At 42.3% G+C, this 144,179-nt stretch overlaps 1 protein-coding gene across 8 annotated transcripts; it reads left to right on the forward strand.

The window, feature by feature from the left end:
* Window positions 1-24,013: 24,013 nt before the first annotated feature.
* FGFR2 (fibroblast growth factor receptor 2) lies at window positions 24,014-100,507 on the forward strand. 8 transcript variants are annotated; one of them, XM_042817840.1, is made up of 18 exons: window positions 24,014-24,074; window positions 27,799-28,052; window positions 42,133-42,399; window positions 43,073-43,147; window positions 50,383-50,552; window positions 56,296-56,419; window positions 70,824-71,014; window positions 71,665-71,812; window positions 75,304-75,506; window positions 83,153-83,304; window positions 86,202-86,323; window positions 86,885-86,995; window positions 87,745-87,935; window positions 91,390-91,512; window positions 92,742-92,812; window positions 94,440-94,577; window positions 95,418-95,523; window positions 98,746-100,507. In XM_042817840.1, exons 2-18 carry the CDS (start codon window positions 27,878-27,880, stop codon window positions 98,908-98,910), a joined length of 2,532 nt encoding a protein of 843 aa, XP_042673774.1. In that variant the 5' UTR covers window positions 24,014-24,074; window positions 27,799-27,877; the 3' UTR covers window positions 98,911-100,507. The 8 variants fall into 8 exon arrangements, with proteins under 8 accessions (XP_042673774.1, XP_042673779.1, XP_042673777.1 ...); XM_042817845.1 differs by having other exon boundaries at window positions 75,304-75,500; XM_042817843.1 differs by lacking the exon at window positions 71,665-71,812 and adding an exon at window positions 73,129-73,273.
* The last annotated feature ends 43,672 nt before the right edge of the window (window positions 100,508-144,179 follow it).

Consider the following 144,179-nt stretch of genomic DNA (forward strand, 5'->3'; position numbering starts at 1 on the left):
GGATGAAGAACGCAGACAGAAAGTGCTTTCAGTCAGCTAAGTCAGCATAGGACGTTGGTGGGGTTATTTTCTGGTATTTTCTGCCACGTTCCCTCCTCCCTGACTCACTCCTCATCTCCTTTCATCTTGTTATTCTCAGCTATCAGGCAACAACACGACGATTCCTGGTGCCGCTGCTCCAGCAGTCACTGTGCTGATCGATACAGCCAGAAATTCTCTGCTTGCTTCAAGCAGGTTGGGCTGCCCTTGAAAGCACCAGAAAATGGGTGGCTGGCCTGGGGCATTCACAGTGGAGGAGAGGTAGAGGCAAGACCTCGAGAAACTGGGTCACTCTGCTTGGGATAGAATCATAGAATGGTTTGGATGGAAGGGACCTTTAAGATCATGTAGTTCCAACTGCTGCTGCAGGCAGGGACACCTCCCTCTAGACCAGGTTGCTCACAGTCCCATCCAGCCTGACATGAATGCTTCCAGGGAGGAGAAAGTGAGCATGCACTAAGGAACCGAGTGCTGGGCAGCTGAGCTTGGAGAGGTTGGTTTGTTCTCTGGGTGACATACTTTGTAAAACAGAAATCTTAATGTAAATAGTAGCAGATAAAGGATTTTTAAAATGGCTCATTGCCACAAAGAAAAGGAGTTAGGCAAGCAAACAAGCAAATGCAGCTGAGAGAATGAACATCCCATAACTCACAGGACGTTTATTTACTTACTGGGACACAGGTGTGAGGCTGTTCTTTGTCTCCTTCTGAGGGTTGGAAGAAAGCCTGTCTGTTCCTGCCACGCAGGTAAAAGAACTTGAGTACTGGGGAATATTCTTTAAAGCTGTGCTTTGCTGCCTTTAGTTTTTAATGAAAAAGCACACGCTGCGTGGAGAAAAAAGAAGCCCAAGGATCTGCCGAAGTTAAATAAATAAAATCTGCCAGCAGTTTCACACAGGGCTCTGACAACAGCTTTCATTTATTCTCTCACTTCTCCCTGAAATGAGCTGAACTTTGAATGGTGGTGGATTATTCTCCCCAGCTCTGCTTCCTGGCATGGATCTTTGCGCATTGTCGCCTCTCTGGCATTACAGCTCTCCATAGCCCCTGAGCCTGCAATGTTGTTTGTATTTTGTTTGTGTTTTACATCTTTCAAAGGTTATTTTTTTTAAGTACTTTTTTTTTTTTTTTTTTTTTTAATTTTAATTTTAGCCAGCTCAGACCCCTCCACTGAGTTCTTGACCATAGCTTCTCTGAGCATAGGGCAGGTAAACACTTGGTATAGGGGAACTGATTCGGGGGAGAAATGGTCACATTCAGCTCCAGGAGAGGGGACGTGCCCTCAGAACTAAACCCAGCTGTGGGGCAGGCCCAGGAGGTGCCTCAGGATCACAGGGTTACCAGGTGCCTCTAATGGAAGGCAGGTGAACCTGGCAATGGTCACCTCTGTGGGCTGTGAAATGGAGTCTGCTACGTGGAGCTGTGGAGGCTGCAGAGCAGGGAGAGGAGCAGCTTGGGCACGATGCGCCGATCTGGCTAACGAGGGCAATAAAACAGGATTATCTGCTGGCCCTGAGCTGAGATTGTGGTAATTGCCAGATACTTTGCTTCTCCTTTGGGAGTAAATGAAGGCGGTGGCACGTGGAAATTACTTTTCGAGGCTAATTAGCTGGGAGTTAAGTCTCATCAGATGTTAACCTATCAGGTAAGTACAACCTGCAGCCCCCACACATTTGCTTGCCCCGTTGGTACCTGTCACCATAAATGACTGAATTCCCCCTTCAGTGCTTCAAATGCTTGCTTTCAGGTTGGTCTTTGCCTATTTCTGATGCTGCCAGAACGCATCAGGAGCTTTCCCAGCAAGAAGGAGATGTGCTTCCTGCTCCATGGGCTGCATGATGCGAAGGTAGGAGATTCTGAGAGCCTCAGTCAGGATAGTGTGTTGATACACCTTGGCTATAACTATATAGCATGGCTGGAATGTTTTGAGCAGGAGAACAATCCCACCTTTGGAAGGGTCTGTATTTGCAGGTTTGGGCCTCACGGGGTTACTGGGAGCTTGGTAAAGAAACCAGTGACTGGGGAAAACTTTATTAGAGCTGACTCATGTGTTCTTGCCATACCTTGAATCAGAACACTTGCTTTTACTGCCAGTGTCGTCTTTCTGGCTGCTGTGCCTCCTCTGCCACGTTTGAGGCACAGATGGTCCTCTTGTGATTTCTGTGCACATCTTCTCACAAGTATGTTCTTCCAGGGGAGCCTTGTTCTAGGTGATGCTCTAGGTTATCTAGTTTGCAATGCTAGGTGATGCTAGTTTGGAATGAGCATTAATTGGAGAAAGCAGCAAAGAAGTGGGCTGGCACATGAAAATCCTTCTCTTGATCTCCCTGTGCTTATCTTTAATACCGTTAAGCTTACAATATCAAAATAAGTAATTAAGGTAGCATTTCTGTGGTCAGATTGAGAGTGCTTGCTTGGCTCACAGCTCAGCACAGCTGCTCAGCTGACATGTCAGCAAGCATTTGCTGTGCATTGCATATGTGGCATGCTGCAGTCCTGCTGGCTGAGCGCAGGAGTTTATTTTGCAAACTGCTAATAGCTTTGTTTGCACGTGTATTCCCTTTGCTGAGTGAGAGTTCCTATGATAAGAAGCTGTTTTGGAGGAAAGCAGGTCTTAGTGCTTTGGACACCCTTAGATAAAGCCTTCAGCCCATCCACTCAGAGGGAAGCATGATGTCGTTTGCAGCTGGGCTCCATAGGCTGGGTGGTGTTTGCTAGGGTAAATATTTAGCAGTTAGGAATTTGGGAATACAAATAGACTAATGCACAGGGTTATTCAGGGCACTGGGTTGCTCATTTTGAGGGTCTGGTTCTGGAGCCATCCCCAGCTGTGCCAGGAATGCCTTAAGCTGATTTCTGAAGGAAATGGGGGCAGTGTGCCTTTCTCCCAGCTTCTCTGTGCAAAGTGCCCAACTCTCAGTACCGAAAGAGAAGGGGAATTAATGAGCCATCCCCACAATGTGTTCTTGTAACTGTGTTTAAAAGGCGGTCTGAAGACACATACACACTCAAACGTTTAAATATTAAAGAAATATTAATATATGAAGCAAACTATAAACTGTGTTCATTGTTTTGGCACTGCATATAGAGCGTGTTGTATTGCCTTCACAAATTAGCCCAGAACAGTTAACTCTCACTACAAGTTTTAGTAACGCTGATTCCCATATATATCTCCAGCTTCTATTAGTGAGAGAGGCTTACTTATATGAATGATAATTTAGAAGAGGGAAAGCTGAATTATGATGGCATTTTAACTGAAAATCTTATTTAATTTTATTTGTTTTGTTGGTCAGATAGCTTGCAGGTGCTCAGTTTAAAAAGGGGAAAAAAAAGCAGTGCTCATGGATTTTATTTTTTAATGTCTTTTATGGATTGTGCAAATAATAATATACAAAATCAGGGGTGTTTCCATAGCTGCCATTATCAAGTGAACAAAGCTTTGTTATTAGATGTCCAGTTTGTCTGATTTCAACTGCAGCCAGGGGAATAATGGCTTGGCATTGTCTAAAGCAATGCCAGCCCAAGCTTCTCTATGGAAACTAGAGAAATTCAGTCTGGATGTTCACGAGCAGCAATATTCACTTTTAATAAACTTAAGTATGTAATAATTTTTGGTCACATATGCTCAATTTTTCCACTTTTTGGTTATTTGAAAAAGTGCAGGTTTTCTTAGATATGGAAACAATACTAGGAAAATCCATGCTTGTCTTACACAAATGATTTTGTTTATATTTCCCACAATAAGTAAGCATTATGTACCCTCTAGTGGGAGAGGAATCTCGCCTACAGCTGTTCCTGTAGAGAGCCATTACTTGAACAGATGGTGGAGAAAATACAGAGAACTTTGCTGATGGGTACAGAAGTAGGGAGAACAGGACAGGGAGCAGGAACTCAGTGCCTTGAATTGAACTCAGTTCCTTGAATCCTGAAAGTTCTCTAAGTACAACATTGAGCTGATCCCCATTGAACAAATAATATAGGTGTCTATTTATGTTTTATTGGCTTCAGTAGGGCTTGCACGTGTTTGGTGACAACATACAATAAGCGTTTGGTTGAACTGGGGCTCCAGCTGCGGTTTCTAAATTATGGATAATTGTATTTGTCCAGCTTATCCTGATAGGTACAAATAAAGCTACCCTGTCTTCAAAGCAGCATTATCCATGCTTGAAAATGGCAGAGAAATAGCCAAAGTTGGGTCATTACTATTGGGTTCCCTGGAGATGCCTACTGTCATTGCTTCTCACGTGGAAGTGTGGTGCTTGTTAAAAGATCTGCCATCTCCTTGAGTTAAGATATCTTCACACCAAGGATGGGCTATCTCCTGGTCTCAGTACAAACTCTGGTATGAAGCAGCATTTCACTGGTATTGCTGAGAAGCCGCCAAGCATACGGGGTCTGCCTGAAATGAGGGCAGACCAATGTCACATAGGCTAAGAATGCAAACTCTCTCTCTCTTGCTAATGCTCCAGTAAATTAATCAAGGAGGCATCTCTTCCCACAGCTGTGGAAAAACGGCAGACCATAGAAAGCAGGGCAGATCCTCCCAGCTGCTTGATGCTGCCTTGACTCAGCTAGGAGGGCCTGGCAGGTCACTGCTTGGGCAGGGGATCATGAGCAGCTCTCTCCTGGGGCATTGGCACTCTTTGTTCCTCAATTCCCCACTCACCATGGTGCATAGGATGATCAAAGTCACACACAGCAGCAACAAGTTCAGCCAAGACCAGTGTGGCCCAAGACATCCTGGCTCTGTCTCTTTCCAGCAGCAGCAGGAAGTGGTTTCAGAGCTCCGAGTTTGGGTTCGTGCCACTGAAACAGGGATATTTTTCTGGTAAATAAAGAATTTGTGTGCAGCTTACTTTCCCTCGGTAAACACAGTGTGAGGGTATGTGTAAGCTTGATGCAAGCACAGAGTTCATGACTTTGGGAGGCTGGAAGCCAGGCAGCTACTGGCAACCACAGTCTGGTCCTTAGGTTTCACAAGCAAACAAGGCTGTATCGATGCCATTGGATAGAGCAGCACGTCAAGCAGGATCTTCCATGGAGGGACAGGCTGGGATGGGCACAGAGCCCTGCCAGGCTGCCAAATGCTAAGTCTCAGTATGCCAATAGGGGAAACCAATGAAAAGGGCAGATGGAGTGCAGTATGCCAGTGGTTAAACCACTCTGTTAGGTGATGCAATTCATCCGTGGCACTGTAGTGTGTGCTCAGTAACAATCAATCCGTGCCTGATCTGCTAATTCTGGAAGAAGCAGCTTGGCTAGGAACTTTAAGGAAAGGGTAGTTGTAGTACTTAGGGGCATGGCTTAGTGAGCAGCATTGGTGATGGGTGGATGATTGGACTAGATGATCTTGGAGGTCTTTCTTCTTTCTTGTCCTTAATGATTCTATGATCTATAAAGGGTCTCTTGCCTGTATTATGAATACAGCACGTAGTAGAGTTGGTTTCAGGAACGAGAGCCTGATGTTGCAGATCCCTGTAGCACACAGCAGAGTGGGGCTTCTCAGTCACTCAGTTGTTTTTCTAATGGCTGGCAGCCACCACTCGGATTTTCCTGACTAACCACATTCTGTCCCAAATATATTTTTCTCCTTAATCAATTTGCTATGGAAAAGAGATTGCAAACTTTGTGCACAGAAATTCCTTGTCATCACTGTAAATTCGTGTTTCCCTCATGAAACTACCACTTAGGGATGTTTGTGGTGTCTTCAAGTGTCTTTTTCTCATGGACAGCTTCAAGGTTAATAGCTGCTAGTAGCAGCTTTCTGAAAGCTTCACATCAGACACAGTAACTAAAATCTAACATTTTATTCTTTATTAGTTTGCTGTGTGGGGAAACTTTTTTTATTTTTTTAGGAGATTAACAGGTCGTCCAAGCAAGCATTCATGCGAGGTCAAAGACTTCTGTAAGCAGAACTATGTTCAATGTTTCCACTTCCAAGCAATTCTCAGCCCTCTCATTCCATCAGCGTGGGATTTCTGACAACTTTTGGAGTGATGTTTCCACTCTGTATATGAGCAGAGAGCAGCCCTGCCAATGCTGCTGCCAGGCTGCATGCATTGCTCCTCATCTCTGCCTAATTCTGCATGATACTGCTGTTTGTCTGAAGATAGCTGCAGTTTTCACACTCTTCCATTCCTTCTACAGATCTTTTTTTGATGCATTTTGATTATTTGTCAGCAAATATGTAACTGGCAGTGACAAATGGACCCTCAACTCTATCATCAGGTTCTGTCAGGGAATATTCAGCAGCAGATCAGCAGGCATTAAAGGTGGGGACAGAGAAAAGTAATATGGCCCCAATGAGGCAATTTGGGAAAGCTCCCATAACGTTCAGCAGGATCAGGATTTAATCTCTGCTGTTTGACAGTAGGACAATGCTACATGGGGGAGAAGCTTGGAAGAAAAAAAAAAAAGGCAACAAAAAACAAACCACCAACTCCTCATTATTAAAGAACAGTCGTGATCTCATGTGCCAAATGCATTTAATTATGATTTTTTTCCAGTATCTCTATAGAACTTAGGGACACTGAGTGGGACCTTCTTTTCTGTTTGCAAAATACTTTGCCCATTGTGGGCACTAGGAGAGGAAAAAATTGAAATAAGCTGTCTTCAATTGCAATGTAATGGAAATGTAATACAATGGGAGAGGGCCGAGACCCACAGGGAAGCCAATGGCACAACTCCCACTGACCTTAATGGGAGCTGGACCACATCCCACATGGCCTCGGAGACATTGGTGGGAAAAAAAGTCTACTGTAAAACTGAAAGATGAGAATGAAGAAACGCATAAATTTCAAAACTTTGTGGCTCGAGTGGGAGCAGCGCCAAAACCTGCTGAAGCAAACACAGAGGCAACGGTCAGGCTGACTTTGACTCGCTCCTGTCTGCCTTTGTTGCCTGGAAAGGTTTGTCAGCTCACTAGCTGCTGCTGCTGGAAAATACCTATTCATCAGGTGGATCAATGCCTCACCAGCACTACTACCTTCTTATGCTTTGTGTAACAGATACACTGGCGCTTATACAAAATTGTAGCACAGAGGATATTTGTGCATTTGCAGTCCGTGGTGATGAAGTCCATAAGAGCCAGCCCCGTGATCTCTGCTCTCTTGCATGCCCAGCTTGGAGATTCTTGTTGGTGGCCAGCATGTGGTGTGACATCTGTGGCCAAGACTGGGTTACCTCGCAGTGTGGGGACAGCTGGCAAAAAGGGCTCTTGCAGTGACAAGGTCTTCATCACTGTGAGATGGGCTGCGGTGGTACGTGGATGCTGACATCTCACTGGCTGTAGGGCCAGCAGCTAATCAGGAAGGTATTATCATTAACAAAATTTCTAGGTTTGAGATGTAGTCGAGGAAACGCTTAATGCTGGTTAGTTTGCTTTATGTAGGAAACAAAGAACTCCTAAAGGGCTGCAGGAAGGGGCTGAAAATGTCTTCTACATTGACAGCTTAGGGTCAGCCGACACCAGAAGGCCTTCAGGCTGCTATTGTCTGCTTACCATTTTGGCAACGTATAGAAAAAACACCCAGTTTTTCTGGCATTTCTGAAGCCCAGTACTTCAGTTGGTGGCAATCAGGTGTCTAACCTACCAATGTGGACAGTGGGAGCTGAAGATTGTATGAACATAGAGCCCAACCTTGGGTGCCGGGGCATGCTTTGCTCTGTGTATCTCTGAGCACCCAATTCCACAAACTATATGAAACCTTTTTTCCCCCAGTTTTCAGAAATTTGAATAAAGCTGGCCAGCACCAGCTTTGTAGGAACCCTGCTCCAAGCAGCTCTCATAGGCAAAGCCTGGTTATCAAGAGTGAGCAGCAGGCAGAGGAGAGCCTGGCTCCTGAGCAAAGGGTTGCTTGTGCCTTCAGAAGAACATGCTAGAAGCCACGATGTGCCTTGGAAGGAACGGGGATCGTATTTCAGCTTCAGATTTTAGGCACACGTTGTGACAGCCCGCGGCAGACATGCCAGGAACTTCATTCCATAAATCACATTTCTTGCAAAGGAGGCCTCTGTGCTCGGTAGTAGTAGCGTTTGTTTCTTCTTTTTCTTGGCTGCTTTGCTTGGAAGTGGTGTAAAGACTTAACCCTGGTGAGAAGGACCTGCAGAGAAATAATGGAGTATGTGAGAGCTCCGGCTTTTGCCTTGTTAAATGAAACTCAGTCTATATAAACACCCTTGAAAAAACCCACTGGTAACGCTGCAAACACAGGATTCAGCAGCGGGCTGTTTTCATTTAGATTTTTGGCAGCATTTTTAACAAGAATATGTTTTTTTTTTTTTTTTTTTGTGACTTTCAAACCAGACACATCATCTTGGATGAACTATAATGGTAATAAAAGCATTGCAAATATCTCTATTTCTAACCCAGGTTTTGCTGGAAACATCTTAATGCTTAGAGGAGCAATGGAGCCTTCCTGTGTAGTAAGAACTTGCTTAGAAGTGAGAGCGTCCCAAAGTGCATTCCTGGTTTTACTCACACCCCAGCTTCACTCTTACTGTCCCTCCCTTGGTTTGCTCAGTGCCTGCCACACCATCTTGTTACAGATGGCTTCTCCTTTCATCTACCCCTACTGCAGAAACTTCAGAAGCTTGTGCCCTGGTGTACCTTGCCTTTTCCTTCTGAAGTATGTGGTGTGTTTGCTATGAGAGTGTTTCGTATACATTATGACTTGTTGGAGGAGGAAAGTCTGTTCAGGCAGCTGCTGAGGATGAGGAAGGTCATAGCTGCTAGGATAGAAGATGTTGCAGTCTGGAGCAAGCTCTGCTTTGAACAGGGCTGTAAAAATATTTTGCAAATAACAGTGTATATATAGAAGTAGATTGTTCAGCTTGACTGTAGTGGCAATCCTAAAAAAAAAAAAAAATATATAATAAAATGGTGGTGGAGGGAGTGGGTGCTCCTGTTAAATAAACCTGTTTGATGGTGACTGATGCGTGCAGCAGATATGAGTGGCTGCAGTTCAAAGTTCCTGCTGAACCCACCAGCTCCCCCAGCTGCCTGCTGCAGCCCTTGGTGTGTAGATCTGGCTCTGCAGCCGGGGTGGGAACTGAAAAGCAAGCTTCTGGGGGCTCTCCTTTTTGACTCCATGCTGACAGCTTGCTTCCAGGCTCAGGTGCTATCTCAACTTACCTGTGCCTCTCTGCTAGACTCTGCCTGTTCTTCTGTCCAAAAGATGGTGAAGGCCACCTGTGCCATGGGTTCAAGTCCTGGTTTGTTCGAGCACAGCATTCTTCTACCCCCAATTACTGAGCAGCCTACAGAAAGGCAGTGAGGGTTGGTCACTGGATTTAGAGTGGGCAAGTTCTGAGTTACTGCGATTCATTTATTTTACATAGTACTAAAAGAATGTGAAGAAGCACTGAAAAGTCCCCATTTCCAGAGTGAAGTATACTCTCTCGCTGTAGAAATGGGAAAAGTAAGTAAGACTTCTCTGCTTAAAAGTGACTGAGAATGGTCAGGAACTGGCTGAATGGGGAGAGTGGGGACATGACTTAGGTAAGGCAACAGCTCATACCTAACCAGTAAGGCCAGTGTTTTATAGTGCCTGGAGGTGGCTGAAATATGTTGCAATCCTCTTCCACTCTTTGACACATGAGAAGCAGACTCTGTAGTGCAATGCCAAGAAGTACATCTTCTTAATATGAAAATGATTAGAAAATGCAGAACTCTTGGATCCACAGCTGTCTGAGAGCCAAACACATTTGCTTGTTGTCAGCCTTAATAATCATGAGCTGAGTGTGGAAAATAAATTGCATCTTTCACAAAAATGTTGGGATTATAAGAATTGTAGCTAAAGGCATAATAATCATCAGGATCTCGCCAGTACCTCAGATACCTTCCCTTAACAAAAGCACAGGCTTGCTGTCTGTGATGGTCCAGACTCAGTATCTCACCACACAGCTGCTTGTTACCAGCACGTGGCTCTCAAGTGGTGATGAATCACAGACCTCTGCAGCGTCTTTGAGTGTCACAACGTGAGGAAGGAATGAGAGTGCGCTGATGTTGTTGTACCCGTCACTATTTCACCCTGCACAGCGTGTCAAGGGACACACGGGGAGTTAACGTTGTGGTGTGCTCTCGCTTAGAGTTGCAAGGCAGCTGCTCTGCATGGCTGCTACCCAACGTCGAGCTGCAACACGCAGGAGGCACCCAGGCACACCTCTTCGCCTCCCCTTTCACCTCTCATTGCCTTAGTGCTCAAATATTGAATGGAAAATAACGATCAGGTGCTGTGTTGTTTATTTTCAGATTTTCTGTGCCAAGCACAATAAGCATTCCCCGTGCTATGAAGCAGAGGTGGTCACAGAATCAGCCCTGCTCACAGTGTGTTTTCCTGCTGGTCTGTGACTACGCTTGGCTCCGTCTCTGTGCACTTTGGGTCCATGGTGAAGAAAGCAGTTCCGTACCTCTGTGCTGTGGGGCTTCAGCATCACTTTCATCTTGCTTAGTAGTGTTTGGTGTGATGTAGCCTGTTGGAAGGTGGGATGGGGGCTCTTGCAGGGGCTGTTGCTGATAGTCCTAGCATAAGTGCTGGTGCAGGGAGCTGCTGGAACACAACTTCCCTCTGCATGCTGTTGGTACTACTTTGTGTCTGCTTCTGTAACCGTTTGCTGCAAATCATCTCCCTCCTAAACCCACTGGGCTGTTTAATTAAAAAAGAAAATTGCTGCAGTAATGCTATGCTGGTTCGGCGACAGGACGAGGGGAAATGGCCTCAAGTTGCACCAGGGTAAGTTTAGGTTGGATATCAGGAAACACTTTTGTACAGAAAGGGCTGTTAAGCACTGTAACGGGCTGCACAGGGAGGTGGTTGAGTCACCATCCCTGGATGTGTTTAAAAACCGTTTGGATGTGGTGCTCAGTGATTTAGCAGAGGGTTGTTAAAGTTAGGGTAGCATGGTTAGGCTGTGGTTGGATTCGATGATCTTTAAGGTCTTTTCCAACCTGAGCGATTCTGTGATTCAACTCACGGTTTTGCTGGGAGAGATGGAGAGGATTACAGTGTATGGAGGTAGCGTCTGAGAACAAGGGCTCAGTGGTGGGATCAAGTCCCATCAGCACTGCGGTGTGTGGGGAGAGGGGCTATAGTGCTCTCCCACCTGGGAGTGCAAGCCTGGAGCCACCAGCAGATTTGGGGCTGTGTTGTACCTGCTGTCTGTCAGGTGGAATAGCTGGTATGTGCTGGGAGCATGCTTACCCCACTAACCATGGGTTATTTTCTTCCAAATATCAGCTTGGTCTAAAGAAAAGAGCTGACTGTCATTTTGGTTACTTGGGAAATCACTCTGTAGCAAACTTATACTACGTCTCATTCTGTGCAATATGTCAGCTTGAGTGTCACCCCAATTTTCTCTATGTGGACACACCATTTGTTCAATGCTACCTGTGTGGGGAAAGGGCTGTTTAATGAACCAATGTTATTATGAGGTTCTGTGGCTGAAAGCTGAAGCTGAAGAATTCAGGCCAGTAATAAGGTGTGCATTCTTGGCCACTGGAGAATTTAATATCTGAAAAAATTTGCCCAGGGACATGATGAATTCTCTCTTTGAAAACTTAAATTAAGATGGGGTTATTTTTTTCTAAACAATCTGGTTCAACCAGAAGTTATCGTCTTGGTGCCGGAGCTACTGGGAGCAAGTATATGACCCAGGCAACGTAAGAGTTCAGACTAGACCCTGCAAGCCTCCACTTGGGTGAAATACAACATTAGAATGGTGTATTAAAGCACTGCTTACGTTAGTGTTTTGTATCTTAGCTAACTCGACCTCTCTTTTAAGAAGGGGGATGGGGGGAAAGGAGGGAAAGAGAAAGAATGACATTGTCTGAATTTTCATGTGGGATGCATTTTTACTTCTTCTTTGCCTATTCCTCCAGTAACTGCATTGACATTTAATGTGTTTGATCTAAAAGTCACTGAATCACCTTTGTAACAGCTTTCAGACTCCTTTCCTTGTCTTGGGGAATGGGATATTGCCTACCTGGTAGAACACCAGAGCAAAGGGATAATTTACCAGGAAATACCCCAGGCCAAGCAATGAACTGCACAGTACAGCAGTCTTCTTTCTACTCATTTTCCTGCAAAAGCAATCCATGTGTTTAAGTATTTCAGGAATGCAAAATAAAGTAATGGTAATGACTTTGAGCCATTAAGAAGTATATTTTTGTACTCTTCCCTTAGCGTAGCACTGCACAGAAGGGAGCTTCACAAAAGCCCTTGTGTCTGGTGTGGCTCAGAACTCCCTGGCCCCAGTGCTGCTCCTTGGGCCAGCTTCGCTGTCCTTTCTCCTCCCAGCTCCCCACAGAGCAGTTGTAGCTGCGTTCAGACCCCTGCCCCAGCAGTTCCTTGTATCCATGATTGACTGCAGCTTAGCCAGGACTAGTATGGCCACAACTGGAGGCTACTGGAAATGCCTTGGGGTAGGGTCAGGAGTGAGCAGTGTCTGTACCACAGCTGTGCTGAATGGTTAGCATTGGATTTTTGATGAGAAAGAAGGAAGAGGAGAGAGAGAACATGGTCTTTGTTATAACCCCACAGGAGCATCACCTGCAACCCGTGGCTACTCTGCATACTCTTGGCACTGTAACAGATCTGCTAAATTAATTTGATAATGATGATCTAGATGAACCCTTGTGCTATTACTGAGGGAAGGGGCTGTCCTGCTCTGTGCCAGAGCTCAAGGAGTGTTGGGATGCTGCTCTCAGACACTGGGTTTGGGTGGTGCTGTATGGAGCCAGGGGTTGGGCTCGGTCCTTGCTTTCCAACTCAGGATGTCTGTGATTATTTTAGCTGCTCCCTCATGAGAAGCCTGAAGAAAAAGAAGATAGGCCCATTTGCATGGTTTATTTGTCTCTTCTCTGTCACTAAGATAGCGGTGAATGAGCACATGCAGGAGCTGGGGACTGCAAAACTCGATTGTCTTGTATGTAAATTGAGGAGTCTTTTGTTAACACTCTACAATTAGTACGTAAATCAGGTGAAATCTATGCAGTTGTTTGAATATGTCCCATGATTTTACATTTTAAATTTATTCCGTTGGCTGGCTGGACTAGCACTCAAACCACGTCACTGCAGCTCCACCAGACTCCTGTTGTATGTTAGGGAACAATTCTAATTAATGTGGATTGTTTTAAAATTCTTTTACTGTAAACAGTTCAGAATTAGAGAAGTGAGTTAGCTGTTTACTTCAGGTGATGTCTTATGAAAAGCAGGTAATGCTCAAGGGTTTAGAGACTGGAAAATTATTCTTTGATTTTCTTTTTTCTTAATAAAGTGAAAGTCAGGAGCCATCATTTTGCCTGTACTAAATTATTCTTCATTACGTATAATGCAACTTCACGAATTCATATGGGTTTTTAAAACTTATTGTCCAACATTCATTGAAAGTAACAGAAGTACAGACCTGGGAGCTCTGCTGGTTGGGATCCCTGGCTGGAGCTCCAGGCTGGCAGCTGGGAACATCCTTATGTTCTGTCTCTGTGTCTTTCATCAACAGAGAGCAGCAGGATGGCTTTTAAAGGTTGTAGCTCACCTGGAGGCACATGCTAATTTGGGAGAAAACCCTGAAGACATGCAAGGCATTGATTTACACCATGAAGTTCAAAACATTGAATTGAGAACTTCACATAGATCCATCTTTGCTGGGCGGATGTTTCCAAATTGGCATGAGACAGACTCTGCTGCTTGGTCAGTAATTATTTAATGGAACAAACAAACAGTTGATCCTTATTGTCCCAACCTTGACTTTGGCTCTCTGTTCTTCAGGCTTCACTCCAGAGCGAATCTTTCTGCTGACAAGTTCTCATTAATGTTTCACGTTTTTGTCATGGTCTGACATATTTCTTCAAGGGATTTCTTCAGGGAAATTTTTTCCCCTTTGTATCAAAAGGGGAATATTCACCTAAAGAGAAACTGAATGAGGGATGGGGATTTTTTTGCACATTCTCTCAGGTTAAGAAACTTATCCTTGTGTTTGAGTCTGGAAATATTTTATTGACTTTTAAACAAAACAAAAATACTCTTGATAAGGAGAAGAGCACACAGTAGACCTGACAAATATCTGTATATTTCTAACTTATGTTTTTAACAATTAAGGCAATCATTTAACTTCCAGGAGATAAGGTGTGTGCAATGGCAAGAAACCCTCAACAAGGGCACAGCAGATTTATTGCCAAATGGCTGCCGACCGATGGCTTCTTTTGGTGTTTTTGCAAGATGTAGAAGGCCTGGATGCTGAATACGTGCCAGCACTGTTAGAGATAGCCCTATCTCAAAGTAGTCTTTAGTGTCCCAAGTCCAGAAATGGCACTGTAGAGAGCTGTGGCTCTGGCATTAGACTCAAAGTCACATTGATTGTTTTTGCCAGAGATGGCAAGGAGGGTCATCAACTGGAACATCCACCAGGTGTGACCTCTTGGGATACGAGCTCCTTTGTGATGAAGAGCTTGTCACATATAACCTCCCATGCATTGATGCTGCTGCTGAATACTCTGCCTTGCACCAGTGCCGTATGAGTAAAGGAAGTCATGGTTCTGAGGGGGTCCACAGCAGCAGGGTCCACTCAGTAGGAAGAGGCCAAAACAAAAGCACGTAACCGAGCTCTCCTTCCTGCGTGTGATATTTTGAATGGAAAACTGATCTCAGGGAGATCAGACACTCTGCCCTCACAAGGAAATAATTTCCATTGCTTATCTGTGAGCCCCTCTGCAGTATGGATGAGCTGAAGTCAAATATTACACTTTAAAAGACAATTACGTGTCCTTCACTTCCTCGAGCACCTCAAAAGCCAAACAGCACTATCTAATCTAAACCACCCCTGCTCTTCTCCAGCTCCTCAAACATATGCTGCACATTATGTTTCTACAGAAATCTATTGCAATCTGGCTCAGCAATCCCTTTGAAGTCCTCGGGAGCTTATCTGTACTCCAGTGAGACAAGGTGTGTCTCCTGGGCAGCTTGCATGCGGCCGCAAAGCAGCAATCTACCCAGAGGCCACAGGTGCCTGGGTTTTGTTTTGTTTTTCTGAGTACTGAGAAATCCCCAGAATCCATCCCAGAATGAAGGGCTGCCTCCTGAGGTGTCGCTTTGCTGAGGGTGCTGCATGAGAAGGGCTACAGCGTGGGGCACATCACAGTGTCCCACAGGCTGAGGCACCATGTGCTGCCTTACACAGGGCAAGGAGGGGAAGTGAGCTGCAGGTGTTTTGTGCCCACACGGCTATGGGTTCCCTGTCCTGGGGTCCACAGATCCCTCCCGAAAAGCGATGGATGGTTCACTGCCACAGCTCAGCAGAAAAAAATGTATCAGACATCAATCTTTAGATGGAGATGGCCAAGCAGGTCTGTTTATGAGGGCTTAGGGCTGTTCTTGTTACATTCTTGAAACTACTGAGGTTATCTTGTAATCCATCTGAATTACAGCCTGTGACGTTTTAAGCTAATTTTCAATCCTGCTGCATTTAACTATTCTTTCCCTCCCACCTGCCTGTATGTGCAGGAGAATGCACATCGATTTTTGAGTCACCTGAATGTTTGAGGTCTATGCATTAACAAGTGGAGACAGAGCCCTCCGTGAGAATAGAAATTTGGAGGGGGCTGATAAGACCTTACTGCAGGGTGACAGCTTTACTATGCTGGTCTTGGGCTGGAGGAGGGCTCAGCTGAGCAGCACTCCTGCTTATTTTCTGAATGATTTGACTGCATGCATGTCTCTATCTGTGTTTAGAGAGTGGCAGCACTGACAATGGTGTTTATTTATCCACAAGATACGCATCATGCACACAGCTGCTTCTCCCCACAGCTCTGCCTTCAGCCCCAGCAGACCACCCCTGGCACCCAGCAAGCACAACTCCCTCCATGGGAGGCAGCAGCAGTCTGTGCTGCCTCTCCTCAAGCAAGAAGCACACTGTTAGGCATCTCCGCTGCATGAAGCAGAAGGATGTTCTGCCAACCATGCACTTTCTGCTAAGTGTCTCCAAACACTTTGGCTTGCCAGCCAGCACCTTCCTGGGTGTAAACAGACAGACAAATCTGACTTGCACCACACGTCCCAAAGCCTTTTCTGCAGTGTCCATTTGCTGCTCAAGTGACATATTTAAAAACTAACAATAGTCCTACACGCCTCTGAAGGACCCAGAACTGCTTCTGGCTATGAACATTTCCCATTGCTGGAGTTCTGTGCAGCAAGCAAGAACAAGCTTCTCGAAGATTCTTTTTTTCTATATTGACTTTAATTTCCTTTTCTCACCATTAATAGGAGAACTCCAAATGCCTAACAGCTTTGTCAGGTCTTGTCAAGCCATAGGGAGCTTTCTCCTGGATCTGCTTGGTGACTGTCTCAGCATCACATTACTGAAACATGGATGTAACATGTGAGGAGTGGGCAGATCTAGAGGACAAAGCAGCCATTCAGGTGGATACCAATCTCTTCTGAGGAAGATTGGCAATGCATTGGCACTGCTGCCCAGGGAGTGGTGGAGTCACCGTCCCTGGAGGTGTTGAAGAACCATGGAGATATGGCACTGAAGGAGATGATTAATGGGCAAGGTGAGAATGAGTTGATGGCTGGATTTGATTATCTTAGTGGTCTTCTCCAAGCTTAGTGATTCTATCATTTGGATCTCCCTCATGTGATGGAATCACAACATGATTTTCCTCTGGGATCTTTTGCAAGCCATTACCTGCAGCAGATGGGGTTAACCAAAGGGATAACAGAACATCCTCTGCTTTAGAAGAGCTGAAGGACACATTCTCATTCCTGGTGAACTTTTTGTCACTGTGCTTTTGACTGCTATAGGAACCATCACTTGTGACTCCTAAAAGCTCTGTTTTCCTTCTTAAACAAGATCCAAACCTGCACTTCTACCCTGCATGAAATTAAAATCCTTCTGGACCTGCCTAGGCAGTTACTGGCATTGCTATACCATGCTGTTTCCATGCACATAATTTTAAGTTCACGTGAATCTTAATGCCAACTATTGCTTGTAGTTACTGTTGTCTCTCTGAGGAGGCAGGGTTGAACAGTACATTATTCCTTATCTGTGAGTAAAGTTTTCCCCGTTGAGCACAATTCCGAATGCAGCTTCTTTGCTTTTGGTTTAATTTTTCACTGTTTGCTTTCCCCCTCCCCACTCCCTCTTCGTTGTACTGTGCAGATCACAGTAGTTTCTATTTAAAACATTTCAGCCTCTCTGTTTTCCAGACTTTGATTGGGAGCCTGTTGCTACATGCTGAGCAGGGTAAGACTGAGAGTCTTCCCCTCAGCCCCCCTTCAGAAAATAGATTGCTGAACGTATAGCTTCAGGGAATAACATTTAAAGGAGAGCACTTGCCTTGTGTGTTTTTACTGTGCAGACACTTCGTTGGCCAGCACAGCATTCCACCCTTTGCATGCCACGGAAAGCTGCTGTTAGCACTGATGCTTTCTGAAACTGAGTGTGCAGCAATTGTCCAGCTCTGCAAAGGAAGCACTGTGGGGGATCGGGCAGATGCTTTGCCTCTGTCTGTCTGTGCTCTCAGGTCCTGCTCTTCCCAAGCAGCACAGGGTCAGGAAGCGCTGCTTCTGCCTTACAGGGCCAGCTGGAAGGCAGCACGCAGTGAGGTCCCTTGGTGCTCACTCTTCACTCAACACCTCCCAGCCAAGGGGAAAGCGCGTGCTGCAAGGTGGGAGAAGCAGGAGCCAGATGAGCTGTGACCCAGCCACCACCTTGCCGTGGCTGGGCTGGGGGAGAAGGCTGTGTGACTTTCTCAGCCTCAGAGCTTTTGTGCAGCTTGCTCTCATTGATTATTTCAGATCGAGTGAGCAACAGACCTAAGACTTTAGGCACCTTGTCTCTGACATTCCTTTTGCCTAAAATGCTCGTGTTGCCTGATTGTCAAATGCAAGGTCATCAAATAATCAAGCCCCTTTGGCTCTGCAAGGCTCCATTTGATAAATTAACCCTAACAGACAAGAAGAGCGAGCAGAAGAGTTTCTGCACATCTACCAGACCTGCCATATTCCTTCCACTAGAGGACGGCAGCTCTTCTATGCAGCTTTCAGCAGCATTTTACAACAGAAGCTAGGATAAAACAGCCCAACCCTGCCTGTAGAAACACGTTCCTTTCTAGTGGTTTTCACATAATGAATCCCAGTGAATATTTAACTAAGTCTCCCCTGTAATCAAGTTTCTGTCCTCCTTGCTTCCATCCACTATGTAAAACGTTTCCTGATCGATTGCATTTAGCAGCCCAGAAAGTCTCCCTCTGTGTCTCTTTCTCTGCTCAGCTGGCCCCAGAAGAGCCATGTTTGATTGTTTTTGGGTTTCCTCACCCAGAAAGCACTGATGCAAACTGCTCTAACTGGTAAGGGATGGAAAGAATCTTTGGGACCTCACCTTGGCCATCTAAATCAAAAGCAGGCCTTCTCAGAAGCCCTGAAATGCTGCTGTATGTTCATACATATATGCATGCCCATTGCTTTGGGCATGAATATTCAGCAATCCAATTCTGGATTTCATGCAAACTGAGCTGTCCTGCAACCCTCCCTTTAAAATACTGGAACGTGAAGAGAAAAGGTGCATGTCTGGGTCTGTGTGAGGGTGGGGTGGGCTTGTAGTGGCATGGGAAAATTTTCTGTGATAAAACCTACGGCCTTTGCTTAAGGAACTTCATGTATATGTAACAAACAGTTCTGTTTGTGCTTGGCCTTTGTCTGTTGGACAATTACCTTTTAGTCCCAGTTACGGATGGCAGCTTGCAAATGCAGTTACAGAGTCAACCAACATGGGCTGTTAAACCTCGAGGCACCTCTGTTTACATGGAGGCAGAACGCTGGCTTCACTCCAGGGCAATCCAGCTTCTCAAATGCAGTTGTGGGCACCTCAATCACCTGGCAAAGTGGGCAAGGAGGTCTTCCCCTCCCACCTGGGGACTGGTGGGGGTAAGGGCACGACTTTCACTGGGAGAGACATAAATCAAAATCCTGTGAGAACTCTATTAGGAGACCGAGATTGTGTGCAAAAGGTGGGGAGTACGTGTAGTGTAAGGTCTTGCAGAAGCTTGAGGGCTGAGAAGAATGAGAAAGGATGTTAATTGTTGACATTTAATACTTTATTACCAACGTATTCTCCAGGGTTATAGAAAGTTAAAAAATGACTTTATCTTGCTTTTGTAAGTGTTTCAGCCACTAAGCCTGGCTGATGTCTGCAGGTGGGCCTCCATGGTGATGCTGGAGATAGAATCATTAAGAAAAGACCTCTGAGATCCCCAAGCCCATGACCACGGATCTGTCTGGTTGGACTGCACAGTTTTAGTGAAACAAACTTGCACCTATTGATCAACTGGCAACAGAAATGAAAAGCATGCTGGCCAGCAAAGATTCAAGAGCTGCAATGGAATGACAAATGGTCTTGGCAGCCTTTGCCTTCTTGTTTTCATAAGTCTGCCTTTGTCTTGTTGTCTTGCTCAGCACTGAGATTTTTATTCATTTTGTTTCTGCTTGGAGGATTCACTGCTCAAAGACATTCACCAATGGGTGCTGCTTTCCTCTGTTTTAGAAGAGATGCTGTTCCCCAGTAGCCAGAGGTGCTTTGTAGGACACCGTGTAACAGATTCTTTATGAGGGAACACATAATAAATTGAGGATTTTCTTTTATTTTGATAATTCAGTGTTCAATATCTGCATTATGGAAGTGCCTGGAGGTTCCAGCTGAGCTCAGCGTCTTATTGTTCTAAGCCATGCATAAAAGCGTTGTCTGAGATGAGGAGCTTACCATCTAAATAGATGAGATGAATAAAGGGTGGGAGGCAGGAAATAGCCATTATCCTCATTTCATAGCTGGAAAGTTTGGACATAAGCAAATTAAGTGACTTTCCTAGGGGTTGTATAGGAGAGCTGATGTAGAAAGGCAGAAAGCACCAAATGCCCACTACCCAGGGTAATACCCTGACCGAAACACGGCACGTTTCCTGTTTCAATATATCTCACAGCACTGAGTAATGACAACTATTATTTTTTGACTTTTTTACCTTAGGATGTAAAAAATGAGGAGTATTGAAGAGGTTATATGGCCAGAAGGCATAACAGTCTGGAGGCAGTGCTAGTACTCAAGTGCACGGTGGTGAAGATTTCTTTTCTCCATCTGCCTGGCATTACTCTCTTAGATTCTGATGTGCACAATGGAGAGAGAGATCAAACCAAAGTGAGTTTGGTTGTTGCAATACAGTTTCTTTATGAAAACTCTGTTCCCATACATATTTTGTTGCAAAAGAACTTGGTAGCCGACGGTTTACACTTCCATGGGTAATTACTGGATCTATTTATTTACTTTAAATACATTTTTGTTTTTTCATTTTAGCAGCACCTTGAAGTAACACAGCAAGGATTGGTGATGGAAGCGGCAGTTTTTAAAATTAGAATGGACTCATTTTTACATCAATGTGAAATTATTTTCCCCCAAGTCTCTGACAAACATGTGGAGCAACTTTGCCTACCTTTGAAAGGAATGTGAGCTACTGAGCCCAGATTTTCAGAAGTGGTTTGTTTTGGCATCCTAAGAAACTGTTTGCTGCTACCAGGGAAGGGCCCAGAGAAGTTGTGGATGTCCCATCCCTAGAGGTGTTCAAGGACAGGTTGGATGGGGCCTTGGACAGCCTGGTCTAGTGTTAGATATGGAGGTTGATGGCCCTGCGTGTGGCAGGGGTTTGGAACTTGGTGAACCTTGGGGTTCCAACCCAAGCCATTCAGAGAGTCTGTGAAATACTTTGTAAACCAGGTAAATATTTTAGCTGCCAAAGTTTGGGTTTGGGCACTTAGCTGTAGAAGAACTTCAAAGAAAATACATCTTGGGCAAATATTTATTTGTATCCAGCAGGGTCAAGAAGAAATTTTAGAGTGGACCAAAATAACAGGGAAGAAGTGTTGCTTTCCCATTGTCCTCTGAGGAGTAGCTGAGCCCTCGGTCATGTGCGTGGCTCCATTAGGATGCAGGTGATTTTTCCCTGTAGTCCCCTAGAGCTTTAATGTGTAGGCTTTTCTTCTTTCTTTTTCTTTTTTTTCTTTTTTTTTTTTGCTTCTTTATTCGTCTTCCTTCCTTCTTTCTTTTTAATTTTTTTTTTTTTCTTGGTTGGATTCCCTTTTTTTTTGTTCTCTGTTCTATTTCTATTTCCATCCGATAGAGACGTGGCACGTTAGGGAGCCTGGAGGGCGGGCTGGTATTGGAGGAGCGCTCCGTGCGCTGTGCGGAGCCGTGCCTTGCGCTTCGCTGCAGCTCCTGATTTCACCTCTCAAAGAGGCTGCGAAGAGCCGAGCAGAGGAGCTCTCATCAGCTTTGCCTTGCGGTTTTTTCTAAGGTGGCTTTTCCCGCGTTGCCCCACGGAATTAGCCGCCTGCCTCACCTCTCGACAGACACAAGTGCTTTGTTTTCTGCTTCGGTTCCATTCTAGAGTTGGGCTCCGGCAGCACGGAGTCCAGCACGTTCCCAATGCGGGACCGCACCGTGTGGGAGCATCCCCGGCTCTCCGGGCCCGGCCGTGTCCCGAAGCTGGGAGCACCGCGCAGCCCCGCACCGCCTCTGCCTTCGGATGGGACCCGCGGCCCAGCTGACAGCGGTGACAAAGGGCTGGCAGCGCTGAAAGATTCAATTTAACTTGCTTTCTCCTCCCCCCCGCCCCCCCCTCCGCCTCCGTGTGCTCGGGGACGGCACCGCTGGCGCTTTTGAAAGTAGCGGCGCAAAGGAGCATTGGTGTCCTCATTTTCCTTCCTCCCTATTGATGTATCATTGCCAGGATGAAAAAGGACGTCTCAAGAGCTTTTGAAAAAAGGGGTGACTACTCAAGACATTTTATAAAGGAGGAAGAATGGGAAAGAAAATAGAGCTCGGTAGGGGGTAGAAGGAGCCTGAATGCGCGCCTTGTCTGTCCTTTCTTTCGCCTGAAACCTGGAGCTGTTGTTCCTATTCCAGTTCAAACTGTCACCTTTAGTTCGTGATGGCTTTACTGCCCTTGCTCCTGAACCTCAACAGATTGGGGCTTATTTACCTATTCACACTCCTCTGTGGAACCTCATTAATAGGCTTATTAGCCACACCATTCACGTGCAGGAGGGCTCACAAAAAGATCCCAGCCACTTTGAGAGGAGGAGGAAAAAACTGTAAAGAGATTATGCCCTCATTCAGCGGCCTCGCTGCTGTGAAAGGCTCCCTGGGCCCACTGAGATCTCTTGAAGCCTAAATATGATGACAGAATTGATCCCCCCTGCTCCCACCCTGCCCCCCTACCCCCCCTTTTAATTCCAAACATGCTTCTGCTTTTCTCAGATGGAGGACTCGGGCCGCTGTGGGCCACTTTAGGAGAATGAGGCTCCTTGGAGAGAATAGGGTGCCATTGATAGACTGCTATCTTTTCATCCCCAAAAAGAATAAATTCTGACAAGTGCTTCCAGACACTGAGGATAGGTGTTCTGATTTGTCATTTTTAGAGGAATGCTTCCTTTTCTTTCAGAGCTTGCAAAGATACCGATGAATGGGGAAAGGTATTGCAGCTTCCTGTGTCGGCCAATAATTTATGTGAGAATGCATTAAAGGGTGTTTTCAAAGGGCAGTGGACATGCCTGGAGCTGGGAAAAAAAAAACCCAAAAAAAGGACTGTGACATCGCAGCTCCTCAATTAGAACACTGAAACGTCTCTTGCTTTAGGGACAGCAGCAACAAAGTAAGAATGAAAGCTGCGCTTCTGATCAGCTACAAATTCGTCTGCTGCCCCTCGCTGCTGCTGGTGGCAGTGGGAAAGACACTATTTGGGAGGTAGGCACACGGTGCACACAAAACTTGTTTTCAGCTTTTGGTGCTTGAAAGTGTGTAAATACGGAGCACCACTGCTGTGCGGCCGCAGTCCTTGAGAGCCTCCAATCAATAGTGCACAGAATAGATCGGATGCACGGCAGAGCTGAGCTCACATAAAGTAACGTTGCATTGATCAGCACTGATTTAATTTGAGGCAAGCACCGCTTATTGATTCAGTTGTCAGGCTGATTCGACAGAGCAAGCACTGCACGGACTGCGCTCGCAACCTTTTAGTTAATGGTATCTAAAGTAAAAGCTTTATTAAGTCATGCTCAATTTTAGATACCGATGTTATGCACCGCCTTAAATGAGCGTGTGCAGTACTACCCGACTGCTGTCCTTCTTCGGGCACCGCCGCTGCTCTCAAACATCACCCACGCGCACAGCCGACCCCACGCTGTGCATACGGGCAGCGTTTGCTGGGTGTCACCAGTAACCCCTCAGGACCCCCAAATCCTGCCGGGTACCACCCTCGCTGTCAGGTGGCGGCGGTGGTACCGGGAGCGGGTGCCGGCAGGGCGTGAGGGCTGCGTGCGGGCTGGGGGCGGCCGCCTCGCCCTCCCCGCCGGGCCGAGCAGCGACCGGAGCGGGGCAGGAGCCGGGACCGAGGGCGCAGCGCTGCGGGCCGGGTTGGGCGACGGGGGCAGGGGCTCCGTACCGCGGCCGCAGCGATTGGCAGAGCCGAGCAGCGCCGTCCAGGAAACGGCTCGGATTGCAGCGGGGGGAGTGACCAGGGGAGGAGGGAGGAAGGAGTCGGAGGAGCGTGTGGAGTGAGAGAGAGGGAGAGAGAGAGAGGGAGGAGGAAAAAGAGGGGAAAAAAAAAAAAAAAGGAGGGGGTTGTCGACTTGACAAAGCTGCGGCGGCACGGGGAGGGCGGCTGGATGGAGCGGAGCGGGACCCGCGGCGATGCCCGCGCGGGGGAGGAGGCTGCTGGCGCCGGGCACGGCAGGCTCGCCCCTGTGAGGCGGTAGCGCCGCAGCGCAGCGAGGGGACGGGACGCCGGGCGGGCTCCTGCCTCGCCGCCCCGCCGCCGCCAGCCCCGCGCCCCGCGGGGGATGCGCCGCGCTGCCCTGCGGGGCCCCCAGCCCGCCCCGCCGGGGCTGCCCGCCGAGTGAGCGCGGCCGCGGAGCGCTTCGTCCCCCCCTTCCGTGCCGCGGAGCCGCCGCTCGGCGCCTCGCCTCGGCGGAGCCTTCCCGCGGAGCCCTTCGGCTGCAGGTAATGGCACGGCCGGCGGTGGGGAGGAGCGGGAGATGGGGGTGAAGGCGAGGAGGCGAGGGCTCGCGGCGCCCCCGACGGGACGGGGAGGCTCGGGATGCTGCGCTCCCTCCGCGGCTCGGACTGCGGTCCCGTCCGGTGCGGCGAAACCTTTAGGGGACGGTGACAGCGGGGCTGAGGGCAGCGGCCCTCACGGGAGCTCCCCACGGAGCGATGCTCGGCGGAACCGCCCCCGTCCCGCACCGGGAAAGAATAAAAAAAAGAAATCCTCGGTGATATATAGGTTTAAATGCAAAACGGCGCGTTCAAACAGTGAGCCATTATGCGGTCGGTGTGAAACGCTATCAACATTTAAAACTTCATTGTCTCCTTTGTACCAAATCCCTGTAAATCTTCCACTAGCCTTTACTCATTTTCATCTGAAAAGCCTGTTTGGGCTGAATAGACAGCAATCAACAGCCTCTGGACTTCTCTCTCTCTCTCTGGAATGTCAATTAAAATGCAGATTTTTTTTTTTTCTTTCCTTTCCCCCTCCTCATCTCTTAGTGGTAAAAGACTTGAGAAAAACAGGACAGTCTTGGAAAGCGAATGAAAGAAGTTCAAACAATGCGAAAGTACGGAGGCTGCCAGCCGGTTCCCATTAGTCGTCCAGAATTAATGTTTAATAGCTGTGATGCTCAGATTTGCTCGGAGACGCGTGCGTACGTATGGCTGCATCTCTGTATAAATAGGTGTCGGTATTTGAACGCATCTGCGCTCGCTGGGGAGCTCGGTGTGCCTGGATGGTTGTGGGGAAGGCTGCTGGGTGCTGGCACTGGGGGAAGGTCCGTATTTCATTCAGATTTCGCTGTTCCCCACCTAATAGGGAGCACTGCTAAGAGCTGCCCGATGAGCAGCGTATTGATTTGGTTAACATGCTCTACAAATTGGACTCTCCCTGGGGAGTGATAAACATCTTATAAACAACAATGGGAGTAGATTAAAAAGAACGCTGAGCGTTGAATTTAATTAATGCCACTGCTGAACAAGAACTACTTGTTTGTGCGCGAGTGTGCTCGAAGTGGAGGAGAGCTCGGAGGAATTTGGTTGGGCTCCCAAACCAGTCTGCGTTCCCATGCTCGTCAGTTTGGCACAGAAATTTGGGCAGGTATGTGACGAGGTGAAAATTGACTTGATGAGCGAGTGGCGAGGAGAGCCATCAATCATTGGGAGCTGACAACTCCTCCCCGAAGTGTAGGCTGAGAGGAGAGACAGAGTTCCCTTTCAAGGGGAAAAATAAACACTACGTGTGGCTTTCACTGAGTCTGAGACTCCAGGAGGGATTATGGTATTGTAGTCAGGAAGCCAGAATTGTGGAGGCCAAAAAGCATGCTGGGGCTGTGTTCCAAACATTGAGATAGAGGTACATAATTACCCAGCACAGGAGGTCCTTCCAGGGAGCCGTCCCCTGGTGACTGTGGCTATCAAACTATGAGAAGAATTTGGGTTCGTTTTGTCTTCATTGGACTCCGCTCGGTTTGGGAACAGGAAGCACTCGAACTGTGATTGTAGAGTTGGGTTCTGTGGATGGACCCAGGGCTCCGGCCGTTGCTTTGCTGCACCTTTTTGAGCCTCTGCTTTGAATTTAGTGTTGCCCTGCGGAGGAAGAGTCCCTCCGTGCTGCTGTTGGATGCTCAGTGCGAGAGCTTTCAGCCGCTTCCAGGTGAGCAGTGCTGTCAAGTGGCCTTGGGCTGCCATTCGGGATGGGCGCTGGGGTAGGAGCAGGCACACACTCTAAATGGTATTGGGTGCAGCCCGAGAGTCCTGTGCTGCTGAATTGTAGGTGGGATTTATGCTGTTTAGAAAAGAGTCTGGGAATATATGCTAGTGTTCTGGTATGTTTTCTTTTTGCAAAAATATGGTTAAGCTTTGCATTTATATACATAGCCTTTAATCAGGCTTTACAGGATGATTTATGGAAATTAAATTAGCTTTACCTCCAGCCTGTTAATTAGGATTTATCCCTGCTTTACAGCTGGATAAACTGAGCTGCAGAGCTGGGGCCGTGGGGCTGTGAGTCAGAGGCTGAGACCCGTCCTGGCGGCAGAACTTTGGCTCCACACCTGCATTGCCCTCTCATAGGAAGGTGCTCTGTGGGCTCTTCTCCAGTGTCTGTGAAGTGGTCTGGTGGTGGTTCTGCTGGAGGTAGAGCAGTTGCGCACTTGTGGTCTCATGCTCTGCTTCAATCTCTGAAGAAGCAGCAGAGCATTGAGCTGGGATGGGAAAAGATCCCATCCCCAGAGGTTCACCTGAAATGCTGTGTATGAACCTTTTCCCCAACTTGATCTCTTCTAAAATCTGCTTCTGCTGACCCTGGGAGTTCCAGGGGTGCCCTGCAGAATGCCTGGCCTCAGTGCTGGGAGCTGGGGTTGGGTTCCAGCCCTGACCAAGAGGTTGAAGAAGTCTGAATTCACTCCTTAATGGTGGACTCCATAAAGGGAGAAGGTTTGTTCATTTTGCTGAGGTCTGCATGCTGTGGTACTGCAGCTCAGGCTTCTTTTTTCCGTCTCTATTTAAGGATGGGGGCAGGAGGGGACAAAAGAGGTTTTATGCTATTCTTTCCCCAAGACCAGTGCTCTCTAAGCTTTAGTTGTGTCTCATTACTTCTAAGACGAATTGTTGGCTGATTTGAGCAGCTTGCTTGATTTATCCATTGACAGTGGTATACCACCTTGTATTTTTTTGGGGGGGAGAATACAGTGTGTAGTTGTCAGGGTGAGCTGTTGGGTCACCCTGTGAGGATGATCTCAGTGTGGTGCTTGTGAGGTCCCCTAAAGTTTCTTTGGCACTGCTTCTCATCTCTCTTCCATCAGCCCATGGCAGTGCTAACAGAACACTCAGCTCCATCTATTGAAATTAATTTTACGGGGAATGAAATGAACTTCTATCTGAAACACGTATTAATGAGGACCGTTGAAAAAAGGACGCTTGTGTTCATGCGTGTGCGTGCTGTACAGTTGAGCATGTAGAAGTGATGCTGGGGAGGTCTTGTGTGCAATTCCTGCCCAGGTTTATATGTCTTTTAGTTGCTGGAATGCAGCGTAGTTAACCAGTACCTCTGTGAAGATGGGTCCCTGTTACCTGCATGGGGCGCTCAGATGTTAAAAGGCACTGAACTGAGGTGGAAGAGGGTACACCTAGAGGAGAGCTGGAATTGTTGAGGCAAATTGAGGTTTTATGGGCTGTCTGAGCCTACGGAGTGTTTTTCAACTGTTATTATAGTGGAAAACTACTGAATTATTGAAAGTTCAGCTGCCTGCAGAGCTGCCTCGGTGAGGGAATGAGAAAACTTACATAAACCTTCAAACAATAACAAGAATATAATTTGTGTAATTGTGGTAATTTTGCAGCATTACAGGTTATGTGTCTGTACATGTGTGCGCCTTTATTATTTGTTTTAAACTGTATATTTTTTCTGTCAGTAAAATAGCTCTCTAAATACGTGCTGAGAAGTGATTTTGTGAAAACAAGGAGGACTTGGTTACACCTCGGGTGATGATGGAAACTGCTAACAGAAAATGAAAAGTCACTCACTTTTCACATATACTTGAAGCTGGAAAAGTATTTTTCCCATCCTCCTCCTCCTCCTCCCCTCTTCTCCTCAGCTCTGTTTGGGGCTTTGCGGGGTTTTTCGGTTTGCATGCAGGATGGTTTTGCTGACAGCATTTAATCTCTCTCCCTGCAGCCGCCGCCGTTCCCGGTGAGGAGGGATTGCCCTGGCCGAAGGCACTGCGTTCTGTCCATGCTCCTGTAGAGGTGCTCAGATGGGATTAAAGTCCACATGGAGATATGGAAACGGACCAGGAACTTACTCTAAAAAGATGGTCAGCTGGGATTTGGGTTGCCTTATCTGCCTGGTGGTGGTCACCATGGCTGGACTTACCCTGGCTCGACCGTCATTTAACTTAGTTGTTGAAGATGCCACTTTGGAACCCGAAGGTAAATCATTCTAGAGTACTTAATTCTGCAAAAGGCGTTAAGTTTAAATACGTCAACATCTGAAATTGAAGTCAACAGCTTTATGTGCGTTGGTAAATAGAAGGCAAGTAACAGATTTGCCCTCAAGAGTTATGTTTTCCAACTTTCCCTATTCACACGCAGACTGCGTTCATGCAAGCATGCGTTTATTTAATCTTGTGCAAGCAGTGGTGTCAATGATTTCACTTGGGACTGTCATCGCGTTGTATAATCACAGTGTACAGCTGAAAGCTTTCAGGAACGGGTCTTTAAGGAAACCTGCTGCTCTTATGTACCTGTTGTGTATTGCTCAAGAAAGGACACTGCTGGGTAGCTGTACGTCACTGTGATTTGAGCTACCTGGAAAGCTGGGAGGAAAAAGAAACGCCAGTTGTTTTTAATCACGCGCCCTGATTGTTTAGCTTTGCAGGGTGCTCTGCAAAGGCAGGTGTCACAGCCCTATTGGTGTGTGTGGCTGGTTGCTATAAATTTCCCTATTGTTGTTAATGTCCAAGAACAATCAGTACGCTGTCTGGATCGCAGGGTATGGAAGTGCACATGAGGAGATCTGAATAGCAAGGAGAGATTATTGCTGTGAAAGCAAAAACTAATTGAAACCTTTGCATTGAAAGAGACGTTCTGATAAAATCTCCTGCCTTGAGCCTGCACCTGTTGGTATGTTCTTGTAGGTTATCCCACCCTCAAACTTCCCAAAGTGTTTTTCTTTATGGAGCTAAGGAAGGGCTGCTTTTCTTCTTGCCCTGAGCCACTTGTGGTCTTATGAGAGCATAGGATCGTTTCTGCCCACTGAACACCCTGGAGAAAAGCAAGGCTTCCTTCTTATAGTTTTATTTGTCATTTGGAGGGCTGATTGCACTTCTATTAACTGTCAAAACAATGTAATAACCCATAAACCATATTTCGTCAGGCAAGATTTCTGGGGGGAATTTGGCCTATCCGTGTCCTGCTACCCATGTCCAGGGATACAGCCTTGTTTTTATTTAATCCACTTTCATGCAAAACGTATTTGTTTCTATCCACTGCCTCTAAAAATAGACGTCACCAGCTAACGCATTTCTAGAACCTCTTCCAAGTACATTTTTATTGATGGCAGGGGAAAAATTATTTAGAGACGATGAGCCCTCCTCCCTAGCAAGCATTCCTGAAAAAAAAATTAATGCAGTGTAGCAATATTGTCATCTGTCACGGACAGGGACTGCTGATAGCAAAGCCTCTTTGGTTCATCCCCTCCCCTTTTGAAGGTAACATGAGAATTTGAGAAAGCTCAACTCTCATCAGCACTTACTGTATGATTTGTTAATTGCACATCTGGTGCCTTTTTTGGCTTTTCAGAGGAGAGACAAAATAGGGATAATTCTGATTTCAGATGAGCTGTTTATAGGGAAGTCCACTAGTTTTAGGGGTAAATGGGGAAGAATGTGACTGCATGAATCATGCAGGGAGAAGGGTTAACACTTTTGACTTGTGCCTTAACAGTTTTCTTTTAAAAAATGTTTTTTCCATGAGGAATACCCAGCGGGTGAGAATCAAAGTGTAAATTGCTAAAAACTACTGAAAACTTCTTCCCTGGGCCGGAGTGTTAACTTACATGAGATAATCTTAGACGTAAGAACTTGAATCATTACCAGAAAGGGGGAAAAAGAGCTTCTCAGTTAATGGTATAATATTAATGGTATAATAAGAGCTTTTATGCTGTAGAATACAGGCAATTGTGTGGGATTTATATCTGAGATTTGGGAAATAAAACCTCTTTTATATACTTTGTTAAACCCTTCTCTAAAAAAAAAAAAATACCCTCTCTTTACTGAATCACCTTCATTGGTTCCACTGCTGCCACCCACAAGCTCTCCGTGCTGAAAGGAGAACAAAACGCTCTTTTAAAAAAATCTCTTCAAAGACAAAGCTGACTTTTATTGTTATTATTTTTTTTAATTTAGTGAATGCCAAACATTTTGGTCACAGCTAATTTGAGGCAGTCAGGTGCTCCAAAAACATATGCTTTTGGTTGGGTTGCTGACTGAGCAGTCATTAGAGCAGTGACATTTTGGACCAGCTGAGAAGGTCGCCAGGGCTGTGACCTTTTGTGACATACTTTGATCTGTTCCTTAGTCTTCCTTCGTGGACATGCCCTGGATTTTGTCTTTTTTTTGGTGCTAAGTGCTTGTATTGTTGTTCTTTATTGTCTTAGTGACTCAGAATATTCAAGAAGCTGCATGCAATGTTAACAAGAATTGAGATTGTGGCTTTTGTTCTTTTGACTGTAATAAATAACCCCTGGTTGAAATACAGTAAACACGACTTTAAGGACATTGCAACCATTTTCTTCAGGGTCTGTAGTTAAATACGTGCAGTATTCATCTCTGGGGGATTCAGCTGCATGGCTGTGTGTACACGTGCACTGAGGTGCTTTGCTTTGTTACCTGCAGTATATCTGATGCCTTTGGTAGCACCCTTCTCTGAGCTGCTTTCATACAGCATCAGGCTCTGGATCTGATCTGTGCCTGTTTGCTGTTACTCTGGGACACGTAAAGATGCTCATGCTGAAGAGGGTATCTTGAGCCATAGTAAACTATAGTGTCAATATTATTATCATGGATACCCACTAAGGACTGGGTCCTGGGTCTCTTTATCGTTGGTTGCAGTACTTCCTTTCTTATTCTGTGATGGCAAGAACAAGGCTGAGGTGGTGTAAGCAGAAGCATGACCCGTAGGAGCTGGTTTGGAGACTGTCAGCAATCGATTTCTGCCTTGTATCAAGTGTTTACAGATATGTTTTTTTATCCCGGGGAGCACAAAGACTTTCTGCTTCTAAATATTTAGAAATGAGTCTGCCCCAGTTTGCATAAAGGAGCCATTCTCTTTCTGTGTACCCAGCCCATGAAGGCCTTTGACAGCCAATGTTACAAAAGGGCTTTGACCGCACACATGGCTTGAAGGGTTACTTTGTGAACTGAATAATTAGTTTAGACGTAAATTTGATAAATAGCAAGCTCTCCCTTGACCTTTCCTTGCCCAGGCTGTGTGTTATCGTTCTGCTGGGCAGCTAATTTAGCCTCTTCCCCATGCAGTGATGCTAGCCTTGGAGTGCCCACTCGGAGCCTTCGCCTGGTGCAATAACAACGTGTTTCAGTTCTTTTGATTTAGGTCAAATTTCAAAGGACTAATTTAAGCTTTCCACAAGGGACAGCCTAATTCTGTGTCCCACAAAAACATCATAGTTTAAAATGGTCCTGAATGTTTGTTTGGGTATCTGCTAGGAGCTGTGATGAGCGAGGCTTTCTGTGGACTCCAGAGCGACCAAAGATTTGTCACCTGAGCTCTAATTCAGTTTGTGGACACTGAACAACATACAAACACGTTCAGTGTGGTACCCAGAGGAGTATGGAGCTTTTTGTAAGCACACTGCTTTATCCGCAGGCTTGAAGGGTAACGTTGCAGGTGGTCACAGCGTGGTGAGCTGATGGGGGTTGCTTCATTAAGTGTTGTGCCCCACCTGATGAGGTCATGGGGTCCTGCAGGGTGTCTCAGGAACCATTCTATGACGATTCTGTGACCATACAGCAGATGGAAGAAAGGCTGCGTGGCAATGGGATGTCTGCTGTCACCCGGAGCAGTGTGCAGTCTTGGTGCACCTGGCTCTCTCTATGCTGTGGGCTCTAAGGCCTGGATGCACCTCTGGGTCAGGTAGGGAAAATAAAGCAAAAGCATCCAACCAGAATTGCCTTGCAATGTTGCAATTTTCAGAAGATGAGCGCCTGTAAGTTGAGATTAACACTTCAAACTGATTAGTTAAATCTGAGGGCAATTACTGCAGGCCGTTACAGAGGAATGTGCCATCCCCACAGATTCAGGTGTGGATTGGATGTCCTTTTAGAGATCCAATTCCAGAAGTTTTGGCCCAGGGCAGGAATTGCTAGCTGAGATTTTGGGGAATCGGACAGGTAATCAGATTTAATTGGTTTTAATGCGTCCATTCTGCTCTGAAAATCCACTGTCCATCAGTAGCACCGCAGCCTGGAGCTGCAGGCAGATGGACTGCAGGCATGGCTGCTGTTTATGTTTGGTGTTGGTAGGCATTGCAAACTGGTGATGGGTCAGCATGGCAACTGTTTTGCAGAGCGGCGCAAATAATTGGATATTTCAAACTAAACTGCCAATTTAAAAATCATATTTTTTTGGTGCATGTTTTTGTAGGGGGGAGGGCTAATTTTCTGGAATTTGATTCCTTCAGTGTTTTTTTGGAGCCAGAAGGTTTTCAAACATGCTGAGCTTTTTTTTTTTCTTTTTTCTTTTTTTTTTCCCCTCCTTTGACTGACTCCAATGGCAACACAGTTTTTAATTTTGAAATAGTTGTTCCTTGGCAGAGGATGTGCAGTGAATTTCAGGCTATCGTAACTTTTTACAGGCAAGTTGCAAGCCTTTGAGAGCAGCGTTTACAATGGAAATGCTGACAGCCCCGGTTATGCAAGGTTGTGTATGCATGAGATGATGGACTATTGTGGTGTTGCAATAACAACTGTCGCATAGCCCTTAATGAGTGTATGGCTATATCCAGCTTCAGCACGAATGATTGCTTGCCTTTTAGGAAATAAGTTCGAAGACCTTTTTTTTTTCTTAGTGTGAATATCAAATTTAGGTAGAGATGGAAATGTGAGAAAAACACACAGCAACCTTTAACTGTCAGATTTTAATCTGTGAAGCATTTTGTGAGCCCTTATGATTGAAGCTTTATAGTGAAAGCAGAGACTTTCCCTTTTGGAAGCAGCACTCTTTAGTGATACAAATCCATATTTTTTCAAAAGAACCATCATTCACTTAAACAAGTTGCATCTTGTCTACTTGCAGTAGCACACCTGGCTTAACTAAAAGAGAGAGCTTATTTCAGTGCAGTTAAATGCAAAATCTGTGCTGAAAATTTGCCAGAAACCCCAAGCAAGTCTGAAAAGATGAGACGTGTTGGAGCAGTGTGACCTTATTCCCTGGTTTTTGCCCAGACCTGGTCAGATATGAGTGTTTTTTGGTCAGAATGTGGTAATTTGTGCTTGGGATGGCTGTGGGGAGCAGGGCAGTGCTCAGCACAGAGCCTGTGGGGTAAACTTAGTGAGTAATGCTCATCTTCAGTGTGTCCTGTCTCATCTCTTAACTATTGTGAAAGGTGTCTTTGTAAGATGAACCCATTTTGTAGGAACACAGAGCGCTGGCTTCCTGTTTTAGAGCATCAGAGCATCCAGCACCTAGCACAGAGATGTGCCCCATGGATTTCAGTTTGTCCTTGCACTGCTTGTCGCCTTGCAAATGACATTATCCATATCAAGGAGAGGGACAGAAGGGCGAGCTCGGTGCTGGCAGAATTCTACTGTGCAGCTTCCTTCGGCTGCCATGCTATTTTTATTTTAATTGTATTTTTAAAATTACTGTACTGAAAGCATTTGGTGAACCTCAGAGAAGCCGAGGAGCTCGGAGATGTGACCTACTTTAATTCCCTTCCTCACATGCCATTGCAAGTTCTGTGTAATTATTGCTTTTCCTCCCCCACAAAAGAACTGGCTCATCAGTTTGGGACATTGACTGATTTTGAGCTGCCTCGCCTCACAAACTGAGAGGAAAGGAAAGTCAGTTTGTACAAGGGGAAAACAGCCTTCGTTTTGGAAAGTTCAGTGGGGTAGGCAGTGTCGTGTGCTGGGGGACTGGTGAGGAGGAAAGGGAGAGGATGAGACGTTGGTTGAGAAGGAGAAAATTGTGGTGTTTTTTTTTTCCCCACTGTTTTCTCTCCCTCTTAGTTTTCGTGAGTTTTGTTTGGAACAGGGTTCTGTGACATCGGAGTTATCGCCTCAGACTTTCTCCCGGGGGGCTTGTCCAAATTGTGGCCAAGTTTAAATGGGATTCGGGGCTGGATGCTGCGGCCAGGCGTGCTGTAGCAGTCTGTGCTATGCAGGATGTGTCTGTAGGAGGTTAAATCACGGTTGGGTGGAAGAGAAGTGGATCAGAACACTGTGCTACGACTCAGTTCTCGCACGTAATAAAACGATGTGGTATATAAAGGAAAAAACAACTACATAAGGTTCACTATATTCTTTAGGATGGCCTGGGCCGAGGTGAGCAGCTGGCAGGACGGGACAGCCGGGCATCCAACCAGCTCTGCCAGTTTGCAAAGTGCCCTGCTCAGTGTCTGTGTTGCAATGTTTAATTTGTTTCAAGAAAAGCAACATTTATAATTGTGAAGGCTGCTTTAGGCCACCCAGCTGTTTTTAATAATTAAAGAAAAAAATAAAAAAAGTTTAAATGTTGAGCAGTTCCTGAGCTTGGTTGTGTTGAGCATTGTTTAATCACAAAAAAATAGCTGTGCTTAGATCCTATGGTGTTGAAGTACCCAGATTCAGCTGATGTTGTTTACTCAGCCGGGGAGCACAGGTATTTCAGCCGGGCGGGATTAGCACGGAGGCATTGTAATAAATCTGCGGTGCGTGGCTGCTCGCTAATAGCCCTTCTACTAACAATTCAGAAACATTCGAACCATCTTCCATTAGTATGGCACAGTGCCCAGGAGTGGCTGCTACAATAACGAGTGACCCTGGTGTCTGCAAGTTCAGAATAACCCTTTGTGGGACGCCTGGAAGGGCAGCCCTCCAGCCTGGCTTTAACTCTGGGGCTTGCTCAGTGCTCCTCCTTGCCGCCAGGTACATGGTCCTCGCACTGCAGAGCTCCACTACCTGCTGATTAAATACTACAATCAGTTAAAAGTCTTTTTTTTTTCTTTTTTTTTTTTCTTTTTTTTTTTTTTTCTTCCAAATCCCACCTTAGGAAGTGGGGAAGATGAATTTCAGAGGCAGAGTGGGGAATAAGCAAGATGAGACTTCCAGACGAGCTGCTGAAATTAAAGAGGATTTGTATAGTCAAGTAAAAATGGGACCATGTACAAAAGAAACAACTGCCGACTTGCTTATAGGCAATCTGAATAGATGTTCTCAGTCTCCAGAACTAGTGCTCGAAGGTGAAATTGTGCAATTTTTAACCTCTCGGTTGTAATTTACTACTTTTACATGTTGAATAGTAATAGTCCCAAGCACAGCCTTTGGCAAACCTGGAAAAGAAGTAGGGTTGTGTTTTTATTGTCTGGATTTATGCTGTGTTCTGTTTTGTTTTTATGCTGCTCTTGCAATGCAAATAAGGGACCTGGAGAAAAGCTGTAGATGGGAATGGATGCAAGAAAATATGGAAAACAGTAAAACCCTATTCAACTAAATATATGTGCTCATACCTTTTGCCTAGGCTGTCTGTAATAAACAGAGCCTTTCCCAAGCAAATTCTAGCACTAAGCTGGACAATGAAGTTCGTTAAATTGCTTTGCTACTTGGTTGTATGTAGAATATGGTCAGGAAGATTTCACATCCTGCTGTGGCTGAAAGTAAAAACAACGAGTAAATGATCCCAGCCTCTTCCTGAATTTTACCTTAATGATATAGAAATTTCTTTTTTTTTTTTTTTTACCGTTCTTCATTTGAGATTCTGGAAAAAGGTGATACGTTCCCTTCCCCTTTGTACTGTATAATAGATTACATGAGAAGATTCTTCTGTAATGACTCTTCATTAGTTAATTATTTTTGAGATTGCGTTACAGATATGTTACATTCATATTATATTTCCCAGTACTCTCAGTTAGCTTAGGGACCAGAACTCTGTTGCTTTGTGCATCTAATGGAGTTTTTGTCTTAAAGTGAAATTTGATGCATGGAACCAAAGGTTCAAATCCTGGAGGTGACCTGTAGCTTCTCATGACATCAGTGACATATTGAAAGGCACTGTAATCATTTTAGGGTTTTTGGTGTGGCGATTCAAGCTTGGGGGTGATTTCTCTCTCCTTGTTATCAAGCCTTTGTGCAGAAGACATGCTGATGTTTTACTGCCTCTTACTTTGTCCCTTGTCTGGAACCATGTCTTACGCTGGCTATTGTATAAAGAAGTCTTCATCCTGTAAGGAGCAGACCGTGAAGAACTGGGACAAACAGGAAGAAATCACAGGGCCGTTCCCAGCAGCAGGAGGTGGCCTTGCTGGTCTCTCTGCTGTTTACTTTGAACTTGGCATGCTCCATGTCTTCCCTGGCTTGGCTTCCAGAAACATGAAGCACACAGCCAAGCCCATGAGCATGTGATAGTTGGCATTTTTGATGTGTGTTATGTGGTTGTGCAGCCATAACTCAACGATCACAGCCATAAAGACAGGTAGGAGCAAGCAGGCTACAAGTTATAGGAATCTTAATCTCTGTACAAAGCCTGGACACGTACAGATTTTTTTTTTCCTGCTTCTGAGGAGCGGTCTGCTTGCTTTAAACACGGGTATGGGGTGTGAGGTGTCAGTATGACTGCTTTGCAGCCATGACAGCTGGGCTCAAGAACCTTGGGCACCACAGGGGAATGGGGCTGAGGTCCAGTTTGCCCCTGCAGCTCAGCCCAGCTGGGCCTGACTCAGGCCCTTGTGGTTCCATCTCCCCTGGGGTGCTGCAGTTCTGAAACTGCTGGCATGCTACAGAACACGATGCATAGCAGATAGATGTATTCATCTGTTGATAACTTTTTGGTGCATCTTTGCTCTTGGCCCAGCGATCTGCAAGTGATGGAACTCTGCTGATCACCAGAATTATTTATTTTTCTAAGTCTTCAAAGCTTAGGAAAACAAGTTAGGGCCACGTAATATTTTCCCTTAGCAGTGATGACATTGGCAAGTATTTCAATTGGAGCCAATTCTTTTATTTCATTTTTCTTAATGATCTTGGTATATGGAACCCTCGGTAGGATATTGGCACGGTGCTGTGGGCTCAGAGCAGACCAGGGTGGCTGGAAGCTCTACGCTTGCTGGGGTACCCTGGAGTGGCAATACTTGCTTCATTTTGCAAGTCTTCACTTCCAGAGCAAAAGGATTCTTTCTGTACTTCACATCTTCACCTCAGCCCATCTTTTGCCTGGTTTTATCTCCCATGCAACCATCAGATGACTCGATCCTTATAGAGCAGGGATAATAGGGTTAAAGAAGATGCCAGGAGAAACACCTCAGTTTGTTTTGGAGTCTGCTGCATGATGTTTTTGGAAGTTGCTGTGTTTTCAAATAGAATGTCCCAGGAGCTTGTTTTAAAGCAAGAGGGGAAGACTTAGACTCTGCCACTTTTTTATGTTTGTAGCTGTCACATATATCCCCTGCTTGTTGTGTGGGTTTGGTAAAGGTTTCTATAAGGCCTTTATGGTTTCTATAAGATTTGAACAATTACTATTTTTAAACAGTAAAGGGGAGAAAAAATGATTTGCGCTCTTTAGAGTGCTGTTCATAATGACAGGGGGTGTTTTCATGTTTTAAAATTATGAAAGGAAGATGAGTAGGTCTGAAAGGAAAGTATTTTATCAGAGCACAGAGACTTCCTGATTTCCTGGCCAAGGCAGAGCCTGGCATAGCTGGCAGCTAGCTGGCATAAGCACGGCACAAATAGGACAGCAGGGAATCCAGTGACTTCGGAGAAACAGATGGATGAATTGCAAACACTGTGTTGTCCTCCTTTGTGTAAGGAGACGTGCTCAGCCTTGGTGACTTTGGTTCCCTGTTGGCTAACAGCAGTTAGTCACAGCTGCCAGGAGCCACTCTGCATTTTTGAACCAGTGGCCATTGCTTTTGTAAGCTGAGTTTGCTGTCCATCATCCTATGAGAAGAAGACATGGAGCTGCTCTTAACATTAGGTTGGCACCTTGTACTGTAGGCTTGTACCAGGGAGATGAGAAGGTTGCAAACCTGGTTGATGCCTGGGCTTTCGTTAGCTCCCGAGGCTATCTCCTGCAGAGAAACAGGAAGTTTTGGTGTTTGTCTCAGTCCCTGGGGTCTATGGCTATTCTGCTTCAGGCATAGTTCAGTGTTTCCATTCCATGAAGCTCACCCAGAGTGGTTTTGGATCTTCTGCAATTCTCAGAAAAACAGCAGGGCAGGAGAAGCAGCGGGAGGAGTGTTTGCCAGCCTGGCATCTCCCATGGGGACATTCAATTTTGCAATGAACCTCTTGGATTTGTGACAGGTCAGGTCTGTTGACCCTTCTGGGCATGCTGTAGTGAGTGTTTAGTTATTTACTAAAGCCTTTTGAAGCGAAAGTGGCTTGATGGGATCTGAGGCTTTTGTGTTATGGAGAGTTGTGTGAGAATCTTTGCTGGGGTTAGCTATTAGCTGATTGTTTAATTATTTGGCTCTGTAACTAAGTAACTAAATGCCTTGAGCTTTAAGATAAGCAGCTCTTTGTTAACGTTTTAATAAATGGAGACAATTAATAATTATTTAAAATCTAAGGAAGTATAAATCTCTCGTTTCAGTGACCAGTCTTGAATAGAAATGTGACTTGGAATATGATTCTGCACCTCATAATAATATTTAATGGGGCTTTCAGAATGTTCTCAGTCCTCCATTGTGGTCGCAGCTTTCATACAAACAGTATTTACTCCATTTGATGGCTGGGTTGCGTTAACCATGCTGTGACCACATGTGAGCAGGTGAACAAAAAGTTCCCATCATGTGTTTATTTATCAGGGACTTAGTTTTCCATGGGGTGCTGTTCAGTGGCTCCACCTATAAAGTTTCAGTATGCTTACGTTGATTGCAGCACTATTACAAATAAGGATGTACCTGGGAGTAAACAATAGCAGAAGCAGTGTTCCTTGCCTTGTCCTCCAGTGCTTTAGAATGTCAACAGAAATGTTACACATGCCTTTTGTTTGTTTGTTTTTTAAGGGTGACAGGCAGGTGTTAAAGCACCTTTGCAGTGGGATCTGATGCCACAATTATAGGATTTGCAGGTGAAGTCCCTAAGAGAGGAATCCTGGGCTGTGCAATTCTCACCAAATGAAGTGTCGGGTGATGACTAGCAGCTTATGGGGATGGCTCAGGGATACAGTTTTAGGCAGGAGGAGCATAAACGCGTTATCGAGTCATCAGATGTGATGCCAGGTCATCAAGCCTTGCTTGGCAGCTTGTGCTCTGCTGGGCCATCTCCTCCTTCCTCCTGCCTGAGACATAGCTGGTTCTTTTTGCTTAGGATCTTTATGTTTGGGAGAACTGCAGAGGACGCTGCCCCAAACACCAGAGGGTGGGTGTGAGTGAAAGCTGAGCATGGCTCATTTCTTCGGTACGCTGCAAAGATGTGCAAGTGGGGAAATAATCCTCGTGTAATCCTCAGGGGCGGCGTTGCTGTGATTGTTATACAGTGTGCAAATGTGTCCCTAAATCTTAGAGCAGTGTACAAATGGCTTCTGAAGGGGTGCAGTGTCCTGGGGGAGTTGACTTTGCAGGGTACGGCTGTTTATGCACTGCTGGGAATTTGTTAACAGTTTGAACCCGTCGATTTTCATTGTGAAGCTATTGGACAGGCTAATAATGCCTCTGAATCCCACCTGTTCTCTGTTTGCATTTGGGCACCATTTCAAACCCACACTGGAAAAGTTTATAGGCAAACATTATAAAAAGTGACAGTCTTAAGTGCTGCTACATTCTAGTTTGGCAACACAAAGGCTCACCTGAAAGAGCTCACTATTTCCAAACATGACTTCATTACTTCATGACAACGCTTGGTGATGGATCTTCTCTGATACTCTGATGAGAGAGACATGCAGCAAGATAGCATTTACTAAACTCTAATTCCTTAATACCTGCTCTTTTTTTTAATTATTATTATTTTTATGTTTTGCTGCTAGCTTTCCTTTTAAAACTGTATTTGAGTTTGGATTTGTGTTGGAAGAGTTGAACTAAATTGGAGATAGTCACTTTAGAAAACAAGGATGAGAAGTAGAAAATGATGTTATTTGCAACCTGTGTGAGCATCCTGCAAGTGTCCCAGTGCTGCTCAGCACAGCCTCACAGGCACTTGGGGGAGGGCTGAGCTGTCCTCACCCATGGTGGCTTTAACAAAGACCTTTTAAAAGACTCTCGGTACGTTTTCAGCGCAGTGTAAACTCTGTAAAAGAAATGTACTTTGCAGGTGGAGTGCATACAAAGACGTCTTGTAAACGTCAAAGTAAATTAGCAAGCCAGTGTCAGCTATTTTTTTTTTTTTTTAAGCTTATTTTGACAATGGATTCTGTATTACAAATATTCTCCTGTATACTCAAATGTATTTATTACAGATGTATGTGCAGCAACAGCCCATGTTTCTTCTGGAAATGAGATTTTGAGCAGCACAGTGCTGTGCTCTGTGAAACACCTGCACTGCAGACCCATGGATTCCTGGCTGCATCAGCAAGACTGAATGAGTTTGTAAAACGTGAAGCTGCGTTGTAGCTTGTTGTAGGCTTCGAGATGGAGTTTTGCACTCTGGGAGATGCAGAGACCCAGTTATAAGATCTAAATCTGTGAAATGTTATAGTGCCCATAAACGGTCTCGCTCAGGTTTTGCTGAAATGGTTCTCCCAGCCACTGCCCTGCTGTGACGTGTGCCACTTCTGCTGTCTGAAAAACACACTTGCCTTAGGGGAAGAGATGGGAAGAGCTTTGCTGGCTTTGCAGGGGCTTGTCCTTGGATCTGGTCTCTTTTTGCATCAGGCAAACTACCATCCAGCTCCCTGAAATTGTGCGGTTTCCGAATGAGCGGGAGGGCAAACTGGGCTCGCTGCTTTCAAGTAGAACAAAAGATTGAAATGCCCAAGTGTCCCACTGGGGTTCTGAGAGAGCTTCAGCATGACCAAGCATCCACCTAATGGCTAGCTTGGACCTGGCGCTTGTTTCAGCCTTCTCTGTTGAAGGTGATGAAGGCAATGTGAGAAATGAGCACATGGGAGGAATGTGGTTTTCAGGGCATGGTATTCTTAGAAGCAAGGGTGGACACTGAGGGAATATTAAAAGGGGTGGCTCCCAACAAACAGAAAGCAGCATGTGTTGTGCTTATTTGCACACCCATGGGAGCACAGTTGGTGTCTGTGTAGGACACGTGTCAGGATGAGAGCAGCAGCCAGCTGGGAGACGTGACCATCAGGAGCAAGCAGAAAATGTGTTCACATTTTTCTCCCATATTTGTTATTTTATCTTGACGAGGGAAAGGAGGTGGTGGGAGAGGGATGCTGTGGCTGTCAGGTGAAACCAGTGACAAAAGCAGTCCCTAATGCATGGCACTGTTGGGGTGCTTCATAGTGGTGGCTTGGAAGGGTCCCTCCACCCCATACTGCTGCCCCATGGGGATGATGTAACTACAGGCAGATGTCATTTTCCAAGGATTTTTTTTTAATTTTTATTTTAAAGACTGTGGTTTGATGCACTCAATGTTTTGTTACAAAAGGGAACTGATGGATGAGCAGGTTTGCTCTGAATGGCTGCGAAAAACATGCCTTTAGAAGTTTTGTGTTTCTAGGTGTCTGCTGTGCTCTGCTCAGAGAGCAGAGGAATGGAGAAGAAAAAATAAAAAAGGGAAAAGTTAGTGTTGCTTGGAGCAGAGCTGGCAGTGTAGAGAGCAAATGTTGAAGCTTTGGAAAAGGTGAAAACTAAAGGGCACCATAAAGGCTGTGTATGGAACTTTGTGTTTACTAGCTTACTGTGTGTTTTCTTGGCTATTTTTCTCCAAAATAGCTCTCTTCAGGTTTAAAAAGAACCCGAAATCTAAAATCAGATGAGGACAGATAAATGTTGAATTACGGACAAGAAAGCTGTGATATGAAACTGAAGTTTTTGTTTCAAGCTCTTCCTGCCTCCTCCAAGCTCTCTTTGTGCCCTTAGGTTCAGTTCTCGTCTTGCTGGGGTTGGCATGGTGTGGCTGTGGGGTGGATTCTGACTCTGTGGCAGCTGAGATAAAGGGCATGACAAGGGACCTATCAAAGGGGAATGAGCTTTCTGTTGGTCATTTTTTTTTTTTGGAAAATACAGCTTATCTGTATCTTCATGTGATTCAGTTTTACAAGGCAGGTTGCTGGGCTAATCTGGATGAAACTTTTTATTGAACGTGATTTCTGTGGATAAAAAGGGCCTTCACTGACTTGTGTTGGAAATTCTCTCCTTTCCTTCTTTCTTCTTTTTCCTCCTTCCCTTCAACCTTCGCAGAGCCGCCAACCAAATACCAAATCTCTCAGCCAGATGTACACTCAGCACTTCCAGGAGAACCACTTGAGTTGCGCTGTCAATTGAAAGACGCCGTCATGATCAGTTGGACTAAGGATGGGGTCCCTTTGGGGCCCGACAATAGGACAGTGATTATTGGGGAGTACTTACAAATTAAAGATGCTTCACCCAGAGATTCGGGCCTCTATGCTTGCACTGCTATTAGGACCCTAGACAGTGATACTCTGTACTTCATTGTAAATGTTACAGGTGAGTGAGCTAAACATAGGTTTTGCATGTAGAAGCTGTAAAATGTCATATAAAAATATATAATAATATAACTTGAAACAGTCCAGTTGGGCACAGAAAGTTTAGCTGAGTTCTGCAGTTGAGGTATTTTGGGTATTTTCCCCTTTGTTCTGATTCTAAAATGGCATTGGTTTGTATATACAACTTCTGCTTTGTGGGGTCTGTACTAATAGCTGCCGAGTAGCCCTCTGTTTTATGCCTCCATGACAGGTTTAAATTGTACAGAGTTGCTGTTATGATGATGATAAAACCAGTAAAATGAATATGAGGTTTTTTCCCCCCAGTCCAAAGAGGAAAAAAGGCTGTCCTACATCCTTTTATATGGCTTTGTTTCGAGACAAATCGCTCTCCAGGCACTCAGTTCTGGTCAGCTGAATGTCTCAAAGAGAAGCAAAGCTTTTTCAGTCCAAAGATTTTTGGAGTTAACGGGGTCTCTTTGGAAGCTTCTGTAGTGTTTAAGGTTTATTAGCTAGTTTTGTTAGGATTTTGTAAGAACACGCATTTGTGTATTTTCTATAGTTTCTGCACAACTAACATAACTTCTCTTCTTGGTAGATAATATAAGACGTAGCATATTGGTTTATCTATCTATAAAATGCTCTCTTTTAAAGCTTTGGTTGTTTTTAATGTGCAGATGCTCTTTCTTCTGGGGATGATGAAGATGACAATGATGGGTCTGAGGACTTTGTGAATGACAGCAACCAGATGAGTAAGTAACAGCACGCTGCCGGAGGTGCCTGGCAAGATAAGCTTCACATGGAAAACAGCATCCAGTTTCTTGCACTCCTGCCTTCAGAGCTCCTCGACTGTTAACTGCATGTGCTATCAAATAGTATCTTTTGTCCTCTTCCATTTTCTGTTTCTCCTGGTTCATCATTTGGAGCAAAAAGATAAAATAAACTAATGTAATTTTAAACACGCTTTCCTGGTCTGTACTTTCTGTCTCCCTTCTTGCTTGCATTTCTGAAGTTTCCTGTCTTCTTAAATTGCAATTTGGTCTTTATCTGTTTTAGTTAATCTTTGAGAATCTTATGTTTCTCTGTACCTGAGCTGAAATCTAGAAAAAGCAAAGATCCAACTCACGTTGTTAAAAGGTAGTGTGGAAGCCTTAAAAATGTAATTGAGGCTTTCTGAGGCAAACCTCTCAGTCCTTAACCAGGGCAGAAATATCATGGGAAAGAAGGGATTTGGATGCAATGGATTTGGTTTTGTTGTTGCTTTTTTTTTTTTTTTTTTGTCTGCAAAGGACCACAAGGTTTGTCACAAATAAGGCAATCTCTCACCAAAACCACATTTTGTGTTACTTACGCTTGGTGAAAATAAGGCTAAAAGAATCTTAAACCTAGCTGGATGTTCAACTTCAATCCCTTTGGAGAATTTGGAAAGCTATTAATAGACTCTAAATAGAACAGCCGCTAAGAAAAAAAGGAAAGTAAAATACATATTGGTTCCTTATGTTCCCATGCACCACTGCAAAAGCCCATTGGGTGGCTGGTATTTCGCTACTACTCATGCTTTGGAAAGTCAATAACACAACAAACACAGAAGTCCTCCATCAGAGTTGTCAGCTGGTTGCAGAAGCAGTAGCCAGCAGTGCGTTTGCTCCGTGGACGTGTTAGCACGTGGCAGTGATACTAAATACTTGAAGCACTTGTTGGGATGAAGGAGCACGTGTCTTACTTCAGCTACCCTAGTTAGTTACTACTGTATACGACTGCCCTGTTCTGAAGCTGTGAAACATTAGATGCTATTTAAAGTGATATAAGCAGTTAGCTGCCGGCTTGGTCCCTGCCATCTGTTAGTGCATTACCCCAGTCTGATGCACAGGTGCAGCTTGAAGTGGCTGGAGTTAAGCAGATGTAGGCTGTTCAGACAAAGGAATGCAGTGGCAGAGATAATTGGTGAGTTTGGGTAGGAGACATTGCTTTTAAAAGAAATTGTATGGGCAAAGACTCCAAGCCCAGGCAGTGTTAGTATTCCCCTGAAAAGGGCTTGTAGGGAGGAATTCTTTTTAGGAAACATCCCTGTATCTGTTGTCACTTCAGGGTTTTATTGGTGCCTGTCAGAAAATGGCTTGCAAGATTTTCAGAGCACAGTTGTTCTTAGGAGCTTTGGAGATGAACTGGGAAGAAATGGATTTTGGAAGCGCGTGCAGCAGGAGAAAGGCAAGGACCTGATTTCAAGGCAGCTGGTTGATGTGGTAGCCATTCCTCACCTTTCATTGAATGGGGTTAGCTACCCTGTGGTATCTCCAGTAATGCAGCTGATACTGTGGCAATACCAGCATCGTTTTGAACCACTGTGAATGCATCTTTATTCAGGAGCTGTTGGAAGGGCGCTGACAGCTTCTGCTTGCTGGGGATGGGCTGAGTGCTTTAGCAGGGGTCAGCTACGCTTTCCCTGCTCAGAATGAAAGCTGCCTCTGAAGCATGTCTCTTCAGGCTTCTCAGGTGGTGGGGAGCATGCAACTTCTGCAGAGTGGAACTGAGGCAACACCAGCTGGGTAGATGGCACCCAAGCAGAGCATTTCCCAGGCAAGTGCTCATAAGAGTGCCTTTCACAAGGTACCCACAGGCTGCTGGTCCCCTTGTGAGCTGCAGGTGGGCACAGGGTGCAGCCCAGCCTTCCTTCTCCTGTATGAGCATTCAACAGCAAGTGTGGGAGCCAGAAAAAGGATTGTGGCACAGCATTCCTGCAAACAGTCTGTTTTCAATGAAAAGTTGCATCATAGTAACTCAGTTGGTTTAATACAACTTTGCTGAAAGATGATTGTGATTTGGCATGATCAGAGCTGCCTGAAAGTTAGGAGTGGGACTCAATTTGATCCTTTTGAAAACCACTGAAGCTTGCCTATCTGATACCTTGTGAGCCTTCCCATCAGCATTCTTGGCCATTACTCTTGTACTACTCTTATAGATTTTGTGTTGCACCTGAAAGGCCACATCTAAATTAAGAAATGGAGTTGTAAAACTCACTGAAAAGTGAACGTGGAGTTGAAGAGTAGTTTAAGTCTATGCTGAGAGTGCCATGGGAGAGGCAGTGCTGTGCAATGCTAAACTCCCTTGCTCACCTTCCTGCTGTTGGGCAGAGCCTGCGGAAGTCGGGATCCCACCAGTCGCTGGTTGCTGCTCCTTAAGAGGAGCTCCTTAAATGTTTCCTGAATCAGAGTTTGAGCACTGCAAATCTAAAACCATTTAACTGATAATTTACATGCAAATTACAGCTGTGATCATTAAGGATAAGCAATGGAAATTGGCCTGGTTATGCCTTTAGTGATGGAAACAAAAGGCCATGGTCTTCAAAGGTTGTTGCTTTTTGATGAAACAATTCTGATAAAGTCCAGCTGTCTTGGCATGTTAATTATAATGTGATGAGGCAGGAAATGGCTGCAGTGCCTTTCAGGGAAGCTGAACCTTGGCATCCTCATTCCTGCATATTTAAACCCAAAGCTAGCCTTTTAGAACTGTTTTATTTACTAGTTCAAGTACTCCTTTAAGCTTTTTGAGAATTTTTCTTTGCCTCTGTTACAAATGTATTTACTGAGGCCAAGGTTTTCAAATGCAGGCGAAGGGATTGAGGAGGAAATCCTGTGCTCCAAGGCTGCCCTGAAAACACAACTGCTCCTGGAGGACTGAGGTGTGGGTGCTCAGGAGCCCGAGCAGCAGCTTGCTCTCAGGAGATGAGGGCACTCGTGTTGCACACGTGTGCATTCATTCAGCCATTTGGCCTGTGTGTATTTTTAAGTAAAAGGCATGCATAGCAGATTTCACACTGCGTTTGGTGTCCTCCTAGCCTGACAGATATCTTAACTGTCTGAAAAAAAAAAAACAACACAACAATGTGGTAGATTTGTTCTAGACTGCATCCTGAATAGCTTTTTATTACTTCCAGCTTTTGTTGAAATGATTAGTGCTCACAGGGAAGGTGCAGGGCTGTTGCACTGCAAAACCAGTCCTCACTGTCCACACAACGGCTGTGTTGGACGCTCAGTTCTGCTCCTAGTGAGGTGCCTCAGCCTGCTTCCAGAGGGCCATCTCTAGGCGTAGGCCTAGACTTCCTTTCACAAAGCTAAGCGCTGTCCTCCATCAGTTCTTACTGGTAGTGGCTCTTTGTTGGTGCTTGTTGCCTTGTCATCACTGGGATTTTGAGAGATAACCCTAACTTCCAGTGTTCCTACAGTCCTGACAAGGTTGCACTGATATTGGGGTTGTACCGAGGCCAGCCAGCAGTCGTTTGCTGGGTAACACGGGGTAGCACTGAGGATGCTTCTGGTCTGCCTTCAACTCTGATCGGGTGATGGGAAGTTTATAGGTTTTTTTTTCTTTCTTCCTTATCATCCTTTAAACAAATTCTTCTGGGCCAAGCAATGGTAAATTGGCACTAAGAACAAAAAGTATCTAAATGTAATCCACATGCTGTGCTTTTCATGCCTTGAAGAGTTTCGGAAAGGATAAAACAAGATTCAAATTCATCAGATCCTGCAGAGTGGAAACCCGCTTAAGGGAGCAGCAAAAATTGGATGCTGCCTAGAAGTGTTTTTTAATTAAAGGTCAAATACAATTGCACTGAAAAGCTCGGGGTGACTTGGTGTGGTCATTCCAGGTGCACTGAGTGGCTCAAGGTGCTCCTCGGGCGAGTTTGGAATGGACTTCTTCTTTATTTCTTTGTATTAGGTGTGTTCAGAGAAAAAAAAATAATCAAGAAATTCTGAACTGGTCCCCTGGGCCGCCTAATTTCAATTTCACATGCAGGAGATTTGCCTGATTAGATGTAATGTATTTGCAGCAGAGTGCAGTGAGGGTCAGCAGGATATTTTCTTCGCTAATGAGAGCTCTAAAAGCGATCAGGAATTCCCACTCCTTCCCCTGCTGCTTGCTGCTGCTGCTTATGGGGCTGGCACTGGTTGTTAGCGGGAGCGTCTCCAGAGATGTGTCCTTCATCCCATAAGCAGGGTGGCATGTCACAGAGGTGGTCTGTAAGGGGTCAGCCCGTGCTGGTACACTACATTTATTCTTCGTTTTAAGATGGATTTGCTCTCAAAACAAAAGCAGAAATATGCTTTTAGGTTTTGTTAAGTTTCTCTACGAAGAGAAAGGCCATGCATTGCTGTAAGAAACCACAAAAGGAGTGTGAGTGGCACAGTTTAGGGATATTGCTGCCTTTCTCGTTTTCCTTAAATGTGCTGGTGAGCTGCCAATATACATTGCTGGTACCTAGTGAAAAATGGCAGAGTATCCTACTGATCTCAGACAGTGGTTTTAGCATGTGATGTCTGCATGTTTTTCTCAGAGTTCCCCTGTAATTCAGGAACTCTAGAGGGTATTCTGATGTGAAGCTTGTGTGAGGGAAAGCTTTCCAAGTACAGCTCTTGCTCCTAGTCTGGAGTTTTCCTCCCTCTCTCCATCCCTCCCTCCTTCCCTCTGTGGCTGCTTTTCTTTATTCCTGCCAGCATTCTCCCAGCTTGTTCTCTGCTCCCACATTTTCCATGGAGTAAATTGTTTCTTTGCTGTGTATTTCTTGTATGTGAGAATTATCTGGGCACTTCTTTACAGGAGACTTTTCAAGGATGGGTGAACAAGGGAATATTGTGCAAGATAACCATAGGATGAGCTGCACTGTAATCCAATACAAGCTAGTATTTGTATAGAACGTTTTTATGAGAACTTGGCTGAATGAGGCATTTGAATACTGACCTACTCACATGCCTTGGTCCTCAGTTGGGTCCCATGGAGAGCTTCACACTGAGCTGGGTGCAGGTTGCAGAGCATTGCTTCCTTGGAGGGGTTATGGAGCCTGAGCTTAGAGCTCCTGCTTGCCCATTGGTGCTTCCTGAGCCATCAGTGCTTTGGACACATGCAAATGCGTGAGGTAGATGTGATGAGGAGGGACAATGATTGCTGCAAAGCTTTGGAGTCAGAGGAGCCTATTTGGGGCATAGAGTCAATTAATCATTTGGGTTGGAGGGGCTTTAAAGGCCACCTGCAGGGCAGGGACACCTCCCACCAGGCTGTACAAAGCCTTATCCAGCCTGGTCTTGAACACCTCCAGGGATAGGACGTCCACTGCTTCCCTAAATCTACCCTGTTTTAGTTTAAATTTGTTACCCCATGTCCTGTCAGTACACGAGCTGCTGAAGAGTCCCTCCCCCTGTTTCGTGCAGACCCCTTTAGGTGCTGGAAAGCCACAATAATGTCATGCTGCAGGCTGAACAAGCTCAGCTCCCTCAACCTTTCTCCGTAGGAGAGGTGCTCCAGCCCTCTGATCAGCCTCATGGCCTCCTCTGGACCCTTTTCATCAGCTCCACATCTTTTCCTGGGCTCTGGCAATACAACCAGTTAGGGTGGTTGAAGGTCTGACGTGCTGCAGTTTGGTATTGGTCATCTTACGTTGCCCTGTGAGATGTATCTACACATCCAGGGAAAATATCCTTGTGACACATCACCACCAGTCTGTAATTCTGCCCTCGCTGCATACAGACCTAATGTAATTTGGTCTTTGAGTGTAGTATGTAATTCCTTTGGTTGGCTTTGTTTAAACTCTTCTGTTGGTTTAATGTGATCCTGGTTTTAGCAAATAACATTAGCAGTAATTTTCCTTGCATTTCTAATTCACTTTAGTCTGTGTAACAATTTCTTAGTGTGCTAGTTAAATTTCCAATAGTTACCTGATTTTCTGTTTTGATTGCATGCACAAATTTGCTTTGCTTTTCTACTTCATTAGTTTTAACTCTAATTGCCACTTCAGGCAAAAAAAAAAAAAAAATCACTTATCGTTCTTAGCATCATTTTAAGACTTGCTTTTGGAATGTTTTCTTTATACACAAAGAGATGTTGTTAAAGAACTTATTCCTGTATTTTCTATCCAGCTGTATTTTTATTTAGGGAGGGGGGCAGCAGGATTTCTGAGTTTACACTGATTGTAAGAGCTGCTATAAATATTTGAGGAACGGAAGAGTTTATTTATAGTGGAGTGTAAGGCTGCTAATGAAGGAAATGAAACAGGGCTGAGAGAAATAGAGTTCTTTTTCTGGACCCCTCTAGTCCTCAAAATTCCGCAGTAATCTGATTTGCTTCGGGAAAATGCCATTGTAAAATAAATTAATGTTTCCTAGCGTTAAACAGATCTTGAATACTTAACTTTTTTTTCAGCTGTAATGGGGATATAACCAAAGTGATGTCAGGAAAGCACTGTGCAATGTAGCCAAAGTGGCATATGGGTTCAGAGCATGGGCTGGTCCTCGATGTTTTGGGTAAAAATGCATTGGGTAAAGGAAGATGGGTAGACATGTTCTGTTGTGCTGTGTTTGTCATTCTAGTGCATGACAGAGGATTGATGTTTCAGACAGTAGAGGCATTTTCCACGCTTCTCTGTGCTGGTGGGCACTAAATGACAAACTTGCTGAGTTTTGCTGATCCTCTCTCCTCTTTGGTTAAGTTTTTGGCAATATATTCCATTTGCAGATAGATTTTAATGGCATCTCAACAGCGCAATCAGCTTTGCCATGTTGCTCTGCGAGCGTTAGCAGGCTTTCGGCAGGTAGTTGTGCTTGTCTCCCTTCAGATGGGGAGAAGATTAAGGCTGAGACTTCAAATGGCTCTGCCTTTGTCCAGCTTCACAACTGGGCTTTGCTGAGTACTTGCAGTAACTCAAATGGGGATCCTGATCACTGGAATCTGCTGAAAGATTGGTCCCTCTGTCTTACTCGACATCCACAAAGCGAGGAATATCTGTGGTTAATTATTGGAATTCTCTCATAAATCGTGTATTCAAGGCTGCAGACTGAGCTGCTTACAAAACTCTTGCTGCAGATGATTTTCAGTCCTGTACCCTTCCCGGAACACACTGTCCCCACTAAAACACATGCAGCTTCCATCCATGGAAGGGGCTGGAAAGGGAGGTTGGGTGCCAAGCACTGATGTTTCTGGATGTTTCTCCTTGCAACAGGGGCGCCTTATTGGACACACACAGACAAAATGGAGAAAAGGTTACATGCAGTGCCAGCAGCAAACACTGTCAAGTTTCGTTGCCCAGCTATGGGAAACCCAACACCAACCATGAGGTGGCTGAAAAATGGGAAAGAGTTTAAACAAGAACATCGTATTGGTGGCTATAAGGTAAGAAGATCTCATTAAGTTATTTTGCAATTTCTGATCTTGACCAATGCTGAAAAAAATACAAAAACCCAAAACAACAACAACTTGCTGAGGTCAACAGAAAGTCTTTAAATGGGCTTGGATCAAATTTAGAAGCAAAAAAAAAAAAAAATTGTTTTCTTCTGAGGGAGGCAGGGTGGTTTCTTTGGCTGCTACTGCTTTAATTCTGATTTTTTTTCCTAATATTCAATACCAGTGCAACTAAAGTTTGTTTATAAAGACTTATTTGGAAAACTAAAGACTGACGCTGCAAAATGCAGTAAGACCTGAAGATTTTTCTTCATTTATTTTCACCTGCATTGTTAAAGCCATGACCATCCTCAGTGGTGATTATAGGCAGTTTAATAGCAGAAGGGTCGGAAGTCAAAAGTTATTATTTTCTATACAGTTTATGGTCTGTGAAACTGAAATGGGAAGCAGAATTTGAGGGAAAGCAATAATTACTTAGAAGGGTTTGTTTGAATTTTAAATAGGTTCAGATTAGATGTCTCATTCAAAGCTGGTGGTTACTTATTATGAGAGTGGTTTGGGAAGGCCAGCTTGTTCTCTGGCTTAGTGCATGGACCTTTAACCTCCAGGTATCTGCCTAGGTCAGGTCAGAAGTCAGAATGGGGTCATCTTATCCCAGGGAATGGGAGCTCAAGGCTTGGATGCCAGGTTGAGTTTGTGAGTGCGCTGTGCCGTCCTACGCCAGATTTCTGAGCCACCCTAATCTCTGTTATGGGCTTTCTGATTGTGTCCCTGGTATGAGGTACGAGATGAGAAGTTTCTGAGTTTGTCTTATTTTGTCAAGTTGGTTGTAAGCTGCAATGTACTGCTGAGGAGCCCAGAGCAACCTGCAGCCATCGCTTCATGCTCCAGGCGCTGAGCTTTGCAGTGTGTGGATGGAATGAGCGTGGATGTTGTGCTGTGTGCTGTTGACTCAGATTCTGCTCATTACAAAAAATGTTTTCCAGTGCAGAGGAGGACAAGCCGTAGCCTCCTTTCCTCTCTAACTACATTTACTGTAGAAAGTGTCAGTTTTTCCAACATTTGTGTTAGCAGAGAGTGAAGCCCAGTAAATCTCCCTGCACGAACGCTAATTATCCAAGTAGACTTTTCCATCTATTTGCTTACACCATAAATTGCTGTTGCTTATGAGTGTACACCTGGCAGCACCTTCTGCCTTTCATAATGCTATGGAGTGTTAACGAATTGGCTACAATTCAGTGGTTTTCACCTTTCTCACAGTGCTTATTTAAAAAAAAAATAAAAAAAATCAATTAAAAAAAACTCTTAATCCTGTCTTGGAAAATAATAGTAACCACTTCAGTACAGACTGAGATGTTGTCTGTACACTCTGCATCTCACGAAGGAGAAATGCAGATATCACACTTGAAAACCATGAAGGAAAGATGGTGTCTTGTCAGATACCTGTCTGCTTTGGAAGAGTGGTCTGTAAAGGGCTGAATCCCTGCTGCTGCTGTTGGCCTGGGTGAGAGACCTGGGTGAGCTCATTCCTGCTCTACAGTAGACATACATAAAGCAGCACAAATTAAATTTTTGGTCATGTATATTAAATGTGTACAATTTCCTAGGTACGTATGTGCTTTGGAAAGAAACTACAGATGCCTATTTCTAAAGCCAGCTGGATAAGTGAAGTATATACCTATAATTCTAAATCATAAAAACTTCTTACATCTCCAGTAGAAAGGAAAAAAGGAGGGCATGCAGCTGTAGGTTTTAGGCTTTCTTCTTGCTCATAAATACATCAGCTTTAAAATGATCTGGAAGCATTTACTTATCATTGTCATTTTGCTTACCAAGTCCAAGTATATTCCAGATTCTTTTGGTGTTTTGAGTAACTGTGCTTTTAAGGTGGAAACATTATCAATGGGTGACTCCTCAAAAATGAGGTCTCTAGAGCTACTGGACACTGTGTTCTTTATTTGTTGGAGAGGCTGAGGTCACAGCAGGCTTGCTCAAAATGACTGGGGAATAAAGAGAATTGTGTCTTCTTGGCAGCTTTATGCTGTGTTTTCTGCAAAGGAAAACTCAGAGAAGAGTCAGTCTTCCTGTACTGGCCCACGTGCAGCCAACGTTAGCAGCAGCCCATAATATTTCTTGTACACCAGCTTGTCTTAAGCCTAGGCATTGCAACATATGAAGTGCTTCCGCCATAGATCTTCATACACAAAATACTCTGAGCAAATAGCATGAACCAAGTTTGGCCATATCTGCCATGACCAGACTTAATGCTTCCTTTTGGAAGGGGCTTTAAGAACAAACAAAGGCAAGGAAGAAGTGAAGTTCTCCAGTAATCCTCCAGCCACCTCTCCCCTGCTGCTTTGAGCCACGATATCTCTGCGTTGTATGCTCTGTATCGCAATCAGATAGCAGCCTGTAGCACTTTGTCCCTCCAAATGGGGAATGTCTTGAGTCAATTTACATTCAGGCAGGCTAGCAGAAGGGTGTATGCACTGGCCAAGATAGCTCCCAGTGCGAAATTCCTCCATCGTGACTAATTGTGGGTGGTGAAATTCAAGATTCTGTTTTTCAGAGCATACCTGCAGCAAGGAGGATTGGTTATTGAATTTCTAAGCACCTTTTTTTAATGCCTCCTCAAGTAGTGATTCTCGCTCGTATGTTTTAAGGTATTTTATGAGGTTATTTTAGAGTGAATGCTCTAAACCCTCCTTGTGAGAATACAGCAGCCTTCACTTTTCTATACACCACCCGGAAAGTAAATGTACTTCTATCAGTGGACGCTGTTTAAGTATTAACAGGTGTGTGTTTTCACATATGTCTTTTGATAAGCTTCATCTCTACGGTGGTCTTTTCCACATTTAAATTCAGCCATATACATATGGAGTAAAGGAAAGAATGCTGGCTTCTTAGGAACTACAGAAACCTGTGGCTTTTCTGTGGATATTCTGTACTTCATCTAATTCCCTGAGCAATACTGGTTTGACTGAACTGTGCAGATTTTGTGGGGAAATGGATTTTAGTTTCTGAGCTTTTTGCTTTGAAATTCATTTAATATTGACCCATCTATACTATTTTTGTTTTTTTGCTAGATGAAAACTTTTAATCATGTATCTATGAGATTATTTTATTATTAAAATTGAACAATTGTCCACAATTATTGCATATGTAAAAAGCAAAGTATTTCTATGACAATCTCCTTATCCATTGCATTTTGATTCCAGTTAGGTTTGCTCACCACCAAGTCATGCTTCAGAGATAGCTGTATATATTTCACTTTGGTGATTTGGTTTAAAAATTAGGTTATTTGGAGAGACTATCTGAAAGGATTGGTTAAAAATGTGATGGAGAAGATTGCCCAAAAAAGCATCTCAGTGATTTGCTAGAAGTGTCAATACCCAATTTTCAGGTATTCAGAACTGAATGGTGGTGGTCTTTCAGTACTTATTAGGCATTTTACAGTCTGGTAGTGATCAGGCTGTGCAGAGAGGTGTGGGTGTCCCATCCTTGGAGGTGCCCAAGGCTATGGATGGGGCACTGGCCTGCTTGAGCTGCCCCTATGGCACAGGGTTGGAATAGGGTGGGCTTTAGTCTATCTTCCAAGTCATTGTATGACTCAGAATGAGGGCTTCAGTTTGGGAGCCTTTGTTGGGAGAAGCTGCCCTAATCCCTGGCAAATGCATTCACTGGGCTTTGCAGGCTACACTTGTAAACAGAAAGCAATCAGCCAAAGCCGAATCCTGCTGAATCCAGATTCACAACATAAATCCAGTAGTATGATAATCTGTCACAATGCTTTGTGCTGTCATAGCAGTTGTTTAGTTTAAACTAAAGAGACTTTAGTTTTTTATATGAAAACATCACTTGCAACTCATTGGATTTGCTGAATTACTACTTACTGGCATTGCAAGAAGCGAAATTACACAAACAGATTCTAGTATTTCCATGTAATATATGCACTTACTACAAGTAAGATACTTTCTTATTGAATGCTACTCAACTTCTTGTGTTCTATCAGTTAATTACTCACAGCTTGTTACCTTTTTTGTTTTAACTTTTCTGGAACTCTGTTCTGTCCTTTCTGTTTTGTGATCAAAGAAGTTAAAAACTCTTGTTCTAATTCTGAATTTATAAGTTTGTAATGGCAAAAAAAAAATTAAATCAGTTAACTTTGATCAAGTCTTACCCAAAACAACTCATAAATTAGTAAAATATTGATTTACCACTGTTTTTTGAGCAAATGCTGACTTAGTATTCTGTTATCTCCTTATTAAAACATTGAACTGATTCTATCTTGTTAAACTTATTTCTAAGCTCCTGATGTTGTGGGAAAAAAAAAACCCCACAAAAAACAAACACCAATGCATTATTTTGATGCGTAGCCCAAAAGGGGGAGAGGGGCTGTGATTTGGGGCTGGAGGTCTTGGGGTCTTGTTGTCACACACCCGGCAGTGCAATGGTTTGCATCCATGCCCTCCACCAGATGCTGGGGGATCACCTGCATTTTATTTCCTACTCCAAGCCCACATGGCCAGTCAGGACTCCTAAGCTTTGGACTGAAGGGATTTTTACTTACGCTGTTGGCAGCAGCCCTGAGCAGCCCCTTCCTGCTGGATGTGGACCTATAGAACAGCAAAGCAAGGAGCAGGATTTCAGACCTGCAGTTGTAATGATCTTTCAAGAACGTATAGTTACTGGAAGTGCTGCTGATGGTCAATAAATTTTTCTGGTGTACTGTGCTGAATTACTACTTTCAATTCAGATGATTAAAATTACTGTACTAGACTGTGTTTTATTCTATTCTAAAACGTGTACTTTGTGGTTTAAAAACTGTACATTACAGCTGTGTGATGTTAAGGTTCGTGAGCACTTTGTCAAAAGGGTAGTTCTGAAATAAGGAAGTGTTGGATAGCAAGCAAGAGGTCATGTTGGGCCTTCATTTATGATGCAGAGAATATATATATGAATGAGATTGCTCTTTATCCTTCCGGTATTGGGCTGGATCCTATTTTCTGTGAGACCATTACCAACACTCCTTTAGAATTCAAATGGGAGCAGAACCAGCACCTTTAATGCATCACACCCAAGGAATGTGTGGAATAAGTGCATACCCTTATATTCTGTTTCAGCGAGGGTTTTCTTTTCAGGCATTTCTTTAGGGAGGTGCCACCATTTCTTCCCGCTGTGGTATCCCATAGCATTAGATGTGATTCCTTGTGTCCCTGGGAGGCAGCCCAGGCACTGCCCTTCTGCACTTTGTTTCTCCAAAAGGCGGGCTGTGTAATTGAGCTATCAAAGCACAACACAGACCTGGATGTTATGGGATCATATCCATCCCATATTGCTCGTGCGTAGCTAATATTATCAGATGATTGTTTGGAGACAGATGGGTAATATCTGGAGGGTGTGAATTCACGTTGGAGTAGATTGAGAGGTAAGCCTGGTAAGACAACTGCTGCTAATTGGTGCTGCTGTTTTAAGCCTGATCGAACTGGATGTGCACTGAAGGCTGAAGTGCTCAAATTAGGGCTGGGGGTACGTTCATAACTGAGTGCATGAAAGCTTCCACTGCTGCAGCCATGCTGTACCTGATCAGGCGTGAAGTATTTCAAAGTCCTGATGAACACAGAAGAGATTAATTTCGAACACAGACTACAAAAGATTGCTGAACAGCTGTTTCGGGTGGGGAGAGGGGATGCTGTGCTGGGGCAGTTCTCAGTTTCTGTTTATAACCCTCCAGGTCCGCAACCAGCACTGGAGTCTCATCATGGAGAGCGTAGTCCCATCTGACAAAGGAAATTACACGTGCATTGTGGAAAACCAGTATGGCTCCATCAACCACACTTACCATCTCGACGTTGTCGGTAAGATGCTCTGTCAAACACATGAGGATGCTGTTAGTTAATGGCCAAGTTTCTTTATAAAAGCATTTAGAACTAAGCTGATAGATTTTACTTAAATTTGGCCACAATTTCATGGTATTTGGAAGAAAAGAATTTGCTGCATAAACAATTCCTGCGTAACTTAATATATTATCTGTTTTCATAGCGTCTATAGGACTAATCTACCTATATCTTGGCAAAGCTGTAGTGTCTGTGCAAGGAAGCTCTTGGTAATTGCATGTTGCTGCAGTATACTTACAAGCTTACTGTAAAGAGCAAATAATAAATACTAATGCAGTTTTAAGTATTAGTGTTACAGCTTAATTTTTGCTGGTAAACTAATATTGGCACAGATTTTGCCCTGATATACCCTTGGTGATCAGCCTTGGATATAGCGTGGAATAGTTGGACGGGGTGTGGAATAGTTGTATTGAATCTGCAGAGGTTGCTATTCAAAATAATCGGTTTGGCTGTTATAACAGGACTTGGTAGTGGTACCTTTGGAGGTCTGAACTGCTGTTTCTGAAGTATGTCTGAGTGGGCTTTGCTCTCCTCAGCTCGTGGGACCATCTGAGTGTTGTAAGCTCTGGGAATGAATTAATTTCAGTACAGACTGAAATTAAAAATGAATGTTATTATTGTAAGCTATTTCTGGCTGGTGACTGGCAGCCCAACTTGTTTTCTACAATGAATCTTAATGTAACTTTCAGTGTATTTGGTCAGAGCAAGACAAAGTTTTCATTTTCCTGTCTGTTGGTTATTTTCACATGAATAAAAGTGCGTCCCTTTTAGGTTTAGGACCACTTAAATCTGCGGAAACTCCCCAAATTTGAAGGTTTAGCCTTCATGCAGTAGGAGAGGAAGAAGGGAATTTTCTGATGAGGACGCCATCAGTCTGAAGCCACAGCACAGCTTCTATATAGTGAACCAAGTGGCTGACAAAGCCATATTTGCCTGAACGTTTGTTTAGACACAATTTGCTGAGGGTGCAGCAGCGGTGGCTGCTGGTGCAGGCAGTGCATGGTTCCCTGCTGCTGCTTGACCTGCCTGGCCTTACGGGGGATGATGAGCACCCAGGGACTTTTGGAAGTTCTGTAGAAATTATTTAGCTATTTTCTTAATCATTTAGGGAATCTAGATTTGTTCAACTCTGTTTTTGCTTAAAGCTGCATAGAAGGAAAGAAGCCTCTTTTGCAATAGTGGAATTTTCTTTGCTCAAGAGAAACTGATCAAAATTTCCCCTTCTTCCCCTGTTCCTTTTCCTCATTGCTGCCCCAGTCCCAGCCTGGCATGTTTCAAGGTGACTATAGATTTCTTCACCCATTTCTTTCTAGCAAATGTGTTCATGGTTGATGCGGTCACTTGAGCAAATATTTGTCAGAAGTCCTCTCACCTCCTCTCTTCCTTTGAGCTTTTTGAATGGCTTACATTGAGGAACATTGTGTAGACGTCTATTTTTCCTGGCAATAAATTATAGTGACTTGTGTGAATGAGTGGAATGGCAATAAAGATGATGTCACTTAGTGAAATGTCTATTCCTTTTCCTATAGAGAGGCAGAAATGTAAATAGTGAGGTCAAGTTCTTCAAAAGCGACTGCTGACCTGGGGTGCTGGAGTACACAGCTCATGGCACCCAAAGGACACTTGATTTTCCCTGGGGGTAAATTCACCTTTTTGTGATACTTGGGCCCTAGGAGATGGGAAAGCCAAAGCCACTTCTGCAGATCACAGTCAGCATTATGGAACTCAGCATGCTTCATCGTTTCACTCCCTTTTTGCATTTGTTTTGGTGTGTGAAAGGGTATAATTGTTAGTTTAATTTGAAAGCATACTTATAGGATTGTATACCCTAAGATAACTAATATTGTGTGTTGAATATACTGAGAGTCTCTCAAGAGATTCTGCACTGGGGCTTTAAGCTGAAAGGGGCATTGATGCTAGAGAGCTCAGCCATTTCTGTGGTGCTGAAAGCTTGTGATAATTGTGGAGGTTGGGCAAGAAACCATTGAAGCAGTAAATTACAACAGGCCAGAAGGGGAAACTTTGACAGTTTTCTAGTTAAGACAGTTATACAGAAGTTAATTTTCTGGATTATTATTAATTTTTTTCCCTTTTTTCCCTCTCTTTTTTTTCTTCATATGAGTTTTCCATTCCCATAGAGCTGTAGAGAGTTATGGGTGTTTGTTTAGAGGCTATTGCACATGTAGACAACATCTTACAAGCTTCAGGTCATAATTTTAGGCCAGGTTGTGTGTGGAAAACTGTCAGTTGAAAGCCTCTGAAATTGCTTTTCCTACATGGTTTAACTGATTCCAGAGTTGATTAAGTGTAAGTAATAGCAAATGGTATTAAACATGGTAATGTATTATATGAACACAAGAGTCTGACTATATGGAGTAATGTGGAGAACCCTCTGATTATGTCACAGATTTGGGAAGTATCCCAGCAAAAATCCTGCCAAGTAATGACACAATGCTAGTTAGGAATATCCAGTATGACTTGATGCCAATAATTTTCCAAACCTTGAACTCTTTCAACAATTAAAAGCCTGGAGCCAGCAGGGCTGAGAAGTTTTTCAGTGCAAATGTAGGTGTGAATTATTCTCGTTTTTACCTTGTAATTACTTGCAAGAACCCTTTTAAAACAGTCAGCTCTGCTCAGATGGTCTTGTTCAAATTTACAAACTTGGCAAAGCACTTCTACTGGATTTTTTTACAATGCGAGTTAGAAAATACTGAAAAATAAAGCAGCGAATTGTCAGCAGCCTCTCTGTGCAACACCAAATACTTGTCCACATTGACAATTAGGGGGAAACCATGCAGTGAAGTTGGGCAGAATGTTCTGTGCTGAACGAGGTCATTCTTGAAGTGTTTGGGACACCCTCAAGGGCCCCTGCTCCTCGCCCTTCCTGTCTCCAGGCAGGGTCTCAGGGCTGCAGCTGTGCTGATGGCATCAGTGGCTAATGGTGACCGTGCAAAATGCTGTTGGAAAGGAAGAGGAGCAGTCTCCAGCTATTTATTGGAGTGCAACCCAGAGGCTTCAATTAATATCAGCTATTTGTTGCCCAAAGCAGCATGCCAGCATGTAGTAATTGCTTACAACCTAAATGCAGAGACTGGGAGAAGGGAATGTCACTGTCTGTTTTATAGATGTGAAAACCAGCTGTGGAGCAATGAAATTTCTTGCCCTGGGTCACACAGGAAGCTGGTGGCAGAGCAAAAAATGAAGGCTGGTACTCGAGTCCTCCTCCAACACCTTAATTAAAAGAATGTACTTGCCCTTGTACAATTCAGCCCATCAGCTGCTTTCTACATGAAACTCGAGTGCCTTTCTATTCTTTTGTGTTTAATAGCAGGTAGAAACTCAAACTCACAGCTTTATAGTAAGCTTGCTAATCGACTGACTCCGTTCTCATTAAACATATATAAAGTCACACGGTCTTAAGGGAGAGTGCTTGAAAACTCTGGTTTTCACTTATGAGTTGTATTGTAGTGAATCCGGGTTGTAGAAAGCAACGTGGGAATGCAGCCACTGAGACTTGTACATAATTAGATCACTGTTGGATTGCAATTATCGTTGGAGTACAATTTCAGCAGCGGTAGTTCTGCTTAAGCGTGGAAGTAACTAATTGAATTTATATTTTAACAGCAAAAAAGGCTTGGTCTGTTCCGTGCATAGTGCAGGTAGCCATTTCTGTCCTATTTAATGTCATCATCCAGGGAAACGAACCTCGTTTTGGTTTCAGATGAAGTTCTGCACATTACCTCATTTACGGGGTCTTACGAGCAGCTGCCATGGCACGACACATCTCCCAAGAATGTGGAGTAAGAAGACCCTGCTGTTTACTATGAAAGTGAACATAACTTGTCACAAATGTGCATATATATATTTAAAAGTCCTTTTGCAACAAGCTTAACTTTACCTTGAGCTTCTAGTTTGCATGCTAGCCACGCCTTTGGCTCACATCATTAAGGAGTGAGGTCTAGAGGCATTTCAGATGGCTCTCAGCTTACGCCTCGTGCCCCAGAAATTCTGCTTATGAGTGCTTTTACCGATGGTTGTGCAGAAAAGTGCTTGTATTCTGAACCCTTGGAGGTTTAGAGGGCGTTGGGGTGAATTTTACTCATGCTTTTTACAGCGTGTTATTAAACAAACAAAATCTCATTAAAATGGAATCTTCTTTTTGCTCTTGATACTTGTTCATTGTTTATATTTCCTTTTGTTTAGGCACAAGAAAAAAACAAAACCTTCTCTTTTGTTTCTAGTCAGCTTTATTTCTGGGTTTTCCTGTGCTCTTACAGTCTCTGGCTGTGAGCATGGAATGGGCATGTTTTTTTTAACGACATGTTTCCACTTTGCCGTTCCTGAATTCGTAAAAACATATGCATTGTTATTTGTTTTCACCAAGGCTTGTTTTGTCAAAGTGAAATCTAGAATTAGTTTGACAGAGCAACAAAATGTTCCTTAATTTCCAAGGATTATTTTTAGCAGCCAGGTTACATGCGAAAAGAACTGACAGCAGCTGAACTCAACGCGTGCCTCGTGCCTCGCATCACTCTTGCCTGGCAGGAGTTAAATGTAGGTATTGCAACCAAGCCCAAACTTGTGCTTCTGGCAGCTGGATTTACAGTTGTTGATGCTCCTTGTGGGGACAAGCTTTGGCTTGACATCCTCACCCAGGTGCCTGCGGCCTGTGGCATGATGAGACGGGCTGCAAACATGCAGGTATCCCTGCTGATGCCTGCCCTCAGGTGTTGGGTTAGACCAAGAGGGAAGAATACTTTATTTCATGTACTGATAAGGCTGAGCGTGGACTTTACACCTGGCACTTGGCTTTTGGCAAGGTGTGCACACCTGAGAAGAAATTACATAGATTGTTCAGTGCTGGAGGCTGTGCAGTTTGCTCCCAAAAACAAAGGCCACAGTGTGATGGTTTAGCTGAAGGAAAAGGAAGGCTTAGGGGTCCCTCTCTTCTTTCTTAATAAGGCAAGGACATTCCCAAACCCGAGTTTTATAGCACTGAAGCTTCTGATTTCATTGGGGTAGTCTGGCTAAATTACATTTTATGAACAAATACTGGTGTCATTACTTCATCTGCTGGGTGAACGCTGCATTTGTCATGTTTGGAGTGCTTCCTGCAGAGCCTGCTGGGGGAGGACTGGCCTCCCTGTCCCACTTTCTGCCTTATTACAGCCCCTAGACAGGCATTTCTCTTTCTTTTGATGAATGAGGAACAGGATATTGTTTCAAGCCCTTTTATTATCATTTTTAATCATGCCTCCTAATTCATGCAGTATCACACTTGTGGAAATATAAGCAGGAATTTGCAGGAGTTGCCCGAAGATGCTAAGCAGACTGTTGTGTTGTTCAGCCCGCAGTTGGCACGTGTTGAGAGCCATGTCTGTGCCTGCAGGTAATCTCGCAGCCACAGATTTTAGCTGGGATGCTCGCCCTTGGGGATGTTTTCCAGGGACACAAGTATCATAGGTTTTGGAGATCAGAGTAGGATTGAAAGAGACGTAGAGTTGGTGGAAGCGGACAGGGATGGAGCTGAACAGCAGGTTGGAGTGGTTAGATGTCAAGGGTTGTTTGTGGCTGTAGCAAGGTGAGGTTGAGGGCAGCGGGGCTGGGAAGATGCTGCAGTGAAAGGGTGTGCTTTTGAGAGGCTTACAGTGCAGGAAAGTAAAGATCTTGAGGGACAGGTAAGAGGGTGAGAGATCTAGGAGTACTGAAGTGTGGACAAATCAGTGAGATGTGGCATTCTGTGGCTATTAGAGAAAAAGGTTATCATGACAACTTTGATGTGGGTGTCTTCTAACTGCTGTGCCAACTGCTGTGTAACTTGGAATCCATAGGTGGCTCTATTTTATGAGTTTTCTGGATTTAAATTAATTTGGTCATTGTTGGATTACTCCCGTTCCCATGGTGCAGCTTCAGCAGCAGTTGCTCCATTTAAACATAAAAACAAAGTGATATATGATTTAATTATGATGTAAAAGCCTCATTAAAAATAGTAGTTTGTTAAGTACTTTTGGATGTTAAACTACTCTGTAAATGTAAAATGTTATGATTATTATTTCATATTACTATTTAAAAGGTTTCATGAATATGCTGAAATTTGACTGCGTTCATGGAAGGAAAAACACAGATACTGTCAGAGTTTGAATAATGAACTCAATGTTGACCAGTTTTTACCATTTTTATAAGATGCTTATGAAAGTTTAAAATGTGTATTTATTTTTTTTAGTTTACAATCACCATTGTAAAGTAGGTGATCAAAGCAATAGATTATAATTAGTTCATGTATTCTGTGTTAACAAGTTAATGCATGTCTATTTGTTCACTGTAAACATCTGATAGATGGTCAAGTGGGAGGAAATAGCTGTGCTGATTTTACACTTGAAGGAAGCTCTCCATTAGGTTATGTATAATCCCAATCAGAAGAACAGTCATAGAAGTGTGACTAATAACTAGAAAATGAGAGATAAAAGATTTCTGGTTTTGGAGCACAGACTTTGTGTCCATGCATGGCCAGGCATGTCTGGAAAACTTTACCTGGTAATCCAGGTAAACCTGAGTTACTAGAAATATGATGGCACATCTGTAATCGGGGTCTTATGTGGGAGAGATGGTATTTGGATGGCAAACCTTGGGTAGAACCTGGTGGGAAGACCTGTTTGCTGGATCCCGGTGTTGTCTCTGTGGCTTGGTGAAACAGCTGAGTGCTGTGAACAGTAGAAAGAATGATGTCTCTGCATGTAAAACTTAATGCAGTTTCTGGAAATGGACAGAGCAATAAGACATTACCACTTGCCTGTGAGAAGCTGTAAGTTGGTTTTCATTCTCTCTTGTAGCCTTTTTTTTTTAGGGCACGATGGAAAGAATATTTCAGCTATTCTTTGTTCTGTTTATGTTTTTCTCACACCAAAGTAAGACCTCTCCTCTCTTTGTTTAGACATGCATGAAGATTTTGCTTATGCATGTGCTGTGTCAGAGGTATTGCAAGCTTCAGGGTTAGCACTGAACATCACTGTGCTATGGCTGTTTTTGCTCCGTGATGCCAATGAAACACACATGATGTGATCCTGACAGTTTTGCTTTAAGGACAAACTGCTCCTAAAGCCCTGTTGGTGGTTTTGTGTTTTACAGCAAGAACATTCATGTTGTCTGCCATAGGCCTTGGCTTTCTGGACGTTTCTCTATCTCATTTAATCCCCCAGTATACAAATTGGCTTAGTGGGTAGTTTTAGCTAGTTCTGATTGTGATTTTTCTGCTGTTCTCATTGACAAGAACAGGATTTGTGTTGAGCAACTCATTCAATCTTATTGCAGCTTTTTCTTCCTTGGCTTGCTGCCATGTGAGAAGAGGTGTGCAGATGAACTGATGCTATAAAGGTGTTAGGCAAAGATGAATTTTAGCTAGGATGTGTATAAGATCACAAGCTAAAGCTCTACCGTAGGCTGTCCAAAGAGACAGATGGGAGAACATAAGTGGGAACTTTGCCTGCTGTAATAACAGTGCCATTACTTCCAATTGGAGGTGAAGGTGGTGAAGCCAAGGGCAAAGAGTTTGAATACATCTGATTCATTTCTGCAAAGTTTTAAAAAGGCACTGCCTTGTACTCTGCTGATGTTGGTTAGCAGGAGGGTTTTGATGGCACGGGAAGGTTGGGTAGAATGGTAAATATTTTGCTTTGAGTAGGAGGCTGCCTGCTTTTGATGCTTGTGGCAAAATGTCTGCAGAAAGAAATACCTCACGTTTATATAAAAGATTCCTGAATTAAAGGAGAGGTTAGAATGTAGTTGTGGATGTCAGCTACCTCACTGCCCTCCCCGTGGCCCGATGCTGCTCTAGGCCTTGCAGGTTTCTATGTGATGGCCAGGAGCCCTGACGCCCCTCAGAGCTCCTGGCCATCGAGACCACCTCTCTGGAGCATGGGAAATGCTGATATATGGAGACTCATGCTGCACAGGAATGTTGGACAGCACGAGAACTTGCTGGCTAGTACCTATTGGTAAAAGGTGCCAAAATTTGCAAGGCATGATTTCATCAGCACTGGTAATGCTGGTCTGATCTGCAGGCTGTTCTGCTTGTCGGTCTGAAGGCTCCTGCTCTTTATCAAATGCTCTTGCCAGGGATGGTCGTTATCTCTCAACATTTAATGACAGTGATCTGTTACTCCTTATAGCCTTAAAGCTTCTCATGGTTTTGCAGAGAGTTTGAGAAGGGAGCATCGTCCCTGATGTGCCATGGATGATACCTTGGTGTGCATAAATTTCCTCAGAGGTGGTGGTTTGAGGGGTGTGTATGTATGCACCTGTAAATGGAACATGACAGTTCAGCAGCACTTCTGAATTGGCTATAAACAACACGCAGGGCTTCATACTAGGCAGAAGGAAAACCAAACTGACATGCAGCTGGTAGAAGCTGCTCAGCTCCTGGCTCACGTATATACCGTGTATGACATTAATTAGCAAAGGCATTTTGCCTGCACCTGCTCAATTGTTTCTGATCTTCTGCAAGAGCAGCCAGCACCCAGCCTTACTCCTACACATCACTGAACAAATAGTGGGCTTAGCAGTGTTTGCCCTCCAGCCTTTCATAGAGTACAGTCCCCATAAGCAATTGCTTATTTCTAAGAAGGGAAGTGAAGGTTTGGCTTGGCCCATATGTAGCAAGCTACCTTGAAGGAGAAAATTCCTCTGGGGGCTCTGACATCTGTTTGGTTAGACCCCTCCTATGCCACTCCACCTAGGGGTATGGAAAGCAAGTGCAATTTCAAGGCAGATCCTTGGATAAGACTGTTTATAGGGAAATCTGAGTGGCAGTTCCTCATGCCTTGGCTGCCTCTGGAAATCTCCTCAATGGGGCTCTCTAATTCAGAGAGCAATAATTAATCCAGCCTCTGAGTGCTTGTGGACTGGGGCCAGATTAGCAGTTTGTGTAGGTGGGATTTTTTGTGAAGGACACTGACTGTTGTGTCTCTCCTTCCAAACCAGTTTATTGATTGTCAGCCAGAGTAGGCTGCTCTACTGGTAGAGCTTTCCTCATTTAATGTGAGGGATTAGGCATTAATCTCTTAATGGTTGATATTTAGCCCAAACTGATAGTGATTGCAGACTGTGGTCAGCCCAGTAAATGTCCTTACACACTGAAATATTTCAATCCAAGTATATGAATGGAAAAAGCTGTGCTTGTGGTTTTTTTTTTTTGTTTTTTGTTTTTTTTTTTAAGGCTAAAGAGTCAGTCCTGCAAGTTTGAGGTGCAAAGTGAAAGCCATGGCAAGGGCACATGATTACTGCCTAGCCTAAAAGACTTTAGGATGCTTTTAGACAACTGTAATTTACAGATCATGAATGCTTTTCAAAGCAACAGATGTTGCACAGTGATTGAGTATACAGAATCTCTACTGAGGTCTCTGGATCCGGAATGGTTACTGATGCCACGCTTCGAGGCATCATTGGAGCTCTCTGTAGCTTCACAGTGTCAACTGTCAAGATGATTCCTTAGGAGTTGGTAGTATTTCAAGACTGATGATAAAGGCTCTGGTAAATGTGTTTGTCTAATGAAAAGCTTACTTCTAGTTTTATTTTCCCCTTTTAATTGAGAATCTCTCCATTGTCCCCAGAACTCTTGCATTTGCTATTCAGCTTTTATTTTCTTAGCTTGCACTTAAATCACACACTTGCAAGGAGAGGAAACAAGCACATTCAAAAGGAAAAAATAAATAGTTTCCATTTTTTTTTTCTTTCTGAAATGAATCAAATGCCTTATCCAAAGCCCATTGAATTCCATGTGAGCTCTTCCCCTGACTTCAATGGGCTTTGGTTCTGGCTTTTAGCTCCCATGAAAGGTCCTGAACTGTCTGTCCTGGGATGGCAGGAAGGCTTGGATAGACAATTGCCAGAGCTCTTCTTAGCCCTCGATACAGCCAGGTTGCTAAGGAGACTTGGCCTTTAGATGGGACCTGGAGCTCATTGCTTCCGGGGTTATTGTCTCCTTTCCCTGCCAGCACACTCCAGGAGCGGCAGTGTCACTTTTTCAGTCACAATAGACTCTCTCTTGGTTCTGGCAGCAGCAAGCCCTGTCCTACATCTTTCTTCAGCTGGCATCCTCAGCGAGCAGCCTCTCTTCTGTATTTTTTCATTCCTGCGCCTCCAAGATGCCAAGACCAGTGGTAAGATCAGATCTTCTGGTCACTGTTGGCTGTAAAATTTGTCTTCTGGCCCATGTTGACCGCCTCCATCTCTTGGCATCTTCATCTCGTGTCCTTGCATCATGATGTTCCTGCTTCTCACCTCTCAGATTTCCCTCTCTGTTAGTTGCTGTGGGTCAGCAAAAATACTGGTGGAGATGAAGCCAAACACTGGAGACAGGTGACCTTCTGTAGGAACCACCTGCCCAAGGGCTTTAAACTGCTGAAAAGGCCAGTTCTCAGGAGCTCTTTGGGAAGCATGCAGGCTCCAGTAGTAGCTTCCAGGCTGGCTTCCCTGCACTGCTGGTGGCAGGATTTGCTCCTTGCCACCCATCTCCTGGTGTCCATTTGTGCCCACTTTTAGGAAACTTGGAATTTTCCAGCTGCCTTGCATTCTTTACAGTTTCCTGTCTTGGAGAAAGGCATTCTAAAGTTTTAACATTAACAGACTAAATGAGAGTTTCTTCTGAGCCATTGGGCAGCTCTCTTTGTCCGTTGTCTTTTCCGATAGCAAACTGTTTGCCGATAGATAAGCTATCAGAACTGTTCAAGCAATTTTGAGCAGAAATATTTAAGCCCTGGATGCTTTTATGGTGGTGTAGACTTCACTTAAATGCTTGTAGCCTTGAATTTGACATTCCTTACACAATCAGTCAGTTTCACTGCTGTCTGTAGATAATTGTCTCCCCAAATGGAGCCGTTCTTATTTTGAAGCAAAACTGCAAATTGGGGAAAACAAACTGGTGTCTTCTTTTTAAGCAGTCTTTCTCTCTAGGTCATTTCCTGCCCAAGCCATTCTATGAGTATATGAAAGATAACCTACAGAGATCTATACACAGTGATTTAGTTTGGCTTGCTTTCAGATCAACATACAAAAAGTATTCTTCATTTTTAAACTTCCATTGTGCTTTAGTGTAACCAGAAAAGTCTACTCAAGCAAGCAGGGCGTATCCTTGAAAAAACTTGTAGATCTATATGTAGTTGACTAAGTAACTAATGTTTATGGTAGCAGAACTTGTATCTACTACTTTTTATGGTCTTCATAATGTAGTGTTTAGTATGCTCGAAGACAGCTAATCTTTGGGGGCAATCTTCTGTACTATAGCATAAGCTGTTTTTGAAAGGTTGTGCTAGCAGTGAGAATGGAACACTAAATTTTAAGTAGCCAGGTGGCAAAGATTTATTTCTTGAGGTTCAATTCAACAACGATGAACGAAGGGCCATATTGAGACCAGTAGGGTATCAGAGTTGCAAGCTTGATTGCCAGCTTATTCAATATGAAAATGTTGTTTGAGTGAAATAACTAGGGGTATACAGAGTCAGTATAGTTTAGCAATGGTTCTAAATGTAATTAGTACATTATGTAACATCAGTTTCAGCAGCTTGTAAGATATTTGAGAAAGCATCTTTAACTCTCATACTAGTATTTAATGAAAAGGAAAATACAATATTCCATATAATAGTAGCATAGCCAGTTGTTTGAGTGGTGATAACTGCTTACAAATGTAAGGCTTGTATTTTAAATGTGAAAAAGTGATGTGAGATTTATGAATGAGGTTTGTGACAGTACCTAAGCAAAATCCCTACATGTATGTAGTTTGGTGAGAAATAGCAAAGACAGGATAACATCCTGGGGTGACAGTTTCCAAGCAATGATACTGTACAGAATTTAGTCATTAGTGGAAGTTCCGTCTGCATTTTGTTACTTTCCCCAGCACACGTATCATTTCTTATGGCCCATGGATTCCAGGATTGACATGAAAGCCCTCTGAAGGAGCATTGTGATATTTATGGTCCTCTGTGTTTCTTGTGCGCAGACAGGAGCACTCCCTTCTACTGAGGCAGGGGAGCTGAATGAACACTAGACATGGGTCTGCATGTTGGAGGGTAACTGAAGTTTCTTTTTCAGCACACATACCCTCAGAGCAGAAATTTCACAAACATTTTCCCTATACATACGCATACCCTCTTTAATTGTTTAAGGAATTTGGGATAAGAATATAAGAACTTTGCTTTTGCTTCTCTGCTTGGCCTTTTCTATTTTGGTAGAGGAGACGTTTGACAGTCATTGATAAAAGATTAAATCACTGATGGCTATCAGGATAAACTAAACACATTTCGTGTGTTGGTGCTGCCATAGTGGGAACCTTTCCAAGATGTTTCAGGCCTCGTTCTCTGGTTTGCTTAAGGGCAGCGAGTAAGGTCACAAAGGAAATCAAACCCTGATGTGGAGAAATGAAACATGAGGCCTACTGACTTCTAAAAAACATTTTAAATAACATTCTCTAAGGTTTCATTTTATACCGAAGGCAGCTGTAATAAGTTTTGGAAGATGGTGTAAGGTTTCTATTAAAGAGAGATCTTGCTTGCTGTTTCTGTACCCAAATGAAGGGGTGAGGGAGATGGAATTAGTGCTTATTTAGGATAAGGTGAGAAACTTCAAAAGTTTTCTCTAGAACGGGTAGAATAGTAATTTGTACAATCTACTGTAATTCACAAGTAAAAACACAAAGTTAAACCGTTCCTAGGTCTTTTGAAAACGACATACAGAGCCATGGAGTAATTTAATAACTGCAATACAAATGCGCTTTTGCCACAAGTCAAATAAGAGTGCTGCTTTGTAGTGTGCTGCCAGCATAGCCTCAGCGAATAAATTCCCAGTAGATGTTTGCCGCATGCCAAATATATTGGACGGTATGAAAGATCCCATTGTTCCATGGGCATCATTATTTGCTGTTACACTCGCAATGTTTGCTTGTGAAACAGTTTATTGGAAACTAGTGTGTTTAAGAAGGAGCACTTGATTTGAAATTCAGTTGATTTGGCTCTCAACGCCAAAGCTTTCGCAGCGCACAGCCTCTAAAAATAAATATTTAGATTTGCTCCTTTTTTGCTGATCTTCAGAAAAAAAAGCTCCTGGAGCACTGAATCTCAGACACTGATGAGCAATGGGCTCTTCACTTCTGATTCATAGACTGAACCTGTGTATGGGTCAGTATTAACTTTATGCTCATGAAAAGATATGCGTAGAGTTAAGCTTTCATATGGGCTGCCCAGGGACGTGGTGGAGTCACCAACCCTGGAGGTTGTGTACAGGGACATGGTTTAGTGAGAACTGTTGGTGATGGGCCGATGGTTGGATTGGATGGTCTTGTAGGTTCCTCCCAACCTTGGTGATTCTGTGATTCTGTGAAGAGGAAATGAGTTCCCACTTACAGATGGATTAAGAGCTGCAGTTGGCTGAAGGGTTGCTGTGTCCAGGCTCATGCCCAGATCATCACCAGGGAGATTTGAGCAGCATTCAGGTTGGGCTTGGTGGCAGTAGTGGGAAATTGCCTGACCTCGTAACTGAGGAGAAGGCTCCCATCGATGCTTTGCTAAGAAACATCCACAAATCCAGGCTTGGAACGCTGGCTGCAATGCCTCTCTGGATGCCCAGATGAAGTATGTGTTCAGTGATGCCAGTTCAATGAACAGCATTTATGAAATGCTTAGGCTAGCAAATAAATGGTAAACTACATTGGCTCACATTAGGTATATTATTTTTATTTATTTATTTATTCTAAATAGCTCAGTATTGGTTTGAGTCCTGCTCAGGATAACAAATTGGTATTTCTGCTGCTATTCTGTCTGAGTGGAGTGTTGCTGTAGTATTGCTCAGAGTATTCTAAAAACTGAAGCTGTCCGGGATGTGTCGTGTATGGTGCATTCTGGTGCTGAGAGTTTTGCTGCTGCATTTAGGAAATATCTTTTGGTTTACTGTAATACCTTATTGGTTCAGTTAAAAAAAAAAAACCGAAAACCTGGTTGTTTGCTCCAAATTGGTGGAGGTTTAGTCCAGTTACAGTGTTTTGAAACTCAGAGGTACTTCCTCAGAGTAACTCTTGAAAAAGAAGATATTTTCCTTGCTTGTCTGCACTACAAAAAATGCACAAAGCTTTTAGTCAAGGCTTGTCCCCTCCCCCCAAATAACTATTCTTTACATTACAAGTGTAGTGCTCAAGTCATCTCCTTTGAACTCTAGTTTTCGTTATACGTTTTGGCTGCAGTGTTATTTCGGAGGAGTCAGCCAACAGGCTTACAGGGCTTTTTGGCTCGAGTTCACTTACAGTTTTCTTGGCAGCTCTGCTTATTTATGCATCTTTATTTCTCTCTCTTTCTCTTGCTCCTCACCCTCCCCACTGGAACAGAGCGATCACCGCACCGGCCCATCCTCCAAGCCGGCCTTCCAGCAAATGCCTCAGCTGTAGTTGGAGGTGATGTCGAGTTTGTCTGCAAAGTCTACAGTGATGCTCAACCCCACATTCAGTGGATAAAACACGTAGAGAAGAATGGCAGTAAATACGGACCAGATGGACTGCCTTACCTTCAGGTTTTAAAGGTGAGGCATTGCAGATGCTGCTACTGCTGGTGACAGCTTCTTTAAAAAATGTATTTGATGTAAATCCAAGGATTTTCAGATCGGAACTTCTTTTGAAATTGGAAGTGTTTGTTACAAATGAAAAGTTAGATAAACCTTTGGTAGCCTGAATGCTAATTATGCAGCTTATAGATGCTTTTGATTTTTTTTTTTTTTTTTAAAACTTCCTTGAAGTCCTTTATCTCTAAACATTTCAGGCACAGCTCGTTCAGAAAAGAACGAAAACCCTCTTAAATAACTTCACTGATGTTCCCTCACCCTGTTTGTTTCAAAGACTGTTTAGACACATGACACCTGTTGCCAAAAGTTTGTCGGAGGGTTGGGTTTTCTGGATGCTGAGCCTGTGAGGATGTCCATTTGTCCCCAGTGTGATGTGGCGTATCGGTGGCACCGGGTTGTTCTGCACCGTGGAGTTTTCCAAGCTGGTTGACGATGCTTCGGATTAAAAAAAAACAAGCAAACAAAACTCAGATCCTAAATGTTTTGCCCATGATGCTTGCATGAAGTGGAAATCGTATTCGTATGAGGTGTTGGTGGTGGGACCTTAGACAGATTTGTGTCCTTTTTGGACAGCAGTTACATTGTTCTCCTGTGTTATTGGTCTATTCTAGCATTCGGGGATAAATAGTTCCAATGCTGAAGTGCTGACACTGTACAATGTGACAGAGGCGGACGCTGGAGAATATATTTGTAAGGTCTCCAATTATATAGGGGAGGCCAACCAGTCTGCCTGGCTCTCTGTTCTGCCGAGTTTACAAGGTAACAATGTTTTTTAAAGAAAGCTGGATGTAGAAGCTGGAAAAAAAAAAATAATGGTGCTTTGGGAGACTGCAGGCAGCTTGTAGGATAACTCCTTGGCCTTGTGGTATATTTGTAATCCTCCTTCGGTGTTGCAACTGGTATTACACCAGCAGCCATGGAAAAATTCCCACAATATTCTGTGTGCTATATTCAGTGGTTTCTGACGTTGGTCTTTATTCTCTCTTGTGTCTGGTGTCTGTGTGTTCATTTATGTTCAGTTTTGTTGTTAATCCCTGCATACTTTGCAGTTCTCATCTAAGGTACTTGATGGATGATGTAATTACAGTCTAATTGGTGTATCACATGCACACACATACACATGTGTGCATGCACTTATGAAATGTTCGCGTAAGTGCCCATTGAAGCACTTATGGCCTCCATTCATCCATTCCTGGTGGGGTAATAACCCATCATGAGCAATAAAGATTGGCAACAGTGTGACTGCAACTCACAACTAAATTTACTCAGAAACGGTCTTGTAAAAATACTTTTATTCTATCATCACATACTTCAAAGTAATGTTTTTGGGTGGAATAAAGATAACAAACAACAACCGTCTCTATTTAAAATGATTTCTCTAAATCTCGAGAACAGAAGCTTTGGCATGGATTCTTGTTGTACTCATCTTGGGACATCTAGAGAGTTCCATGTCTAAGAGTCTCTGGGTTTTGGATTCTGTCTATTTGTGAAAGATTGGAGAAGCACTGAATCCCTGATAGGTTTGGTGCGTAATGACCTAACAGTGCTTCTTGATTTAACTTCACTGCAGCAGATGATGCAGGGACCATCGGCTGCTTGAGACTTCTGCCAAGTGGTGTCATTTGGAGCAGAATTTACCCTCTTTTGACTTTTCAATAAATATATACATATATATTTGTAAACTAATTCTTCTGATGCGGGTAACTACATATAAAGGATACCACATTCTGTGTCTGTTTTCTCTTTGCTTTTCTTTCAACACTCTTTTATTGAAAACAAGGGAGAAGGAAAAAAAAACCAAAACATTTGTGGGTTAATTTTTCCATGTCATATGATTGCATGCATGTCTAGGTGGTGAGTTTTGGTCTGGTGAAGGGTGTTGATTACTTTCTGAGGTGAGCTGGGACCTGTTGGTAAACGCCTTTTGGAAGAGGGATTGTGGATGGGGAAGGAGCTTTGCATCTCTCTACCTCTGCCTTTCCGAAGCGCAAAGCCCTGTGGCTCCATCTCCCTATCCACAAGAGTTCTCTCAGTGTCTAGCTTTTTCTCTTGCTTCCCTCTTTTTTTTTTTCTAGGCTGCCGGTGTTAACACTACGGACAAAGAAATTGAGGTTCTCTATATACGGAATGTAACTTTTGAGGATGCTGGGGAGTATACATGCTTGGCGGGTAATTCTATTGGGATATCCTTTCACACTGCATGGTTGACAGTTCTGCCAGGTATACACTGCTTTCTTTCAGTGGTTTTTCCTCTTTTTTTTCCCCCTTGTTGAGTGCTGCAGAATTAGCACAGCTTCTGTCTCAGAAAATGACTTTGGGCTTCCTCAACATTTTTATGGTGATTATACAATGATTTTATGTGCAGTCACACTTGTGGCAAGCCAGTGGATTGTCTTGTGACACATTCTAGTCTACAAGTCCAAATCCCTTTAAAACAAACAAACAAACAAACCAAAATCCAGGCAACTTCTATTGCACTTAAATTATGTTTACATCTATTACAAGTTCATCAGAAATGTTGAGGAACTGCATTTCTTTCTCACTTCAGTGGGATAGCTGAAAATCAGCACATAAATCATTGTAAACTTCAAGAGGAGGAAATTCAAAGTTATCCTAAGAAACTTGGGGACTGATTTGGCCATAATCATCTAATGGTTCATCTGAATACACAAGCTATTCAGGATGCTTAATTCACTGTTACTTATCATCCAAATCTTTTATGAAAATTCTGATTTTGATGCCCATGGATTGTGTACAGAAGCAGTGCCCTTCATCTCTTGGGAATCAGCTCCATGCATCTTTGAACATCGCATGCTCTAAGAAAACGAGTAGTCATTTGCTTTTACTGCAAAGCATGTCTTGCTGTTCTGGGGTTGATGATGTTTCTGTCCTGAAAAGAAACAAACATCAACGTGCTTTATTGCCTGAAAATTGTTATCAGCTGTTAGAAGATGTAACCATAGTTGGTTTTGACGTTAGTCAAATGTTCTTGTTTATAGCTGTTGGCAGCTGCCTTAGGAGTTCCTTTGAAAAAATGTGAACCACCTGAGGTTTGCTGGGTCATCTTGTGCTTACCATTTATTAATTGTTAATCCTGAGTAAGAGGTACAAAGCCTGCATGTACATAATGCTGAGATTCATGGTACACGAGTGAAATTTTCTGCAGATATTAACCGTTATCAAAATGTTTTGAATGGCGCAATGTTATTACATGTCATTCTTACACGAACACCAAGCCTGCGTGGTCTGCCACCAAGCAGACAGGCAGTGCCTGTGTAAATCTTGCTTCTGCTAGCAGTGTTTGCATTTTGCAAGTGCTTGAACAGCGTATTTTAAGCAATTTTCTTGAATGAAATATTTTGTTGGCCTAGAACAAGGCACAAGAAAATTTTGGCTTGAACATGCATTGCTTGTGGAGTGACTGCTGATTGCTGTGGAATGCTGCCTGCCTGGGGGATGAACCCCAGATAAGGGTTTAGGGACTGTGTTTGTACATATAAGTATCCTGAAGATGGTTTCAAAGTTGTTTGTCAGGGTAACATCTAGATAGAACCACTCCCTCTGCAACCAATCTCATAGACTAGCAACCACATTCCTTAAATATGCAGCTTTAGTGTGGCTGACAAAGGAGGACTCACAAAGGCATATTGCTAGCAATTCAATTGAATTTAAAAGTATGGTGAGGGACCACCATTTATCCTTCTGTATTATAAGAGGAGCCCAGTGAGAATTTTGGATAAACAAGCAATGCAGACTCAAGCTCCAACTTCTATTTGCACGTTGTGATAAAATACTTTTAGACTAGCAAATTCTTTTCTTTTTTGTGTCTTTAAATATGCCCTTATGTGGTTAAAAGGAAGTACAGTGCTTTTGAAGGTTGACTTGAGCAATACAATGAACATGTACCTAGTTTGAGCACTCAATTCCTTCTGCTCCCCTGAAATAATAGGGGATAATTTGATATTTTGGTGAATGTGTCTTCTCAGCAGGCAGACACAAGTGTATGTCTATATAGGTCTATTTACGATCACACACACTGTGGCTGAGATGTTAAAATGGTGATCTTTAGAGAGGAACAGCCCTCAGATTTCAAGATGGCCTAACTATCCACAGCGATCTATATGTCGCAAAGTCACTGCTAGAACTGCTGATGTTTGAACTGTTTCATGTTGTTCCATGTGCTGAGCTGTGCTTGTACTGTGTGCTAACTCTGCGGCATGATTATTCCCTCCCGAAATCCTGCAATCCAGCTCCTGAAAAGGAAAAGGAATATCCAACATCTCCAGACTACCTGGAAATAGCAATTTACTGCATAGGGGTCTTCCTGATTGCCTGCATGGTGCTGACGGTCATCCTGTGCCGCATGAAGAACACCACCAAGAAGCCTGACTTCAGCAGCCAGCCCGCTGTCCACAAGCTGACAAAGCGAATCCCTCTGCGCAGACAGGTAACAGAAAGTAGATAAAGAGTTTGAAGAACTTTTATCAATACCCAAAGCCAGCACATCCTTTAGTAGGAACGTTGGAAGGAGGAATAAGGGCGCGTGAAAGGAAATTGTAATGAGGGTCAGATTTGGCACCAAGGAGACTGGCATGGGAAGAAAGTGCTGCAGCAATCTCAAAGGCAAGAAAGTCAGGGATGTTGGAGCAAAATGTGAAAGATGGAATATGTTCTGTATGAGCAGTCCTATAGATGGAAAAAAATGTACTGCAAGTAATTTGGGGCCTGACCCCACAGCTTGTTGAAGTCAATGGAAAATTTTTTGCTGACTTTGGAACAGAATCCTGTTTAATTGTGTATTTATGATGTTTATTTATGATGTTTCTAAGGTGACTTCTATTGTAGTAACTAGGTATCGGATACAGAGAGGTATTTTTCAGGAAGAGGAGGAAATTTCATAGCCAAGCACCCAGGGAACACCTCAAAATGGAAAAGCTGCAATAAAGTAAAAACAGGGGCAATATTAAATCAGATCTCAGGCAGCTGATTAAGCTGCTGGTGTTTCTGAGTGAGAAACAAAAGCGAAAGTCAGATGCGAAATGCACACAACAGAATTGCATGAAGCATAATTTGCAATTGCTTGTTGCTGGCGGTGAGCATTGCTGGAGAGGGCAACACTGTGAGCAGCAACCCAGCTGAGCAGGTAACATGTCTTTGACTTTGTCATAGGCCATCACCTGCCTGAACAGCCTCTATTCTACAAAGTATGTCCTCCTAAAGACTTTGGATCCAGGTCTGGCCAGGGCAGCGTGGATCTGAGGGTTTAGTTCAGGTCCATCTGCAACCTCATGGGTTGGGTTGAATTTCTGCATGTGGTTCTTGCAGCCAACCTGGGATGTTTTCACTATCATAGCAATATCCCTTCCCTCTTCACTGTAGGTGTTTGATAGTTTGGATGCACACGTGGGGGATCTTGGTCTTGGGATTTCAAATGCATAGAAATATGGCAGCGAAATCCCCATGTTAAAGTGTTGAAGATTGTCCTTTATGTTGCGGTGTCTAACAAAGTCTTGGTGTGAGGGACGTGACTGTTATCCAATCTGAAAAATATTTGGTTTGTTTTATAAGCAAAAATGATCATTCTTATTTTCTCTGGCTGGCTTTGCCACTTTAAAAAAAAAATGAAAAGAAAAAGTTTTAGTCATTTGCTTGAAAATCACCAGAGAAGAGAGGCATGTTGGCCTGTGAGTATATCCCAGAGAGATGAGAAGCCTCAATTTATGCTCAATTTATGCCTCTGTAGCTAAAACTCAGTGTAGTTTTGTGGATAATAAGGGCTTTTCAGAAGCTGTACACTTAACTAGGCAGAGAATGATAAATATCAGCTGCTTAGAGAAAAGACATTTATTAGACTTCTGCTTGAATATAAGAGTATCATAATAACCCAGAGATGAATGGATGGCATAAAAACTGCTTGAGGTTTGGTGTGAGCTCAGTTGTGTCAGTTGCAAATGGTTCCTCGATGGGAGAGTGTTATTTCACTGTGTGACACCGGTGCCAATCACTGCCCTCAGCTTTGCTGTTTATCATTAAATGATGCAATATGGAACTTCTCCAAAGCTATTGTTCTCACAGAGGACAACATCCTTGTCATAAAACATGCTTGTCAAGTCTGTCATTTCACTTGCTTTTCCTCAGCCATAGCAAAAAATGGCATTTTGCTTTTAAAAGTGGGAGAATATATTTGAAGAACAGTACGTTTGAAAGTGGGAACCCCTAAGCAAACCCTCTGCAGAAATTCCTGCGCTCTCAATTCTCTGGATTACTCCCTCACTAAGAGGAGCTTCTCATTCAAGGGCTCTCTGCAAGCACGTCTTCACAGAGGAAAAGAGCTACTGTAAATGTTGAGAAGAAATCTGCATCTTTGTTCTGATGATTTCACTGATCAGCTCACTGATTGTATCAGGTTAAGGGAGCAGGATGAGGCGAGCAGTCCCTGGTGGCTTGCTTGTCTGCCGTGAATATTCCTCAGACATGGGTGCAGCAGGCTTTCCTTTGTCTGTGTGCTGTGCTCTGCAGGAGAGGGACAGAGGAATGGCCAAAAAGCTGAGAGGATAAGTGTGAGTGAGCAGGGGGAAGTGCTTGTGACAGGTAGGTGGTGTGAGCGCAGCAGAGAGCCTGGCCACTGGATGATTTGGTGGGATTCCAGGGAAATGAGGCCATGGTTTGGGGAATTCATGATATTGTCTTGGAAGCTCTCTGCTGTGAGGTCAGGCTCCCCAAGGATGTGGGTATGAAAAGAATACTGGTTCAAGAGGAGGCATTTGCTTGGCTGTGATGCCATCTCGTTTAGGAGTCTTGCTTGCTAACATGTGGTTTGATTTGCAGGCCTGGATTCTCATACACTGGCTATTTAGTCTGAGCTACTATGGGATTTTATCACTTCTTACATGCAGGCATTCTTTTCCTGCCAAAACACGATTCTCTTCACATTCATAGGAAGGATCATGATGAAGTTGGGAATTATCGGTTCCCTCCCCCTGCAGTCCTACCCCTCACTCAGCTCTGGTTCTTGCTTTTCAAGATAGAAACTGCTCACAGGGAAACATAGCAAGCAGTTGCAGAGAGCTGCAGCACTCCACTGGTATTGGCCTTGTTTACTTGGGAGTGCCAGCTCACCAGGCAGTGGGAAGAAGCACTGCAGGACTGAGCTCACACACCAATCTGCAGCAGAGGCTGCAGCTGATAGATTCCCTGAACTGATGGGCAAAGTGCAGGCATTGGTAGGAGGTGCAGTTATTTTGTAAAGCTTTTGGACCTCTCAGTTGTGTGCTTGTGTGTGTGCGTGCCTTAGGAGGAAGAACAATTTTTTTTTACTGTATCTTAATTACGTTGATGTTAATTTACACATACAGGGGTTGGTGGTTCTAATCCTGTATAAAGGTATGGCGCATACATTTGTGATGAGCAAAAGCTGATCGAGAGCAAGACTTCAGCTCACCAGGCAAAATGGCTGTGTTCAAAATGATGTTGGCAGCTGGAGCCAAAGAGAAATCTGGATCAAGTAAAGTAACACAGTATTGCATGTAAGATTGAGCTGTGGAAGTTTAATTCACTTCATGGAATAGATTCTGAAATGCAAAGATAGATACGTAACTTGTAGTAAGATACGTTCCAAGGAATTTACTGCCTTACATTCTTTAGTTTCTTGCTTTATCCTTTGGTTTCTCTATATGGAAACTATTGCCTACTTGTATCCTTTGTTAGTTTGTTGCTGTGTGTTTTGAAATCTGCTCCTGAAGGAGTTGTGCTATGCCAGTGTTTACCTTAGGAATCCTCAGGCTCCTGTAGCAAATTTACCTTATTTTGCTAGATCCAGGCACTCAGATGGACTAGTTTTAACTGCACTACTTACCAATTATATACGTGTATGCAGATGACTTCAAATTAACTTCTACAGCAGAGCCTTCAAAAAAGACTGACGATTATAGGAAGTCTCCGCATGGCTGCTAAAATCTCACAGTGTGAGTGCCAGAGCTGACAGATACAGGCTTCAGGATATAGCGTAAATCATCAGTGGAGGAAAACACCCTTCATAATCAATTACAGACAATTATACACTGCTCTGCAGCTGATTTTTCCACATAGCATCTGAAGATTCATTTAAGTTTTAAATGCTGCTCTGCTTAAAAATGCTTGTGAAGTATTTATCTCAAAGCTGATTAAATGCAGCATGTTGGCTGAGAGACAAATATTTAGTTAAAATGGGGATATAATGATGCTAAGTACGAGGTTTGGAGACAGTGGGCTTTTCTCCTTCTGAAGTGCAGGAATGGGATTTGAGATGTGTCTGAGGCTGATTTTCTGCTCGGTTCTGTCCTCCTAAGAGCAGAAGGCACACAGGAAACATGTTATGGTGGAGGACTGCCTTCCTCTTGAGATTAACATATAGCACAGTAGTGCTTCCAGTGTTCTGCTTGTGTCGAGTGGACTTCTGCCTTCCTTTCTTTAATCAAGCACCCAAATAACTCTTCAGGGTAACGTAACCACTCAAAACAGGCACTATGAATGTGGTGAGTAGGCATTGGAGATGTCTCATTCACCTCTATCAAGTGCCCCTTGCTTCATTCCTCCTGATCAGCGATGTGCTAAGAGAGAAACACCTCTTCGTGGGCTGGGTGGTTGGTCAAGAAGGTTGAGCATTTTGGACAGATGTCTGCCTTCTGCTTTGTGGCACCCAGTGGACCCAGAGGTGGCTTTGGATCTGTACCCAAATATAATTGCAAGCTTGTTGGGAAAACTGAACATGGCCTATGATACCCCTTTGTTGCTTTGAATTGTTGCATAACTGAAAGCAAAAAGAGTACATGATGGAACTAAGGAGAAAGCAGCTCTGCACCCCGAGGTGTGGGGATTGTGGCAGGATCACCAGTGGTTCTCTAACCTGTGTGAACAGGGGGAAGCAGCAGGCTGGAAAAAGGCTTCCTACATCCTCTTACTTAAGCATACCCACGTAGACTAAAATTGACCATGCCTACTGAGCTTCGAGTGTGTAAGACTTCCCTCATTGTTTTATAGTGCACTCTGAAGCAGTGAGAAGAGATGCTAAGAGATGTGTTCGAAGGTTAATTACTTACTATTGTGTGAAAGGGAAAAGACTGTTTTAAAACAGAAAATCTCTTTTAACTGAAGCCTAGGTTGGCTGAGCTTTTTCTGGAGCGGGCTTTTATAGCCCTTCAGCTCCTATAAGTCTTGGTGTGCTCCAGCCCAGTCAATCAGAAGAACGTTCCCTGGGAGTGCAGTCCATTTTTCTCCCATACACTTGAAGGGTTCCTCTGGATTTCTCATCATTCCTATCCAAGTGAGTGTACTTTGTTTATCTACAGCATCTCCAGTCAATCTTTTATTTATTGTGCAAAGTAAACATGTCCAGCTTTGTTGAATGGGAAATCGACTGTCATTCATCTATTTTTCTATAGTATTATTGTTATTATTTAAAGTCTGTGTTTGAAATGTCTCACCAGGGTATTTCAGTTTATTGCAAGTTTACATTTCCCAGTTTTTACTACTGTAAGGCTGCTGAATTGTGAGTGTTAGAGTTAGAGAAAAGACGGAGCTTTTGCAGAGATCTAAACAATGTCAATAAAAAATACTCTATTATGAGGAAAATGACCCTGGAGCATTTTTGGCCAATTTCTGATGCACAAGGGCACCATCTAAATTTGCCTTTATGTTGTCCCATGGAAAGACGTTGGATATATATAAATGTCAGGACTTGAATAAATATAATGGTAGAATGGCCAGAGAACAGGGGGTGGATTTTGAAAGTATGGAGGGAAGTGGTCATAGGGAATTTAGTAGTAGGTTTCCAGTGAGAGAGATGAAAAGATGAATGAAATGGGAGAAAACTGAAGTGCAGGTGAAGACCTGCTGTTGATAGAGATTTGCACATTTCTTAGTGCTGAGCTGATTCATTCCATGGAGCATCACTTTTAAACGGTAGTGAAATCATGAAAATGAGTAGAAGTCTATTTCTGGTGCTGGTTCTCCAGCTGACTTGCCATGCAGATCTGAATGAGCAGTTCAGCTTCAGCAGGTGTGTTCCTGCTGTGGGCTGGGCATGGCAGCATCCCTCTCCAAGGGCACTGTTCAGTATTCATTTACTGATTTATTTACAGCTCCGCAGTCTGCATTAATAGCAGTTTTCTGTTTGGATCCCAAGTGGTCACTGTATTTATTATTCTAGAGGAATGTGCCAGGTACTTTTATTTGCTGAGAATAAATACTAAGGCTAACGTTGGTGGGATGGATGGGGGGAGGAGGTCCACCTTCCCTGGCTGAATGGCAGCTTTATTTGTGCAGCTGTACTCCTTGTTCCTGGGCGTATCTCAGGAGTAGAAGCTGGAGTTTCTGATCTCAAGGAAGGTTCTATCAGTCAGCTTCAAAACCAGTTACCAAAGTTAATCTTTTGAAAGCAAACCTTAATGCTTTCTTCCTTATGAAACCCTTTTCCAGGCTTAGTCTTTGATCTGTGACAAAAACTTGTCAAGAGCCCAAACCTGTTTGATGGGATGGTCTTGAAGTTGCCTACCTGCAAAAAGGCATCTAAACCAAAAAATGTAACAAGGTCATCATGAGAAATTTGAGAGCTTTAACCTTGTCTTGTCAAAATACGTTGTGCAAGAGTGTGTCATGGTCACAGAAGCCTTTCAGCCGTGCTCTAAGGAGCTTGAGTCATTCAGTGGGCAGTGACTGTAATTGTTAGTTGGACTTAGTATAATTGAGCACTTATCAGGTGTCATTGAAACAAGAGGATTTTGTGTTCGTATCACTGTGTATCGCTGACAGGATCTGTTTGCTTATAAGAGCTTTTTTATCTAGCTATAAGACCTCTGGCACAAAACTGTGGCCCAGTGACATTTTACATAAGCAAACCTGGTGCTAGAGTTGATTCCAGGTGATAAGGAGAAAGGCCAAGAGCGATGTTTATAGCTCTGAGCTGCCACCGATGATGCTGCCCAAGATGTGTCTTCTACCACCTGATGTGAGGATGGGTGCCAGAGATGGCATTGCAACACAGTCTTCGCCCCACCATGGTTGCCAGCTTTGGGCTTGGCCTGAAGAGAGGTGCAGGATTCATGTTTCAAGGAGAGGACAGAGTGGTTATGCAAGCAATTTTGGATGTATTTCTGCCATTTTTAAGACAGCGGGTTGTTTGCTGGTGTAAGGGAAGATGCACCTTATGGAAGATGTTTCATTTTCACCACACAATTGTTGTTACGTGGATGGAGCAGCTGGTGCCTCCATTTTTAGACTACTTTACAATTAAGTGGTGCTCTGAGAAAAATGTGGGCTTTTTTGAGGCCAATGATGAATTCCAAAGTGAATTGTATTTTGAAGGACGTGAAATGTTTTGTTTTTTAACAAATTCTTTTCTGCCTTGGCCGCGGAATCTTTACTTCAGTTTTAAATGAACTAAATTCTTTCGTACCCCCTTACCATTGTGATAGCTTTTTGTTAGTTTCAATATTCAACATTTAGGAAACATATGAGAGGAGCCTACATTTCTTACACATGCACGTGACCTTGATCATTGATGCTAGTGGATTAAAAAGGGAACTTTTTTGAAAATGCCATTTGCCAATTAAAAAATGAAAATTTTGGTTTAATAACAACACCTAGAAATACTAGATTGTGTACTGATTTCAGAAAACAAGTGGTTACAAGGGAAACAAGAAGTGAATGGAAGATACTGATTGGTAGTTTCTGCTCATGGTATAGGCTGCCACCTAGATACCTAAGGCTGGTGATTTAAATACTCACTTGATAAAAAAAAAAAAAAAAAAAAAAACCCAGTAAATTGGGAGAAATATTTATGCAAATTCCCTTCTGAGTGAATGCTTTTAGAACTCTACATCTGTGGGTTTGAAACTCTGAGATAGACCTGTATCTGGGGCAGCAATTGGAGTCAGTGTTGTGCTAACGTGGGAGGAGTAATGTAGGATAGTGCTTTTACACATGAGTTTAGATTCAGCCACTCTTCTCCCTAGCACCACTGTTCTTAGCTGGCTTGGTTCTTATATGTCACTGCTTTTCAGATATTGGGCCAAGATTACATCTCTGCCTTTCTGTTTTTTGCATCTTGCATTGCAATAACAGGTGTCGGCTGACTCGAGCTCCTCCATGAACTCCAACACGCCTCTGGTGAGGATAACTACTCGCCTCTCCTCCACTGCTGATGCCCCAATGCTGGCAGGGGTCTCGGAATATGAACTACCAGAGGACCCAAAATGGGAGTTTCCAAGAGATAAGTAAGTAGCCTTTTTTCCTTACCACCACCTAACGTGCATCTGTAAAGCATGACATGGTATGAGAGGAAGCCTCTTGCTGAATGTGTACCATGGTTGCTTTTGTTAAAAGAAAATCTCAATTACTTGAACCTTCCCTGAAGATCAAGATGTATTCAATTATCTACATTTTAATTTTTCAACAGAAATGGAATTTTCTCTGCATGTTGTTCGGGTTTGCTTTCACTGCAAATGAGCAGTTGAGAGAAGCCCAAGCAATACCTCTGTATGCTAAACCTTATTTCTCAGTAGTTTAGTGCACAATTGATCAATGTTTATTAAAGATGTGATACGGTATAAAACCAGAGATGGCAAAGTCTAGAAAATGGTGTTAGACAAACATGCAAAATGAGCTGCTGAATGAGCAGAGGCATAACCACATTTCTTCATGTGAAATGGACATGTGAAAGAGATGGTATTAACACAGGTGAGGGCCATGATGTTACACTGAAATTGATACTAACTTTAAGAAGTTTTCAGGAGGCTTTGAGAAACTGACATCTTCTGCCCTAGTGTTGTTTGAAAGTTCAGTGCTATGCCTTTTGGATAGTAGAGCTGCAATTTTGAACCTTCTGACAACTGTTCTGGAAATTACTTTTAATTATGCAGCTGAAAACTAGTGGAAAACACAGTAATTGCCACCTGCAGTATTCTAGTCAACAGGGGGGCCTGTATACATACTCCATACCCTTGGGGGATACACTAAATGCGGAAAATTTTAGTGTGCTAAACATTTAAAACTGGCATTCAGCACAAGTGTAGGTGGAGCAGATTTCCAATGAAAGGAAGCTATTTAGAGGCAGTTTATTAAGTTGGGGGGCAGCAGGCACACAATGAGGGGTTTGTTACATTAGTCCTAGCAGGGCAATAGCACATAAATTAATCAGTTTCCAATGCAAATGTTTGTTCTCTGCCAAGATCCTAAATTCAAATTCTGTTCTGGATAAAGTGCAGGATGACCTCAGCATAGCATTTGCTGCCCTTCAGTCTTTGCACCTTTTTAAGCCAGCGTTTGCTTTAGAAACCAATCCAAAACAGATTGAGGAGTTCTCACCATGGCTAAGATTGTACTTGACACAGCATCCACGAGTTGCTCTGGGGAGGAAGTGCCCTTCACCTCTCCTCTATGCCTGAGCAGATAAGCAAGTGGGGTTTGCAAGCCACTTGCCCCAGTCTAAGAGCCTTCTGTTGGTGCCTGGCAGTGTGGGAAAATATAAGGCCATGATTTTCACAACCAGCTTTACCTACATTATATCTGTGAGTCTTGCTTGTGGCCATGGAAAGCCACAGCTATAGCAGCTTGGTTATGAAAATGTTTGCCAAAAGCTGGCCAACGCGTTGGATAATGCTGACTGCTACAAGTTCATCAAACATCCTTCATGACATCTGCTGCAGCGTTGCTCTGCAGTTCAACAGCATTATCTGTGGGTGAAGAAGACAGAATCTGGCCCATGAGCTCTGTGAGGGAACCCAAAAGATTTGGCTCAGAGGCTTTGAAGTTTGTTGTAGTTTATTTTTTTATCCTCCTCAAGTTGAGATGGAAGCCTCTGTGCCTATTACAGCTGAGCTGGGTTAGCAACCATTACAGGGTGGCATACGCAGCTGATCCAGATAGCGACTGTTCTTCTCACAAGGTTCTTTACACTGCTGCTGTGATGTGAATGGAGCTTCAGTTTCCCCAGTGCTTCCCACTCTGAGCTCAGCATGGATGCTGCAGGAAGAGAGGCATCTTCTGCTGCCCTCATTCAAGACATCTGTGGCAGCAGTAAGCCTGTAGCCAAAAACCAGCCTGTGGGTGGATGAAGGCTCCTGTCTCACCCCTTCAAAGGATCAAAGCACTGGGGGAATGTGTGAAGATGTAAGAAAAGTGATCTTGCTGTGGACAGGAGGTTGTGGAGAAAGCAGCGTGCAGGGTGCACCAAGCCCTGCCAAGTGCTTTGTCCTGAAGAAGGTGCTGCCTTTTGTTGCTGGTCGTGTGGCTGGGGCAGTGGAACTGCAGAGCAGAGCTGGCAGTGGCTCAAGGCACACGAGCATCCCCCTGGCTCCCCCTCATCTTTGTCCTCCCGCCCCTTTCCTTGCAAGAAGACGGCTGTCTGGCTGCTTCCTCAGCTGCAGGGAGGAGGACAGGGGTGATAACGGGGCTGATAACCACCCACAGCTGAGCTCAAGCACAGCCTCTGCTGCGCTGTTCTCTGTCCTGGCTGATCCCTTAGGTGCAAGAGATCATTAGGCAAACATTCATGACCCACATCCACAGGCAGAAAGCAAAAATAGGAATTCTGAGCAAAAGTTAGGCTGACTGTATGTTTGACTGCTCCCTCTCTATGCTGGTATATCTCAGGGTTAGTGATCCTGAAAACACCCACCTGGTTTCGATACCACCTTTAACCACACAAGCCTCATGCCTGAGGTTGAACAAATGATGACGTGCACAAAGAAACCTTTCTTCCATCTCCTCACAGTCTGCATGAAAAAGCAGAAGATGTGCCACACCAACCACCACAAGAAGCCAGACTGTGCCTTTCATTCCTGCACTCTGAACTTCAGTTGCACCCAGATTCTCTGCAAGTTCAGCCCATGCACCATGCAGTGCACCCTCTCCTGTTAGAGGCAGAAGGGCAGCTTAAAAGCTGGGTTTAGCAACTGATCTGCTGGTATTAGATGTTCACTATGGTGTCACTGAGAAAACAAACCGTGGTGTGCGTGAAAACCGACACATGCCGTGCATTTCATTAGTTCCATATGATAATTGCTTAGTGCTGCAGTAAGTTGTTGAAAGCCTTTATATTTAGTTCTGGAATTGTGCTGGCTGTGCCCCTGCCCCAGATGCTGTGTGTTAATCCCCTGTTTAACACCTCCAGGCTGACGCTGGGTAAACCCCTGGGGGAAGGTTGCTTTGGGCAAGTGGTGATGGCCGAAGCGGTGGGGATTGACAAAGACCGGCCCAAAGAAGCAGTGACTGTGGCAGTGAAGATGCTGAAAGGTAAGAAGATGGGCTGAGCAAGGTTTCAGCCTGCTTTCAGCCGTGAAAAGTTTCCCTTGCAGTGTCTGAGCTCTGTCGTTGTGGGGGGGTCAGAGTGCACATAGCTGACCTCAGCCTTCGGTGGTTTGTGGTGTAAATCTGGGCTCTTGACAGCCTGTTTATCTTCAGCCACAAGTATTTGGACGTGTTGGTGTTGTGCGAGTTCATAGCAGCAGCTGTCTGCATGCAGATCCTAGCCCAGGTGGTTAGTGCCTGTTCGTTTTGAATTTTATTATGAAGTCAACTTTTAGGAAAGACATGGTTTTTAAAGGTTGATAGTTAAGGACAGGATTTTAATGCTTTGTATTGGTTAACATGTGATTGATGAAGCAGTCAGTCTGTCAAAGAGACTGAGACAAATTTTTATTAGGACATAACACATGGCTTTGTACAGTGTACAGTGTGCAGCGTATGCGAGAAAACCACCTCCATGTTCTGCATTTCAAACCACATGCTGGTGAGCCATAGAGATGCTCAGGCTGGCACAGCAGAAAGCAGGAACTGAACTTGTTTCTTGTGCAGATGATGCTACAGAAAAGGATCTATCCGACCTGGTGTCAGAGATGGAGATGATGAAGATGATTGGGAAACATAAAAATATCATCAATCTTCTTGGAGCCTGTACCCAGGATGGTGAGTAGAGAAAAGAAACTAAGCCAGGACTTTCACACGGGTCTCCAGAACTCTCATTAATCATCGTTTTTCAAGAGTTTTTAAGGAAACTGTCATGCTGTGATGGGATTTCTAGATATTTCCTTAGCTTAGCAGCGATATTTTAACTCCTGTGTCTCATTATATTTGCAGCTTTAATATGAGAAAGGGTACTACATCATGTGAAAAATCGAGTCCCTAGCCGTAAGGAAAAATGACATTTTATAGTGCCTTTACTCACATCTGTCATTCTGAATGGTCAGTCTTGTTTTAGCAAAACTTGTGCCCTTTGAATTTGAAATGAGCAGTTTTATTATTTAACGACAATGATGTTTTTTTAAAGACAATTATATATTAAAAGTTATGCAGAAAGACATACAAATTCTGAAAATTAGAAAATCTATCAAACACAGCAAAAGTATTTCTTTAGATCTTGTGACATTTTGGGTCTGAAAATGTCTGTGTTTCAGTACATGGCATGGTCTGGAAGGAATAGGATTTAGGTACTTTCAGTTGCTAATGCAGCTCTGCCACTATCCTTCTAAAGCAGCCTTGGCCAGCCACTTAGCGAAGCCCAGTCCTTCTTTTTGTTCAAGTTGTGCTTAGTGGATTCACAGTTAAACATTTATTAATCCAGTTTGTTTATTGTAGAGCACCCGAAGGTTCTCTACAGAAAATCATTTTACCTTTTGACTTCACTCTGGTTTTGACACACTTCTGTTTATCCCAAGGTCCACTGTATGTGATTGTAGAATATGCTTCCAAAGGCAACCTGCGTGAGTACCTGCGAGCGCGCCGGCCTCCTGGGATGGAGTACTCCTTTGATATTAACAGGGTCCCAGAGGAACAGATGACATTCAAGGACTTGGTATCCTGCACGTACCAGTTGGCAAGAGGCATGGAGTACTTGGCTTCACAAAAAGTAGGTAGAACTCAGCAAATACTACACAAAGCGTTTGGTACATATCTGGTTGTAGGTTAAGTTTGGTTCTTGTGTTATGTATGGTCAATAATGCATTGGGAGAATGACTTTTCTGCACACCTATCTGTACTTTGAGTAAGCACAGGTGATCACGTGATTATACAAGTCTCTCCCACCCACCCAAGTCTTTCACCCATGAGACAGCAAGTCATCGTTTGCCTTCTGTTTCTAGTCAGTCTTACCAAAATTGGTTCAGATATTGGATATTAGGGAGAATTTCTTCTTGGAAGGAGTGGTTAGGCATTGGAACAGGTTGCGCAGGAAAGTGATGGAGTCACTGTCCCTGTAGGTGTTTAAGGAAAGAGTAGATGCACTTAGGGATATGGTTTAGTGGACACTATTGGTGGTAGGTGGATGGTTGAACTAAATGATCTTAAAGGTCATTTCCAACCTTAATGATTCTATGACAGTGATGTAAAATAAATGAACTCAGTTACTGAAAGGGTAGTGTGGAGAACATCTCAAGGGCAGAAATTGTGAACAAAAGAGTTAAAAATAAAGGTAAATGGAGTTCACTAGTCACTGTAAATTAAGTACTGTGCTTGAAACTTGCCTTTGGTAAACCAACAAGCTTGTTGAAATAAGTTATGCATCATGGGATGTCTCTAGACTCTTATTTCTTCAGCTTTTCTTTGGACAGATTTTCTCAGGTTGTACCTCAGTTAAGTTACAGTTATGGAACCTTAACTAGCCCTGTATAGTGGACTCCGTAAACATGTTGTGCCTTAATATGAAGGCAATCATGGGTATTCTGGGCACTGTTTGGACCCAGTGTCTAAACCAGATCACCAGATACTGATGCTAAGTACCCCCAGGAAAGCATGGAGTGCTTAGTGGGATTTATACCAATTTCCAGTTCAGACCACTCCCAACTATAGAGCTGGTTTCAACCAAAGTTTAGAGCTGAGTTTGAACCTCCAGTCCTATTGTATAGAGTTACGGGATTTTATTGCTTCTCTGCAATTGCAGAGAGAGGGGAGGGGAGCAGGAATTGAAGTCTAATTTTGCATTTATTCTTTTGTTTGAAAATAGTAATTCTTAGCTCAATAGAGTAGACAGGGAGACACGCATGACAGTAGGACGAAATCTATAGAGTGAGCATGAGTATTGTATTAGGTAAAGCACCTTAGAATATCCCTTTTGTAAGATTAATGAAACATTTGCCTGGCAATGAGCCACAGCCCAAGAAAAAAAGGACCATTGTGAAAGGAAAAAAATAAATCTTTTGGTTGGCAAATCTTGAAAAGCTCTGATACGCTGCTGCAGGATACTGCAAGAAAGTGTGCACTCACACAGATGTACACAGCAGCATCATTTCTTCTGTGGTCCAGTTCCTTTGCAAAAACGCTTATCAGTACTGTGCTGAACTTGACTGAATGCAAAGCATTGCATGAGGCACAGGGAAGAAGAAAAACAAAGTCAGCACATAGTGAAAACTGTACATTCCCATTCTTCAGACATCCCACCATTTCTGTTTGTATTTCTCCAATTCTTTTCCCCTTTGGGATCCCTTTACTGAGCTGGAATAATAAGAGATCTAGTCTTCTCATGGTATTTTCACCATGCAGGCGCTGTGAGAGAGCCAGTATTCTTGTTATTTCAGTCTAATAAATGGCTCACAGAGACTTAACGGAATATATATAGAATATGATTTTAATAAGTAAAGAAGGTACTTGGGTGTCAATTCCAGTTTTTGCCTTATAAGCAATTGTACGTTGGTTCCAAGCTGGATAAATACTTTTAAGAATTCTGTTGATGTGTCCTCTCTCTGATGTGCCAGTATAGCACAAGAGCTGCAGGGGGTAGCCCCAGTCACTTCAAAGAGATAGCAAATCACTGGGGCCAGAGAGCTGGCTGTGAAGCCTGGCAGACATGGCTGTGAGTCATGGCACCACTTTGAAACAGCAAAATTGCAGGGTATGAAACAGCAGAAAAACTCTGAGAGAAGGTAGTGGGATTTTATTCACTTGCTGGATTCACCTGGAGGTGCTGCCTGCTGTTTGAAATGTTCTGCCTACTGGCTTGCTGTTCTAGAATGGCAGAAACATCTGCTTTAGATCTTGTGCCACACTCATTAAGGCACCTTGCCTTATCAGTGGGCATTAGCGATGTGTACTTGGGCAAGTGCCTTGAGTTCTGTCTCATCATAGCAGGTTCTTGTAGGGTTCGAGGATAAGGGCAGGGTGGGAAGGTTGCCTATGTTATTTCTGCTACTGTGGCATTGCTGATGCTGAGTTAGAAGCCTGATTTGACTATGAAGGTGTACTCTTGTCTACTCTCATCTGTGTGAAGGCACTGCTGGTGCAGTTTTTCCTTGCAGCTCCCCATGGTTCACCCAGTGAGGAGCAGAAACTTCATAGACTCATTTTGCACGTGCAGGATGAGAGATCTCAGAAAACTGCTGGGACAAATTACGATGCAAGAAAAGATGTGGGCCCTTACTAATTGTTTTGTAGTGGTTCTGTCCAGCATGTCCATGCAGAGGCTGAAATAAGGTGGACAACACAGAGTAAACTGAAATTGAGCAGGAAAAGAAGAAGAAACACAACTATTTGACTTAAGAAGTAGTTGAATATCCTGGAAGGACTCTAAATGCAACACTGAATACCATGACCCTACTGCCACTCTGTATAAACCCCAAAAATGTTCCTTAAATGTAGGAATAACATCCAGAGCTGCCACAACTTCCTTTCAGTGTCAGGAATATCAACTCCAAGTTTTCAGGATAATGCTGCACGAAGAAAGAAGAAGTCTGAGGAAATACTGGTTGGAGTTTCAATATCAGAGCAGTTTGAAAAGCAAACAGCCGAGCCCAAATTGCCTTTATTTTTTTTCCAAAGTGAAATTGCTGTATTCTCATGGTTGAAGTAAACATACACACCCTAGACATCTGGCTAAAAATGATTTACTAGAGATACATCTCTTAAGAAGATCTTTTATACTAAAGAAGGTTGCACTGATCTGGACTGTCAGGTTTTAGTCCAGTTGATCCAACATAATGTAAGAGAAGCAACACAGTGACACTCGTTAACAGACATTTGCAATGAAAATGCTGTGTTACCTGTATCTGGGGTTTGTGTCACAAAGAGTAGGTCACAAACATCTTAGAACGTTTGAGTTCTCATCCTTGGCAAAATACAAGGCTTCAAAGGGAGGCTTTTCAAAGGGAATTTTGGGCAGCTGTTCAACCTGGAAGCACCTGGCTGGACCTGAATAGGTCGCAACAGGGTAACTACAGCAATCTTACTGCATGGACTTGGAGTAAACCTGTGGCTTTACAACCTAAGGATTTTGGTTAAAGTCTTTAAAGGAGACTTAAGTATGGTTAGAAATAATTCCATTTTTTTGCAACGGTGTGTTTCAGTGGGTGTTTTTGTTTTGTCTTTCTCTCCAGTGTATCCACCGAGACCTAGCTGCAAGAAATGTTTTGGTAACTGAAAATAATGTCATGAAAATAGCAGACTTCGGTTTAGCCAGAGACATCAACAATATAGATTATTATAAAAAGACTACTAATGTAAGTGGATGGTTTTCTTATCTCTGGAAACAAGTGTTTCTTTCAATGTTTCACTTCAAAACTATGGTTATAATCTTAACAGGCTTCTTGTCCAGGAGACTCGCTTTTAATCAGACAGAAAACAGACATCAAGGACATAAGCAATTCTTTCCCCCTCTTACACTGACATTTAGTTTAAAAAGATAAACAAATAGGCTCTATTTTTTTATGATTTATTATAACTGCTACAATGTAACTATCCATGTTGTGTGTCCTTGACTCCAATCATTTGAAATAGATGGAAACTTGATTCTAGCTCGTTTTGAACCAGTATTAAGATCTCAAAAAACACTGCATAAACAGTGATAGCAGTAACCATAATAAAAATCCTGTTTGTGAGGTAGTGCCACAATACAGGATTATGCATTTTGCCTTTGCTTGGATGTAAATAACTGTGGTATTGAAGTAAGACCGAGCTTGAGAAAATGGATTTTCTGTACCTGTTGTTGTTTTGCTGTTAAAACTGTCCTGAATCAAGATGGGAACTTTGCAGAATTCTTTCAGTTCTTCAGACTCTGTTAATACTAAATAGATTCATACAAAATATTAATTAATCACACTGCCTGGCTCATTTACAAAAATAAAGCACTGAGTGATGAATGGCATTTGAACAGTAATTATCAGAGTTCTGCATAGTTCCAAAAGGTAGAGCAGCCAGGTGGGGATTTGTTGGCACTGGAGGGGATCTGAACACATTTCATATCAAATTTGGTACAACTCCTTGGCTCGAGCAAAGCAGAGCTTTTGTGCAAAGTTACAGGCAGTTGTGGCTGCAAGCTTTGGGGAAAGGAAAACAAAATTCCTATCAGTGATGAACTTTGTGCAAGCAGACCCAATTTTAAGAAGTTTTTTTTGTTTCTTATTTCTACTCTTTAAAAACCTGTAGTGAAATAATCTTTTTCCACTTAGATTTGCTTACCCTACGTGTACTTACAAGCAGCATTTTTTTTGGAGCCCTACACCTTTTAAATTTTATCTTCAGTGTTCATATCTATTTTTTCTTAATAACCTTCCTCCTTTCATCCATTTTATTAATATTTTTTTAATGAAAGTTTTCAAAATAAACTACGTGTTTGCATTATAGGACTGATCTCTGAGAACGGATTTATTTGAAGCAAAAATCAGTATTCAAATCATCCAGCCAATGTCTTCCATTTTCATTTCTCTTTCCTTCCCCCCCAAATATACAGGGACGGCTTCCAGTAAAGTGGATGGCTCCAGAAGCTCTGTTTGACAGAGTTTACACGCACCAAAGCGACGTGTAAGTGACTTTATCTTTGTGTAATACGGAAAATGGTTCACCTTCCTTAAAGTTTGGGATACTTCGAAATGTATTTTCCTGCTGTCCTTTCCCTTTAAGCATTTTCAGTTTGTTTCACATATTAATAGATGGAACAGGACTTGCCCTTAGAAAGTGAGGATTTTATGGTAGACTGCTAACCAGCGCTCTGTTACTAATCTGCCTGGCTTCAAAGCACATGAAAGGTGGAAAATGCTAACCTCCTTCTGTCAGTGCGGAAGTTTCCCCCCTTGAACTTATTTACGGATGTGCAGCTACAAAGAGTCTATCTAATGTGCTTGGCTTTCCACATACTCTGCACTTCCTTCAGGTTTAAAAAAAAAAAAACAGTGAAAAGAAAGAAGGAAAGAAGAAGAACGGAAAAAAAAAAAAGAACCTTGTCAAAGTTTGTGCTGTGGTTATGTACAATAAAATATAGCCTGGATGTACCAGAGGTGTTTTCCCTGATTTTAGAGATATTGTTGCTTCCCAGCAGTGTTTCACATACAGAAGGAAATCATTGGACTCTGGCACTTGAGGATCTTGTAATGTGCGTGGTGTAGCTGGCTGATGCAACAGCTCCCATAATTCTGCTTCCTATTAAAGTTCCCTGTGTAAAGATCCTCAGCGCTCGCATGCATTGAGCTCGAAGTAGATGTGTATTTTTTACTCAGTGCAGATGGAGATCTTCTGTTTTTTATTTCTCCAAGAGAAGATGTTAGCCTTAAAAGGCTGGATGCTTCCCAGCACAGGTGTAAAAGCTTACACATGACAGTGCAGAGTTAAAATAGAAAGGAGCAGGGTGGAGAAAATAAGAGGTGCCTCCTCCTCCTTTAACTTGGATGCTCACCCCAAGTTGTTCTCTCCATAAGAAAAGCATTTACTGAGGCCTTTCCTGCCATCTTTACGTTATTTATGAAGGAAATTATATACACAGGTTAAGGGTGGAGCCAACTTTTGCTTTAAAATAACATCTTGACAAAATATTTAAGTGAATGTGAAGTAAATGGCTTGGCTGGTTTAGAGCTGGAAGTCATTGTGAGCTCCCGACAAGCACGAAGCACAGGCATTTCAGTGTTGGAACTGGGAGGCTTTTTGGCCCCGTGGTGCCTTTGGATAATATTATTATAAGTTTGTGCAAACAGTTTACTAAAATACATTGCTGCAAAGCTAGCAGAACTGCAGAGCAGCTCGGGGCCAGGGCAGGCTCTGTGCTGTTGCTCACCTGGCAGAGCAGCCTGGCAGTGGGCCTGTGGCTGCCAGCGGGACGTGGCGAGGCAGCTCTGGAAGTGGGGAGCAGGCAGGAAAACTGGCTGAAGTTTTCCCTCCTTCACTTCCATACAAAAAAATAATAATTAAAAAAAAAAGATACTAAAAGGAGCAGAATGACGCAAACTATTTTTGTTTTGAACAGCCTTTCTTTTTGCTTCCAAAATATCCCCCCATATACTTGCAAGCCAGCTCAGTGGTGTGGATGTTCTGTAAATAACTAAACTGTGAAGATGTAGGTTTTATTTTGTAATGGCTCTGGTGTGCATCCACTGCAAAAACATCTCTGTTCACAGCAGTAAGGCAATTTTACTAATGCTGCTTTCTCTTTGTTTTGCAGATGGTCGTTTGGTGTGCTAATGTGGGAGATCTTCACCTTAGGAGGATCTCCCTACCCAGGAATCCCAGTGGAGGAACTTTTTAAGCTGCTTAAAGAAGGGCACCGAATGGATAAACCTGCCAACTGCACCAATGAACTGTAAGGACCGAGGGCTGCAAACTGCATTGGAATCATAGAATATCCCAGCTTGGAAGGGGCCCATAGCATGGTTAATGCTACCCCAGCAGAATGTAGCATTTTCAGAATAGTTGGCTCTAAAATAGTGGATGTGTGTGCGTATAGATGTGTATGGAAACGCTATGGAAAGGTCTCCAGGAAATGTTTGGTGGAGGACACTTTACACACCCTGCTGTGATCCCTTTGAAAATGGATGAGATCATCTGTAGACCAGTCTTTGTCAGTGCTTTTACACCCTTATTTTCTCAGTTTTGGTCCATTAAAAATGAAAATTCATAAATGGCACACATAGCCATACCACACACAGGCTCTTATCCTGTATAAGCTACACCCAGCTGGTTTTATACACAAAAAAGTGTATTTGGGAACTTTTGCATTAACACAGCATTATCTACCAGTGATAGTGGAAGAGTGCTTTCCTTTTCTGATGCTTCAGTATTGCTCTTGATAGTTTTTTGCTTTTATCCCCCATTTTAATTTCTTCACAAAGGCTGCAGTCCCTTACATGATAAAATGTTTAAGCACATGTAATTTAATACTGCTGAAATGCCACAGAAGAATGCAGACTCAGGTCCACAAAGAGGAAATTTAGATGCTGGGCAAGCAGAGATACAGAAACAGAAATGAACCTTTGAGGGAAGTGACAGCATTTTATGGTTTGTGCAACAACACTGGTCCACATATAAAGCTTTGGAGTGCTCACTGCTTTATTTATGATGAAGAATATTGGCTGTGTATGAAAAGGCTTATCAGAAGGATGTGTGATTTTAGTTAACCCAGGAAAATGTGCATTTCTTACAGCTATATGATGATGAGAGATTGCTGGCAGGCTGTGCCTTCACAAAGACCAACTTTTAAACAGTTGGTAGAAGACTTGGATAGGATCCTTATTCTCACAACTAATGAGGTAGGTAGATTGTTTCCTTCCATAAGCTACCAATCAGGATGAATGGTTCAGGAAGCAGATGGAAATTATACAGTTATGAAATCCTATTCAAGTTCTCATTCTGTTTGTCACCATCCTCTGAAGTTAGAAGCAGCTTAACTATGTATCCTATGAAATCCCCGGTTTCTTGTCATTATGTCTTGGTTTATGTAACAAAACAAACACATTTTTAAAATGTTTTTGTTAATTTCCCTTCGTATTTTTTTATGTTTTTAGCATAGTGTTACTGAGAAAATACACATGGCAAACTGAGAGGCGATGTTTATATTTCAGCATGAGTTTCGTGTAGAGGAGAGTAGGAGAGTTCATGATGTTTTTCATTTATCAGCTCAGTTTGATTCCCAGCCATGATATCTAGGTCAGAAAAGGAGAAATTGTCAATAGTAGGTTTCAGATTGTGTCTGAGAGTGAATTAGGTTCACTGAAGTAGCTCTCAGTGGAGGGAAGAAGGGCCCACTGGGAGCACGTGAGCAGCCATCCAATTATCCAAAGGTCCTGCCTACCACTGCTTCAGGTTGGGCGATATATGCAAAAGGGTTTCATTTGAACAGCATTCTTTCAGAGGACTGAAATATGATTAGTTCTAGCAAGAAACACACTGATTAGTGTATCCACACAGGAATCAGTTCTTACTTATCACATGTACTTTAGAGGAAGATCATGACTAATGGAAATATTGATTCTTTTGGTGGAAACTTTGAGAGAAAATGTAGAAAAAAGGTTTGGATCGTGTTATATGTGTCACCATTACTTTCTAATTTTTCAGAATTTTCAGATTTATTTTTCTTAAGCAAGAAATGCTATTTTTTTTAAGGGCACCATTTGTCTAGTAGAGTAGGTTTACATTTCCAGTTAAGAAGATTCTTTGGCTTCAGTAGCAGCTATAAATTTATCTGAATTACTCTTCTCCAAAACATGGCACCTTCAGAAATGGTTTGGGAATGGGGCAGGAATATGTGCTCCCAACTAAGCCAGTAGCATAGCTCTGTGTACCATTACAGTTTCCCCCCATCCAACACTAACTGAATCCTTTCGTGCATCATTTACACACGATTTCACAAGGGCGGTTGGCTGGCTGCCATCACAGAGTGCTTGGTGGCTTGGATTGCATCTGCATTTGCAAAGTCTAGAGGGAAACTCTGGGCTGTAATTCTAAGCCTGGAAGAGGATATTTCTTTCTCTTCTTGTATGTTTAAGCATCTTGCCTTGCAGTTGTGTAGTGCTCGTGGGCCTGGAAGGATCTCAAAGGTAACCTGAAAAGGCCTTTAGGGTTATGTAAATGACTTTAGGCTCAAATTGTAGGGAAAAAAGCCTGGAAAAACCTCAGGAACACATCCAGTCCATCTGATCGGCCTGCAGCAAGATCCACTGTACATTTATCATGCCTGATGTGTTTGTGCAACTTTGTCCTTGAAGGTCTCCACTGCTGCATTTCTGCATTGCCCCACAACAACCCATTGCTCTGTTTTGTTACCTTTAGCTCTTGAAGGCTTTTCCTAATATCTAAGCCTTCAGCTTAATCCAGGGCAAAAGCAGTATCTTAAGAAAGCAAGTTACTTCTCTTGTCTATGAGGTCATGTGTCCCATCTTCTGCCACTGCATGTGGTTTCAAGACCTGATTTCAAGTAAGCTGTGCAGTTTTGCTGAAGCACAGCTCCTCCATGCTTCAGTGTGACCGTACTTTTACTCATCCACTCCACCATGGTACCTTGGCTTTCTCACACATGCAACTGTTGATAAAGGGTCAACCTGGTTTGCCCAGCAGCTCCAAAATTGACCAGCCAACAGTATGTTCTGCATTTGTGTAAGTGATTATTTTGCCTAAGCCTCCCTCTTTTTTTTTATTCATTGAAATCCCAGTGCTGGAGACTTTATGCCCCTACATGACTGTGGCCCTTTATGCTGAGCAAAGAGACTGGAGAGGAGATAAGAATCCCACCTTCAGTTCTGAGCTCATAGCTGAATTATATCGAGCTTTCAATATGACAAGCTGCGTCTGCAATTCCACAAGAAAGCTTCAAATGCTGGAAGACTTTTCTCATTTGTCTAGAAAGTGCTTGATTGTTTCTGGTCACATAGGGCTGCACTGCTTATACATAAATTACATGCCAGGATTGTCCTTGTGGATCTTCTGAACACCTAGGGAGTAAGATAGGACGTAATCATTGATCCAAACTGCATCCCCTTGCTGCCTATTACATTTGTCAGCATTTAAAAGCTTATATTTTCCTCCTTTTTAAAATGGTGACCATTTTTTAAGCAATAACATGGCAATGATCAGATTTCTGGCTTAGGAAAAAAAAAAAAAAAAGTCAACCAAAGAATGAAATTACCCCAACCCAAAGCACAGCAGCATAAAGCACTGACTGAGGTGGAGGACTCGTCTCGTCAGTGTGATCATAACTTGTGGTTTAGCAAATGAAGAGATTGCATTTAAATGAATGCAGCTGCCTTTAGAAGTTGAAAGAGAAGGAACATTTCAAGGGAGAAAATAACTTTCTTCTCCTGCCAAAACTGTTGTTTCTAGCAAAAGAGCCTTAACCCAAAACTTGGATTCAGCAGATATTATTTCCTTTTTTAATGACTGCTTTGGTCATGGCTACTCTGGGGCATGCAGGCATGAGCACAGACACACAGAGAAGAAAATGTAGTATAAAGAACCCAATCAAGTGAATTTAATTTTCTTTCAGTTGTTTTTTTGCACGTATGTCTGCCACTGCATGTTTAAACACAAAGTTAATATCACAGAATATAAAACAGACATCTAAATTGACCGAAGGAATACAAAGTTGGAAGTATCTTTCTCTCTCCAAATCATTACCACGTGCTGAAGAAAAATGGTTCAATTTAGGATGAAATTTCATTTTTATCATTGTAAGTGAAAAGTCCTCTTTTGATGTGGTTGGCATGTTTATTTCCACTGACGCGGCTAATGTGGATGCTGTTGGACTTCACAAAAGTACTGTGTTATTGGCTTGGCTTTCCTTTCTTTATTCAGGCTCCTTGTTTTATGAGATATTTGAGCTACAGGCAGTTTAGAATGCAATTGCATTAGGGAAATGAGTGTTGTTTTTAAACTGTTCTTTTACCCACTGCATGATTGAGCCAAATCAGAGCAGTTGGAACATGCTATTGCCAGTTTTACTCGCTGGTTAAAAACTCAGTCTATTTCTTTTGTCACAGGAGTATCTGGACCTCAGCGGACCTCTGGAGCAGTATTCACCTAGCTACCCTGACACCAGGAGTTCGTGTTCTTCAGGTGATGACTCTGTTTTTTCTCCTGATCCAATGCCTTATGAACCTTGTCTTCCCAAGTACCAACACATGAATGGAAGCGTTAAAACATGAAAAGAAGCAAAAACATCAAGCTACCTACAGCATACAAAACAACATGATTTCTCCAGGACCCTAAAGATTCTGCTTGTACATATGAAATATGGGAGGAAAAAAAAAAAAGTGGGGGAAAAAAAAAAAAAGAAAACTTGGAGGAAAGCAGTCAGATCGTACATTAAAGATCTCATAATGTGCAACTTTTATTAAATTTTCCAACGAAGAAGAATGTTTATGAGCTGTGTCCAGATACCCATCACTATCAGTTTTCTGGCTTACCCTCAGCTGCGACAGACTTTGTTTGTACAATGGACCAGTTGGACTTGAGGCAAACTCTGGGTCTGCCTTTCTTGTTTATTTTGTAATATTTGGAGAAAATATATGTTGGCACACACTTACAGAGCACAAATGCAGTATATAGGTGCTGGATGTATGTAAATATATTCAAAATATGTATAAATATATATTATATATATTTACAATGAATTATTTTTTGTATTGATTTTAAAAATGGATGTCCCAATCCACCTAGCAAATTAGTCTCTTTTTTAACAGCTATTTGCTAAATGCTGTTCTTACACAGAATTTCTTAATTTTCACCATCCACGGGTGGAAAATACTTTGCTTTCAGGGAAAATGGTATATCATTAATTTATTAACTAATTGGTAATGTACAAAACAATTAATCGTTTATAGGGTTGTTGTGTTTTTGTAATTTAAATGGCATTTCTATGCAGGCAGCACAGAGAACTAGTAGATATATTGCTCAGACTTTACTAGTTTTCAGATCTTTTTTTTAAAGAAGAAATATTTACAGTATATAACTAATTTGGGGAAAATAAACTTTTGATTTATTTGTGTTTGAAAACTGCAATGTCAGATGATTATTCTTATCGAAACCAAATCCTTTAACAAGAATGCCTTTTATTCTCAACACTTGTCACTTGAACAACTGAACTCTTGAGGCAATGTTTCCCATGGTGGAAAACCAATCATTCCACCAAGAAAGAAAGAAAGAAAGAAAAAATTAGAATGGATTCCTAAAGTAAGGCAAGTCATTACCTTGTCTCTAACCATAGCAGGACATACTGCTCTAAAAGGAGCTGAGCTTCTACCCCGGGTTGCACATGCAACAGATTAAATAGATTTCTCTTCACTGGGTTGGGTAATAGGTTCCAGATCTTTTGGCCTGGATCTTTTGCCTTTCAGACTATCCCTCTATTGTAACTTAAGTTTAAAAAGAGAGAGGTTGTTTATAATGACAGTTTGCCATAGGAATATCAGCATCTTTTTAAAGGATTAATTCATGCTGACTCCAGTATTTCCTTCTGATTCATTCCATAACAGTAGGTATAGCACTGGCCTCTGCTAAAATATCACTGTTGTTTGTATCTTTGTACGGAAGTCTCGTGTTTGTACTTTCAGAACCCTCACACTGATACGGCCATGCAATATGAATGCAAATTACACTGTTCAATGTGTGTGTGTTTTTTTTTTTTTAAATTGGGTAAAAGAAGTATTAAAATCTGTTAACTTTTGTACTGACAATAAAATGTTTCTACAGATATTAATGTTAAAATTACAAAATAAATGTCATGCAGCTTATTTTTCCTAATCCTTTGTGTCATACAAAATGGTTTCCTGAACATCAAGTGATGGAACGCATCCAGAAGCACTTCCTTCTGCCCTTATCACAGAATACTACATCCCCAAGCAGTTCCTTCAGGAATAGTATTTTTGCTTCTGCCTTGTAGAATATTGGCTCATGAATAATGTGGCTCATTTGAGTAGATACACAAACAACCTCTGCTGCTTGTGGGATGAGATGCTATGCTGGAAAATGGTTTGAAGTGTCCATAGTGTAGGCAAAATGTATTCCTTTTTTCATTTATTCAGTCTGTATCTTTTATCTAGTGAGTCATTCATATGGGAGAGTTTGGTGGATGATTTCTGTGGGAGATTTAAACAAAAAAAGTAACAACTGATGGAAAGACAGTCCTCGTGGAAAGAATATATATATATATTTTCCTTTCTTTTTTCTTGAAAATGAATAAAAGGAAGATTGACTAAAGTAGCTTATGCCACTTGAGTGAGGGAACATTCTGGTCATGCTACTCTTGCAGCTTACTCCGAGAAGGGTCTTTTCCACATACTACAGAAGTGTGTCAAGTCTGATCAATATAATGGAAAGGAGTCATTTAAGAATGTAGGATTGTGTATTTAGTATGGTTTTGTTCTAGGTTGTTGTGTTTTTTTGGCCATTTCTGTGTTCATATCTCTTTTAACTCACAAAGATAAAGATCTGAACATTGGAGATGGAGCACAACTTTACAAACTGATATATACTGTGCCACTTTCCTTTTCCCAGTTTTATAGTGTGCCTCCTGGATTAAGGTTTTATTATTTTCTATTGTCTGAAGATTTTCTTTTCTTCGAGTATACTGTTTATATAGAGTAGGACACAGAAGGACTCCGTTTTTGGTGGAAAGGCAGAAAAGCGCATGTGGAATTGCAAGAGGAGACTAGAGAGCAGGAAATAAAGCCTAGAATTTGTCCAAAGAGGGCATGTCTTTTATTGACACAGTACCTTGGGCTCTTACAATGAAAAGGAGGGGTTAGGAATTTAAATTGCTATCTCATCAGAAAATAAAATCACCATTGATAAAGTAGGAGCAATAATGAAGAGTAGCCCTATGCCAGAAAACGAATTTATATTGATGTGGGTAATGAGATTTATGCTCTGTGTATAATCACTGTTTCCTGCAGCATCTAATTGTTTTGTCTCCCATTGAAGTATTGATTCAAATCAACTCTGCAGTGTGTGAGAAAACACGGATGTAGAAGCCAGGTTACTGTGGCTGAAATACATGAATAAGATGTTGCATATTTTGTTTTTCAAAATTTAATGTAATTCAGCAAGTAGTGTGGGCTTTATACAGCAGACAAGAAGATAACTTTTGTCGTTTTATCTGTTGATGTCATTTGGTATCTGTTCTGTTATGCTTTTACAAAATGGAAGCATTGAATTGCGTTGTGCATTTCAAAGTTGTCCAAGGATGAGTAGGTTTACTAATCTTATTTCAGGAATAATGTGAGCAAAACTGTAGAAATTACTTTCTGTGTCTGTTGAAAGGATTTCCAGAAAAGAGCACCAGAATAAGGATGAGAGCCATCAGTTGTTTCAGGGAATTTCTATCTGCATAGAAAAAAAACAACAAATGATTGACAGTGAGAGCAACATGACATTAGGATAAGCTGCCTGGAGAAACACTGGAGTCTGTCTCACTGTAGATAGTCAAGACTTGGCTTGGCAGTGTTTGGTATCCTCAACTGAGGCCCTACTTCAACACAAGGCTGGCCAAGATCATCTCCAGGGTCCTTTCCAGCTGACAATTTCTATGATCCTGCAAATCTGCATTATTGGCCAAAGGGAAGCTGGCTCATGTTAAATTTGTCAGTGGGATGTATTGTTCAGTAAATTCAGTTCAGTGATGCATTTAACGAGACAGATTCCTCTCTATTAAGACATTCGGATTTTAAGAACCAAGTCCTGGCTTGCCTCTGATTATTATGGCTGCCAAAGACTTTCTGACTTTGAATAATTATGCAGGGAAAAGCCCTGTTTTGTCAAAAAACTCTAAAGCACGAGTGCCTTGCAGAAGATAAAGTATTTTGACCTTATCAGAGTGGCGTGACCCTATCAGAGTTATCTTGTCAGAAGGAAATGAAGTCATTTTATGTTGAGTTTATTTCATAGTGGGAGATAATATATAAAGTCAAAATGGAATACGTTGATTTTTGTCCAAACAGAACGATTAGCCTAACTCAAAGCGACGCAAAGTCCTGCAAGCTCAAAAGTCCTGCAAATAGTTTCACTTTTAAAATGTTTTCTTTTCAGTTCAGATTGAAAATCAGGTTTGGTTTTGTTTGTTTGTTTGATTTTCCAAGAATTTCTGGATGAAATTTCTGATGAACCAGCTGTGGCACAAAGCCCACTGCCCCTGCCCAGGCTGCCGTGAGCGAAGGCAGGGCTGGTGACTGGGATTCTGAGGAATCTGACAGAGCTAAAGGATGGGACAAACTGTTCCAAAGCCTCACAGGATTCCAAAGGAGGACTAATATTTGCCAGTGGCAGTGGAGGAACTCATCTCCTCTGCTATGGTATCACGCCTTAGCATTGTCTGAGGCAACAAGGAGAGACTGAAGGCACAGGACAGTGAATGAAAGCCCTGCTGCTTTACAGAGAAATCTCTGATTTGATATACTGGAACCCAAATGAACTAAATTTATGGAAAATAGAACAGTCCCTGGCAGCCCCTGATTTGTTAAAAATCCCTGATTTTTAACACATCTCAAAGAAGAAAGTAGCCAAGGTGCAGTGTTGTGCCAAGGCACGTTTCCCTGGCACAGCTATAATTTTAAGTCTATTCAGTAGCATACATCCCTTTCTTTTCCAGAGGCTTGCTGCCACAGCGATGCACAAACTGAAAGCTCAATACTGTTAAATTCAGTATATGAGGGATCTGAGATGGGAGCAGTGCTGGGGAGCGTGCAGAACAGCAGGCTGTGTCCTGGTCTGTAAGAGCAGCTGTGGCACGGCTGGAGAAAATGGCATTGCATCTTCTTGCATCATTTCTGATGATCCTTCAGAAGGAGCCCAGGTGTGATGTCCTAAGGCTCGAGTACCAGCTGTGCTTGGGAGCAGCTTGTTGCTGCAGGGGCCCTGTGCCCATGCACCTGGGGAAGCCCTGGCCAAGGCCTGTGGCCTGCAGTGGGGTTTTCTGGAGAGCCACCAAGTGTGGTGGCATGAGCACATTGTTGTTCCTTGCTCTCCTTGACAGTGGACAGAACTTCACACATAACGCATTCATTGACTTCTAGTAAAGTTGTTCCATCTAAGCTTTCTGTAGCAGCTTTCTCCATTACAGCCGCCTGCTCCTCCCACCACAGTTACGAGGAGTACTGCCAGTTTTGCAGAGGACAAGACAAGGCTTGCAGTGTGCAAGGTCCACCTGTGCACAGCTAGTTCACAGATGAGGGATTCTGGGGGCTGCCTTCCTGCTGGTGGTGCAAAAGATGCATACAGAGGGCTTCAGATGAATGGAGAGTGATGATCCAAGCAATAAATTGGAGGGGAGGATCCTTCCCAGCTGGTACTGGCTCTTAATTCAAAGCGTTTCCTTGGGAAACTGCTCATTTTCTCCTCACCAGCTCCAGGAAGCCACCAGCTTCTGAAAACGTGTGTGTGCTCATCTCCTCAGGAGCTGCCAATAGGCTTGGAATAAAACAGCCGTCATGCAACATGCCTGCTGCATCCAGCTTTTCTGAAGCATTTTCTTTCATGAACACTCCCTCTCCTTACCAGCTTCCTTAGCTATTTTTATTTACTTTCATTAAGATATTTGAAGAAGAATTTGCATTTTTCAGATCACAGATTTTAGGGAAATAAACCAAGTATAGTGCTAGAGAGATGTAAATAAATAAAAAAAAAATTCTAAATGTAAACTTCTTCCTATTATTTAAAATTTCCACAATTCTTATTCCTGACAGCTTTTGTGCCAAATGATGGGCTTCTTCAGCTGATGTAATCCAAGACACAATTCACAGGAGGGGAGATGTAATATTCTACTTATTAGCAGTGAGTGAATTATGATCCAATGGTTTGTTAATGCTCAGTAGCCTTTTGGGGTGATTTTTCAGTAAAAATAAAATGTTTATCTCTCATTATCTGTAAAGACTGGATCTGTACAAGAATTCTTGTAGGTCCGGCCCTACGAATTGCTAAATCCTGAGGCTAATGTCATATAAATGTTCAGTAGTCATATAATAGATGTAGTCATGACAGAGTTTTGGAAGATTCAATAAAACTGTTACAAACCAGAAGAAATTCTAAGGGAGAAATGTTTTTATTATGTAAGTAAAAAGCAGTTTTTCCCTCAGTATTTGGCAGTGCTTGCTCGCTCCTCTCATTTGACTTTTTGCTTCATTGTTCACAAATACTCTGCAGATTCTCATCTGGTTCAGCAATTGGGAAACAACAATCACATCCAGTGTGGTTCCAGCAAGTCTTAAAATCACCCCAAGAATTTCATGCCCAGTCTGCCTTTCTGACCCAACTGTCCCAAAGATGAAGGATCCAACTTGGATCCAAACTTGAAGAAATCATCAGTTTCTGGGTCCGTCTAAAGCCTACAATCCTTATTTTTCTGCTGTCTCTGCAGTTTCGTGATAGGACAATAAACAAGAAGACAGAATCTACTCTGAGTTTCCTTATGCCTTCTTTCCCTGGTTGCAGGCAGATGAGAAGTGAGAGCTGCTTTCCATGGCCTGGCTCCACTGCTGCTCCTGCTGAAGCTTCCCACATCTCCTGCCCTCACACCCATGGCCCGGAGCACACGTCACATCGCTGGTTAGACAGCATACGGCCTCAAAGATGTGCGCATTTGTTCTGATTTCTTTGTAACTCAACTGAGTACGGCCATTGCTCCATTAATCAACCCCCTCTGTTTGACAGTCGGTAGATTTATGACATCAAGTTTATGAAACCAAAATGCAATTAAACGCAATCACTCAGTTCAGCTGGAGTTGCCAGATACTGCTAGTGAAATCTTTTGCAAACATCACTCGAGCTGAGACTTCGACAAGCATGGAGTGAAAACAAAGGATGAAAGGTTTTCCTTTCTTTTTAAGTCACTTAAAAAAAGCCACCAAATGTTCTGAAAGCATTTTTTAAAGCAGTAAGGACCCGGGAGTCCCTTTGCCATTTCAGACTTAGGGCTTTGCTTTCACTCATGGGGCAGAAGTGGGAGCAAAAGGAACACTGAATGACAGAGTGGGAAGTCAGAGGGTCTTTTTTGGTTTCTGCAGGCACGATGTCTGCTTTCAGTCCGAGCGGAGCAGCAGGCATGAATGACATGTTCCTATTGGGGGGAACATCCCCACTTAGTTAATTCATAGCAAAGATATGATCCCAACATAGCCAAGCTGCATGCTGAATTTGTAAACACTTTCTTAAATAGCTTTGGGTTTCTTCTTCTCCACGTTGTTTCTCAGCACACCCATAACCCAGCAACTGACTTCCAGAAAAATAGCAAGCAGTATAAGTAACTATTATTACTACTGAATGCAATTGTTTTTCCTCAAATTGAGGGCAATAGCTGTGTAATGAGTCCCAGACATTTTGAGGTTTTCCTCTTCCATCCATTTTATATCTTTTGAGAAAGAAACGCTTGGTATTCCTTGAGGTTAGGCGCATTAACAAATGCAGTGGCAATAATGTTGTTGCTATATCTGTTGCTGCTAGAAGCATGTATGATTAAAATGTGCTCCTCATTTAGTTGCAAAAGGGAAAGATGCTGAAATATTAGTGCCTGTGCTCCTTATGCTGGCTACATATTGAGTTGATTCTCATTTGGGGATCAAGAGTATATTCCTGCACTCACTGGAGGAGGATGTCCCGGCATATTTTAACCCAGTGGAAATAACCCAACATTTTTCTGACAATGAAAGATAAGACTCAACTTCCAAAGAGATAAACAAGTTAAACAAACAAGCAAAAAAACCCACTGGTTTATCTTTTTGCTGTGTCCATGTGTTAAGTCACTTAAATCTTTTGGTGTTTCTGGCACCTACGTGTCCTAGTTCTGTGGTTAATAGTTATGAAAGGGCAGTAATAATTGTCATAAATTTATTATAAATTATACTGCTATCTTTATCTGAACTTCTATTTTGACTCTACTATGGAGCCAGCAACTAAGGCTCAACTTTGAGTAGTAACAAGGGTCCTCAGCAAAGTCTTGGTGCATTTGCTGCCACTGAGAACCACCCATTTGCTACTAACGTTGTGGTTAAGTTTCTCATGGTGTCAGAGCAGTGCAGTGAGGAAGTTGCCTCCTTCTATAAATCCCTGCTCTAAGCTGTTGTTTAAAAGGCAAATATTGAAAGGTACAATGCTTGTTTTTAGCATACCATTTTGAGAAACGTGCATCACTGACTAGTAAGCTTCTGCTGAAGAAGGGCTGTCTGTGTATGTCTAAATAAGTGCCAGCATTTTGAATGCTGAGGCCATCAGTTGGATTTTGTGTTGAGGGACATGATTTAGCGAGTAGTGTTGGTGACAGGTGGATGGTTGAACTGGATGATCTTGAAGGCCTTTTCCAACCTTGGTGATTCTGTGATTTTGTGATCAATCTGAAGGGGACTACTACTGTGTACTTACTGTCCATGTACTTGGCCATTTCATTACAGTAATTTGCTAGAGAGAAGCTTCACATAAAAGGAACGTGTTTACTTCTTCTAAACCACCAGCCAGCCATACAGAACCACAGCTGCATGGCAGATACTCTGGCAGGTGTGCTATTTCCTATCTCATGTGGCCATGGGCCTGGCAGTCAGCAGTTACCAACTGGAGCTGCCTTGCTGCAGTGATCATTGCTTCTCAGATCTAACAGAAAAATGTTGGTTTCCCCCCAGAATCTTGTGGAAGCTGGGAAGACATGGTGAGCACGTCTGCTGCCTCTCCACTGAAGGGCTGCTGAGAGGCTTTGGAGAAAAGGCACTGTAAGTCCAAAACTAAGTCCCTGAGAAGAATGCTGTATGAGAGTCACCTTCTCTGCTCTCCAGGCTGCTCTTCCTACAACAGCACTATCAGAAGAAGCAGCAGCATATGGGGTAAAAGTGCATTCTTCCCCGTTTGCTTTCTTCCCCAGAAGGGCCCCCCATCTTTGCTGAAGCTCTGCAGGTCACGTGTACCTGATCCACATCAACACTGCTGGCTGCAGGAGCAAGCAGCTTTCATCCTGGCTGAGTTGGCTGCCACTTGACCTCCTTAAAAATGAATCTCAATTTTGCTTTAGAACAAATAACCACCTTCCAAAGCTTTTGCAAAATGATCTCCTAGAGACAGCTACTGCACTGACTGTATAACCTGGACACTGCACTCTAGATTTTGGATGTGTTTTGATTTTGCCAATTATTAATTTTATAATGCGTCCCTCAGGTCCCGTATTAATGGACAGCTTACAGAGGAGGTCTGGGTTACTGTTTATCACAGCCCTCAATACTTTGGCATCCCTTGAGTCAAATTTAGCTCTCTGGATTCTGCTTGCCAAGTTAAAGCCTTTAGCATTTTTATAATCTACAAACACACGTTTCTTCATCTCTCAGATTCAGCCTTGGTGATTCAGTGCACGTTCGCTGCTTGAAATCAAACCATGATGAAATCTCTTAATAGTCACTCTACGAAAATATTTTGTTTAAAAAACACTCAAAACTTAATTGGAATGAAAACACCAGCAGCTGGATTGTAGTTTGAAGCCGTAAGTCTGAGACGCAGCTGGAACAGTGGGAATCAGAGAGACACTTCTATATCTTTCTCTTCCTACAGGAACGTTTCAAGGCTGCTGCGTTTTGGCAGGCAATGCAAAGCACCCACTTGGGTTCAGCCTTCTTTGACCAATATCGTATGCTGCTGTCACATCTGTCACTTAGATTTGCAGATAGCCAGAGAGCACAAATAAAGGGCTGTATCTTTTCCTAAGCTCCACAAAGGGTGCTCATGAACATGTGCCAAAACATCGCTACTGCCAGCTCTGAATAATGACTTTAGTAAAGTAGTTAATTTCTTCTCAGCACCTCTAATGAGACTTACTAGAAGATATGATGTAAAAAAAAAAAGATTATGGATAACTTGTTGATTGGAGGAGTTGTATTTATCCTTCATCTGCATTGTCTGGCTCTTAGTTTCGCCCTAAAACTGAGATCTAATTAAATTAATATAAACATTCATGAACTTCCTAGACAATTTGTGCTGTGTTTTATTTACATTAGGTCAGTTATCCAAACGGTTTCAAATCCTGTATATTCACACTGATATTCCTGCTATGAGTTCAACTGGCAAAATGCTGTAAGTTTTCAGAACCAGTTCCCTGTTCAATTTCTGCTAGATAAAATTCCTTCCACCTCAAGAACAAATTGATAAGGATGGAATTAAATGCTTGGAGGCATTGCCATTGCCCAGTAGAGTGAATATTTACATGCCGCATAGCAGCATCTTGTTTATAGTTGGAAACACTGGCTCTTCAATTTGATCAGAACATTTTGGTTCAGATAAAGAGGAGAACAAATTTATGAAAAATGTAGTTTCAACACTGATGCTGTAGGAGGGACATATGGGAAAAAAGAATATTCTTAAATTAATGCAAATGCATCGGAGCAGCTTTTGGATAAATTCTTCAATTTGGATGTTTGCTTTTAAGTTACAACAAGCAAGCTATTGGGATGTGTATGGCATTTTCCAAAGTTACAGATACAAAGATACAAACTTAGCTCATCACGCAGCGAGAATATCAGCAGCCTCACGGGTCAGAAAGGAGGCAGTCCCTGCTTCTGGAGGAGGGCCCAGCCCTACCAGCAGCAATGCAGCGAATCTGCTGAGTGCTTTGGAAGTTTAAAAAGGCATCAAAAGGCATTTAGCCATGACTGCAATCTTAATGCTGCTGACAGGTCTTTTGTTTTATTTTGGTTTTTGATAACGTGGCATGAAAACTGAGATCAGGTGGTCCTAACCAGCTGACTGTGATTGCAAAGCAGTGTAAATGGTTAAGGATATAAAGCAGACTTTCAGCTTGAAGGAATTGTCCTTGCTTGAACTACTACAGAACCACATAATTATTTTAAGACAATTACTGCTATGAGAATAAGGAGAATTGGAGGCAGAATGTTTTAAAGCAGAAGGGGAAAGGATATCTCCTGTCACTCTGGGCCACTACACCTTTACAATGCCATAAATAGTTTATTAGAGTATAACTCATGCTCTCTTTATATGTATTGCTTTTGCTTATTCTTTACCAATGGCATTATTGCAGTGTTTTCTGTGTGAGATGGAGATGACCTGTGGGGAAGGGGTTTTAGGTGTCTTTACTGCTTCGTGTCAAGCAAGATCAGCTCACGGTGACAAAGCAGCTGTCTCCTCACAAACAGGAGCGTGTCTGGTGCAAGTAGGACATCCCAGAACTCTGCATTGCTTACACTGATCACCTTTGCTAGGGCCAAAGTTGCCCAGAGGAGGAGAAACTCCATAGCAAATATAAACAAGTTCATTTTAATAGCTGGCAACTATTAACTTTTTTTTTTTTTTTTTCCACAGAATCACAGAATTGTAGGGGTTGGAAGGGACCTCTAGAGATCATCCAGTCCAACCCCCCTGCCAAAGCAGGTTCATCCAGCTTCCAAACTCTGTATTGAGAATTTGCCTTTCTGGACAGTGCTGAGAACAGCAGGAGTCTCTCATTCATTTGGCCGTATGAGAGGGTCACAAATCAAATATAGATATGAACTGGACTGTAGAGATTCTGGCAAGTATTTGCCAAAATATTTGAATATTTGTTTGGATTTTGAACAGAATTCACTTTGGCCTCATTCTCTCTTCTTTGGTGCTCTCGCATGATGAGTCCTGAATTCTTACTATCTCTGGACATTTAGAAAAACAACCTTTAAAATCATTGGCTTCAGCAGAAGCTACGTTCTGTGTTTTCTTTGTTTGCATCAGAGGTGCTTGCCTAGGTGTATGGTAACTGCTGAGTCTGAACCACTGATTGAGCACCTGGGGAAAGGACCCGGTCAGCCCTGGGAGCACAGGTGAGGGCAATTCAGCTGTGTGACCAGAAGGGCTGGAGCCTGGCTGCACCTCTCTTAGACCCCATTTAAGGGCTGACTGCCACTGGGGGAGGTTCTCTTCCTGGAGATCCCTCCTTAGTGAAGCTTTCTCGTGTGAACTTAGAATCTTCTGGTACAGGTGAGCAATCACCTTCCCTTCCTTTATAGTAGGTTTTTATTGTGCCAGGCTTTTTGTCATCACATCTCTGTTGTGATGCTTTTCCCATTATATTAATCTGCTCAATTGCTAAGCCAGGTCTCTGAAAGGAACAGAGGGGAAAAGCAAGTGCAGCACTTCTGGCTGACTGTAGCAGTGTTAATGACTAAAGAGTTAATGTTGATAATTCTATCTCATAAGCATACTGTAAGATTAATTTTAGGAAGAAAAAAGGTATAGGGAAAGGTCTTCCTTTTGCTGAATGTGAAGTTTTGGTCTGAATGGGGCAAAAGATGTGGTAGCAGGATGGAAATACCCTTGGGGAAGTGGGGTGAGGAGCAGCTGTGTATTTATTAATAGGTGTCAGATGATGTGGCTTTAGCACAGGGCATCCAGCAGTTCTCTGAGTAGTTGAATGGTGAATGTAGGGGAGAAAGGAGAATGTCAGGACAGAAGTTCTGGCCTGTGTTTAATAACAGCAGCATCTAGTTGGGATGTAATCTGTCTGTGGATTCTCTGCATTCAGCTGAACTAAATCTGTCAAATATTATATCAAATGTTAGTTAGGGCAATCAGGGAGTTTATTCAAATCCTAAATAAGCACACAAAGCAATAGACAGACACTGTTTTGAAATGTAGTTAACTGTCAAATTGTTGAAAGGTGAGCTCTCAATGAAGTCTGGTAAACCTGCTTTCCTTTATCTTTCTGGAGTAGCCAGATTCACAGTCCCAGATATGGTTTATCTTCCCCAGGACAGAAATTGGGAAAAAAAATATTTACCATGTATATCTTAAGGCTAATGAACAAACCGTTTTTGGGATTCAGGTGCCATGTCATCATTGGGTTGATCAGCCATGATACGTTCAAGGCACAGAGTTTTTTCTTGAGGTTTTATTAAATGTTAGAGTAAGGACTCTCAGAGTAGCTGGGGTTGGAAGGGGCCTCAGAAGGACCTGACCAAGTAATGTGTTTGTATTGCAAGATAAATGAGAGCATCAGCAAGTGTCAATGAACATAGTAATATAAGCTAATAGTGAGGTTGTTTGCATCCATACACACACAGAGAGTCTGTGAATTGGACTTCATTCTGTACCAGTGGAACCTTCCTACATCGTGTTTCCGAAGCAGGATTAAGTTGCTGTTATGGTTTCTGGTTGTGGCTATTTGATTACAAACTAACTCTGTTCGAACAAAAGCAGTCTTTAACACAAATGGTGTTTTTGGTGTTCAAAGCTTTCCTCTGTTGTGAAGGTATCAAGTAATCAGCAAACCTCCATTTCATCATTCTGAGTATAGCCTTTAGCATAACAGGTTCTAAAATCTGCTCTAATGGCTGTTGGAAGACAGCATAGTAGGGGGCATGTACGTTACGCAATAGCTCAGGAGAGGCAAGATTATTGCTTTTAGAGCTACTTTTAAATTAACTTTTGGAAGTGTAGTGTTTGAGGAACTGCTCAACACCTACCAGTTCTGGGCTACGTGTGAAGTCTTCCTGGCATCTATGATTATGTGAGCGAAATGATGTTAATGTCTTTCCCGGGTATGTCTAATTAGGAATAAAAAAGCTAAAAGTGCCCATCTACTGATGTCTTCTAGGAGGTATTACAGGTTTCAAGTGCCAGTTTGAGTCAATATTCTCCGAAGCAATACTGTAAACTCAAGGGCTATAGCAGTAGTCATTGAGTTTATGGTATGCTGCAGCAGTTGATAATATTTCCTACAAGCATTAAACCACTGTTACAAATGATTCTGTGACCTCCTTGCCATACCCCTTTATTTATCCTTGTTATTAGATTTTTCTCCCATTTGCATGTCTTTCCCATGCTAAAAGTGTTATCTTAATTACTGTAAGTCAGATGAGAAACACCTGCTCAGTATACTGCTCTAAAGCAACATAAACACCAAAAGTATTTGATGGAAGTAGGATTAGGTGGATTTTAGGGTGGATGTGTGTGCTTAGTGTCTTTAGTAGAGTCTCTTGTGTAATTATCGCTGTTTAGGGGTTGGTAAGTTCTTTTTTTGAGTGGAAATACTTTCCTGTGAGGAACTTGAAATGCCGGAGAGCAACAGAGAAATCTGCTTTTACTTCGTTTCTTATTCAGAGGGAGCATTTCCTTTGCTGTTTTCTTAACAATCATAAGATGAAGACAAAGGATATTTAAAACATCTCATTTAACAGTTACAGAAGTTAGTGTGGCTCTATAAGAACTAACAGTTGATCTCACACTCCTTTTAATTTTATGGTCATCCCAATTCTATGATATTTCCCAATGATAGTGAGATTTCCAAAGCAATACTCTGAAGGCTGAAATGCTTATGCAATCTGGGGGGTTATGAAGAACCCCTGCAGAAAGCAGCCACCTCTTGCTATGCATTTTGGTGATCAGGTTCAGCAGGTACAAGGAGTTGAGTGGTTTGGTGATTGTAGAGGGGCTGCAGCTGGGTTGCTGCTGGCTCAGGGTGCCTCCCTGGTGGGATTACTTCACTATGGTGTGGGAATACACCAAGTAAAGTGTAGTAGCAGCATTTCTGGGGAATATTGGTGAGTGTGAGATGTGTATTCAGCTGAGGCTGTGTGAAGTTTCCAGAGATGCAGCCTAGCAAGGGAGCAGGTAAGGCTGCACCCAGGCCCACACCAGGAAGGGCTTCTGTTGAATTGTTTGCCTGGAGAAATGCTATGAGGAAGAGTAGGAAAACCTCCGTTTTCCTGGAGCAGCTGGCTCTTCTTCTTTGGTTGCAGTTCTGCTTTTCTGCCTGCTCGTGGCTGAGTGAACCTACAGTGTGAGAAGTGCATCAGGAGCAGCTGTGTAGGCTGGGTGTACATCCCCATGGGCTGGAAGGTGTGCATGGCTGTGTTCCTCACTCTGAGGATGATGCTGCAATATATGTTAGGCCACTGCAACTGCACTGCGATGTGGTGAAGAAGGAAAGGGGCTGAGCAAGGGTTATGTGCTGTGGCAGTGCATGTTGCATGGGCTGTGGCTGTTGGCCCATGCTAACAGCAAGGGCCTCCGTTTCCTGCAGTCACCCCAGCCTTGTTCTTTCTCCATGAGCTGATTTGTCTCTGTTGCCATTTTTGTTATTATTATCTCTTCTCTTTAACAGAGGAACAGACTTGCCCTTGTGGTCTGGAAGGTCAGGCATGTGCTGGCTGCCTGTTGATGGGGATGGGAGCAGAGCAGCAGGCTGGAGGAGCTGCTTCACACTGTGCCACGTCCACCTGCCCTGAGGTGAGTGCCCACGGGTCCACGGACCCCTGAGTGAACGTGCTGTGAGTCTCTGCATTGTCGGGGCAGTGCTTCAGCTCTTGAGAGCTCGGTCAGTGTTTGCATAGGGTGCTCCTTGTGCTGGCTGCCAGCCCAGCGCTGTGATGTTTTTTTATCCCATGTTGCTCTGTTGGCACCAGGCAGGCGCTGGCAGTGGCTGTGTTTGGGGCACCGTGCAGCTGGGTTTCATGGCGCCTGTTGGGAAGGACCTTTGAAGTGTTGTGCAGAAGTGTTTGTTTCTGTGAAGTGCGAGATAGTGCTGAGGCCCTGGGCTGTGGATGGTAAAAATATGTGCTTTGGGCTGTGGACAGTAAAAATTGTAACATCTGATAACTTCTTCTAATGGTGAAGTGACTGAACCCTCTCCTGCCAGTTCTTTCTGTGTGATGAAAACTTATGTATGATTTTCTTATGAAAGCTATATAAATATAGATCTTCTGTTGCAATGCAGTAGAGTTGCATTTCTAAGTGTGTATCGGTTTGTTCCTTTAACTTATGCTGATGAAAAACTTTTGACTCTGGCATTTCAGCCACTGAGGGCTGGGCACTGTGGCAGCTGTGTGCTCCTGTAGTGTCACCAAAGTGTTCTGGCTCCTTACAGGACAGTTCATTTGATCTGTTTCTGAGGAATGGACCTGTGGATGTTAATATTGCTGCATCTCTTCAGCAAGTTAGCGCTCACAAGTTAGGAGGCATTGGTTGGACTTGTTTGCTGAGTCAGATTTCTACCAGTCTCTTTAATTTATGCTGCATTCTGTTATAGGCTTATGACTATTCCTGTGATGAGCTTTCTAAGAATACATACAAATACTTGTTTTCACAGGTCAGAGCATCCAGACACGAGTGCCATGCATGTGTAAAAAGAGTCATGTTAGACTTTATTTCTGTTGTGTGTGTGTTCTGCCAGCCTGATCCTGACTTTACTGTTGCTTTCCAATTGTGTTCCTATTCCAACTCCTGTGCTGGATTGGCTAGACAAAAGAGGTACAAGGGACAGGGAGGACTGGGGATGTACCTAGTACCTATCTGCAAACAGTGTTGGTGGAATACTGTGAGCAGGGCAGTGCTGCTACTCAGGCATGTGCAGGATGGCTTAATTGAGCCAGTTTTGCTTGTAGGTAGTGCTCAGAAGGCACAGGTCCTTGTCATGGAGGCAAGGGAGCAACGCTGCTCTCAGAGTTGTCCTCTTGTGAGGAGCTACAGGCCAACATATCATTTGGCCCTGAGGGCTTTGCCGAAAAGGAACTCACACTGGGCTTTGAAAGATCTTCTCTGACTACCCACAGAGCTTGTAGGTGATTTTAATTAAATGTAATAAGTACTGCTGCCACGTTGAAGGAAGATTAAGGGTGATCAAGCCATGCAAGAGCTGCCCCTGAGCTCCAGGGCTACTAGTGGGGCCGGTCCAAAACATGTCTGTAGTGCCTATGAGAGGTGCTTCTGCTGTCCCTGTGGGACGCTCTCTTCAGTTCACACTTTCTATGAGATACATCAGAACTAAGAATTTAGTTTCTTCCTGAAGAACCCTGGTTTTGATCCTGCTCTCTTTAATCTGTTTATTGATTGCATTTAAGTGCTGCTTTGTGAAATGCATCCTAAGTGAAGGAAGACATGCTGTGAAATAGGGCCATAAACCCTAACTTGTTTTGTGATGGATCTTCCACACAAATTATCTAAGTAAACATGGAGTTCAGAGAATTAAAATAATGACTCCTCTACACTCTGGTTGGTCCACGTAACTTTGAACTGCACTTGAAGGAACCTGTGTTCACTTTTTGCAGTGACAAATGGATGTGAAATCTGCAGAAACAAATTCATGTTCTCCTTAGGACCAGATGCTTTTCTGGCAGACAACAAGACCCGTGCAGTTGGTCATCTTGTCCCCTAAATCCATCCCTTAGATTGGAGGGATGCGAACCATGCCACCATGTCGAGCTCATCTCTCAGCTTCTCGTTGTATTGTGAAACTTGTGCGGTCCTATTAAACCTAATAGATCTGTTTCAATGCTCAACAAACAGTTATCAGTTATCTTATGTGCTTGGTTCACTGTGTAATTTGCTAATAGTATTTTCAATACCTTGCCAGGGAAGTGAGTGGGACTGTCTGACCTCACAGCTGTACTCAGTGAAATGCATAGTTCAATGATTTCTTTTATACAAACCTGTGTTTGGTTAATTTTTAAAATAATATTCTGAGTTTTCACAGGAATGAGTTGGAGACACAGTATGTTCCAAGTGGCAAGCTAGCAAGAAAGCCTTCTCAATTGAACTGCAAGAACCTCACTTTTGACAGGGCATAAATATTGTTTATGGCTCTCTGTCCTAATCAATGTGAACATGGTTAAATATGTCATTTTTAACTAAGCTTTGCTGTCGTTCTTTGAGTAATATCCCATGAAATATAATAATACCCCATGAAATAGAGTTTCAGTATGTTGTAGTCTAATGTTCATTCTCAAATATTGCAAGGCTGAGAGGGTTGGGTGATCTATTCTGAAATGAAAGTTCTTACGCTGTGATGAGGCATTGGGTCAGCTGACAAATGGCTCCTTTTGCATTTGAGTAATGCAGAATCACCTCTGTCCTGTTGGGGTTCTCTGAGAATTCCATTCTACTGAAAACTCTATACAATACTTCCACCTTTTTCTTGTTTGTAACTTATCACTGAGAAGCACAGCTGATAGTTTATATCACATGTTGCTGCAGCAGTGTAAGTGATGAGTAGTGAACAGGAGTGTAGGCAAGGTTTGTGTATTGAATCCTTTTGAAAGGGCTTTGATCTTTGCAGATACCTGGGGACCAAGACCTCAGTCTTAAGCAATATTAGGCAATGTCTTGGTCAGGTCCCCTGCCTATCTAGTCTGCAAGGTGAATGCCATGGCAACTGGGCAAAACACAGGTTACTTCTGGGGCTTGGGAGAAATAAGGAATAAGCCAACATCTCTTTTCATATCTAGCATTGTCATATGCTTGACATGTTTCTTTATACAGTACCTAGTAAAATGAGACTTTACAAATTATATGGGTACAAAAATTAGCATTACATAGTCAATAAATCATGCAAGAAATTTGGTATCTGTATACTTAATCTAAATTTGTTAACACTGGCAAGATAGAAGTCATTTTGACTCTATGCCGACACTTGAATCTGGAACATAGCTCAGAAATTTGAGGTTTCTTCATCCAGCTGTGTACATGTGCCTTGTTATCTAATACTTTAATTGCTAACTAAACATGGGTAGTAGAGAATATACTGTTCTATGTCAATATTTAAGCAGGACTTTACTTATGGCTTAAGTTTATTCACCTTGCAGAGAGAATTTTTGCTTCGCTTCAATAATTGGGCAAAGAAAAAGCAGGGTTTCAACTTGCTCCTGTGGTCTGTAGTTAGTGTAGGCAAATAAAGTATGTGAGCTATTTCTGTAATCCGTGTCTTTCACATCCAGTGTTTTTGGAAAGCTCAGGAGCTGTTGAGACCTCTGAAACATCTGGGACCTTTCCCCTTTTCCCTTCCCAATGGATGAGGCAAATTAAACTGTCAGACTTGTTGGGACAAATATTTGTTAGAAACTCCTAAAATTCTTCTGCAGTGGAAATTTGGAAGTGTCATTCTCCCTAATTCACTTTGTGAAAAGCTGAAAATGTGAATAGGGACTTCTGTCACTGTGAGCCATAAAAAATTATTGCAATGACAATTAAGGAGAGGCTTTAAAGATTTGAGGCCTGCTATGTGCGGAGGCTCAGTTGGGATAGTTTTGCCTGGAATCTGTTCACATGTTAAAAAGAGTTATGTCCTTTTAATACCTTGCATTCACAAACATGTGGTAGGATTAACAAACCAAATCTTGAAGAAGTTGCGTGCTTTGATCATTTTCTTGTGCTTCCTGAGAGCATCACCTGAGCCAATCTTGCTTCCAACTTCCCTTTACATACATGGGTTCAAATTGCAATATCTTCTTTTCAACAGTTCATGTTATGTTGGGATGTGAAATAAATAGTGAAAAGAAACCCATAGATTAAGGCAAAAACAACAACAAAAAAAAGGGATACTAAGCTCTTAGTGCTTTTGTTCTAGGAAATAAGACAACGCTGTAAACCAAATGTAGCATACTTATAGCTCTACTTTGCATTGCAGGACCATAGATACCAGGAATCAAGATGTCACATTCTAATACAGGTCTCATTATTAGATGAGTAGCTTACAGCCATACAGATACAAAGTGGAAGAAGCAAGCAAAGAACACATACACCATAACTCAAAGCGACTCAAAGGCAATTGAGGAGAGGAAGAAGAGGCGGCAAGCTTTGAGCAAAGAATTTTTTCTGTGCAGAAGAGTTGCACACATGCCATGCCTTTATAATCTCTGCTGAATCAGGCCAGGGTTGTTCAGGAAGCTGACCGGAACTTGTCTGTAGATCTCCTGGGTGATGCAAGACCCTAACTAAATCTACTGAAGGGAAATGGGAATTACTGTTACCCAGTGCTGTCTGGGGTCTGCATTGCTGTTTCTGTTGCAGGAAAATATAAAGGGAAGTAGAATGAGCATTTGGGCTGTGCTTAGTAAGCGGGCCAACAGTTTTACTCAGCTGGATCTCAGTTTTCTTTCAAGGTGAGTTTTGGAAACGTTTTAGTTAGTTTCAAGCTGTGGCAAATCCCATCCTGGCTGCTGTTCGTGAAATACTTTTCCTTCCATATCCGGTTTCTAATCCAGATTTTCCAGTAGCTCAGAGCAATTATTATTGACAAGTCCAATGCCAAAACACTACATTTAAATACCTAATTGTTTTACAGTCAGTTCAGTTCTTCTGTGTTTCCAGTAGGGGTACTTATGAAAGGGCAATATTTATTTTGCCAGGACACGACGTTGTGGCATTATGTGTAAGGCAGTCATGTTATTTGCTCTGAGGATCAAAATGAGTCCTGTAGTTCACTGCTGTAGTTCAACCTGAGCATATAAAACGTTTGTTCCATCTTCCCTGTCTCTATATTTAGTTATGTGCTAGACACACTAAAGTCTGCGATCCTTTTTATTATACTTGAAAACTGCATTTGGGATCTTTACAATGTGTGTTTTTCTGAAGTTTTTGGAAGAGCATGCAGCAGAAAACTACCTTCTAAGATAGGCTAATGTCCTTTTATGATCACTCTAAATTCTGGGGAAGAAAATACCAAACATGGATTAGAATGAGGAGTATGAGATGTCACCTAAAAGGATGAAGTTAGAAACAATATTTCCAGATGTGAAAGAATGAAATTCATTGGGTTATAGAAAGCTTGAAACCCGACCAAATCCAGCCATGTTCTGTACCATGTCATATTCATATAACATTAATTCTGAATGTATTTTTTTCTCCCAGTTTTGAGTATCAGCAGGCTGCAAAGAACCATGCATTACCCCATGTCAGTTGTTCTCAATCATTCTTGTGATAATATTATCCCTGTCATATGGTCAAAATAGAGTCTACATGCAATGTATGAATATTTACATGACATTCTCCTATGTATCCTCTTAGTAAAGTTCTAAGAGTCTTTCTAGCACTGCAAGGTATCTTCCTGCTTTTCCCAAGTAGCAAATCTGAATGTAGTCTTAATAGGTGCAGAATCCTCTGTGTTACAAACAATTCTTAGGCAATTTATTCCAGATAATGGAATTTAAAACAAATGGTTTATCTAGCAAAGTCTATCACTTAGGGTCAAAGTCATACCAAAATTTGTGTTCCTTTGGGGCTTTAATCAGCCACTTTGGCATTTAATTGTTATTTTGGCAGACTCAAGGAAGGAAATTGGGATTTTTAAAATTTCATACCAAAGTGAACTGAAAACAATTTGAGAATGAAAGTTCTTTTTGGCATAGAGCATCTCTGAGTTACAACTGTCAAACCTTTGAAAATGCCAGAGGTTTTTACTTATTTTTATAGCTTGTTAGGCTCCTTTATGATTTCAATGGCAGGCTCCCACTTAGACTGCATCCTGCCTAGCATCTCATCTACCAACTGTTCCATCCCGATGGACCTGCTTCATGGATGGCTTTGTGGGGCTTTGAAAAGTAACATACTCAGTGTCCCCTTTGCCAAGCTAAATGTTCCTGTATGTCCCTGTCCTGGGTTGCGTTTCCTACAACAGCCATGCATTACAGTCTCACTGACTTTGACCTCTCTGCTTAGTATCATAAGTACAGCCTTGGCCAAATGTATTGTTATCAAATATCTGTCCTCTGCTGATTCATCCACTAAAAAGCAATGGTATGGTTCTCAGTCTAGAAGGTGGCTGTTTGTCATCAATATCCACTCTACTTTAAACATTTTTAAGTGTTGGAAACCTCAGAAGCCACTATTCCAGTTGCTTATAATGCTTCTTTGTTTTCTGCTTGGCTTATCTTTAGGCACAATACAATCTTAAGGAAGCACACCCACTCCCTAATGTTTTCTTTGGGAGCCAGAAATGTGTGCTGCAGTGTATTTGTGCAAGTCAAAGAGAAGTGCATGTTATGAAAGCAGGAGGTGTGGGGGATGGTAGTGGTGGGATGCAGGAAATTATATGTGGACTAAAAACATTTATGAGACGTTAGGATTCAAAAGCGTGCACCTGAAGTACAAAATCTCAACTAACAAATGCAAAAATGCTGAGCTTCCCTTGTTTAATGGATGGCTTTTTAAGGCTGGTACACCTTGTGTTAGTACAGCCAGTCTGCTGAAATGATCAGCATTATAATCAGCAGCTAAAATGAAACTAACCATTGTTCAAATACTTTTATAATGAGAGTATCTTGTTTACTTTAATGGTTTTACTTCCTAATAGGCATGCTGTGTGTTCCAACCCTCAGCAATTCTCCTTCCTTTTCTAACATTTCTAAAAGTGACTATTTCTGTTTCCTCAAATACTTGTTTTCTTTGAGATTGTTTTGAGAAGAATGGTTTAACTCCTAGATTTTATTGTAGCTAATGCTAAAAGACTGTGTGTAGAAGGCTTCATATGCAGCTGGGAGATTAGTAGTCCAGATATATATGTGTGCATGTGTATGAGGAATAAAACTGTAAAAGCAAAGTATGATGTCTGATGATGCTGCAGGTATGAGACACAGCATCACTGTGCATCATGTCAATCACAGCTACATGTGGCAAATACAGGGTACTGTGGCCAAAATTCAATCTGAATGTGAATTCAAACTTGTACATATATGTGACCTCCAATGGTTCATCTGTGACAGGACAGCAACCTATTATGGTGCTATCACTGGGGGTGTTCCCCCTCCCAGCTCTGAGGTGCTTACTGTTTGCTCTGAACATCTCACTGCTCTTCAAAGCTGCATGGGGCCAAGGTGGTGATGAAAGTGGTTGAAAATGCATGAACTTGAAGTCATGCAGTTGTTTTACATCCCTCCTTAGTACACATGACAACAGAAACCAAACTGAATTTTAGAGTCACCAAGCAAGAAGCCTCAGTTCAGAATCCCATCAAATGTCACTGTGATTTAATCTTAATGCTGTTACAGTGAAATAGCTTGTGATTTTTGTCTGTGCTTGAAGGCAGACTTTCTGGGAGCTCTATTCAGATGCTGCTAAAAATGCAATTGAAAAGCTGATTTTTGGAAGACCTCTGGTTTAACAGATAGCATATAAATGGTGTAAGGAGTTTTTCCTCCAAATAAAGCTCATAAACTTTGATTTACACTTAAATTTCTTAAAGCTGAATGCTGTGTATGAACAACTGCTGATGTCCTGCTCCATATAAAGTGAAGCAAGGTAGGGTCAAGGCTGTTTTTTCTCTACTGAGTAAATAGACATTAATATTTTATTGATAGTTTTCAAGTTGAAAGGTTGGCCCCACTGTTCCTAAAGCAGCAGCATATGTATCTGAAATGTAAATAATTGATATTAACAGCAACAACTGTGGTGGAGTCGAGCATTTGTTACAATGAATGGAGGAATAAACAAGTAGATCCCCCAAGATCTCTGTCCCATTTACATCTGCAAGGAATATTCATTGACTAAATTAATCCATTTGATTGTTGTTATATGTATATGTTAACATATGTTAACATATGTTATTGTTGTTATATGTTGCTATTCTTCTATAGAGATTATATTTTTCTGAAAGGTAGCTTGTAGCCAAGGAGTACTTGAATTTAAGTAAAACAGAAAAAGCACTCCATACTCTCTAGTTGAGAGATTAAGCGTTAAAAATAGCTTTATTAAATATCAATTTTATGCTAATTTAATATTTCCCTTTTTGTTCTAGCTTAAAAATCTTACGGGAAAAATATGGCTTTCCTTATATTTCTGATTTCTCATTTTCCCTCATCCTTTCTGGACAGGGAAAGAAGTAGGAAAGAGGGAAAAACATAACCAGAAGAATAATAGGGAATAATAACATTGTTCAGTTCTTAGAAGCTGAGCTGAAATATTTTGAGCAGAAATTGAAGTGTTTCGTGAAGTGAAAATGAAGGAAAAACTCCCCCAAGTAGATCTCTAGGTGTTGGTCAATCTCTTCCTTCTGCAGCTCTGTATGCTATGAGTACAGCAGTTCTTTCTTATTTTCTTTCTGTCCTGGCACAGAAAAACACTTTGCAAGACCTAGAACTTCCATTTGACCATCTCTTTTTTTTTTTTTTTTGAGCGTATTCCTTTACTGTTATAACTCTCACACATACATATTTCTGAAAGTGGAAATGTGAAAGACTGTGGGATGCCCCTGTCTGTGCACTCTCATGTACATCTGTGAAGAGTTTTAGACTGGGGCTACCACTACTTTCATGCTGTTTCCTGGCAGTTGGGTGGGCTAAGTAACTAAAATAAATCTATATTGATAAAAAGTTGAAAGCAGTACTGTATTTCATTGCACTTAAAAAAACAAAACAACAACAACAACAAAACAACAACAACAACAACAAAAAAAAAAAAACAACAAAAACTTGGGTTGTAGATGTTTCCCCTACTCATGGACTTCTATCATTGCAGCTACAGCTTTAATATTCAGTTTCCAGGTTTTCTTTTGTATGGCAGAGGAGGAAGACCTTTTCTTTTCCCCTTCCTACGCTTATTGCTAAGTATTATTTTGACTGATTTCTTTTTTTGAAGTATTAGGAAAGATAAGGTGTGTAGTGGGTGGTGTTAAATATTGGTCCCACTCCTTTGCTTGATTCTATGTGATCCAGTAGAGCTTCTGGTGTCTGTTGGTCTCCATGGCAGTGCTCACTGCAGGAGATTGTCATTGTGACAGTCTATACCTGCTGGTGTTCATGCACACTGTAGGTCTGCCTTTTAGGTGGCTGTTAGTGCTCTCTTGTTTGTCACTTTTTATGCCTTTTTCCCTAAAAGTAACAGTTGTGTTTCCTTTAATGCTGCCTTCTACTCAGGCCAGCACAGAAGTGTTTTTTTTTTTTTTTCCTTCTTGTATTATTCACTAAATGAGCGATTATAGAAATGTTACAAGATTTTTTTTTAACTTAAATCTCATTACTGAAAGCAGTGAACTTCTGTTCTTGACATTTTGTACCTCCTTGATAGAAGAAGGGGAAATGGTTTCAAATGTAAAGAGGGGGATATAAAAGGTGGTTTGTTCTTTTTCTTTACAGTAGAGGTGGTGAGGTAGTAGTGCAGGCTACCTACAGAAGGTAAGGTGAGCAGAGATGAGCTCACCCAAAGATTAGCAACAGCTCAGCAACAGCTCAGCATCAGCTATGTGCTTTGCTAGAGCAGCATCCATCACAGACAGTGGGGATACAGCAGCGTGGTTTGCCTTATCTTCTCTTTCCCGGCAGTTGTGTGTTCTCATACCTAGACGATTGGCTCATTAAAATGAGTGTGTTACTGCTGAGCTCAAAAAAAAAAGACAGCCTTTTTTTAAGACTTGAATTTATAGCTCTGTGTTGTAATCGGGTACCACAAATTCTTTCACAAGCCACCATAAAACAAGTTTTCTCATGAGAGGAGGGGGAGGGGAGTAAAAAGGCGAGTATGCTGTCGTACATTAAACAATTGTGAATTTCTAGTTTAATGCAAGCTGAAGGGAAAATGGGGACCTAGCAGTAAATCATCTGTGCAGCTCTCAGCCATAAAGTTTCTTGAGCAGTCAAAAGTGCCAGGACTTGTTTGGATGACTTATTCTTAGGCAGAGGGGGATGGAAGAAAGTTTATAATACAGCTGCAAACTTTTGCTGTCTCTGGTGTCATTGTTGTTTATATTACGTGATAATGTGCTACAGAAACCTCCTCTCATTTCAAAGGTGACATTTTCTTCTCTGACCTTGTGCTGAGATAATTTCAACCAGCCCACAGAGCAGAAAGCTGTAATTGTCCAGCACTGGTACGTGTCGGTGGGGTTGTTACAGAGAAGGAGGGAGTTGGTAAGTGTCACAGCAGCAAAGCCTGTCAAGCATAGTTGGAGTGAGGAGAGAGGACTGTGAGTCTGCTTGGGTTTGGATCAGGCCCTGAACTACTTTGATGACAGCAGAGGTGGTGTGGGTTGGTATCCAAGTGAGAGGACTGATTATGGCAATGCTCGGTGCTGAGGTTGGTAGGGACAAGGGTGCCAGTTGGCTTGGGAGGCCCATAGCCCTTGTGTAACCTGCTGCTCTGGAAAGGCTGCCAGCCTAAATCATTAGATCCTTCCTGCTGATGCTGATGTTTTTCTTGCTCATCTTAATTGAGAAAATATGATAAAAGAGCTCTGGCACTGTAAAATATTTCAAATTTTACTCACTGGAAACTGTGTACTGTAGTAGGAGGGTTTCAGTAGGAAGAAATGCTTCAGTGATGTAGTGTTGCATCTGATATCAGGATGCCTTGGGGAGCGGATCACTGTAACATATGCACGCATTGATCTGCTTATGCAGATGGCCACTGCCTGAGCTATGTGAGCTGATGTGTAAGAAAAATACTATTGCAGAGCAGCACAAATTGCCCCAGTATAACATCACATAGGCACATGAACGTAACTACTTGTCTCTCATAAATCTGAACTTGGGTAACGGTTCTTTCCTCTGGGGAGAGTCAAGGAAGAAAAGGGCCTTTCTTCTGCAGAGGACTAGCACAGAACATTAACGCAAACTGCACCATCACTGCCTTTCCCTAAGAGCCAGAATTAAGATGTGCTGTTTAAGTCAGGAGGGCTTTCCAGAGTATAGATATTTCAAGTAAATGCTTCCTCAGTGTGTCTTGTCTGTTGACATAAGTCAACTGGCAAGTTAGGGGAGGTTAAATGTGTCTCAACTGTGTGTTTTGGATGAGCAACCTGTGAATTTGATTATTAATTTACGGTTTGAAGAGGAGCTGGGGGGTAATTGGAAGAAACCAGGTCTTAATCGGGACCGTATTCCTTGTGCTTCTCCTGGTTGTTTTTTCCCCCCTTGCTTTCCTGTGTGCAGTTACAAGAAAGGCACGCAGTACCCTGGGACTTCTGACTGAGACTTAACAGATGAGTATCTTTTAAATTAAATAAAACTCAGCCTGACCTGGCTCTGTCTTAAATTTCTTAATGGTATGAAATCTACCCCTCAAATGATTTTAGCCCTGTGGTTCTCCCTTCTCCCCTTATTCTAAGGCATGATTAGTGCTTAATGGACCCTGAAAAGCCCCTTTTTTATAATTGCCACAGGTTGCTCTTGTCTAGATATTATCTCCAGTTTTTTTTCTTGCAACAAAACCCAAAATAATGGGCCACATACTTGGTTATGATGCTCATATATACTACTATTTATTTTTACAACCTCTTTATATATATGTATATGCACATACACACACTTTCTTTATGCCAAAAACAATGGACCTCCTTATGCTGAGCAGGGCTGATAACAAGATATCCATTACACAGACACCCAAGGGTTTCAGGTGGCAAGAAGCACATTTCATGGAAGAGGACATCTGAGTCCAGGGCACTGCACATGTGCACATGTGGAGGTGCAGAGGGAGCAAGAGATAACATTCTTGTGCTCACTATGTTTTGCTACACAAAGAGCTCAGAAATGATCAAAATATCAGCCTCTATGAGAGTCAGAGCTAGTTATCTGCCTTGCATTACTTGCTGAAATGCAAGGATAGAAGTCCTTAAGACCAGGGCTTTAAGAAAAGCAGCCCAGCAACCAAACCAAAGTCTGATTTCTGCAGCATTTCCTCTGTTGAAATAAAGACTAGTGAGTCAGACTTGAGATTTAAAGAGAGAAATCTGCACCGGTGATATCTGTGCGTATGGTTGAGTACAGTTACAAACGTTTATTAAGCTAACTTCCAAGTCACATCCACTCTCTCAGAACTCTCCTAACTCAGTGCAGACTAGCAAACAGAATGTGAAGTTTTTGAAGCTAGTAGATCTTGTGTGGCAAAATAGTAATTACCTTTCCTAATGATGTTGAATCCCTCTGATATGCTAATCATGAAGTATCAGCATGCACATCAGTCTACCTAATTAAATTCCTTGGGAATGGATTAGTGTGAAGCTTTTTTTCCACAATGGCATCAAACCTTACTACAAACTGTTCAAAGTTCAGATACTCATATGTTGGTGGTATAGCTGAGGCTTATTTCTGTTCTATCAACAATAATGTTATGGCAATATTAGTGTTCCAGCTAAGATGGGCTGCATCACCCTCTATAGTGCCTGGCATATTAAGCAAACTAAGGAACAAAAAGTGTCTGTGTTAGATCTGGAATGAGCAGCAATGCTCTCCTGAGTTCCTGCTGAATTACTTAATCAGACAATAATCTTTTTCAATGTATTGTTTATTATTTTGAATAATGTTCAATCTGTAATGTACAGTAAACATTCACCTCCATTATATCATTTTCAGCTATGCTGATTTTCCAGTAACTAGAACCCCAAGGGCTGGATACCATCTGATTTACAGTTCCAAACATCCTAATGTTTAAGGACAGATTTAAGGAAAGCTTTAAAGGGATTTAAGTGCCTATAAAACATTGATTTTCATGCTCATCTTGCTGTTTAGACCGTGATGGCTTTTGTTGTTGTGAAAGAGGTTCAAAAAATAACCCCCCAAAAACCAAAGGAGCTAATGTGCTGTCCTTTTCTGCCTGATCTGTGCCAAATCATGAAAGGTGACTCAATCTGTTGATTGAGAGTCCATCATTATTCTCTAAACTTCAGTACATGACTCAACAGATAAATATTCAAAAACAAAGCAATTTCTCAATGTGTTTTCACTGGGTTGTTTAAATGGGCTGATGAGGCCAGGGAAGTTTTGAGTTCAGATCAAAGTAGAACGTATGGTGAGGCAGTGCAGTGTGAAGGTGGTGCTGAGAAATTGCTGCCTGGTTATACAACACATCCACCATTTAAATGAGTATATTTGGACTCTTCATAACTGAAACATTTCAGAAATGTTTTCTTTTTTAGTTATACAGGTAGTTAGTGCTGTTCTTGAGTGCACTAATGCTACATGGTTTAGTGTATAGAGCAAATACAGTAGTAAGTGAAAATAGTGTAGAAGAATAAAGCAAGGAAAAACATAATTTGATATGAATGGGGGGAAATATATTCACATTTCATATTTCCTGAGTAGCAGTCTGGAGAGACTTAAGGAATCTAAAGTTGAGGTATTAATGATCATAATAGACTGTAAAGATGAAATAATAAATGAGGGCAACAAATAGTGAGATGTGTTGTGCAAAGTCATGAGAAATAAGGCTTTTTTAATGTAGTTTCATTCTTCCATTCCTAGAGCATCTCATCTATGATTCTCTCCAATAGTACTTCCTGATTATTCCCTTTTCTAAATGCTGTCCTTAATCACTGCAAAGCATTCAGAGAATAATCATACATTTTTACTTTGCATTTGGAATAACATCAGCACAGTACTGTATCACAGAGGCAGTGTACTTCCTTCCTCAGAAGGGAAGGTTGTGCAAGTGTGAATTTTACTGGTTGCACTGTTGGATGCTTCACAAGCAGCAGAAAATCCCAGTAACCTTTTAATAAGCTCTACTGAAGAGATGAAAGCTAGAAGCCTGCTGCAGGCATATGACAGCAATGCCCAAGTGGGAGCCGGGTCAGGATCAGGGAGTGGAACCCAAAAAGGTGAGCATACAAGGTTCTGGAAGTCTTCACTGCAGGAAATGTGGCAGTGAAGTGTCTGCAGTGGCTCCTCTTCTAATGATATCCTCTCAATATCTGAAAAAAAGTGCCCAGCAACCCACTGACTTGATGTTTACACGCGTATATTTGTATATAGGTATTTGTATTTCAGCTTGTATAATAAAGATGTTTGGTTCTTTTTATTACTAGCTGCAGATATTTGAAGTATTTGAAGTATTCTCTGCACTGTCATTTTTAGAGTAATGCTCGTTGTTTACGCATAAATTACTGATAAGGCCAAGGATCTTATTCTCACTGCTTGCTGAGAAATGTGAAAAATGTGAATCCTTTGGACCTACTTGCATTATCTGGTGGGAAATTAAAAAGCAAACAAATCTGCTCCCATCCTCCCCATACAAGAAATGGACCTGGTATGCTGTGATACTTTTTGCCAACCCATGATCGGAGGATTGAAGGGGTGGATGCTATTTCCATACTTGATCCTGACTGCAATCACTTTTGTTTTTATTATTTGTAGAAAAATTTGATGCAATGAGATCTCAACTGGAGCAGAGTTTTAATGTTGATAATACTGGACTGTGCAAAAAATTCTAGTGCAAGTAGCTTAATTCTCCAGGTAGGACAGAGCTGAAGCAGAACAAATCCTGCATGCTGCTTACCAGAACAGAGAAGGGATACTTAAAGAGTATCTGCCCCTGGATACCCAATGCTTTTCCTCAGACAGGACAGCAGAGTTGCAGCAGGTGTGTTAGAAATGCTCAGCCTGGGTTGCTTTGCCCCTTTAAGAAGAAAATCCAGTTCTGAAGGAGTCACAGCTAGGGTGCAGGGTAGGAAGGTTGGAGAAGTTTTGCTGTCGTCATCTTTGTTTTTATGCCCAAAGTCTGTACCAAATAAATCAGAAATTTGTCTGCTGCACTCATAACTTTCTGGCTAGAGACTGTGCTCAGCACAGGTTGCAGACAGAAATGCTTGTGGTGGGGTTGCTGAGAATCAAAAGCATGATTTGTAATTGGGGTAGGACCCTTTCAGGTTAACCACCTGGATATTGTGTATATTGTGTATCTTTCATTGTTTCGTATTTACAGAATTTAGTTTCTTTATTTTGCTTTTTGATTCTTGAAATACCATCACTCCCTTGAACTCTCTTTGTGACCACAGCAGCTTACACAGGAGGCAGAGCACTCCTTTTAAAGGGTGAAATCTTCATGGGCCTCTCCTGGAGAGCAGAGTTGCAGCCACTTAAGTACCTTGGATTTAGCGACTTGAAACTGTCAGTTATTTGATATTTATTGTGGCAGTGATTGTATGACCACAGAAATACTTTCTGTTGTGCATCAGTGGCGAGTTAACATGGCCCAGCTAGGAGAGAGGCACCTCACGTGGTGCTCTATTTTGCAAAGTATTTATGGAGTAAAGCAGGAATGACATCGTACTTTGTAATTTTCTTGTGTTATCTGGTGCTGGTTGCTTCCACAAATTCATATTAAAACAGAATACTGTTCATACTAATTGTTGTTTTAGAGCTGGATAGCGCTTGGTATGCAGCAGCCTGTAGCTCTACCACCATCCTTTTGCTGGTCAGACCAGTTGCCCTCAGCAAATTATTATTGCTGAGTTTATAAATAATTCAGCAATCCCATGCAAGGTTGTAGAGGCTGGGGCACCTTAAGTGGGTGCTTTACCTATGAGGCATCAATGTTAGTGCAGTGCTGTGCTGACTAATTGCTGCTCTGACAGTGGGAAGAGGTCACGTGTATTTCCAACACATAATCTGCCAGTGAGAGATTACAGAGGTCAAAAGAAGCAATTGCTTCATTTCTGCTTTGCCCCTCTTTGAGGAAACAATTTCATTTCTTTTAAAGAGAAAAGCACTGAGTATCTATTGTAAACCTGCATTGATCTTTTGGTGGCTCTGGCACAGGCAGAGTGCAGGATGGCAGCAGAGCCCGTCTGGTGCTGAGGGCAGAGATCTCAGAGCAGGGCAGAGGAAAACCCTGTGAACCAAACGTTAGCGTGGGGTGGTGGAAGAGCTCAATTTTTATTTTGTTTTCACACATTAGGTTTTGTTTAGAGCAGACAAGTACCAGGGAGAGCGTTCTGAAAAGGGGCTTTGTATAGGAGCCGGGGCTCTGTCCATCAGATTTGTCATTTCAGGAATGCAGCCAGATGTATTGACTTACTAGCAATTGCATTGGTGCCATCTGGCCTGCTGGAGGCTGTATTAAAGATGGAAAAAACGTAGCAGAAAGAAGTGAAATTTGTTCATCATGCCATTACCCTAGCTGCTTGTTTAAAGAGGGGAAAAAATGTAACTACTTGGCAGGGGGCACGGTGTTTGAAAATAAAATGTAAGGTTTTCAGGACCACGAGCTTCAAAACCAAGTGCTGGTGTTTATAAGTTGACTTGAAAGTTGGGCCTCTCCGTTGTCATTTTGTGTTTTCTGGAGTGGAAAAATACTCTCAAGTCTTACTGTTCTAAGTCAGAGAGCAAAGGACAGCCCAAGCTCCTGCCTGGACCACTGTGGCATTTATACTCAGCTATCCACAGTAGTAGATCTGCTGTCTGAATGCTGGGCTTCTCCCAGGAACTGCGGTTTGGATGTGCTGAGTTGTTTTTGTCACACTCTCCCTCTGTAACCTTTGAATCATTTTTTTCCAACTTACATCTTCTATGCATTCTAAATAGAAAACTCGTTCCTAGTTGCTAATAAAATCACATCACTACTTTTTATGCTTACCCTCATAAATGCTCTTATTTTAAGAAACAAATACGAGATCTTTGGGATTTCCATACTCTTCATCCAGCAAAGTGCTGTTCTTAATATTAGTTTGAAAACAGCTATTGTTATTTATTTGCATTCTTAATCTTGATAAGAGCAAAACCCTTTCAGTCTAGCAGTGCACTGGGGCTGTATGGCACTCCCCAGCTTTTTTTTTTTTTTTTTTTTTGACTTTTATGCCCATGTTCATTTCCAGTTCTACAGTCAGTCTTTCTGAGTCGAAAGCTGGGGCTGCTGCCTTTCTGGCAGCAGTTCCATTTGTATCATAAGAGAGCTGTGGGGCTGAGCTCTCCCACTGAAGATGATGAGGAAAGTCAAAGTTGGACCTTCTCCTGTAAGAGAAGTTCTTCAGTGCTTTCATAGTTGTGCTAGATAATTTACTGTCATAATAAAAGTTGTTTACAACTACTGACAAAAATGGAACAATGGAAGTTTTCTTTTTCCTATTTTTAATATTTTTTTCTGCTCTGCTCTTTTTACTTCTATTGGTTTTGTAATTTAAGATAGAAAACCCCTGAGGGCAGGGAAGTAGAACTCAGTAAAAAGCTGAACTACTTGTGGGTGAAGTCAGTGTTTTAGCACTCCCAAGCACATATTTTAGAGGAACGCACAATAGTTTTAGGATTCTGACAACCATGAAACCTCCTTTCTAGCACCGCCTGGGTCTTCTCTGTGTGTTTTTAATTTTTCCAATGAGATGAGAAATGCTGGCACTAATATCGGAAAAGTCAACAGTGACTGAATACACTTAATGGAAGATGTAATGTTCTTACTCATAGCAAGTCATCAAGCTATAGGTGAAAAAAAGACCCACTTCAACCCTCACGAAAGAAGAAAGACTCCAAGCTGCACCTAGCTGGCATGGTCATGGGAAACATCCCCTGTGTGTGATGTGCTTCATCTCCTGAATTTGGGGGGGTGCTTACCATGTGCTTATCATAACTCCCTATATCAGGATGGAAAGATGCACCTTAGTTATTAAAGTTAGGGTTGGCCTGAGCAGCTGCTGCTTCAACACCCATAGCAATGTCAGTGCCTTGAAGAGCACCAGGAGGTTCATAGAATCAATGGCTTGGGTTGGAAGGGACCTCAAGCTTCATGGGGTTTTGTAGCTACTCAGCTTTTAGCTATTGGAAATATTCAGGAAAGTTAAATGTTTTGTTTTTTCCTAAATAAAAATGGTATCTCTCTTCAAAGGATTAATTAAAAGACCTAATCTCTGTGGCTTTTGTTTTGTAAATTCTGAATGTTGACATTATTTTTAACACTAATGTCATGATTAGCAGGAAAACAGCTCAAGCTTATGCCGCATGGGAGAAAATCTCTCTGGGCCAGGAACCACACACTGAGCACAATGGTAAGGGTAGAAAATACTCTGGGAAAGGAGAAATGTTGACATTTCTCTGCAGGGGATCTGTGCCCATGCAGAAGTTGCCACCAGAGATTGGTATTTCTGCCAGGAACAGAAACTTTTCTGAAACCCTGTGGGTACGTTTTAAGGGAAAGGCAAATATCCCCGGGCCTTAAAGAAGAAATGAAGTGACAGGAGGAGTTGTTGGATTTACAAGAATAGGTTGCACAATTGGTTTGAGGAAAAATAATTTTCTTCCCTGCGTTTCTCACTCTTATACTGGTACAGTAGGAAGTAGTGCAACTGGTTTGAAATTGAGAGTATCTTCAGAAGTGTTGTTTTCCTTTTTAATCTGTCAGATTGCACAAGTACGATGTGCATCTAAGCTCATGCACTTCATGTGTGTATTTATCAGTTTCAGGTGCAGGTTATGTGTATGATTGGTATTCCAGTGTTAAAGCTTATTGTGTAAGAGAAGCTACTCACTGCTTCACTCAGTAATGTCAATGCACGTAACAGAAGTCCATAAGAAGAATAAATTAAGAAACAATTCTAAATAAAAGCAAGTAATTAAGTATATTAGCTAGAAAATGTAAAGTGATGTCTTCCTTTTTTTAATCATTCATTAGCATGAACGTTAATGGTGTGTTACACACAGGTGTATTAAACCTGCACGTAACTTTTAGGAGCTTTTATTTGTTTTTTAGGTAATATAGCATTTATAAAGAAAAGCAAAGTCAGGGAGAAGGCAGGAAAGGTTTTTCTTGTTGTCTAGAGTGATTTCTTTGCTTTCCATTTTACTGCACTTCTAGCACCTAGTAACGGCATGTGACATTTGCTGATGCTCAGAAGGCACAGATATCACTTCACTTAGTAAGTTAGATGGGATTTTAATAAGGGCTGGGAAAATGCCTTTATACACCAGGAATTTTAAGAGAAGACCATGTGGGAGGAAAAACTCCTTTGAGAAGATTCTAACAACCTGTGGCAGCACAGCACTTGTATGTTAATAGTTAAGCCAACAGCACTGTAGCAGCCAGGGACAACTGTGAAATCAGTAGATGTTTTCTCCATGAATCTGAGAACAGCATTGTGTCAGTCTGTTTTATATTAACACAAGCAGGTTAGTGGCAGTGACATAGGTAGTGACATGAGGTGTACTTATGATAAAGAATGGACTGCCAAAGGGGAGAACTGTGCAAAGGACAACTTTCATCTGTTTTTTCTGGTGATGCATGACCTACTCTCACTCTACACACCTTTTATCATTCTTACATGAAAGAAACATGTTTGAGCCAAGTTCATGTGGACTTGATAGCTCTATCTTTGTAGCCTTTTATGTAGCACTCCCCAGTGGGCTGGTAATAATGTGTAGTCATCCACCTTTAGGGCATTGCTGGGTCAAATCAGACAAAATATGCTGCTTTCCAGGACTTCAAGAACTTTGTATAGCTGACAGGAGAAATGAAAGCAAATATACATCCAGGCAAAATAGCTGAAGGTAATGAGGAATTGCAGTGGCAATCTGCGGGGCAGTCTGAATGGATTGAATGCCTCTTTCGGATAGGGTTTCCACCACGACTTGTTGACAGCTGCCACTTTATGTTCTTGTTGTTGCCTTTCTGCATGCTGAGTCCTGCTGCCCGTGGAGGTCAGTACAGTCAGATACTCTAAAACGTGGTATCTAAGAAGAGTGGAAGAAACTTTGCTTGTTTTATTCTGGAACTCTAAAGGTGAATGCTATGTAGAAGTTAATCATGACTCCAGCTGCACCAACTCTTCACCACTTCCAGAATGAATGAAGCTGCAGTTCTTAAACAACACAAACCATCAGTTTTGTGTACTAGGCTTGCAGTTAAGATGTTACAGTCTAACAAGGAGTGTATTCTTTTACATTGCCAAAAGCAGATACTGAAAACAGCGGTGGTAGCAGTCCTTGCTGAAGTTCAGATTCCTATGTTGTTAAATGGCATATTGTGCTTAGGTGTTGGAATACATTTTACTGTTATTATTGTTGTTTAATTGAAATTAAAATAGTCCCTTTAATTCACTATTTTCTAAAGTGTATATACAAATCACTGCCAGCATACCTTGAGTGTCAGGAGACCTAGCTGCTCTTATTCTTGCACTGCTCTTTGTCCAGTGATAGCTCCAGTATCCCTGTATTAAGCAGAAGGACATCCTTAGTTTTGAAATAAGAAAAAGTAATTTGATGATACACACACAGACCAATGGGGCACGTGTGCGTGCATGCAAACAGAGCAGTATCATGTGGAAGCTCTTAATGAAATCCATATGATACGAATAATACTCAAGTTACAAGTGTTACAGCTTATCTACTGAGTGTGGTAGGTGGTAATAACTCTGCAATTCAACCAAAGTAGGAAAGCAATTATAGTAAACGTAATATCTGATGGCAATTTTCAGGTTAATTCCTGAGTTCTAATGTGTAGTAGTTTCCAAAACCATCAGGTTATTTTCCAAATCCAATTGCCAGTTGGTGTTGGTGGTTTTTAATCATTAGTACCACTTTGCCCACCAGTTCAAATCCTTGTTTCCTCATGTTCTAAGTGTGCTGTATTGATAAGGTTATAATTTTCTGAGCAAGCTGTCAGAGTGTACCTCATACTGGAAACTGAAATGTGATGTGGGAATCTGGAATATGATAACAGATTGACCTATATGTGTTTGAAGCAGAAGCCTGAAGACATAGCAGGTCTGTCTGCAGAACTCCACATGTAATATTTGCTATGTCTTACTGTAGGGGATCTTAGGGATGTCCAAGACCATTGTGCCTAGCGGGTTTATAACAGATATGGCAATGAACTTCACAGGTACGAAAGGTATTGTAAAGCCAAATACATTCAGGATATCAAAAACAACTGGCAATTCTTTGCCTCTCCGGGCACTGAAGTCTGTTAAGTCTATTTGGTTGCAGTCCCTGGTGCAGAAGATGCATCAGCTATTGGCTGATGAGGTGAGGAGAAACCCTCTCCTCGCTTTCCTGTTAGCCAACATCCCTGGCTATTGATTCAGATTAAATAAGCTTCACTGGACTGAAAGCCTTCAAGGCTTTTCTTCATCACAAGAGAGCTACTGAAGGCATGAATAGGTTGGTTTTGAGTTCAGTCTCTGGCCACTCCTCCTTGGCTTTTCCTATTAAAAAGTAAAGCTCACTAGATAATGGAGAAATTTCATCCCTTTTAAGAACTATTCTGCAAGTTTCCCTGCACTGGTGGCAGAGTTACCTCCTCCAAAGGTTGGTATGTGGTTGAAGAGAAGAATCACACCCCTACACCTCTTTATTCTCCTCTCTCTTTCTGTTCTCTTTGCCTGCAGATGGGGAATGATGGTCCTTAATGCCTGCGGAGGATGGGGAATGCTGCTCCTCCCCTCCCTTAAGTACCCACAGGGACAATCCAGCTTTTCACTATTGCAGTCACTGAATCAGGCACTCAGCAACAGAATAGTATCAATGTCATTTGAAAAGACACATTTTTATTATCTTGACATAAAGGCCTTAGTCTATGAAAATTCTTCTTTAACCATGCCAGGGAAATAATTGGAATCATATTTAGATGTATGTATGTAGAAACTTAGAGGAATTTCATTGGTTTTGTGGTTAGCTAAGGAAAGATGCAGAGAGACGTGTAGAGGAGGACTTGTACAATCCATGCATTCATGTTCCTGAAATTTGAGAGAATACATTTGACAACAGCACTCATTTTAAAAACGGAGTATGTTCTTTAGGATAGCTCTTGCGTGCCTCTGGCTGCCTCAGTAATAGGTTTTGGAGAGGGAGTTTCAGTCACGGTTGAGATTTGTTCAGGGAAGGCAGCCTGGACCTTTCTGATGTTGATGCACTTCTATCCACAATCACACGCTCCTTAGGTAACGTTTCAGTGATTCTTTTCCAAACAGAATCTCTCTCCAACTAGTGCAGTCAATGCAAACTTTCCATTCAGATCAAAGCCCATGGGCTGGCTCTGTGTTATCACCTGACAACATTATCATTGGGAATATTAAGCTGTCAGCAGCAGATCTGAAGGAATCGTTTACCCAATCTGCAGTGAATTACAGAGGATGGGAGTCTATCACACATAAAAGACTTTCCTTTTTCCAAGTCTGCATCTAATTCTTTCAATCTGATCTCAGACTAGATTTCCCTCTTGTTTTAAGCCGTGATCAAGACACCTTCTAATAGGCTTAGTTACACGATTTGTAAAAATTCAACACATTTGCATACTTTATTATGCGATCTCGTCAGCTGTATTTAAGCCTCTAAGAACCATTTTTATGTCTGGGGAGAGTGGCATCTTTCTTTTTGCTGAAACAAATGCTACTGCTGTCTTATACGTCTTTCACTTTCATGGTGCGTTTCTGATTAATATGTTGTTTGCCTGGCTTTATGCTAACGTACACATCATTTGGGACTGAGTGGGTCAGTGTCAACTGTTACAGGATTAGGATGTGGGAGGCTGCTGACGTTAATGCTTAGCTACTAGGGTTAGAATAAAGCCATAATTGAACAGTTCTGCTGACCTGGGATTCATCAAGAGATTTGCAAAACTGCTTTGCAGTAGTATGTCAGGGAAAGGAACTTTTACACTACCAAGGCAACGGCCACATTGCAAAGCTCTAATTGCAAAGAAGCAGGGTTAAGCTGTTATCTCTTATTGATGTACAAATGAAAAAGTCTCTGCTGTTTTTGGCGTCACAGTCTGTTCTGAATGTTTAGAAGATAGGAGGACTGCGAGAAATTATAAAGTATTTTGTCAGAGAAAATTCACAAAATGGCAGAGAGACAATGGTATTTTGTGAAATCCCACTAAAAGACAGTATCTGATGGAATTTGAAGGGACTTGGAAGTGATTAAAAAAATATAAACCTCAGGGCAATTTGAAAAAGATATTTTAAGTGAATAACTAACTCCAGCAAGTTACAATTTTGTAGAGAGAAAATTTCACACACTTCTTTCTTCCTGCCAGTTTCTGGGATGGGAAGGTAATGCCGGCTTGAAGAAATGCATCAAAGATAAAACTAATCGCTATGTACATGTTTGAAAAATTATGAGTAGGAGATGAGCAGTACATAGGCTTTATGGCTGTCTTCTGTACAGGGATGATGTGATAATGTGATGTGATAATACACAGGAAAGATGGTCTCCCCAGTCTTGATTGGTCACCCAAAACTGTAATGGATTATTCTGCTGAAATGTTCAAAATGTTGATACGTTCCTAAAAATTGCATTGTTTTCACCTAAATCTGTGTTCCAGCCACCACACTCTTGGCATGTGTTATTGCAGGGAGCGAAATCTCCTTCGTCTCTTCTTGTCCTTCCTCCTCTTGGTTCTTTTTTTTTTTTTTTCCCGGGGGGGGGGGGGAGGAAGCAGGATTGAAATAATAGCTTTTGATGACATCATAGCTATGGCTAACATTAAATCTACTCCCCTGGGGAGTGGTGGTGGGATTTTTGCTCTTTCAGTTTCATGGACATGTATATTTGTACTGTGCTGGCAGCAGGCCAGTTTCTATGATTGTTTTATTGGGTGTCCAGTGTTATTAAGTCTCTCTGTGTTTTTTCCCCTTTCACTTTTTACTTCTGAATTGCATTTCTGTAACCAATTTGCATTACTTTACGTTAAGTTTCACGTGCCATGTGTCAGATAAATTATACACCAGATCTAAAGAATCAAAGCCCTTTGAATTCGTCTCAGTGGCTATGCTATATTTACTATTAATTCACTTGTATGCCATTGAGGAATTTCACAAGTTTTCAAATGTTTTCTGTGTCTGAAGACTTACATACAGGATAGATTAAAAGATGTATACATAAAGGGAACACTTAGGGATATCTAGCAATACAATTTATACCCTGCTGTATAACAAGCCTCTTATATGTTGACTTTTATGTACATTCAGCAATTGCGTTATTCTGTTGATTTGTGAGGACAAAAAAGCCTCTTCTTTGTCTGTGAAATACATAGCACAGATAAGTCTAGATGTCATCCCAAGAGAACCAGAAGGAGCACATACAAATCATTAATGAATTATTGCTGTAATAATGTCAGATTGCTATATGTTCATTTCCTTGAAATTCATAGTAAGCTCGAGGTAGTAAAAATATATATCTTGAAGTTTTAAAATACTTTTAGTATTATTATTATGTAGCTATGTTGATGTATTCTCAAGGCTCGGTAAAAATAATGGGATCACATGGACTGCGTTGCAGCGGGCTCTATCCTGTTCCCAGAAAGCACGAATTTCTGAAGATTCAGCAATATCACCAGAGCTGACATCTTACTTTTCATCAGTTCACTCGATTCCTGCATGGGCCACCCGTGAAGATTCCCTAGTGTAGCTTAGCATTGTGTCTGATTTTTTTCTGAACTGGTCTCTGTTGAAAGAAGAAGAGATGTATCAAGCGTGATCTCCTTTCTTTCCTTCTTTTTTTTAATGTTTCGTTAATCGTGGAGAACAGAGATAGCCCAGAATGACTTAATTCTGATCTTCCATCCAGCTGAAGTCAGCAGAGTAATGATGATGTAAACAGGGTCAGAGTCAGTCTCTCAGTCACGATAAATTTCCGTATGCTGGTGGCAGTATGTTCAGAATGCTTTGAAGTGCTACTTTGTCAGAGTTCACAACAGTTCATTTCAGCTCCAAATAAAATATTATCTGACTTTGCCGGCTTTCCAGCACCAGTCGATGAAACAGTAGAGCTGTTCTAATTCATTTTATGAATCCAGTTTTCTTATACTAGTTTTTTTTTTATTGGAATTCATACAGAGCTTTCTTTAAACGCAGCTTTTCACTGAAGAATAACAAAAGAGTGTTTACATAAGACAATAGGGCAGACATCATTTACTGTATGGGGTTGATTTGAGTTTATGCAACTAAGACAAAGGGAAATGAACACCTCTGTGTGGTATAACCCCCTACAAGAGGTTATAACTTTGTTATTTTAAGGTTTGAAATGCTGCATCTTTTAAAGTTTGAATTATTGAAGAATATATTCTGTAACACGTACTTGGTTCTGCAGAATGCAAGCACAATAGTTTCCTTATGTTTTTTAATTTAGTATGCATTCAAAGCAAGACAACTTCCACCTTCTCTGATGCAGTTTGCAATGGGCATTTATCCCAGTTCTGAGGCTTAAAGAACTTTCAGCAGCTGTTGATTTTTATTGGTCTAAAAATGTCCATGCTAACACTTAAGCAACTGCTGCACAGAACTATTTGAACATTTGCTCTTAAATTCTCTATCTTTCCTTCTCATAGTCTGCCTTGTGAAGTTCTGAGCTAAATAGTCCCTTGAGGCTCTTTCAAAGATTGTGGAGCTGTGTGCAGGAGTGGTGAGGACAAGGCTTAAGTACAAGGGATAATCCAATGGATTGCAAACTTTTCACTTTTCACTTCCAAACTTATATAGTTTTTGGATTAAGAGTGTATCCTAAAATAAATTGATTAAGATACAGAAAATGTTTGCAAGTTATATATCTGATTGCAAAGAATATATTATATTGTGAGAGCTGGCAATCATGCCACCCCAAAACACTACTATGAAGCTAAAATAAATCAAAAGGAATTATGTTGGCAAGATTAAGAATTTGTTTTCCAAATTTTTTGTTTGTGATAGGATCTTTAAAAAAAAAAAAAAAAAAAAAAAAAAAGAAGAAAAATAAACTAAAAAACTAAAGGACAGAAGGATAAATATGAAGAGAGCTATTATCTGGGAGGAGGAGAGTTACATGGCATGGTAGTGAATTTGTTTTGTTCTAGAACAGACTGTCTCTGTCTTTCAAAGTAAAGTCTGTGTAGTTGCTCAGGTGTGATCTTTTCAACACTGGAGCAGAGGGATGGGAGTCTTTTCTCTTATGAATGACCCTCTGAACTTTCTTTCATTCTTCTGCCCTGCAAGTCATTAATTCATTATCATGAATGCCTTTCCGGGCAGAGGTTACGTGCATCGCTAGTTCAGGGGTGTCTTTATGTGTAGCTCAGGAACCAACATCCAGGCATGAGAGCATTGGTTACCGTAGTCTGACTCCAGTACTAACTGTGCAAAAGATGTTTGAATTAGCAATGCTGTATGCATTTATTTATGCAGTGGATTTCTGTTGTGGAAATTCTTACTAACTTGAGAGTAAATGGGGACTGGAAGAGTTCATCTAGTCCCAGAGCAGTCAGGTAACAAAAACCATTTCTAACAGAATTTGGACTATTTTTCGAAGCTTGGAATGAGGAAAGATATTTTATATTCTCTTCTGTTCAGTCTGGAGTCCAGACTTCAAACCCTATCCTACATTCCTCATGCTGGGATATGACAGTCCCTATTTTTACTTCCAGAAAATTTTGAAGGATCTCACCTATCCAGTGAGAAAAGTAGGAATGCACTGACAGACTAGTAACAGATAAATAATGCAGCCCGCAGCTATCCTGCTAACAGAATAGCTGCTAAAACATTATTTCAGTTGGTAGAGGATAGGTCATATAGTTTAAAAAGCAAGTAGTGCCCTTACCCACAGGTAAGAGGTGTCTGTACGTGAATGACAGTAAATTAATAAACTGAGATAACTATGCAAACAACCCGTGCTTTATTGGAGTTTCTCACAATGTACAATTTAAATTTAAAGAAGAAATACTGCGGTGGAAAGGGAAAGCTTTATTATAAAGGGTGAATAGAGACATTCAGCTGTTAATAAGTAACTAGGAATATATAAAATGAAGTGAGAATTTTTTCAGTAGTAACGTTGAGTTTTCTCAATGTGGGCAGATTTGGGGAATCAATTTCAAAAATCAGCTTTATTTATTAGTAATAACTGCAGACTTTTCACATCTTCTTTCTGCTATGTGAAAGATTCACTCCCAGATGGTCCTTCCCATAACAAGTGAATGCTCAATTTTTCTTTGTCAGCTGCTTACTAATTAACAAAGGCAAGTTTATTTTTATTGAGAAGGAGATTGAAAGTTTCATTTTGAGAACTTCAAATAAAGAATAAATCAAGATAGTTTAGAGATGAAAAGTAAAGAAAAAGTAAGTTTGGCTGAGGCCTCATACTGGCTTTTCCATACGGAATACCAAATGAGTTGAGTTGACTTTTTTTTTATGGGCACAAATGCTATTCTTTTTCAGTGTCTGTCAGAAACAGCCAATTTCAGCTTCCTGTACAATCAACCACTGTGATAAGGCAATGAGTTTGTCCTTTTTATCCATTAGACTGAATAAACACTGGAATTTTTCTCATCTTTTAAATCCATTATATGGTACTTCCCAGAATAGTTGAGCTTTTTATTTGCTTGTGTGTCAACTGCTTGAAATATGGTATTTTTCCCCAGAGAAGCATTTCCAGGAAAACCTGAGTTTGACTTTCTATGTGAATTCAAGGGCTAAAAACACTCCTCAATATGCAGACACACTAAGTTTAATCAAAGACGAGGCTACTACCAGATTAGAACTGTAGATTGCTTTTGTCATCAATGCTTTCCAGAAAAACTTTTGACAACCAACTGCTGAAAGTAGCAGCAGAAAACCCCCCAATGAAAACCAGCAGTGAAATAATCCCCACTACTAATTCATTCAAATGTAAAGAAGGAATAGCTGAAGACCCTATCTCAGCTTAAATTAATGCTGGCCTCTTTGTGGAATAATTTCTTTTGATGATCTAAGCAAGCTGTCTTGATGCTTTATGTATGCGTTATGTTGTATCTATTTAAAGCCATATCAGAGATTTGAGTGTGAAATACTTTTTAAGTTTGAGACAAACCCGGATAAAAACTTGACAAAGAAGAGGAGATTTCAAAGAGACACAAATATAGTATTTCCATGTGTGACAGTGAAGTCTTTAAAAACTTGAAAAGAGAGAAAAAGAGAAAGGAGGTGCCACAATAGAGAAATACTTCATCAGGAGTTACTGCATATTAGATATTAAATCCAGGACTGCCATCCTTGATATTTGTCAAAGTTTATCTGACCAATAGTTATGAAAATAAAAGTTTGAGAATATGCTCCCATCTTGATATTCTGTCAGGTCGAATGTAGATTCAGTTGCTTAAAGTGGATGTATTCTGCCTTTTGAGATACTTTAGAGTATTCTAGCTTTGAGTTGTTAAAGATCTTTGTCTCCCAGATGTCTTATGTTTTATTTACACATTCTGTGCAGGTGTCTCATGCTCTGGAATGTCTTACATAGCATAGGGTGCTTATGTTTAGGCAACTGAATTCTGTGCTAAGTTGTGGACTGGGCTTCCATGTAATGGCAAAGGCTAAAACTGTAGCAAGGAATTCTGTTGATGCTGCGAGACACTTGGGTCTTTGACACAAAAACAAATTGCTTGGCATCAAAGAGACCAAGCAGAAGAGACAAAATACCATGTTGCTCCAAACCAAATTTTTGCCTCTAACAGTTTTCATACAGGAAAAGAAAATTTAAAAAAATGAACAAAAGTGGTGTCTTAATGTCGCAGTTAACATCAAGATTCTGAATGCTAGGGATGTCTTTGTGACTCAGCATGTCATAGACATCCAAGAGGACAGATCCCAGGGCAGACAACTTTGAGTTGTCCCCAGGTGAACTTACAGAAAATCAGAAAGCACTGTAGTACTGCACTGCTAGTGAGTTATAATACCCTTAATGAGACTCTTAATAAGCCTTCATTAAGCATTTCATTAAGCACTATCACACTACGTGCCTATAGACCTAAGGAGATCTAAATAAATATTTTCGTTTGCTGCATTATTGTTTTTTAGGGAGACTCCAGCTTGAGTGAGATACACTGAGATCTCGCAACTTTGCTTCGCTGCCTTTTGTAGGAGATCCAGGAAGCACTGTAAAGATGATTTGCAGCTCAGATCCATTTCATTGGGATTTAGATGGTTCAACTCCTCAAGTGGATCCTAACACAGATGTTTCTGATAATTTACCTCTCAAAGCATAAGGCATTTCACATGATTCTATCGTCCAGTCATCAACAGCTGCTAGAAATCTGTTTGAGTTTCCAAAATATGAAGCTGCTGTGCACTCTATGCCAACATACAAACTCTTCAGCATTATTTGTACCATCAGCACCTGAACATTATATTTGCCACAAATTGTCTTTTCCAGTTTTTTTTATTTCTTTTTTTCATTGTGCTGTTATGAAATCTTAATCACTTGTCCTTACTTGGATAAGCAAATATGATGAGTACAGAAATTGATGAAAGGACTCTTCCTAGGCCGGTGCTTTGCTAGATCAAACATTATCCATATTTAACTATTCTTTGTACAGATTAGAATCTCATAAGATTCTCTTGAGACTTTGATTCTTGTTTTTCTAAATAATTATCTGGACTGCCTGACTTTCGCTTGGCTGTCAAGCTTGCTGAGGTTAGGAAGACTGAGGATAAGTTAATGTGTTCTCCTGCTGTTGATTATGTCAGAATGGACTAAATCTGTGAAATGTGTATGCCCATGATGCCAAAGCAAATATTCTCATTCCCTTGAATTCATTAGAAAAGTTTATTTTAGATGTGATAGAATGAGAGCTATTATATGCAAGAGCATATAATAGATACACAGATTAGGGTGGATCAAATTCATGCATAAAGCAGGCCAGTATCTATTGGACAGATAGTAGATATCAGTGTCTACTTCCTTTTTAGAAGGGCAGAAGTGGCTTAACTGATGAATACATTTGTAATTACAATTTTTCTCAATATTTCATCACTTATAGGTAGATATTTTTTCAATCCTTTTGAGTTTCTATCATGAGTGGAAATAAGGTAAATCCATTAACTGGCTCATATTTCCTGCTGAAAGAAGAATGACAGCAATAATTCAGTGTAAGCAGTATATAGGAGCATGAACACCATGCAGAAATTCATGAAACTTTATTGAGCTCAAGGTTAAACATGAGAAGCACGTCAGTATCTGAGGATATATCTGGTGCGTTTTTGTTTCTTTCCAAATTGTAAGTCTGATATCCGACTGTGTTAACAGTGCAAGCTGCCATTTAGTCTCAACTGAACTGCCAGAGCTGGAGAATTATAAGA

This window comes from Centrocercus urophasianus, unplaced genomic scaffold (genome assembly GCF_019232065.1).
Source record: "Centrocercus urophasianus isolate 14NV4802_14NV808 unplaced genomic scaffold, USGS_Curo_1.0 seq_17, whole genome shotgun sequence".
NCBI classification, from domain to species: domain Eukaryota; kingdom Metazoa; phylum Chordata; class Aves; order Galliformes; family Phasianidae; genus Centrocercus; species Centrocercus urophasianus.

What these genes read in the sequence shown, in the direction of transcription:
- FGFR2 (XM_042817840.1), top strand. Translation starts at nt 27,878, where the DNA reads ATGGGATTAAAGTCCACATGGAGATATGGAAACGGACCAGGAACTTAC. An exon ending in CTTCATTGTAAATGTTACAG is followed by an intron (nt 42,400 to 43,072) that starts GTGAGTGAGCTA and finishes TTTAATGTGCAG; the next exon opens with ATGCTCTTTCTTCTGGGGAT. An exon ending in GAATGACAGCAACCAGATGA is followed by an intron (nt 43,148 to 50,382) that starts GTAAGTAACAGC and finishes TCCTTGCAACAG; the next exon opens with GGGCGCCTTATTGGACACAC.